Source organism: Lichenostomus cassidix, chromosome 1 (genome assembly GCF_008360975.1).
Source record: "Lichenostomus cassidix isolate B80296 chromosome 1, HeHo_3.0, whole genome shotgun sequence".
Taxonomy (NCBI): Eukaryota; Metazoa; Chordata; class Aves; order Passeriformes; family Meliphagidae; genus Lichenostomus; species Lichenostomus cassidix.
Window position 1 is genome coordinate 2,259,021 of NC_139479.1, and position 142,852 is coordinate 2,401,872.

Below are 142,852 nucleotides of genomic sequence, written 5' to 3' on the forward strand. Positions count from 1 at the left end.
AGAGAACATGAGCGGCTCGAGAAAAACCCCCGGCCGCAATGCTGAGAGGAGAGGAGCTTTCCCTCAGCAGGTCGAGACTCGCTCTGCAGGCTCTTTCCAGGGCGGTTCGGAATGTTTTTTCCGGGACTGTCCCGGTGTCCGCGCCCAGCCCTGTCCCTCCCCACAGCCATCGGGCGGGAAGCCCCGGCGGGCTCGGCCGCGCGCTCCCGGCGCCCCCTGCGGGCCGGGGCCGGCAGCGCCTCATCCGCCGGGCTCCCCCTCGCTGCCCGGGAATGGCGGCCGCTCCCCTTCCCCGCCCCGCCGGGGCCATCCCGGCCCGCAGCGCCGCCGACACCGTCACACGCCGGAGGGCGGGCGGGAGGGAGGGCGCGGATGGGGAAGGAGCGGTTGCCATGGCGAGCGCGGCCCGCCCTTGCCTCCCCACGTCAGCGCCGTCTCCCGCCCGGCCGCGGCTGATTGACAGTTGCCACGGCAACAGGCTCGCCCCGCCGCCATTTTGTCAGTTGGGTTTTTTTTTTTTAAATTTAAAAAAAATACAAAAAATTCAAACAAAATAATAACAATTTTTTAAAAAAAAGCAAAGCGCTCCATTTCCGCCAGAATCGCGGGGGTTATTATTTTTTTAAAGTTTTTTTTTTTTCTTCTCCTTCTTCCGACCTCCACGGCGAAAGGAAAAGGAAAAGAAGGGACGCAAAAAAAGCGCGCTGCGAGGGTCCCGCCGGGGATGCGCGCACGGGCTTGAGGCGGCGGCGGCGGTGCGGGAAGCGAAGCCGGTTCGTGAGGAAGAAGGGAGGGAGGGAGGGAGGGAAGGAGGAGCGGGCGGGGAGGGAGGGAGGGGGAGGAGGTAGCGGCTGGCAGGCGGGGGAGGGAGGGAGGGAGCGAGGAGTTCCCGGGGGCTCGGTACGGCGCTGCGCTTCCCCCCATCCCCTCCTCCTCCTCCTCCTTCTCCTCCTCCTCCTCCTCCCGCTCCTCCCGCTCCCCCCGCCGCTGTCCCCGCGCTCCCGGCCGGGGCTCAGGCCGCCGATCGCAGCCGAGCCGAGGCGAGGCCGAGCCGCCGCCGGGCGCTGCGCAGGTTTGGACCGCGCGCCATTTTGTAAGGGCAGCGAACAGCCAGAGCCCGGCCGGGGAGCCGCCGGGCCGCCCGGGCTCCCCTTCCCACCGCGGGCACAGCCGCGGCCCGAGGGAGGAGGAGGCGCCGCCGCCGCCGAGGCCCCCGGGGAAGAGCGGGAAGAGCGGGAGGACGCGCCCGGCGCTCGCCCCGCGGAGGGAGAGGCCTCGCCCCGGGAGAAGCCGCCGCACGGGTGAGTGAGACGCCGCACCGCGGGACGAGCCGGGGCCGCCTCGCCCGGGCCCGCGGCGGAGGGGCCGCAGCGCTTCGCTGCCATCTTAGAGCGGGAGCGGCGGCAGGGCCGGGATCCATCCCCGCCCGCCCCTCCGCAGCCCGCGGCCTTTTTCCCCTTGGAGCGCGGCTGTGGCTTCCCGGGCCTTGGGAGCGGCGATGGAGGAAGGGAGCTCGCCCGGAGCCTCTCGGTGTTATGCGCAACGCCCTGCGGTGGGCGGGTGCGAGGGCTCGGGCCGGGCTGGCGGCGAGGAGGGCGGCAGGACTCGGAGCATCACCTGTTGTAGGGGAGGATTGGGATGCCCCGGCACCTGTGAGGGGCCGCCGGGGCGGCTGGGGAAGGTGAAGGGAGACGGGGAAGGAGTTACCTGAGCGAGGTGCCTGTCATCCCTTCGGTGGGGGTGGGGAGGAGGAGGGAGCAGCGTTGGGAATAGGCACAGGGACACGCAGGGACACACGGGCACAGGGACAGGCAGGGACACACCGGCACTCCCCGGGGAGCTGCTGCACGCACCGTCCCTGCAGGTCTGTAGGGCAAGGCTGGCCTTGGCTCTTCTCGGTGCTCTGCTCTGGTTGACAGGGTGGCCCTAGGTTGGACTGGATGATCTCGGAGGTCTTTTCCATCATGAACGATTCCCTGGTTCCATATTTCAGTCGCTGGCCGCAGCCTTGCAGGGATTGAGCTTTGTGTCGCTGGAGGGGTTGGAGCTCTCCTCGGGTGCAGTGGGTGCTCCTCTGGAGCGGCCAGAGTTCTCTCTGCCACCGCGGGAGCACAAAACGCCATTAAAAGTGCTGGAATTCGAAATTTAGAAATTGGTGTGGTTTTGAATCTCGGTCGGCTTTGAAGTTTTGGGTTTAGCCCGTCCAAAGAGCACATAGGGGTTCTTTGATCATGTATCTAGATTGCTTCTGGTACTTAGTTCTCCCATTACTCCACAGCCATGGGGGAAATAAACATTTATTGTTATTTAAAATCAACACAGACGGAACAACCGACTCCAAAATAAATCGACAGGCGTGTTTTTGACAACCATGCTGGTTGAATCCGAATGAGAGTGTGCTGTTAACTTTTGCCAGGAGGTACTTGCAGTCACACTGAGGTGGATGTAGTTTCATGGGGGCCTGGATTTGTACAAGTTAACAACTTTTTTTATTATCTTGTTGGTATTTCCTTACCTTTTCCTTAAGGAAGGCGTGTGAAGTTGAAGAACACCTAAATGATATGTGGTGATAAATAAGCAAACGTTTAGTTTCTGGTGGTATTTCATTCCCTGCCTGTAACCAAGCAGAATTTAACTTCCCTCCTTGGAATAGTCGGTAGCCCTAAAAAGTTTTGGTAAACTTGTTTCTCTCTTTCTCCGCGCCCCCCCTCCCCCCAACCTCTGTAGGTTGGATATTTTTGGAAAATTAATTATACTTTATAGAATTAGAATAATAACACTGAAAATAACTCTGAGCTAGTATTTGTTAACTATTATCTATATATATTTGGTGTGTGTATATATAGATACTTTTGTAGGCTATGCTTCATGTTTTTGGCTTACATGAATTATTTAGAACTAGACTGTTTTTATTTGCAGTCTGAAGTAGAATATGTGTGTGTGCTGTGTTAAATTTACATTTTCTGCTGTGAATTAAAAATTCCGTCCAAGTTCATGAAGCTTGCTGAGTTTAATTCATGGGTTTGGAATATTCCTTGGGTCAGGCAAGTGTATCTGGTTGAAAATTGAAGAAAGAGCAGGGTTTTCTTGAGGCAGGAGGGCGATAGGACAATGGTTGGATATTGTTTCCAGGCAGTTGGTTCCAGGAGCAGCAAGTGTTACAGTTCCTGCATCAGGACTTGGGTGGATTTAGGACTTGTCATTGGCATCCCCTCCCCCACGGTGGACAGTGACAAGGATAATTTTACCTAATAGCAGCCAAGAGTTCTCTGTTTCAGCGTGGATTTGTGGGCAGGATTCTCTTGCTTTGGTGAAATAACGAAGGACTCCCCTGGAATTGATCCATTTGGGAAGTTGGGATTGTGCAGACTGGGAATTGGCACGTGATGGCCAGCAGTGACTTCTGCAAACTGGTTGAGAGTTCAAACCAAGTAGCAGAACACCACTGGTGTCCAGGAAAAACTCTGCCTTGTCGGAGCTTTTCAAGTGACATTTAATTAGGACAGACTTGCTTACATGTGCCACATCTTAGAGTCGTGGTTCAAACTGGACCACCTGCTCCGATGGGATGGGAAAAGAATAAACACACAAAAACGGAGCTTTTATTTGCCATCATGGCATTTCACAGCTTCATCTGAGCTCAAATGGGTGATGATATGAAGACTAAAACCTACTGGTACCAAAAAAACACTTCTTGTTGCTATAATTAGATTATCTTCTGGGCATTCCTCTTAAAACCTCTTCATTTCAGGTGTTTTTAAGGCTGGCTGTTGAAAGTTGTGGTGCCAGTTTGTGTTTTTGAGTAAGAATTGCAGCCTGGTATCTGTTTATTTCCACAGTAATTTTGAATGCCATTTGGAGAGCTGTTCTCCACACTGAAGTACAAAACTTTCTGATACCTTTGTTTTATGGGAGCACGGGAGACTTGTATAACTTCTGAAATCCTTTTGTAAGTAGATCTGTTGTTGTAGAATAGGATTATTTACAGAGAACTGCTGCTTTTGTCTTTATAACTGAGCACAATGCATTGTTTGTTGAGTTTACAGTTTCATCTCTTCTTTACTAGGAGGTTGGTAAGAAATATGTTTTCACAAAAATTATGTAATAACTTTCTGGCTACTCAGACTTGAAGAAGTCTGATGTTTATGCAGTGAGGCTTCTTTTTTACTCTAACACTGTTTGAAATAATACCAAAAACCACTCTGAGCAAACTGCTTTTCTTGTGAGCTTCTGAGGGGAGAAAGAAGTAATCAAGAGAAGGGGAATTCTCTTCTTCCCTTCCTCACCTCCATGGGTCCTTCAAGAGGAGGCTTATGGGAAGTGTAGTCCTTGGGTGGTTTCAAAACACCAGAGAAACTTTGGAAAATTAGGAATTGTTATTCCAGAAAGACATGTTCCATCTGTGGAGTTATCCAGTGCTGGCTCTTCAAGGTGACACAATATACCAACAGAATTGCAGTGGTTATCCCTTTTTATCCATCTTTTCCTCCTTTTGGGGAAAGAGGGTAAAATTCTGCATTTTATTCCCATTAATCCAAGCATGACTGGATAAATAACTGGACTGCTTTTGCTGGTATCAGTGGATTGAATTCCTTCAGAATAGGCTCAGTTTGAAAGGTATTGGCTTTATGCTCTACTTATTCATTCCAAAGTGTCCTGTGTGGATGATTTTCAGGGAGAATCCCCACTGAAGGGCCAGGGAAGTGTTAGCAGGTAGTTCCCAGTCAGCTCTGCCTGCATCCATACAGTGGGAAAACTCTGGTGCTACTTCAGTTCCCAAAATCAGTGAAATCCCAGCTCTGGATTTTGGAAAAGCAGGGAAATGGTTCTGTAACTGAAACACCACGAGCTGACACCTATTTGTAAACATTCTCCCTGCAAAGTTTCCAGGGTCTGGGTAGCACCTAATACCTGAAAGTGAAACAGTAAATGAAAGTAAAATTAACTCCATTAAGTGTCAGTTTTGTTCCAGCTGTGAGAAACCAAGCCTTCAATTGATGTGTTACATAAAGTTCCAAAGCCTTCTAGTTTTCCTTTTTTCCCCCCTTTTTCTTTTCCCCCAGAGGCAAATAAAAATAGACTGTGTTGTGAGTCAGTTAAAAGAATGGTTAATAATACATTAATGCCTCTTTGTGTTGAAAACTTTCCTCTTTCTTTTTAGTAAGTGTTTGGATGGTGAAATCAGAGAGGGATGGAAATGTACAAATTGATTTCTGGTGGCAGAGTCATTCCTTCAAAATATAATGGGAAAAATTGAGAGTGAATTTTGTTGAGTTACTGGAAAAAAAATCAAGTTAGTAGAATGAATAGTTGACGAAATCATAGCTATTTAATTTTAATGATTATATTGAACTTAGCAGTGAAAGTTTCAAATCCTAGTGCCCCAAGAACTTGTTGTTCACTGGTTTTGTGGTTTCCTGAGTTCAAACACATTTCATTCCCTATCCCCTTTCCCTGTTTGTGCTCCTGTGAACTCTGTCAGTTGCTGATAACTCTGCAGTTACTTTGGGCCTGTTGGAATATCCAGCATCTACTGTATAGAGGGAGCAGTTTTGTGCCCCTGGTATCAGTTTGAGTTAAAACTCAAGGAAAGGGTAAAAGAGGAGAGAAATACTGTCAGGGCAGTGAATGTGTTGGTACTTCCTCAGTTCTGTATTTTCCTGGTCACTGTGAGTTCTCTCACACTGATCTCTGCTCTATCTGGATGTAACTTGAGCTTTCTCCCTACTTAAAACTGTATAACTGCATATATTCTTATTTTTAAATGCAGTTTTAACAGGACTTATACATTAAATACATAGAGGATGTGTGTGTGATCACAGACAAATCAGCTTCCATACACTCTTTCAAAATCTAATTGATACTGGAAGCTCAGTAACTTTCCAGGATCCTGTCTGATTTTGGCTTCTTTATTGTTATTCTTTCCAACTTGTGGATAATTAGGCATTAATTTAATGCTATGCCAGAGTTAGTGTTTGAAATACATTGATTTCTTTGGTAGTGTTACAAGATCTTGGTAGTTTTCATTTCTATAGAAGTTTCTCATAAATACTACAAACACTGGGTCAGTGTTGTGGGATAACAGTTTAATGCACATTTTTCACCATGATCAGATGTTCCTAAGCATAGAATTCTGTGCTCTTGTACTTGGGGTGACTTTCCTGTCAATGTCACTGTGCCTTCAGAAACTGAGATTGTCATGGCAGGCCCTGTGCAGGAAAAGGAGCATTCCTGCAGATGCTGGATGTGTGTGTGATTGCACCTATGGATCTCTGTCTTCCCAATAAAATTTTCATGGAATCCCAGAATGGTGAGGGTTGGAAGGACCTTAAATCCCATCCAGTGCCACCCCAGCCATGGCAGGGACACCTTGCACTGTCCCAGGCTGCTCCAAGCCCAATGTCCAACCTGGCCTTGGACACTGCCAGGGATCCAGGGGCACCACAGCTTCTCTGGGAATTCCATCCCAGGGCCTCCCCACCCTGCCAGGGAACAATTCCTAATTCCCAAGATCCCATCTCTCCCTGCCCTCTGGCACTTTGCAGCCATTCCCTGTGTCCTGTCCCTGCAGCCCTTGGCAATTGTCTCTCTCCATGTTTCCTGCAGCTCCTTCAGGCACCAAAAGGCCACAATGAGGTCACCCCAAAGCTTCTCCTCTCCAGGCTGAACAATCCCAGCTCTGCCAGCCTTTCCTCCCAGCAGAGCTGCTCCATCCCTCTGCTCATCCTGCTGCCTCCTCTGCACTCTCTCCAGCAGCTCCAGCTCCTTGCTGTGCTGAGCCCCAGGGCTGGAGCAGCTCTGCAGGTGAGCTCTCACCTGAGCACAGGGACACAATCCCAATCCCAATCCCTTTCCTGGGATCAGTGCACAGCACAGAGGGTTCTGGCCTAAGAACATCCACAGTGATCTCACCAGCCAACAGCCCCAATCCTCCTCCCCAGGGCTGCTCTCCATCCCTTCTCCTCACAGCCTGCTTTGTGTTGTGATTCCCCATCCCACCTGCAGGATCTTTGCTCTTGGCCCTGCTGAACTCCCTGAAGTTGTCACAGCCCCACCTCTCCAGGCTGTCCAGGTCGCTCTGCATTGTCCCTTCCCTCTGGGCAGTGTCCTCCCCACGCAGCTCAGTGTCTTGTCACTTTCTGAGTGTACCCTCAGTCCTGCTGTCCCTGTCCCTGGCAGAGTTGTTGAACTCTTGCTGAGGTCAAACTCCCACCAAAGGCTACAAACTTTCCTTGCTCTTTGCCTCAAAATCAGAAGCAACAGTAGATGCAATGCTGGGTAGTAGTAACTACCCTGTAACTACTTAGTTACTATTCCCTTGGAATGACTCTTGTAGCTCCTCAAACTTTTTGTGGTGGTTTATTATTTTAATAAGCTTAGTATACATTTATTAATTATAAAGATTAATTATAAACTTAATTATAAAGCTTAATTTCTAAGTGAATTGATGTCTTAGTGAGCTATCTCTACTAGAAACTGTCATAAATCAGTCAGTTGAAGTCTTGAGTGAAAAGAGTGTAGGATACTCTGGTAGACAGGTGAAGTTTTTGTAAGGACAATTAAGAATTGCTTGGGTTTGTGTTGTATTAATCAGAGACCTTTCATGGGATCTGATTTCTCTTTTGGTTTGTTATTCTTTCTCTGTCAGATTTCCTGACTTGGAGATCCCTGTCCATTCCTCTCGTGCTCCCCTGCAGTATTTCTGGGACAGCCTTGGGGAAATCCATGTGTTTGTGGTTTGGGTTTTCTCCTGCTAAATAAAAAGGGTTGGGAGTTACTGTAATTATTGTAATTGATAGTCTACTCCACAATATCTTAATGATAGAAGGTCTAAAAAGTAACAGTCAGGAGGTGTGAGTGGAAATCATCTCTCTGCTGTGGTCCTTCCAAGAAGGTTGCTCTCCTGTCCTTGTAGGGTTGGTTTGGGATGTTGTCACCTCTGTGTTTTCCACAGCACATTGCAGTGCAGTGTCCATGTGAGCCTTGCAGTCTTTGACCCATCACAGCATTCATTTATGTATCTCTGTGGAGTTAAATTAAACAGATTCATGTTCACAGCATGGACATTTTAAAACTTTATGAGCTCAGTGTTGAAACCTTGAGAAATCCAGTAGCACAGGTGGAGACAGATGGAGCACAGGCTCTGCACTGCCTTCCTTGGTGGTTGTTGGCAACTCTGACTGCTTTGGGTCTCATTCTGGAGTCAGGAGGACTTTGCTGCCTGTGATGGGCACCAGAAACTTAGGGAATGCTTTTCTCCTGCAAGGAACCATTAGAATTGGACCCAGATTTCCAGAAGTGGATTTGAAGGTTTTACCCAGTGCCCATTTACTTGATTACTGCCACTCAGTAAACCCAAACCCCAAGCTTTTGCTAAAATATTTCCATTTAATTCATTGCAGAAGCCAATAAAGCAAGGAAAACCAGTTGGCCAAGTTGTGGTGTTACCAAGTTCTCTCTTCTGAAGCTTGGTTTAAAAACCTCACTTTTTTCTCTTCTTATTATGCAAAGAAAGGGTTGTGTAACTATTGTATAATGGTTGTATTACACCTGCATAAGGCAAGTATTTAATTCTGGTTTTCTGCTGGATGTTCTTAATCAGCACCCAGTTACTTCAAGAAATGAGAAAACAAGTTCTGCCTAGAGTTCACAAGGTTCCAGTGTTGTCTCTTGAAATCACCTCCCTCCTGCAAAACTTAAAAAATGCCACTTGACTTGAACGGATACACTTTAAAATCTGTTTCAGTTTAGCTGCTGTTCTAATGAAGTGAAATGGAAAAGATGGAGTGCCACAGCCCCCCTGAGCTCCATGTTTTGTGTGTGGAGGAAGGAATGTCCATATGTGACAAAGTGACATTTTTCCGAGGTCTCCTGAAGCTCTGCCAAGGCTCCCGTGGTGCTTGGCGTTTGGAAACAAGGGAGATGGGCAGTGACCTCTGGGCAGGCTGGCCCTGATCTGTGTGGGGACAGCCTGGCAGGGGTGTGATGTCACAGCACTGAAAGGAATCTCAGTCAGCTTCCTAAAAAACCTGGAAATAAAGGAAAGACCAAGCTGGAGTAGTTTGTGTCATTAAATATCCTCCTGGTGCTGAGAGGTTCATGGTGGGCTGGCATTCTGAAGCACAGGAGGGTTTGTGTCATGGTGTGGTTTGTTTGGGGTTTTTTTTCCTTTTATTCCTCCCTTTCTGTCCAATGTAGGAATTTTCAGTTCTTAAATCAGGAATATGTTCTGATTGACATCAGTAAATAATTTTTTGCATGTGTGTGACAAAGATTTCCTCAGCCTTAGTTTGTATTTGCTGTCCTTTAATGTGTATTTCCAAAGTCTGCTAAGAGAGAGGGGGGACTTAATTGACCTTCCTTATGTCATTCCTCATTTTAAAAATATTTATCTTTTTTTTTCTACCTCAGAGATATAATCCTAGGCCTACATAGTATAACACATTTTGCCATACTCTTGGCCTCATTACATTGTTAAGATTTTGAGTCTTGTAGTTGTTTCCTAATTTTACTGAAATGTGAGAATATGTGATTATTTCTATGCAAGACTTTGAACATGGGATGAAGAATTTAATGTTTAGACTTCCATATTTGAAAAAAATACCCCCTGGTATTTTCTGATGCAGGTTTCTTTAACTGCTTTGCTATTACTTTCTTCCTCTGGACCACTGCTACTTTAAAAAACAAATCTTAATTCTCATCTTCGTATGTTCTTTGTTTGCATAAAACAAAAGAATCTGAGGTCTGTGGTTTAAGGTGAGGCTGAAGCTCAAGATACATTTTTAGCAATCACACTGTGGGCCCAGAATGCAATTTCTAAGTTTCATGTTAGTCATTAGGTGTGTTCTGAAACCTCTGAACTCCCAGCTTGACAGTGCCAAATACATAAACTTCCTTGATGTATTTGAGAAAACAGGTATGGATTGTATTCCATCGGTTGGAAGCATGGTCTTCCTTCTAACATTTCAATCTTGGTTGTCTCTGTAGAGTTAGACTTGACTTTATTAGTTATTTCCGTGAAAATTCTCAAACTAAGTCAAGCACTCAAGCACTGACAAAAATGGGAGAATGATCTCTTGCTTTTGGTGGAGTGAACTACCTTTTTATCATGTAGAAATTACATAAATCTATTTTTTTTAGATAGGAGTTAATAATTTCTCCCTGTCCAGACCCTGCTCTTGGTTTTAGGTTTGTGACTTTCTCATGTCACATTTAAGTACTTGAATCAAGTAAATTCTAATGGATTTTTCCAGCATCTTGTGGAAGAGTAAAGTGTTTGAGTGATTGGAATCTAACACATAGAAAAACCTCATCCACCCAAACTTTCTGTGTCCTATTGACAGCCTGACCTAAGGCACTGAGCTCCCGTTTTTGGGGTTTGGGAGGGAGGATTCAGGGATTTTGGCATTTCCTAGAGCTTCATGTTGCTTTCCATACACACAGCGTGAAATAAAGAACTCCCTGAGCTGCTCTCCAGCAAGGGAGTGAAAGCCAAAAGGTGAAATGACAGCCCAGAGTCACTCAGGGAGTGCCCAAAGTCACCTGGTGAGTGCCCAAAGTCACTGGGTGACGCAGCGGGCGGAGCTGAGCTGAAGGGTTTCCGTGTCTGCTGCTTTAATAGCAGGATGCTCTTCGCATTTGCAGTTTCATTTGCCTGGAGTTTGTATTCCGAGTGCTTTGTAACTTGGAGAAGCAGCCTCTTAAGGTTGGAGAGTGACTCAGCACATCCACATAGAGGTCTGCTCAAGGAATTTAGGATTTGGTTGGAAATTTGGGGGAATTTAGAGTTTGAACTCGTTTTTCCCAAATAGAGTTTGTTGTTAAAAATTATACTTTTAAATTTGCGATCTCTTTTCCTATTTGATCTGCATACTGCAATTTTGGAGAAAGTGATGGGGTATTTCAGTAAATAATATTATTTTGGGGATAGTGACATTGACTACTGGACAGCTTTCTTTCTGTGTGTTCTCCTGGTGCACATGAGAAGCATCTGTGCAGTGAATAAATGTTCAGAAACATGAATGTCACTGGATATGACTTTTATACAACTTTGTTCATGTGGAAGGGGAAGGAGGCATTTATGGGATCTGCCCAGTTAGTGTGATTGAAACATGGAACCATGAAATGGTTTGGGCTGGAAAGGACCTCAAAGATTGTCTCTTTCCAGCCCCCTGCCATGGCAGGGACACCTTCCACTGTCCCAGGCTGCTCCAAGCCCCAATGTCCAGCCTGGCCTTGGACACTGCCAGGGATTCAGGGGCAGCCACAGCTCCATCTTCCTAGTCCAGCAGCTCCAACCTTCCTGGCAGGGCTGAGTTCTCAGCCTCAGGGAATGACCAGTTTGGGGAACAGAGGTTACCTGTGCAAGTATCCACTGTGTGTGTGACCCAGCCTTCTCTGGGCTTGAATTTGCCTGGATTATAGAAGGAAAACTGGCTAAATGTCTTAAATAAGACTCTTTTACAGTCATAATGTGTTCTAGTTTCAGCTGACCAAACTTGTGACGGAGTCCTGAGACTGCTGGTAGTGCTGGCAGTGGAGGGAGGCAAAGTGAGCAGAGCTGGGGAATAAAGATTGGAATTGTTGGTCTTCTGCTGCTGCACCCTCTTAAATTTGGGGGAATTTAGGAAGACTTTGCTATTTCTTTTCCATCCAGATCAGTTCAGTCTTCTAGAATGAGATAAGAGCATAGGCTGGTACATAATTCCAGTGCTGAGAGACTGCTGAAGGGCAGCACAGCAAGAACAGGATATTCAGAGAAAAACACCAGCAACATTGATTTTCTCCCCTTTTTTCCTTCCACCCACCCAAATCCGTCCATGTTTTCCTGGGGCTGGTGAAAATGACCTTGCTCTCCCCAAACCTCTACCTATGCCCGGCTGGAAACAAATGATAAAAAATCAGCAAAAAGATGAAAAGCTACAACTGTTTTTGCATTTCATCTGGCAGGGGTGAGGGCCAGCATTAGCCTGATGATGTTACAAGCATTGGCAACCTGATGGGAAGTTCTGCACAAGGTGCAGAGTCACGGAATCACTTGGAGGGGAATTGTTGGAAGAGTTGTTCCGAGGCAAAGAGTGCAACCAGGAGTTCTTTGAAGGCAGTGACCCTTCAGCAGCTCCCCTTCCCTCTGGCTGCCTCTTCCCACCTGCTTTGTGTTGGCACAAGTGTCTGTAAGCCCAAGCAGTGAATCAGGCTTGGGAAGTGAGTTGGCTGAAATAGCTAATTTTATATTTTTACCGTTGGGGTGTGTGCGGGGGTGGGGAGTCAGGTTTCTGTGGCCCAGCTCGGCTCCCGGAGCAGGCACAGGCATCTGACAGGATCATGGCATGGGCTGTGTGGGTGGACAGGAGCAGAGTGCCTGCAAGAGGCAGGGCTTGCTGAACTGCCTCTCATAGCGCTGTCACTTCATGGACAACATCATTCCCGGGAATTCTTGCCACCCCTGGTGTAGTAAATCATCCCTCTGGCAGGCTCTGTCCCTCCTGGCTCTGCTGCCTCAAACTTCCGAGCTCTGGGCTCGGCGTTCCCGCTCGGATGCTGCCCTGGGTTTGCACTGCCAGCCTCACCTTGGGAATGGGTTCTGCCTCCAACTCTTCTTGCTCGATCCTGAGGCATCTCTTCTAGCTCTCTTTTCCCTTGTGCTCCTCCTCGAGTTCTTCCTCACTTTTTTAACAATTTTCTAACTTCTGCTTGTGCCCTTTTTCTCCCAGGTCATTTCCAGCACCTGTCTTACTGTCACTTGCTCAGTTGCTTGTTCTTTCTCTTTTCTCTTCCCCCATAGGAAAAATTCCCCATTTTAAGGATGAAAACCTCTTAAGGACCCCCAAGTTTTCAATTTCCTATGCATTCCCCCCGAAACATTACCACAACATGCAGGTTTCTTCTCTATTTCATTCACTTCTGAATTTTTACTTGAATTCTGTATTGCCTTGAGATAGAGATGCACACACAAAATGTCTTGTTCCTTTTTGGACAAACTGAAAGATGAACCGAAGTTCCCAAAGTTAATGTTCTAACAAAAGGTATTTTCACTGTAAGTTCCCAAAGTTAATGCTCTAATAAAAGGTATTTTCACTGTCTGTATGAGATTTGAACAGAACCTACTGATACCAGATGCTGAATTGTGGAGTGAAGATGCTTCACTTTCTTCTTCCTGCTCTACAAAGGAGACATAAAAATATGTTTCTGTTCCACACAACCACCAGCTGGGTCAGTTATGTTAAAAACCAACCCACCAGCTCTTTTAGAGACTGTGCTTGCTTGTCCTCTTAAATAAGTGGCCAGTTTCACATCCATGTACTCAAATACCCAACATTTTAGCTCAAATTATTTAAAGCTTGTTGATAATTATTTACCTGTTAGTTGGGAGAGTTGACAGGAATCCATTAATGTCTGAATCCATCCATTTTAATACCCATTTTAATATCCATCGGTATTTTAACAATCCAAAGTGACTTCAAATAAAACTGCATAACATTGGGCAGTACACATGCTCTTTATAGCAGGAAAAAAACAATTAATTTTTTCTGCTCATCTTCTCTGAGTTTTTGGGTGGACTGAGGGCAGGAACACCATAAGTACCCACCAAAACCTGCATTCTCCATGGGATTGACATGGGCAAAATGGGATTGACATATTTGGAATTCTTATAGGAGAATAAACGTAAGTGAGAGTGTGAATTACAATGGTTGTCTTTGGAGATGTTCAGTGGTTCCCTCTAAGTTAGTAAATAAAAGTATTACTCATAAGTGCTGTATCTCTTTATGACTTGCAGCTTTTCTGAGTATTTTTTTTCTTAATTTTCTGAATCTCTTTGAGTCTTTTCCCAGTGAGCTCTGTCCATCGTGCTTGATTTCTGTGTGGGGTTTTTTTCATGACTAAAGACTTTTGTCTTGTGTTGAACAACACAGCACTGCTCAGTTTCTAGGAGTAGCTGAGGTTCTTCAGGCACAGAATTCTCAGGCTGCTTTGGTGTTTGGTGCTTCTCTTCCCCCCTCCATTCCCTTCTTTGCCATCCCATTGCACTTTTCCTAAAGCCAAAGTTCTCTTTTCCCTAACTTGCTTTGGCTTGACTATCCACGAAATATTTCCGACAAAAATGTCTGAGCAGAAAGGGGTAAGTAGGCCTTGGCTGCTGGATCAGAGAATCACAGAATCATTGGGAAAATGGTTGGGAAAGCCCTCCAAGATCAAGTCCAACCTGTGATCCTCACCTGATGAATACATCAGGATCATTAGTAGAAAAATATAGAAAAGATCTGCTGGAAAAGTGGCTTTGTTTTGGAGTCTTTCCATCCATCCCAAGCTATTCTTGGGAGTGTGAACTTCAGTGGGATACTAAAGGTTTTCTTGCCTGTTTATTTCCTGGATACCTTGGATGTGGTGATCCTGAGTGCTCTTTGGAAGGCCATAAGGTCAGGATTTAAAAGCTTTTTTTTTTTTTTTTATTTGTCCTCATTTCCTTCCTGCAACCTGCCTTATTAAAACTATTTTGGGAATTTTTATCAGGGAAAAAAATGCTACAGGAAACCAAACTTCTCTGGTAAGGCCCTTATCAACTTCAGGTGCTGGCAGAGATAATACTATTTAATAAAAACTGTAAAGTCTTACCATGACCTAAATACTTATATGGATAATTTTGTCCAAGATTTGGTGCAAGGTTTACTTCTTGAACAAATTTCCAGTAACTCAGAGAGCATCAGATTGCTCAGTGTAAACTCCATATTGGGATGCTGGAATTAGTGAAGTTCACATCAACTTATCCCAAAGGTTCAACTTTTTCTATTTCTCCTCATAAAAGTCGAGTTAGACCAAGTGAACCTGAGAGGCTTCTGTTAGAGAGACTTTTCCTGGGCTTTTATCTCACTAAGAGATGTCTCTCTTAGACTTTTATCTTACAGCTGCCATCAGGGAACATTCAAAAGTGAATTCCATGCTTCTCCATAGTACTCAAAAAGGGATTCAAGCCAGTGGTATCCCAGATTTACAGACTAAGCTTGATCTACACATCCAGGACCTGTCCACCCTGGACTGAGTCACCTCACAGCAGGGTGGCTCTTGTTGGATTCCTGAAGCTCAGAAAGTAATCATTTTCCATATTAATAAGCAGGAAATAATAAAGTTCTGGGGTTGATTGGCAATCTGTTCACTGGAAAGAGTGTCATGGCATTTTGGTCATTGAAGGCTTTGTAAATGATAAATTCTTTTTGGGAGATATTCTATGTATTGATGAAGGCTTGATGAGGAATTCCTGGATGAAATTCTAAAGAATTTGGGTAGATATTAGATTATGATGAGTACATTCTGGGCTTATTTTTTTTTTAACATTAAAGACAATGGCTTTATCTAGGAGAACAAATACTCTGGAGTCTCCAGTGAGTTCCCAGTAACTGTATTTTTGGAGGTGAATGTTTGATGAAATCTCTGTTCAGTGTGATAATAAATGTACCCAGTAAAGCTTTTGCTGCTTGATCTGCACCCAGTGTCTGTTCTAGCTTTTCTCTCTTGCATCCACGTGCTTTTAGCACTTGGATAGGATGCCTGAATTATTCTTATGGATTATAATACCATTAAAACGGAGGAATTTGCAGCCTATTACCTCCCCCTGCCTGTATCTCAGCATACCTTGGGATATACCAAGATTTGCTTTAATATTATGCTTAACAGCAGGGATGGAAGCTGAAAAGATAATGCAACAAGACCTTGGAATTCAGAGCCTGAAAAAAAAGGTGTTTTGACTCCATCCCAGATGAGATGAAAACTTCCTGAAGTTCGTTAGTTGATCTCCTTCTTCAATGAGAGTTTTCTAGGTCAGCGGTTCCTTACCCGGGGAATAAGGCCATGGCAAATGCGCTACAGATGGAACGGAAACCCATCCTGAATGATGGCAAGTGCAACAACGTTATCTTAGGGATGATTCATATTCAGTGAACAACGTTGGGAGCTGACAAGGATGTGTGTTGTGAGAAATGGAAGGGCTCGGAGTGAATGGTGTGAGGAAAATGTGGGAGCTTTATTTATTCATGTCTTTCATGTGTGGTGATTCTCCCCCTCTGCTCTCGGGAGATCCCACCTGGAATGCTGCTGCCAGCTCCGGGGTTCCCAACAGCAGGGGGTGGATGATCTTGAAGATGATCTGAGCCCCTCTGCTCTGGGAGAGCTGGGGGTGTCCAGGGAGATTTCAGAGTACCTTGCGGTGCCTAAAGGAGCTCCAGGAGAGCTGCAGAGGGACTTTGGACAAGGGCTGCAGGGACAGGACACAGGGAATGGCTGCAAAGTGCCAGAGGGCAGGGAGAGATGGGATTTTGGGAATTAGGAATTGTTCCCTGGCAGGGTGGGGAGGCCCTGGGATGGAATTGCCAGAGAAGCTGTGGCTGCCCCTGGATCCCTGGCAGTGTCCAAGGCCAGGTTGGACAGCCTGGGACAGTGGAAGGTGTCCCTGCCATGGCTGGGGTGGCACTGGATGGGATTTAAGGTCCTTCCAAGCCAGCAATTCCACGAGTCTCAGTCCGATTCAGGCTGAGGAGCTGTGCAGAGTCAGCAGAAAAGTGATCAAGCAGCAGTGAGTGTTTTCCGTGCTGCTGAGTCGCAGCAGTGACTCACCCGGGCCCGGGGCAGGTGCCAGATGTGGCGCAAGACATGGGCTGGGGACAAGGAGGGCTCTGGGAACACAGCAGCCAGATCAGCAGCAGCTTTGCCTTTTGGGAGACTTCAGCCTTTCAATTCTTACTTGAATGAAATAATTCCCTTTATTCCCGTCGTTTTGAATGCACCTGGTTGTTTTGGAGCCTGAACTTGACCACTGTCCGTTTTCAAAGCTAATGAACTAAATAGGAACTGCTGTTTGAAAGTGTGTTGAGCAAGGTTTTCAAACGTGGTGCTTCTAAACCTGATGTGTCTGGAGAAAGCTGGAGCTGCTGGGGTGTTTTCTGAGTTTAAAAGAGCAGTTTGAGAGGACCCAGCTATCTGTCCAGTCTGAATCTGAATAATGAAAGGCACAGGTTGTGGCATTGCGCTTGTCCATGGGAGCTGTCAGAAGGGTGTAATTTAAACAGCAGTTCCTGGTGTGTTTGAAAAGGTCCAAAAGTCATTAAAAATGCTCACAAACCAATATATGGCTAAAACAAGCCACTTACCCAAAATCTGACAAATTAGCACCATTTCTGAACAGAGCCAGCCAGCAGTTACACCTTTGTGTGTTTGCTTAGTTTGTTTTGGGTTTTGGGTTTTTTTCTAATTTAAGAGCGTAAAGCTGTACCTATCTCCATTTATTAGAATATTTCAAAAGCCTTCAAGATTAAAGGTACTACCGTATCAGGGCAACAAATATTGAAATATGTAACTTTAAATCTTTGAGAGTAACATCAGAATTATCTGCTGCCAAAGCTGAGCTGGAGAAGAAGTTTCATTTCATTTAAACATGGCATAGCAGCTCCACAGAATCTTCATAAATATATAAAGTATTTCTGTTTGTTGTGATCTGAGTATGGTCGATTGTGGATTTTCCAGCTCTAGTCCTGAATGAAAAAGCTCAGGTGGCTGCACCTGAGTCCCTCCCTTGCCAGGCCTCTGAGAAACAGCCCAGTTTGTAAACAAAGAGTACAACAAAGAGTGGAAGCAGCAGTTAGTTAGACCACTAAACTGGAAGAATAATAAGTTGTAGTAATATCAAGGTTGTAGTGAAGATCTGTAAATTGAGTGGTTTGGCCACTTTCTGTGGAAACTTGAGGCAACTTTCAGTGTTCCTGTAATTCTTCTTCCTTCATGGCTGAAAACTCAGGGAGAAGTGGGAAGCTTGTGCTCCCTTGAGACTTCTGGGTCTGAAATTCTGAAATGATGAATGCAATTCTGTAGTAGAGCATGTTTGGCTTTGCATTTCTCAAGTTCTTTTCCCAACCACAAGGAACAGAAACAGTTTTTGTACATGAAACGATCGGTCTTGGTGAGGACATCTGTAGGGAAAAAAATACCTGCAGAAAAATCTCAGCTCTGCAAAGCATTTCACATCTCTGTGGGTAAACTAATTTGCAGCCCTCATGTATGTTCCACTTTGGAATGTGACTTTATTCCCAAGCTCCTGGTATTATTGCAGGGGATGGGCAATTCCAGCTGCAGCATCTTTTGCTTTTGTTTGGTTGAGGGAGGGGAATGCAAATCCAGCGGTTTGACTTTTGTCTGACACTATTAAGTGGGTGGAAAGCAGAGCCACTCCCCCTTCTAATTGGAGGTTCCTTATAAGGTCAGTGGACTGAAAATATTTGAAGTTTGTGCTTCTGAAATTAATATTTTTAGTCGGTGAGTAAGTAAAGAATCACACGCAAATTATCTAAAAAATCTGAAGTATTTCAACTTTTATTGTGGGGCTTTTCTCCACCCCCCACTGCGTCAGTTTAATTCTTCCTAAAACCACAGACTTTATTCTGGGCTTCACAGGAATAAATGAATATTTAAATAAACAAATCCTGACTTCTCTGGCTGGATGGGTCAGTTATAAATTTGACACTTCAGCTCCTTCAGACACCTGGAAAGCAGTACATGTTTAGAAGTGATGCATTTCATAAACAGATTATAAAAAATTGAGTGTTAATAAAAAAACCGTGTGTTATAAATCGGGTGTTTGAGAGACTCAAACTGCACTCCCAAGTCCACCTGAATTAATACTGGTGTGACACCACTGCTCTGTGGGTGGTAAAATCACTCTTGGATGTATTTTAGATGCACTTTGAGGGTATTTTGACACCAACACTGGCCTGCCCAGCCCTGTTTTGTCCCAGCTGCTGCACATCTGCAGTGGCCCAGCTTAGAGGACTGAAATGGGATTAATAACTCTGGTCTTGGTTTTCTCCTGCTTCCCATTTGCTGAGTTCCCCTGTCCCATTCCAGCAGCAGCAGTGGGAAGGCAGAGGCTGCTTCAGTGCTTCTGCTGCTGGAAAGAAATCCCTGCTCTGCTGCAACTGCAGTTCTGCCTGTGCCAGCTCTGAATTTGGGTGAGAAGCTCTGTGATTTCAGGAAAGCTGCTTCCACAAGCTTTCACACCTCAAGGATGGCTTCTTGCATCACGTGGTGTCAATTTAGCATAAGAGTGAAACCAGTCATTCACAGCATCTTCTTTTTAGAGGAACCAGTGCTTTTTAGAATTCTGAAAATGGTTTGCAGCACACACAAAAAAATGGTTGGGTGTGTTTTGGTTCTGATCTGGAAACTCACAGTGCACATTCCAGCTCCTCAGGGGGATGAGTGGTGTGTTGGGGAAGTCTGCTATAAACTCAGTTTTGCTTGTTGTTGACTTTTCCCCAGTGATGTACAAAAATGCCCAATTTCCAAATTTTTAACATCCTCTTCCTGTGTTTAAGAAGGAGAAAGCTGCACCTCATGCTTGAGGATGAACTGACGTTGGGAGGTGACTGTGCTCATGGTTGTTATATACACAAAGTAACCTGAAGAGAGGTACTTTGTTTTTACTGAGTTAGGAATTTTAAAACATGAAGCTGGTGAGTTTTAAAACCTTTGTCCAGAGGAGCTGTGGAGCCCTGGCAGTGTCCAAGGCCAGGTTGGACATTGGGGCTTGGATGAACCTGGGACAGTGGAAGGTTTCCCTGCCATGGATGATTTTTAAGGTCCTTTCCATCCCAACCCATTCTGGGATTCCATGATTCTCTTATTCTGCAGTCTTAAAGGAGTTGCTGTTTCAGTGAGAACATTCAGCTAATAAGTGTCCCACAATCCCATAGAACTTAAACCTGGAGAAGGGGATCTGTGACTTCTTGGGAACATGGGAGATGTGATGCTGATCACAAATTCCTTGATTTGTTTGGTGCTCAGTCTCTTTGCTGTGAGGTGCACAGGAACCTGCACGTGCCCAGAAGGGGGAAGGGATATATTGGCTTTTCTTACTGAAACCATAATCTGCTCTTAATTTTCTGCTGTGACTCTGCAGGTGAAGTTGAGTTATTGTCCAAAGCAGAACTCAGTCCCAAACAGTCCCTTTTTTCCCCCTTTTCATTCTCGTGAATTATTCCTTAGCTAGATCATCACATCATGTTGGTCACAAGTAGAACAGCAGCAGTGAATTTGTGTGTTTTTAGCTTTCAGCTCTGTGTTAATTTGGACATTAAGCACATGGGATTTCCCTGGTAACAAAGCACTCTGCATGTGCTGGGTGTGGGAAGAACAATGATTCTGGAATTCCTCAGCTTTGTCCTTCTGGGAAGCTGTCAATCACTGAGCACCCTGCAAGATTTATTAATTTCATTCCTGTTCTATTGGTTGTGCATCACATTTCACTGTGCAGTATTTGAAATAAAACACCAAATCTGGTGCGTTTGAGGAATCATTTGCCTAGTTTCTTATGTCAAACCTCCTCCCTGGTTGCTTCTGCATAGTTCAGATGTCTAAATCCATTCTATTCCAGTATGTTAATAACCCCAATTTCATGGTGGATACCTCAGGATAATTTTCCTAGTAAATAAATAAAAAAAATTTGGTTTCTAAGTAAGTATTTATATTTTATGTTGCTAGCAACAGGCCTGCCTGTGTTCACCGAAGGTCAGTGACCTGAATTATGTTCAGCTCTGCCAGCAGTGTGTGTAGCCATGAGAAATGCAGGGGTTTCTCTGTATTCATGAGTATGAGTTTAAAAATTACAAATTAATCTTTTCACAGAAGAAAAACTTGAACCTGGCTTTGCAAAAAGATTCCGTATTGAATCTTATAATACAGCCATCCTGAATAAGGAAAATAAACCTCTCTGTGAAGTGTTTTAATTAGTAAAATGTTAAAAGTAAACCCCTCCCCAGCAGACTTCTCTTTTAATTAAATTTTCATGTTAATAATGGTTTTTGCACTTTAACTTTTAGGGGTTTAGAAGTCTTATTGCTCAGAACCCAACTTTGATCTGCAGTGAACCTATTGACGTGTGTTGGGTATTGAGTGTTTTGCAGGAAGGGATGGATGCTCCTAAGGAATACAGGGAATAAAGGGAATAAAACCTTACTTCTCAAAAAGGCCAGCAGGGAAATCAGGCTTGGGCTGTGAGGAAAAGTCAGAGCCACAGCAAAGTTTTGTTATTCAGAGTCACCATCTTTACAACATCGTGGATATAACCAGGAATCAAACGTGCTCAGCATCCTCGGTGTTGCTGCTAAACCTTGTGTAACTCCAGCCTCGGAATTGCTCCTGAGCAGGGAGTGGCTCTGCAGAGGGAATCCCATTGCCTGTGCTTTGGGAGATCAGAGAGCCTCGTGTGCCTAGGGAAGGTGAGGAGTAGAAAGCAACAGTGATTAAAACAGGAAACGAAAGCACGAGGTAAAGTTTTAGCTCAGTTGATTTCTAAGAACTGCTCTCTTTGTTTAAATAAAAGACTTCAGCTTTTGTTCTTCTCTTTGCTCTACCACTTTCAGTAATTTGCTTTTTAACACCTTTCCTGTCGTCTGTTCCTTCCTCTCCTCCTTTATTTCCAATTCACTTCTCTTCTATACTGGTAAGTAGATCAAACTGGGTTCTTGAAGCCCAGTAAATGTTGTTACTGAGGGGATTCTTCTAGTAATGATCTTACAGACTGTGTGATGAGTAGGATTTGCTCTTGCCTCCTCTTATCATCAATTTATTATCTAAACCAGGAAGCCTTTGTGCAGGCTGTCTGAAAGGCCTTTTGGTTTAAGAACTTGGCAATGCAGACACAGCAGAAGACACTCTGAGTTAAAGTTGCTGCCCCTGCAGCCTTGAGATGCAGTTGGGTTGTATTTATTAAAAACCCCAAAGTTGTTCCCCTTTGATGTTGTGTGTGTGTGACACTGCTGCTGTCACAGGGACTCACCAGCTTTGGGCTCTGCTGAGGTTTTGCTTTCCCACTCCAAGTCTGAACTCCACGTGAGCTCTCCAGGATGGAGATTGTTGGAGAACTGGAAGAAGGCTGAGGGAACACACTGGTTTGGGGTGGATCTGTGTTCCTGCTTAGCTCTGAAATGCACAGATGTGTTGATTTCCTGCTAATAACTTTATCTCCCAGCAGCAACTCTTCCTTAGTGTTGTTAGCTCTTAAAGTGTCTTCTGAATTCTGAAATGACTCAGAGCTCTGTGCTTACCTCTCCAGCTGCTTTGAGAGCTGACCATTTCCACTGTGGAATAGGTAGGAGACAATATTGAACACTCCATCATATTAGGGCTGAAAATTGCTCAAGCTCTGTTGTTGATAGTTTGAACTAAGCTGGTTTAGGATTGAAACTGGCCCTGTGCTGGTGGGACTGGGAGGTGACTGAGCTGTGGTTGAGTTATAGGGTGATAAAGAGAAGACAGTGATGCCTTCAGTCCCTGAGGTGCTGCTGGAAAGGCTCCCTGTAGTCCTGGTGTCCAGAGGTGCTACAGTTAAAAGGCATAAAAAAAGTGTATTGGCCAGAGAACGTTTTCAGAGCTAGGGCTGTGGCTCTGCAGCCTTAGGACATCTGTGTGGGATGGACAAACCTGGTGCTCCAGGAGCTGGAGCTGCTGGAGAGAGTCCATGGAGGCAGCAGGATGAGCAGAGGGATGGAGCAGCTCTGCTGGGAGGAAAGGCTGGCAGAGCTGGGATTGTTCAGCCTGGAGAGGAGAAGCTTTGGGGTGACCTCATTGTGGCCTTTTGGTGCCTGAAGGAGCTGCAGGAAACATGGAGAGAGACAATTGCCAAGGGCTGCAGGGACAGGACACAGGGAATGGCTGCAAAGTGCCAGAGGGCAGGGAGAGATGGGATCTTGGGAATTAGGAATTGTTCCCTGGCAGGGTGGGGAGGCCCTGGGATGGAATTCCCAGAGAAGCTGTGGCTGCCCCTGGATCCCTGGCAGTGTCCAAGGCCAGGTTGGACATTGGGGCTTGGAGCAGCCTGGGACAGTGCAAGGTGTCCCAGTTCTTCCAACCCAATCCACTCTATGATTCTATTGTTTGCTTGTTTCAATAAGAGTTTGCTCTTCCTTTCCTTTCTACTGCTGAGTCCCAGGCTCTGCCTCCCTTGGGGTCAGCAGGACTCAGCTCAGTGTGGGAAATGCTCACTCAGCACCTGAACCAGACCAAGCCTTTCACCCAAACTGAAGCAATTTAGGCACAGTTGGTAGGATCTTTGTAGGATCTTAGCAGGGCTCACCAGCCTTTCCAAGCTCCTGGATGTGGCAGTGACATTCCAGGACTCTGTGGAACTGCAGCAGCAAAAAGCAGGATGTGGGATGTCCACTTGGAGGGATTTTCCCCGTGTTTTTGGGGGCATGACAGCAAGAATTCATTCACCTGCTCCTCAAACACCACACAGCCAGTGCTCCTACACGGATCCAAAAAGCAGCTCCTTGTCTTCCTGCCCCCTTCCCTTTGGTGTGGGTGACATGTGAGTGGCAAAGGGACAAGCCCAGGGTGGTGGCAGGAGGGCAGGCTGGCCCAGGGTGGGCTGTGCAGGGTTGGAGGTCTCATTGTTGGGGGGAAATGGAGCGAACGGCGCCGCTTGCTGCTCACATCGCAGGGCCTGAGTGCATTTTAGGTGCTCACACTTGCCTGAAGTTACATATTTCAGGAGGTGTTTAAATAGTAATGACTCTCCAATTCCAGCTGGTCAGAAACTTGCAGAGTTCTCTAAAATTCTCTGTAATTCTAAGTGGTTTTGGTATTTCCATAGGTCGTAGTATAGCAATAATTGTTTTTTTGGGAACACGTGAAAAACAAATGCTTGAGAAATACTTTGACCAGTGTTACTTGCTAGGTGTTGTGTTTTGGGTTTTAATTTTTTTTTTCATAATCATGCTGTTTTTAACTTCTGTTGGAGGAGTTTTCTTCCTAGAAACTCTTGGCTTTATATCTCTTTGTCTTATGGAAAGTATAATTTTATTTTTCTGAGTATCTTCTAATTATTTGCAGTAAGGTGAACCTAATTCAATTTCATCAGGCTATGAGGAGAAATGAACTTTAACATCTATGAATTTATATGGATTTGTAGTTGTATAGTTTGTTGATTTGGGAAAATCCCACGAGTTCACTTGTGTTTTAGAAAGATTGTCCTGAATTTCTGTAAAAATCCACGTATTTGAGGGCTTGGCAAAGGTGGGTAACTGTCATTTTTTGGGGGTGACCTTAATTTTCAGAACTTTTCAGTGACCAGTTGAAATTTTAAGTTAATCCTTGAAATTCTGACACTTAGAAAACTTTTCTAAACCCAGATATTATTGAAAGATAAGTCTTCATAATTTCTGTCTTTGTTTTTACTGTTGGCAAACTTCATTTTCAGTTTGAATTTCCTTGATTTAGCCCCACGGTTTAGCTCGGGGTTGAACTAAGCAATTGTGGCTCCAGTTAAAGAAATTGATTGTTACTTTTTTTCCCTTTTGCAGTGTTGTTTGCTGCTGGACTCCCCCTGTCCCCACAACCCCGCAGGATGATATGAGACTTGAAAGAAGACGATGCATACAGGTGATTTTATATTTTGCATTTTCACAATGAAAAATTATGGATATTCTTGATGTGCTTTTTCTTGTTGTCCCATTCTGTGTCCCTCCAAAATGATGTTGTTCCAACTCAGTAGAATATTGAAGAACCTGCAGAGTTTTGAAATCTTTCTTTGTCCTTTGAAAACTCTTCCGCAGCTTGGAAAATTCTTCTTGCAGGGAGAAAATGGTTTTTCTGAGTGGAAATACTGTTTTCAAAGTTTTTATGGGAAAATTTGAAGGTGCCAACTAGAAGGACTGATTGATATTTTAGGAAGTTCTTCCATTTTTTGGCTAATCAAAAATCCTGGAAGCGCCAAGTGTATTTGCAGATTCAATAGCTGATTTTCAGTTTCGCTGGAATTCGTATTTTGACACGGAAAATCACGAGCAGTAGAAATAGAATAAAACTTGAGTTTGTCCAAGAGGGTTGCTGTATTTTTTCATCCCCAAATTCTCCTCATCTTAGCAGTTGTGAAGCTTGTAAAACTGTAGTAGATACAAACCAGATCTTTGGTTTGCTTGTTCAGCTTTAAAGCCCAGGAATCCTTGGGACTGGGAAAAAAAAAAAAAAAAATTGAAAAGCTGGGTAGATTTACGTGTGCATCCAGCTCATCTCGTGATTGACAGTTTTCAGTTGCATCAGCTGTTCATGCATAAACAGCTTTGGAGGGTATATTTACATGGAGCCTTTGGATTAGGACCAAGATGCTGGAAGTGGAGATTTCATTCTGTGAAAACCAAACATCTTTCATTCCACTCCGAGGTTTGGGAGTTGTGTGCTGAAAGCTCAAGTCAAAGTGGGTCTGAAGAATTCTAAAATTAGGTTGGGCGAAGAAGAGGAGAAGGAAAAAAACTACTCCAAAGGGATATTTCATTGGTTTTAAATATCTAAATCTAGAGGAGCAGCATTAAAAGTCTCAAAATTGATGTCCCATCAGATTTGGGGGGCTCTGTCTAGTAGGCAGTGACAGATTAAAATAGAACTTAAATATTGAGAAAATGTTTTGAAAGCTTTAAAAATACTCATCCCACAACTGAAAGGAGAGATAATGTCATGAAATAGTACCTTATGTATTGCAGTGTTTGAGAGAATTCAGTTTCATACTGCAATACATTAATCTGATTTAAAACTTCCAACTTAAGCACTTTCAGTTTTGGTCAGAATTCCTGATGATGTCGAGCTTGTAAAATTATGAGCTTGCAGAATGGAAATGGAGACAAGATTTTGAAATTGAAATGGTAATTCTGTCTTCTGCAGCCCAAATTCTTTATTTACAAGTCCCTCGACAAATACAGATTGAAAAACAGGACAAAGACCTTTATGCTTCTGATGTGTTGGAATTTAGACAAGTCAGATTTATTTGCAGTTTTCTGTTTATTAGGAGAGCCAGGCTTGGTGTGCTGAGGTTCTGAGAATGAACAAGGTTTGAAGGCCTTAAAAGCTGTCCTGTGATTATTTTGTGGTACAACGAGAGTCATTTGGTGACTCTGCTGATCTCATTCTCAAGTTCAAAGTAGCTGGGGAGAGCTCAGGGCCGAAATTGAAAGGTTTTGTGGTTGTTGAGGATGGTTCTCTTGCATTTTCAAGAATGTTTCTTGAGGGTGATTGATCAGGGGTGTCTGGTAATAACTACCTTTGGTTAAAAGGTGAAAGTTTCTACAGGGTGAATGAACTCTTGGTTAGAATGGACACCACTTCATTGTCCTGGAAGCTGAGCTGCTCTAAACCCCTGCAATTAACCACAGCATGACTGGGGAAACAATCCCCTTAAGGAACAGGAGTTTTTCACTCCTTCTACCATGGAATACTTTAATTTTAAATCACCACTTCAGCTGAAAACACAGTAACGTGTAAGGTCCACTGCTTTGAAAAAAACCGAGAAAATTTGAAGAAATGGGAGTATTAAATGTTACTTTCCAATTTGACTCACCAGGAAAACAAACTTGCAGCACGTTTGACTTCTGTTTTTGCCCTGTATAATATGTAGGGCACCCAGCAAAAGGGTGCTCTTTGGAGAGCTGAAAGGTTTTCAATAGTTTTATCGACGATCTGGAGCAGGAGATCGAGTGCACTGCCACACCAAGGAGTGCCAGTGGCACCTGGGCTGGAGCAGCAGTTGTGTGGGATGGTCCTGGAAGTCTTTTCCAAGCCTTAATGATTCTGTGATTCCATGTTCACTTGTAGATTTTGAGGATCTAATTCTGCTTTTCACACTGTGTAATAAGCAAAGCTGGGGTTGAGTTCCTTACAGGAATAGCCAAGTTGGTATTTCAGTCATGTTGTGGTAACACAGGTGATGCCTGAGAATGTGGTTTGTGACCAAAAAGTGTTTTCAGAATGGGAATTTTTCACTTTGTCCTTTGCAAGTCTCTCTAGGATGTTTTGGGAAAGGAAGGAACCCAACAGTTCTGGGTGTAGTTAGGCTGATGGTTCATCATCCTACCTGAGTTCACTTTCTATGGTGTGCTAGCATCACATTTGGGATTGTGCTGGCTTGCTACAGGCAAGGATTCATCTTAGGTTTCAAAGCTGGTGTTTCCAAAGTTGTTGCTGCATCTTGTCCTGCTCCTGTGTAGCTCAGTGCTTGGTTGTTCCTTTTTTCCTCTTTTTTTTTTTAATGGAGATTCCTTGTAGAAATCTTTTGGTTTTATAACAGCATTCTGGTTTTGACTTTCCTAGTTAGCTGAAGCCTAAGGAATTTGGATCTAAAAATACTGAGTTGTCTGATTTTTAAGCTTTTGATGAGCTCAGAGCTTCTTTTTGTAACCTTTGTAAGAAAGCAGAGTAACACAATGTTATATTGAATTATTCTCATCAACATGGAATTACATTGGATGCACCAGAGATGTTGAGAACCAAGGAAACGTGATAATGATATATTCAAGTTTGATAAAACACTGGAGGGGCTCATGTTGCTTTTAATGTTTAAAAAAAAAAGGTCATTTTTGGTAAAGAAAAAACAAACAACCCAATACTTTTCAATAAGGATACTGCAAGAGCAGTGAGATAGTCAATCCTCACACAGATACCTGTCTTCCCCAGCTGTATTCCTTATTAAAATATAACACATCCAGAGGAAATACTTCTGGGAAGTTCCTGGATTGGGTTGAGTTTAGGGCCTGCAAATGTCCAGGTGTTTGTTGGATGAAAGAATAGAATGAAAATGGAGAATTAGGCCATGCCTCTCACATCTCCTATTTCTGATGTTTTACTTGCTGATTTCATTGAGCCTGTAGCTATTTTAAAGGACGTTTTTATTTGTGTCAGTAGTGAAAAAACCACAAAGCAAAGCAGAAAACCCCCTCTGCTCTGCAGGCAGAACAAAGTTGCTGCTCTGTGTCTGGAGTTCACCTGTGCTACCTGAACTGATGCACTCACAGCCACTGGAAGTTTTAGCAGGAAAATCCAGAACCTTCCTGGGCCAGCACCATTTTATCCCTTCCCTGGATCTTCCTACAGAAATAAAATGCTTTCCCTGGTTCCTCTGAGGTGATTTTGTGTCTCTTGTGAGTCCAAAGTTGGTGGTAGAATAGCAGAGGTGGCTTGGAAAGAGCAAACCTCTTGTCCTTGTGCTGATTCCCTCCTGGAGCACAGTGTTGTTCCTGTGAGGCACTAATTCCAGCTGCATTCTGTCTGTCTGCATCCTCCCTGGGACTTTTGGGTGGATTTTCAGCTCCAAAACATCAACACAGGTTTGCCACAAACAGAAGATATCACGAAAATCATGTCTGAGACAGAGCTGCTCGTTAGGAGGGGAAGTTTGAAAGACAAGCAGCTAACTAGGGCTTGGATTTTCCCAGGGTTAACCACTGGTTTTCCATGGATAAATAAATCCCTTTGCAGGAGGGGTTGGTGCTGGTTTGCTTGGGAGTTTTTGTGAGAAAGCAGTCAGGGAAGGGCAGGGAAGGGAGTCCTTCTCAGACTGAAAGTGGAAATTCTGCTTTTCAGAGGTGGAGTCATTGACCTCAATGAATGATAACCTTGAAGTCAACAGACTAAATTAATGCTCTACTTTCTGTATTTGAGAGCAGGAAAGTGAAAACCTGGACAGCTAAAGTTAGATTCGTGCATCCATATTTAAAAAGAAGTTGCCTATTTAAAAGAAAAGAGTTTTTTTTTTCCTTTCCCCTCCTCCAGAATGGCTCAGTACCTGTGATATTGAAAATTGAAGTTTTCAGCCTCAGCCCTCATCTAAGAGGAAACAAAAATCCTGTTCCAGGTTTTTTTCATGGAATTATAGTCTGGTGGAGGATGCTGCTTTCCTTATTCAGGAACAGAGCAGAGCATCTAAACCTGAAAATCTTCAGATGCTGCTGTGCTTATATATAGTTTTAATATTCTGGAAAAGTAATTTCTATTCATTTTGTCTCTCAGTGCATGTGGCCCTCTTTTAAAAACCTTTTGAGGTAATTCTCAATGAAGTTTTAAGTTGTGAGGAGACTTCTCTATTGCAAGGCTGAAATTTATTTCTGTTGATGATTTCTAGCAGCAAGGACTCACTTAGACTTGAGAAAAAATTGACTTTGAACAAAGAAAAATTAAAATTCAGATTAAAAATTGGTACCACTTCAGCTTCTGAGCATGTTTTGTGTTGAATCCATAAGCACAGGAGCAAATGTTTGTAGGAGGTATCCTGCTGTATAAATTATGGTTTTACAAAGGTAGAAATGGATTATAAAGGTGGAAATGGTGGAAATGACCTCTCCCCCATCCCTGAAAGTTTTACTCCATTGGGGTTAGGTTTTAAAATACAGAGATACACTACAGGATGGCTCCCTTAGCAGCCAGGCCTGAGGAGCTGCTAGTTCTTGGTAAGAATTCCATTTATAGTACTTTATCAGGAAGGTGAGAGGCAAGAACTGGGCAAATACTTTTCCCAAATCATGCTGAAATTGGACATAATGACTTGTAAAAGATCAGTATTTCTCTTTTTCTAGTCAGGCTGAGTCTTCCTGCTCTATTCACTCCATCCCTTGGTGTGTGGTTTTTAATGTTCATTAACAGTGGTGCCCAGATGTGTTTGCTTGATGCCTAACTGGTGGATTCCCAGTTTGTCAGAAAACCACAGGATATGCTCAGCTTGATGACAGAGTTTTTACCTGATCACACCAAGAGGAGTGAGTTCCTCTCATCAGGTTTGACCAGAGTTTCCATGTGTCAATATGCCATCAGCTGTCCATGGATAGCTTGGATATTTCCTTAAGGCAGCTTAAGGTCACATTTGTCAGCCCTCTGATGTCACTGGGTGCAGCTCAGACGTCATCTGAGTGGGTTTAGTTAAACCCTGCTGGATTTAGGAACACAGTGAACTTGGGAAATGCAAAACTGAGGAGGTTTCACTCTCATATTTCCATCGTGACGCCACAGTCTCAAAACCACGTTTGCTGCTAAGCTGTTAAGGACAGCAATTAGATTAGAGAGCAAAAAGCATCATTTGCTTTTAGCAGTGACACATCAGATGTAAAACTTTGACCTTCAGCTGTCCTGGGAAGAGCAGGGAATTCCCAGCATGGATCCATCAGCCCAAGGGAAAAGCCTCATTGCTGAGGCTCAGCACTCCCTGACACTCACACCTAACCCCTGGTGACATTTGGCTGAGTGAAATCCCCAAATATCTTTGGGGATGGAGATTGGAGTTCATTCACACAGAGCCAGCTGTTGAACATCTTTGCTGGAAAGGTGGAACAGGTGGCAACAGTTTTGTTCCTAGAAGAAGAGATTCGTTCCATAGGAAAGAGATTTGTTCTTGATTTCCTCCTTCCCCATGGGAATCTGCTGGTGCTTGCATTTTCCTAACAAAATTGGTTATTATAGATCCCTTGAAAAACTGAGGATACAAAGCAGAGCATTAAGTTTTTCTTTTGCTGGTTAATTCTGAATCTTCTGATTTCTTTTTGTGCATACTCTTAACTTCTGTTTCATCTCAATGAATCTGCTTTGTGAACAGAGAATCCAACCTCAAACCATCCAACACTTTGCCTTTTCTTTACAAAAATCACAGAACATTTTGATATTTGTGCATCTTGCCTATTTGAGCTCAGTATTTTGGGGTGACCTTGCCACTTGTCTGTGGTCCCTCAGATATGATGCAGAGGGATCAGCAGATGTGCTGTGCCACGAAATAAATAGAAAGGTGATGTTTGTAAAGGTTTGGCTTCATTCTTACCTGGTTGTGCAGGCAGTGAGGCCTTTAAAATATTATAATGCTGTGATTAAAGTCCACAATTCCTCAGGACTGCCTCGCCACTCCAGAAAAATAAACTTGTTTCTGGTAATATATGAAGATCCTGACATGTTTTTTTAGCTGTCATCCATCTTCATGCTCCTCCAAGGTCCTGAAGATTCCTAAATGGAATTAATTGGTTTTCCAAGTTTTTATATATTGTAAAAGTATCTATGATTTCACCTGGTAATGTTGAGTTCTGACTTGCTGTTAATGCCTCTCAGGAGGTCAGATCCTTCTCCAGAGTGGGGTTGAATATAAAACTTGTTTTTATCTTCATAAAATAGCTGTCAAATAATGGCTTACAAGTATTAGATCAGCTTATAAAAAAATGAAATAAATGTAGAAAACTCCACCAAATATATTTACCAACTTTTGTACCTTTGAGTAATCCAGAGGCTTTGGGCTAGTTTGGAATAAAAGTGGGAATTAGCCGTTGGAAATATTTCACTTACTGAAGTTTTTATCAAAATATCTGAAAAGCAGCCGATGTCCATCATAATTCCATGTACAGCTTCACTTTAGGTGTGTTCCAGATGTTTCTGTTAATATAATGCTTTAGGTAGGCTCTGTGTTAGGTCCTTAAAGGCTGTAAAAACCCCAATAATCTGATAATTGTTTTATTCTTGTTTCTTAAGTTGGACCTTTCTAAAACTTCCAGCTGTAAACTCAGGTAATCATTTCACAGTGCTGAGTAATTCCTGGAGACTTCCCTGAGTCCAGTGCTGCATCCACAGTGTGCAGTTTAAGTGTATTTCTGGTGCTGAGAAGGCTCAGAAGGGGAGAGAAATAAGCCAGTGTTTTTTTTTTTTTAGGCTTAAATATTCACATCTCTGGAGTTTTCTCCAAAATTCAGTTTTTCAAAATTGAAAAATACCTTCCACTGTCCCAGGCTGCTCCAAGGCCCAATGTCCAGCCTGGCCTTGGGCACTGCCAGGGATCCAGGGGCAGCCACAGCTTCTCTGGACAACCTGAGATGTTGAAGGAAGACTTTGATCCCAGCATTAAGATAACTGTGATAAATAAATAACTGAAAAAAATAGAAGTTAGTTTTGTGTGATTTAATTTAGAGCAGTTCATGAGGATCTTGTGTTTTGTCATTAGTGGTCTTCAAAATCAACTGAGCATTCCTGACCTTTCATGTCCCTGGGCGGTTGTTGGGTAAGAGCACAAACCTCTTTTAAACCTCACAAAAACCCAGGGTCACAGCCCAAAATCATGAGGTGAGCAGTGCAGCTCTTGGTCAGTGCTTTTGATGTGTTTTCCCTTCTTCACATCCCAGGATTTTCCAAAATCCACTTCACAAGTGAGCCTCTCCTGCTTTGCCATTTTCCCTAATTGCAAGGAGGCTGTCTCAAGTAAGAGCCATGATCTGTGAGCCGTGCCAGCAGAGAGCTGCAGGAGCAGCTGTGGGCAGAGGAGATTTCAGAGCACCAATTCCCACACCTAAAGAGCTGTTGCCCAGCTATTCCACAGAGCATTCCCAGCCTCCAAACCCAATCCCATGGAGCAGCACATCTGTGATACTTCACTGGCCTGGCTGCAGAGCTGGGTGGCTGCCTGGTGGGAAGGATTCCTGCAACATGCTGACTGCCACACATTCCCAGGAGTTGCTGGGAAGAGTGCTGCTCACAGGGATGCCCAGGATGCCCTCGCCCTGTACAGACACTGTGCATCTCTTTGGGAATCTTCATTATCCCAGCAGCATCCAGGGGTACACAGCTGCTGCTTCCATGCTTCCTCAGCTCTTAATTCCACTGTTGTCCACTGCTCCTTAAATACTTTTTCCTTTTCTCTTTGGACTTGTGATGTTTCAGGAGAAAATTGCTTTTTTTCCTTCTTGTCAAAACCCCAGGGTTGTTCTATCTTCTGTTATGTATACATAATATATAAATGTATATGTATATGTGTGTATATCTATATATCTGTATCTATATCTATATATATGAATATAGCTTCTTTTTTCCTAACCTGCAGCTGCAGGAATATTCCTTTACTTCCTTCTCACTTACAAAACCTGGGAGAATTTTGTGTTGCTTTCCTATAGGTTTCCTTCAAAAGTTCAGCTTTTCTTCCATCTTCTGAGAAATTTTATCTGTAAAGTTGTTCTTGTCCTCTGGCTTGGGCTGACTTCATGGACTTCAGGAGTCTTCATGACTTCTCTTCTGAAGAAAAGAGATTTTCTTCAGAAAAATAAAAAAGGTTGTTTCACACCCAAATCAATGGGTCAGTTTTCAAGTTAGGATTCTACACCTTCAGGTTAAATTCTGCACTCAGCTTTGTTTTCCTACAAAGATTCTGGTAGCAAAAGGCCCCAGGCAATGACTGCTTGGATCCTGAGAAAGGCAAAAAGTAGTTGTTGTGTTTTTTGTTTGTTTGGTGTTTTCTTTTATGTCTGGAGGCATGTGGAGCTCCAGGGGAAGGCAAGAAGCGCAACTTCATTTTTTCTTGGGAGAAATCCAGGCTCTATAGGCTGCCATCCAAATGCAAAAATTCTGACACTTCTCTGCTCAGAAAAAGTGCCACCAAAACGGAGCCAGCTGAATACTCCACTTCTTCAATAGAAGGCAGTTTCCTGAAATAGAATTTGGGAGCTAACTTCGTCTGGAGCAGGGATTTGGGTTCAAAACACTTCCAGATCCATAGTGACGTCTTTTCACTTGAAGTCTTTCACTCTGGCTACAGGTATTTGAGTAAACAACTCAGTGGGTATTCGGATACCTGAGGAATCATTTGTGTCCTGTAATTCCATTAATTATAGCCTGTATGACATGAATGAAAAATCTGCTTCATTTTTTCTGGGAAGGGGTTGGTAGAGAAGGGAATTCTTGCTTTCATAGAATCCTGGAACGATTTGGGTTGGAAAGGAGCTTTAAGAGAATCCCATTCCCACCCCATGATCCCAGGTTGCTCCAAGCCCTATCCAGCCTGGCTTTGGACACTTCCAGGGATGGGACATCCACAGCTTCTCTGGGAATTCTATCCCAGGGCCTCCCCACCCTCCCAGGGAACAATTCCTTCCCTACAAATACACTTTGCACAGATACACTTGCTCAGGATTTACAGATTGGTTACAGTATTTTACCACAGTATTTTACTGCTTGACTTCGTGTCACACTTTTTGCCAAGGATCTGAGTTTATTAGCAGTATCTTTTTGCCATCAAAAATCCACATTATCCTCGATAACAGATTAGCAGTAGCTTCGTCTTCCCAAGGAGCTGCAGGAACCCATTAGGAAGATGGTTAATCTCCCTCCTGGATAAGCCTTTTGATCAATTTAGAGAAAAGTGAATTGGTGTCTTCTGAGCAAGTCTGGGTAGCAGCTACTTAAACAAAGCGATTTGGGCTCCTTTCAACATCAGCTCCTAATGAATCGTCTGAATTTCATCAAAGACCAGGTAATTAGACAGGTACTGCACCTTTGGATTAATGGCACCTCTGACAGAGGCCTTTCCTTATTCAAAGATAGGAACCTGATCACTTTTGGAAAACAAGAAGTGCCTCAGGAAGTTTTTGGAAGCATCTGGACGAGATGCTCCATGGAGAAACATTGCTGTGCTCAGGATTGGAGAGTCAGGGAGTCTCTTTCCTCCAGCCCTTTCTGGGCTCCTCAGCACAGTTACAAGGCAAGGGACAAGCACAGGAAATTCCACTTGTGACTCTGTGCCTAATGTGACTTTTAGTCCTCAGGAATGAAATCCTGGTAGGTGGGAACACAAAATGACTGTGGTGTCTGAGCTTTCCCTGGAACAGCAGCTCTGCTCCCAGAGAGCAAGGGATAGGATGAGATGAGCCTCAAGCTGTGCCAGGGCAGGCTCAGGCTGGATACAGGAGGAACTTCTTCACTGAAAGGGTTGTTATACATTGGTATTCAAGATCATCATCCAGCAGCACCATCTCACCCCAAACCATGTCCCCAAAGGGCCATATCCAGACTCCTGAGCACTCCCAGAGACAGGGACTGCAAACCTCCCTGGGCAGCTCATTCCAATGACCACTCTTGCATTGGAAAGTGGTCTGATGGATATTTCCTCAATCCAGTCAGAACCTCCCCTGGCAAAATCATTTAATGCTGATGTTCTGAAACACTGGACAGTTGGCTAAAGGTGGCAGTGGCACTCTGAAGAGTCTGCCATGCTTTCCTCTCACAAATGATGGCAAAGGTGATTTTTCCACTTCTGTCCATTCCCTTTTGTTTGCAGAGATGTTGGGAAGTCTCCCCTGTCCTGTTTTGTGGGACAGAAGAAGAAGGGAAGTCCCCCCTTGCATTCCTTCTGTTAGGACATGGTCAGGCTCTCCAGAGCTGCTAAGGAATCGTAGCAATTCCACAAATTCCTGCAGAAGTCTTGAGGAGCTGTGTGAGATGGAGTGACATTTGGAAGCTGTTGTGTGCTCACTTGGCCAGCAGTGCCAGAGAACAACACCGTGGTGCTTTCAACCCAGATGCTTTGGCAGAGCACAGCCTCGAGTGTCGCCACTGCTTGGCAGAACAACTGGTGCTGCAAGGAGGAGCAGGTGCTTTGGGCTTTTGCTGCTCATCCTGCACCAAGGCCCTGCTTTTTGCAGTGGTTTTGGAGCACCAGAAACAATGTTGCTCTTTTCTTCTGGTAAGGGTTTGAACTCTTAGAGGGACTTGGTAAAAAGTTGGGCTCTCTGTGGCAGTGATGAGAATGATGAGTTATGTGTCTTTTCAAGTATCTTATAGGTGGCAGGTCCTCTGCTTGTTTTATAATTTGTCCTCCAAATTCATGGAATCATGGGATGGTTTGGGTTGGAAAGGACCTTAAAGATCATCCATTCCCACCCCAGCCATGGCAGGGACACCTTGCACTGTCCCAGGCTGCTCCAAGCCCCAATGTCCAACCTGGCCTTGGACACTGCCAGGGATCCAGGGGCAGCCACAGCTTCTCTGGACAACCTCATTCAGAATTGTAGTAGCAGAAAGTCCTGTTAGCTTGAGGGCCATTTGATAACTGTTGATGTCCTGGTGGGGTAACATTTCTTTGTGGTAACATTTCTTTGCACCCCTTCCGGAGCATCTCTGCCCACCACAGCCTGACACAGCCCTCAGTCCAATGAGTTTTCAGTCATGGCAGGAGGGCATTTCCAACTTCTTCCCTCTTCTTTTGGCATCTGCCTGCCAGGGAAGAGTCAGGCTGTTAAAAGACTCATCCTCACATGTGTGTTTGCCAGAGTCCTGTCTGTGCCACGCATGAAGCAGGGTGTTCTTTTCCCTCAGAACACTTCTAAAATCCCAGTGCTGAGACTTTGAAACTCATTGACACCTAAACTTTTAAATACTTTGTATGTCATTGTTTCAGTTTTCTTGCCTTGCAGTCCCTTGGTGGCATGACTCTGTAGGAGGTCGTGGTTGTTTTGCATTGCAGGACAGTCGTGTCTGGTGCCTGTGAATGTGATGTTCACAATGTCCTTAGGATCTGGGAACATTCCCTGACCAGACCAGGACACAGTTGTGTTTGAAACTGCAGCAGAATTAAAAGCCTTCAGGGAATAGAACTCCATTAACATTTCTGCTGTGAACTGGACTTGGGGTGATTTTTTCCCAGAACACAATTGTTGGCTGAACCTGGAAGAATTCCCTGTGTGTTTGGTGTTTGGATCCTGTTAGTAGTTTTCCATCATCACCTTTCCTTAGAAACATTCAGTTCTCTTTCCTCAGGTGAAATGCTCCCTCTGCACCTCTCTGGAAGCAAGAAAACCCAAACCTAACACCAAACCATGGCAAATAGTAATTTATATATCCTTCAGGAAATGCTGGAATGATTCCTTCCCTCCCTGCCCCATTTCAGCACCCCGTGGAAGTCACCTGCATTTTTTCTGGTGGCCACAGTGCCTCACTTCCCATTGATGCTGCAGTTGCAGGGGACAGGCAGCTCTCAGGAGCTTCTTCTGGGAATTGACATTCCAGAAAAACCAGAGACTGATGGAAGGAGAGACTCAAATGTTCCAGCTGGAGCAGAGTGTCTTTGCTTTATGCATCTTCCATGATGTCCCTGCAGGGGACAGGTGGCACTTCTTGGAAATGGGAAGCCTAGTGGTGGCAGATGGGAGCTTTTGGAACCTGGGAGTTGGATTTATGGATGCAGATGAGCTGAAGGAGGGCAGGGGTGGATGGGATATTGGGAATTAGGAATTGTTCCCTGGCAGGGTGGGGAGGCCCTGGGATGGAATTCCCAGAGAAGCTGTGGCTGCCCCTGGATCCCTGGCAGTGTCCAAGGCCAGGTTGGACATTGGGGCTTGGAGCAGCCTGGGACAGTGGAAGGTGTCCCTGCCCACTGGATCATCTCTGAAGTTCCTTCCAACCCAAACCATCCTGTGATTCTATAACATACAGACAAAATTGAAAGTTTTAAAATTTGCACAACTCCAATACTTGGGTAGTGTTGCTCTCATCATTATTAATAGTGTGAAAAAAGCCTAATTTTTAGAGTTAGTTTTAACACCTCCTCCTTAGTTTGTGCTGGAAACAGTAAAGCCTTGGAAAAGTATGAGTTACATTCAGAAATAATTTTCTTAAATCACAATATTATCCTAAAGGAATAATGATATTTTTTGTTTCATGGGTGATTTTTGTTGTTTTGTTTTAAAATTTTCTGGGTTGAAATTTATGTTGAGAGAAATTACTGCAGTTCACAGTGAGCCCCACTTTGGGGTTGTGTTGTTTGGATTAATGAAGTCTGGAATCCTCAGGTTTTGGTGGTTTCCAGCTGGAAGTATGGATTCAACCACACTTAAGTTTTTTTTCCTCCTTAAAAGCTGCTACTTCAAGGTGAGACAAATCAAAAGAACTAATTGCTTCAACTTAAAAGTGTGGATACTAAATACAGGAATTATTACAAAGGCAGGAAATTGGGCTTTTAAGTGAGTGCTTTGGAATTGTGAGGTTTGACTGGACTTGTCAACCTCCTTGCCTGGGTTTATTTCTGATTTTTTTTGGGGCTTCTCTGTGATGAGCACTAAGTTGGGAATGGAAATATTGAAACTTTTTACTGAGGAATGATTTATTGTTTAAAGACTTGAGAAGTCTGAGTGGAGTTTGTCAGGACTGGCTTCAGATTCCTGCTGTAAAATGCAGGTGTCAGAATATCAGTTACCAAATCATTGAGAACACAGGAGAAAAATGGTTTAGTTACAGTTCACAACCTGTGAGGATTTTATGGAATAGTTCTGGGGCTTCCAGGCTACTTTGGAGTGAGGAAAAAACCCTGGAATGTTATTATTTTATGAACTGTGATATGGAATAATAAGGACAGCGTGCTCAGGAGTTTCAAAGTATTTTGATTTTCAGGAACTCTGTCAGCAATGTCTTCAAATGCAACAGAACTGCTCTGTTTGTTGCCAAAACTTAATTTTGTGCTATAAACTTCCCTTGGAGTGACATGAACTGCTTCAAAATCATACATGAGATCAGCTGTTGTGGGAATTCCCTGGAATTATCACACCAGCAGCTTCCCATAATCGAGGTGTAATTTATAACAGTGGATTTTTTTTTTTTTTGGTTGAGTTTTTCACTTGAAAAAGTCTGTGCGTGCAAGTCTTCAAAAGGTTGACAGGAATGGTGTGTGTGTCAGGTTAATAGCAATCTCAAATCCAATCCCCCAAATCCCAAACTGTTTGGAATTAGTAAAGGAAAAACGACTTTTAATGTCAATAGGACTTCAAACTCTTCAAGTGGAAGGAGGGGACAGCCCGAATTCTGAAAATACACACTTGCCCACGTGCCAAGTTACTTTATTTTTACAGTTGGTTTTATTTTAACATTGTCATCACTGTGTTAGATGAAATCTACCTTTATTTATGGTAGACACCAGAGCTGGATGGATGTCACCCAGTGAAATAGTTGGAAAATCCATGGGATTATTCAACTGAGTTAAAAAGATTTTGCATCAATTCCTACCAACTGCCTGTATTCAAACTACAAAAGTACTTGGAGATCCTCCCCCTCTCTCCTGAAAGCTGTTCTCTTTGGTCAGGTATTGAATAATTTATATCATGTGAGACTCTTGCACATGATGTATTCATCCCTTGTTTAGCTCTTACATTCATGGTTTGGCATGCTGGCTGTACATTGATATGGGAGATGCTTCCCATTTTTTCTCTACCAACTGTTTAAATATATCTTGTGCCTCAGTAACTACAAATGGGAAATAGAATAATTCAAGTAATTTCCCATGATGGTTTTTATGAGTAGGAAAAGATTGCTTTTTCAAATTTTTTTCAACATAAATATCTGTTTGTACAATAGATTAAAGGAGAGCTTTAAAAATTGCACCGATATTTATGTTAACTTTACATTCAGCTGGAAATTCCTGAGACATCAGGCCAGCTATTGATTTGGGATAAAATCTCGGGTGTTTTTCACCTCTCGTGCAGTTTGACGTGTTGCCATGTAGCAGGTAATTTATTCCATCGTTAATTAGTTTTGCGCTGCAAACTGCAAATTGTGAGTAATGTTCTTCGGAGGTGGGGGAAGGAGGAGGCGCTGCACCAACACGAGGAACTCTCGGGGAAGTGCTGATAAAAGTATTTCCCTGAAAGGACAGCGGAGCAGCCCAGCAGAAGGATTAGTGCTGTAAAGTCCCGGCCCAGCCTGGATTGCTTGGAAAATCTTGTAAGCCCCTGCTCAGGTAACGCTGCTGCTGAGCACGGGAGAAATGCAGTGTTTTGGTTCCAAAACCTGACATGAGATCAAGAATAGGTGGCACTGATTTTTGGGGTGTGTAGCACACGCACACCGAGATAGCTGCTTGTGGTTTAGGGCATGTGAGGAGGTATTTCAGTAGTTTCACTGCTGATAAAATGTCCAAAATGAAGTTAAATGAGGAAGTTAAATGAGGTAAAACTTGCGGTTCTGTTGGAACTGACATTTCGGCCGCTGGGCAAAAGGAAATCCCCCGATCAAGGTGTGAAAAGTTTGGATGCCCTAGAGACCCACAGCAAACAGGGATCTTCTCCCCCGTTTCCCCACGGCCCAGGTGAGCAGGGACGAGAGCAGAGCGGTGTCCCCACCGATCCCCAGTGTCCCCACGGCTCCCCTGCCCTCCGTGCCTTGTCCCCCGGCCGATGGCACCTTCCCGGAGCCCCGGAGAACAGGAAGCACCCCCCGCCCCGTTCGCAGGTGAGTGACTCGCAGCGGCGCTGGCACAGCGCTGCCGGGCTCGGCAAAGTGCAGTAAAACATGCCCGGCATCGCTGCGGCCGCCACGGCGTAGAGAGGGGACAGTGCTGCTCGAGGGACAGGCGGGGGCTTCCAGAGTAAGTCTGTCACTCTTTGCATTTCCAGCCGCCGCGTTTCCACATCCGCAGCCGTGCGCGTGGGAAGGGGGATCTCCCCAGCAGCCCTGCGAGCAGTGCTGGTCAGTGATGGATTCACACCGGCACAGGCACTGAGACACCAAGATGCTGTCAGATTATCTTTATATATTTTTTTTTCTTTATAATCGGTCCAAAAAGAAAAAAAAAATCTGCTTATTTCTCGTAGGATGCTTCAGCTTCGCTCCCGTTCAGTCGTTAGCAGCGGCGGCGGAATGAGCTGTAATTTCATTTGCTTGAAATCTGGCGGTGGGGGGGTGAATTAGAATAAGAATAATAATAAAGGATGTTCTGTCTTTAGGGTTAAACCCAAACCAACGAAACATAAATTCATATCCTGGCAAAAAGGGAAGGAAAAAGGGAAGGACAGGAGCAGCCTGACACAGTAATTTTAGGAGGTGACCTGCCTAAGGCAGCGACAGGGAACTTTGGAGCTTTTTAAAGCGCTGGGAAGAATTCCAGCCGGCCGAGCAGCGTTGGGGGATCTCTGCATCCCCAGCCCTGCAGAAGGCGTCCCGGAGCCGGCCGGGCGAAATCCTAACGCGGGCGCGTTTATCCGTAATCCCGTGTATCATGGCTGCGCCGCCCTGCCCTTGCTGTGGGGGTGAAATGTAGAACATGAGCCTGATCCTCGGGAGATGGAGCTAATTTCGCCCTAAACTGGAAAGTGTTAACAGCGCCCGGCGAATGTGACAAAGCTCAATCGCGCTCCTTGTTTATGGAGCCCGCGCCCATTGGCCGCCGCGCGCCAGCTCTGCCCTGGCAACTGCGCGCCCGCATTTGCATAGCGCGCCGCCATTGGCCGGCTCCGCGGGGCCGCGGGCCAATGGCGCGGCGCGGCCCGGGGTGGGCTATGCTAATGAGGCGCTGTTGCTGGGGCGCCGAGGCAGGCGGGGATGCGCTGAGGGGAGCGCCGGGAAAGGCTTCCCTCACACACAGCGCAGCGCAGCGCAGTACAGCACAGCACAGCACACAGAGCGGCCTGCGCCGTCAGGAGCCGGGCCTGCGCTGCTCCGGCCCAGGGCACCCGCGACTCAGCCTTCCTGCTGCTTGGCCTCCTAGTTTTTGTTCTATTTTTTAAAATTAAAGTGCCCTAAAGTAGCCAGGTTGCCGCAGAAAGCGCGGCTGTGGAACGCTGATACACTCGCCTGGCGTATCAGCCCCTCCTCGCTGTCCGAGACCAGGATCTCAGTCTTCAGAACCATCTATTTCTGGGACATGCACACCCTCACCCTTCAAAATGGGTTTTTCACATCCCCCTTCTCTGTGTCTGAGATCAGGGTCTCAATCTTACTCTTTAGAACCATCTGCTTCTGGAACATATACACACACCTTTTGAAAATAGGGTTTTTACGTCCCCCTCCTCCCTTCTTGCTATCGGAGATCAGGGTCTCAATCTTATTCTTCAGAACCATCTAGTTCTGTAATGCATACACTCACCTTTCAAAATTGCGGTATTTACAGCCCTCTTCTCTCTGGATCAGATCAGGATCTGAATCTTACTCTTCAGAACCATGTATTTCTGGAACATAAACACACACCTTTCAAAACTGGGGTATTTGCATCCCCCTCTTCCCTTCTCACTGTCCAAGATCAGGGTCTGAATCTTATTCTTTAGAACCATCTATTTCTGGAACACCCCTTTCAAAAATGGGATATTGACATCGCCCTCCTCCCCATCCCCAGACAAACCCACACCACAAACCAAGCCCCTCCTCAGCTGTAAGTTGAGTCCAGGCTTTTTTCTGTCCTAAATATCATCCCTGCCTAAGAATATTGGGGAATCTGATCTTAAAATATATTCTGTTGCTTAAATCTGCTTCTGTATCTGTTCCTTTTTTTTCTTTCCCTGCTTTCCCAACCAGCTTTTTTTCCTGTTCAGTCATGGATCACTTTACCTTCTTCAGTCCTGTTCCTTCTGTCTTCCTTAGTGTCCAATTCCTGGGTTTTCTTTCCATAACTGCTCACATTCTCTCCATCCAACTCAGTAAAACTGACTGTAAGGATAATGAATTATTTAACTGAGTAAATCCAGATACATTCCATGTTATTTTCTCCTTTTTTTTGCTTCCCTTTAGCATAAGTATCAATGCGTATCTGAGGTTTGATACCACCTGGCATTTGCTAGTCATGGTGAAAATTCCTGTCACCAGCAGATTTTTGGTTTAATCTATTTTTTACTGTGGTGGAATTCTAATTTTTTGACTGTTTTCTAAACCCTTCAGAAAACTTCAGGTTCAGCAGAAGGAAATTTAATCTCTCTTGAATGAAGCCAACCTTTTCATAGGGAAACTTGATGATTTCTAGAAGTTAAAAACTTAGATTAGATACAAATTCTGTGTACTCAGAGTTTGCTGAAGCTTTCAGAAGAATGAGTTTAGAGGTTCTTTTGTATCATGTTTAAGGGATAAAATAATGTCAGCCTAAACTTTGTATCACTAAATTTCTGTTGTAGTAGATGACCATGGATTATAGTTTTTCTCCTTATTCACTGAATTTGACAGAAATTTCTGATTTCTGTTTGTATTTGTGGTTTTCACTGGGAACTGAGGGACAGGTGGGTCTTTGAGCAAGATGAAATATGCAGAGGTAGTTGGAGTTAAGTAATTGTTGGAAAACCTGTGTTTGGAATAATATTCACACCTCAGCCTTAATTTCTGCTTTAAGAGCTGTTATGTTTGTTTGGTCAAAGGTTGGACTTGATGATCTTGGAGGTATTTTCCAACATTATTGTTTCTGTGATTCGTTGGACTTTCACCGTGATCATAAAAAATGTTTATCTCCATTTTCCCCTTTCCTTTATATTCCCTCTATTTAAATGGCAGGCTATTCATTCACTTAGAAAAATTATAAACCTTAGAATAATTGCATAAAAGCATAAAATGCCCATAAATTTGTAGGGGGAGAGAAAAAAGAAGCCTCAGAATCTCAGTCTTGGCACATTTTCACCAGCATTGGTAACCTCCGGAAAAGGAGGATTTGAATAATTTTTGTTTTTCAGTTTGCAAGCAAATGTTAGGCCTCTTCTTGAAATACAGCTCATTAAATATTCAGTAGTAAAGTATTGACTGCTGAGATATTGTTTCACTCACTCATTTGTCATAAAATAAATAAACACACGTTGGGGTGAATCATCAGCCAAAGTACTTGAGTTTGACCAGTGCTCCTGAGGAGTTGGACAGAGTTCCAGTGTGGCAGGAAAACTTGGGAAGAACTTCAGCTGTGCATCAGGAAAAGGGAAAACCCTCAGTAATAACTCTATTGCTGTGTGTACAGATGCACAGTTGAGAATGTTTCCTCTCTAAATCCTGGGATATCCTCTCTTGGAGGATCACATGAGGGCAGTGTGTCAAAAAGGAGCTTTTTTTACCTAACCTGTAAAGCTGCTCCTCTGTGGAGCTCTGTAAAACAGAGATTTACCTGCTAGGATGTGTTCCTTGTCTTTGTAAAGTCCTGAATATACAAAAAATCTGAATTATGGAGCCTTTTTGTGTTTATCCCATGTCTCGATGTTTTTTCTGCAGAACAGGAGAAAATCCAGAATGCTGCAGAAGGAAATGATTGTTTGTGAATTCCAAGGATGCAAAAACAATGACCACTCTATAGAATGTATATGCAGACAGGAATAATTTTATTTGGAGCACAGCCTGAAGAGTGTCAAGGGATATTATGTTAAACACAATGCAAATAAAAAGATCTATTGTGTGACCACCTATTCAGGGAGCTCTGCTTCCATTCTGCCCCCTAAAACAAACAGGGCATTCATGGAGCCAAACAGAATCATAACTTATTGACATGGAGGCACTGAATTAAAGCTGGGGAAGGATTCTGGCCTTCCCTGATTTCTGGGCACAGTACTCTTCATTTCAGTGGTTTTTCACTCCATTCAGTCCTTTGCAGGACTATCCATAGGTTCAGTTCTCCCTGTTTCCTTGTGGAATTTCAGGTGTTTTTTAGCTGTGCTTGCAAGAAGCTGCTTCTCCAGGGCAGAAATGTAAAAGCAGAGGTCTCACAGAGCTTAATTTTGACTTTGAAAGTTAAAAGCACTTGTGTTTCCTGTAGGTTTTAGCTGAGAACTTTGGCAACCTTGGGCTTCATTTATTAAAAAAAAAAAAGTGGTTTCACTTTCACAACATTTTCTGAGTTCTAAGATTCTCCGGAGTGTACTCAAAGTAATATTTAGAAGTTAATGAAACACAGATTTATATAGTGTTGCCAGTGGATTAAATGAATTTTAGAAACTTCCTTCTCTTCTAGTGGGAGAATTACGACAAGCAGCAGCTTTCAGTCCTTCTGCTACAGAAACTTCCCACAGCCTTTCAGGTCTGAGCCCCAGTTATTCTCCAGGAAAGGGAACTCATGTCCTCTGATTGCAGAGAAACCACAGACCACAAGTCCTTCCCAAAGTCCACCTCCTGCCCCAGCAGAAACTAGGCTTGGCCTACTTTTTCTCCAGGATGGGAAAGGTGCCACCCAGGAGTTTTATGTCACCTGCTGAGCACTGTGCTCTCCCTGCTCTTGTCCAGTAGGGAAGAACAGGAGAAGGAGGAATCGAATCTGTGGGTGTGTTGGGCTATGAATGGGATTGGAGAGGGGGTTGTTTCTAAGTTTAGGGCTTCATTCTGCTCTGAAGGAAAGCATTTCTGGCATTTCTGTACAGGGAAGTTGGCTGAATAGTTATTGTAGGATAACTTCTGCAGTAGCCATTCTTAATAATTCCCCCACAATAATAAAGTTCCTCCAGAGGAGCAACTCCTGTGGGATATTTATAACAGGATTGTTCTCCAGTAGCTGCTGCAGGTAATTTCCCTTTGTTCCCTGAGTTCTCTCAGCTTTTCCCTGAGTTCTCTCAGCTTTTCTCACTCCAGACCAAGCAGCCTGAGCTCTCTGCACCCCCAGGTTCTCATGCAGTCCCTCCAAGCCCCGTGCTTGGGGACAATGGGCAGAGCAGGGCTGCACAAGTTCACTCAGAGTTCAGGTTGGCATTTGCTCATTGCTTGAAAGATGATTGTTCCAAACTCACCAATCCCCTGTGGTTGACATTTGTGATGCTCGGGCAGAACTCTGCTGGGTCTAACTCATCTAACTCATCTGCAGTGTGGGTTTATTTGAACACAGAGTTCTCAGGATACAAATGTGTGTTGCTAATTTCTCCTTACAGGCACAGTCAGTACCTGAGGTGTCACAATGCTCATGGATGCTCAGAGCTTTGCCAAGCAGAGATTTTGAAAAACAAAGTTGAGCAGGACTCTGCAAAACAATTAACTTTTGCAAAAAAAAAAAAAAGAAAAAAAAAGAAAAAAAAAGAAAAAAAACCCTCACATCAGCATTTTCTTAGAGGGTCATGGGGCTGTTTTCACATTCACTGATGTAAACACAGAATAAAGCAACGAGAAGTGCTTGCCTTCACCTGTGGTGGCTTAGCAGGGATTAGAAATAAAAAGATTTGAAGTCTGAGGCAGTCCTGTGCAGCCAGAAGCACCTAGCTGGTCTGTGGTGTGGCCCCACAAGCTCTTGAGCTGTGAGTGTGGAAAGGAGAACAGCCTTTGTGGGCAACGAGACACTTCACACTTTTATTCTCTGGCAGGTTCTCACTCAGCTGCCAATGTATCCCTGAGAGGGAATAGAGGGAATATCTGCTCATGGCTGAACAACCCAAACGTGGAAAGGGAGAATGGGACAGGGGGGAGATGAGGGGAAAGAAACTCAAAACATTTCTGGTCAAAGCAATGATCTTCAGGGGAAAATGTTGAAGAAAAGGAAGAAAACTTGTAGCAAGGCCAGGAGAATGGGAAATGAGTTGTGCAGAGGAAGTTTGACACTTCAGCCTGAGTTCATGCAGTGGTTTGGGTTGGAAGGAACCTTAAAGATCATGTAATTCCAACCCCCTGCCATGTGCAGGAGAACCTCCCACTGTCCCACATTGCTCCAAGCTCTGGCCAGCCTGGCCTTGGACACTTTAAACTTGCAGAATTACTGCATTTAAACTTTTAGAAGTATGAAATAAATGCTGATGGGGCTTTCACTGCTTTTACATGCTTGATCTTGCACCAGAATCAGTAGGCAGGGAAGTGTTTTTAAGGCTTTTGCAAAGATTCTGTTATCAGCAAGATAATTCTCTATCTCAGTGCCATGGAACCAAGATGTGCTGTACTTGGGAGATGCTTCTGTCAGTCCTCAAGGCAAACTTGCATCCCTCACAGGGTTCAAACTGTCACAATTGTCCTTTCTTTGGGCTGATTTTGAATTGTGAGGTGAGGAGTATGAAGACATATTAAGGAAATGTCACTTTTTTAATGCTCTAATGATTTTTGTCTGACTTTGCCTCCTCTTTTCTCTTTCACTGTGAATATAACTCAGTAGAACACTTGGGTAGAAGTGTGACAGAGGGACAAAGAGAGTCACAAAGATACTTTGAGAAGCAAAGTGTATCTTTAATGAGCTGGGTGATGGGAATGCAAAGAAACCTTGGAATTGCTGTTGGGATTTTCAGGTGCAGTCCTACCCAACAGAGGAGCTGCTCTAACAACTCCTGATCCAGAGAGAAATCTGTCACTTCATGCTGACTTTTGTGGCACAGAAACATGGAAACCTTGAGGCTGCAAGAGACCTTTGGGGACTGGTTGCCCAGTCCTGTGGCCAGTTGGGCTTTGGCCACAATCCACACATTTTTTCTGTATTTCTCCCCTGTTGGGGTCCCAGGGTCACCTGCAGCTCTTTGTTTGTGCCTTGCTGTGGCTGAGAGAGCTGGGGATGTGTTTTACCACCTGGTGACCTTAAGGTACTTTTTTGGGGAGGAGGTTTAATGTCTGAATGAGTTCTGTGGAGTGATGTCAAAAGGGGAATAACAGGATCTCAAATGGATGAGATTCAAGATTCAACTGAATCTTGAAAAAATGCATTGAGTTCTTAAAAATCTACGCAAAATTTTAAACAAACTTTTCCAATATTGCACCAGTTGTAGTTAATTTATGACTCCTCAATAACCACCATCTCAAATATTTTTATGCGTGGAGTTGATAATGTCTTTGTTGCTTGGATAAATCATAGAGTCACAGAAAGGTTTGGGTTGGAAGGGACCTTAAATTTCTCCAGTCCCACCTCCTGCTGTGGGCAGGGATAACTTCCACTTTCCCAGGTTGCTCAGAGGCCTCATCCAGGGATAGGGAAGCCCCAAAATATCTATTATAAAATATTCCATTTAAAACACAGCTATTTTGAATGACAAAAGTATTTTCCATCCTCACCAAAGAAATAAATATTATTCTTGAGCTTCCTCCACTGTGTTGAGATGATGCTCTAAAGAAATAAACCTTCTTCTTTATGATGAGGGAATCCATTTTTGCAGTGTGTCTATTTTCAGATAGTTCTGAGCTGTGAGCCTCTTTGGAGTGCAAATACACATCAAGGTGGGTATTTTTATGCCTTCCCTGAACTAACATTAGGTAAGGCCTATTTGTAAGATAATTCTACCCACTCCCAATCCATAATCTCTTCCCTTAATGTGCTTCATGCTTGGCATATGTTTTGGGGTTTTTTAATTTCATTTTCTTCCCAAGGTGCTTTACAAGGTGTGATCACTTGAACTTGCAGTGGTTAGAGAGGAAAATTGATGATTGACTACACCTTGTTCCATAGATATTCCTGTCCTGTGGAAGTTCTGGATGTGGTAACAAGTGCCAGTGGATTTGATTCCTGCCCTGGTGGTCAGCAGATCCCTGACTTTTTTGGCTGTCTGGAGCTCTCCAGATAAACCAAAAAGCAATCTCTGAGCCACCAGAGGCTTTGTGAGCCTCAATTAATGGCTGTGCACAAATGTCCCTATTTCTGGAGCGACTCCTCGACCTAAAACTAAAGGAGGTCAAGATTTCTATTCTAACCAGTCCTTCTTTCTCCCCCCCTTCCTTCCTGCCGTGTCACTGGGTGTTTCTAGGAGTGTTCTCTGGGGATTAGATGTCCTGGGATAGGATTGCAGGTGTCAGGAGCAAAGTCTGGGATGTGGCAAGGGCAGGGATTTCATCAGAGCCCAGAGCTGAGTGGGACTTGTTTGTGTTGTGGGCAGGATTGCTTCCAGCAGCAGCTCCAGTGCCATCCCTGCAGGGACAGGGACAGGGACAAGTTGGAAAGAGGGAATGACTTGGCTGCTGCTCCTTGTGCTTCCAGGGCCTCAACTTGTGACCCAGGTGCTTGTTGCTTCTTGCTGACGTGGGTGAGGTCAGTCTCCTTTAGGGGATGACTAAAACCCTTTTCCATTTGGGATTGGAAAACAGGGATGAGTTGGGCAATTCCCATCCATCTGCTTGTCACCCTTCACGTCATCCCACTGGTCAGGCTCTAGTCATGTCCCTTTTCCTGGGATTTGCTGTGGAACCATTTGTGGTTCTGCTTTAGGAGAAGGTTTTTGTTGGGCACAGATTTGTGGTGTCACATTTGGGGTGTGACTCCCCTCCGAGCCAACAGGGATCTCTTTCTCAGTCACAAACAGCAAATTGCAAATAATTTTAAACTAAAAGAATAAAATTCATGGATTTGGATGCAGGTGGACTTGGGAGGAAAAGGTCTACAAGCATAAAAAGTTTAGAGCTGAACCAAAACATCAAATTACAGCTGTTGTTTTGGGCCATAATTATACTTCTAACACTCTTTTCCTTTTCTTTTTTACTTTATTTTAAATGTCTGTAGTGCATTATTCACCTTCTCCTCAGATTTGTTGTGATTTTTGGAGTGTCAGAAGATCCTATGAAGTCAAACTGTAGATGAGAACCCCACAGTGCTAGGATTTTTGGGCTTATATATCTGAGCTTTCAGCTTTTTTAGGAACACATGGAAGGGCAGAATTTTTTAAGATAAAATTTGTTTTTATTAAGTTATGTAATTGGCCAGGTTTCTGTCTGTTAGATACCTGTGGCCTGGGGTAAAAAAATACAAGATCTAAACCTTTAAAAGTAACTGGCTCTACACTTCAGAATTAGTGGTATTTTTGACTCTCTGATTTAAATATTGTTTTGACTTTTACTTCAGTCACCATGATGTTGCTAAGTGAGATTATGATTTTTTTTTCAGGTTAAGCAGAACCTCAGAAATTAAAAGAGCAGAAAGTAGAGATACTGGATGATGTCTTACATATGTTCAGCCATTCTTACAAGAGTGTTCGGTGAATCCTGAAAAGGAAATGTTCACTAAATTCACCAAGTTGTAGAGATGGAAGATTAACTCTGATTCTCAGTTTTTAATGGACATTTTGCAGAGGAGTTAAAGTAATTTTCTGTGCAATGGGAGCTTCAAATGGTTAATATCTTAATATGATCAATGTGAAATGGTGTTTGATTTCATCCATGCATTTCATCTGTTGCCCTGATAGGTCATGAGTCAATGGCACAGTATAAATTACAATATTTTAACTTTCTTTTGACATAATTATTTTTAAGGAAGCCACATCTTGGCTATATTCACCTAATGTTTTCTAGTGCTTGTATTTTCTTGCACGGTTTGGACTGTAAAGGAAGTGGGGATTTCCCTTTGCTGGTCAAGTGCTTGACTGTTTAACACCTTCCTTCTAAATTTAATCTTTAGTGATAATTTTGCTTTCGGGTTGCAGCTGCTCTTTGTTTGCTGCACTTTGTAGGGAGGCAAAAACATGAAGGACAGGGAATCAGGGATTCACAGAGCCACCAGGAGCCCTTTGGGATCATCCAGTCCCACCAGCACCCCAACACCACCATCATCACCCCTAAATCATATCCCAAAGATGAGTTGCTGAGGCTGGACACTGGATTTGCTTCTCTTTTGGTACAGGCAGTCCAGAAAGTTGCAGGGAGCAACCCTGAAAGGCAGAACTTTTGTGTTCTTATGGCTTTTGTAGAATCCATACACAAAATTCATGTTTGTAATAACCCCTGTCAATTTCTGACTGAGTTATGACACACAGGTGGGGATGTGAGAAAAGGGATGCTCAGGATTAGAGTCACGGAATGGTTTGGGTTGGAAGGGAACTTTAAAGATCAAGTTCCAACAGGCAGGGAAACTTCCACCAGACCAGATTGTTCTGGCCTGGCCTTGGGCACTGCCAGGGATCCAGGGGCAGCCACAGCTTCTCTGGGAATTCCATCCCAGGGCCTCCCCACCCTCCCAGGGAACAATTCCTAATTCCCAATATCCCATCCAACCCTGAGCTCTGTCAGTTTAAAACCCTTCCTGGTGAGAAGTCCCTTGTCCATCCTTCCTGTCCAGCCCCTTTCCCTGAGGATGATTTCTGCCATCATTCCCCATGGAATCTCCCCTATGTGACAACCTCTCAGTGCCACCAAGCTCCAGAATCCACAAATCTGACCACAGTGTTTTCAACCCCTCACCTGCTTAACCTCCCCTTGTCTTTGCAGGAGGAGAGACTTCAGCATGCAAACCTTCATCTGTTCGGCTTGCACCATCGTTTTCATTCCATGCTGCTGGCCTTCAGATGGCTGGACAGATGTCCCATTCGCATCAGCAGTACAGTGACCGGCGGCAGCAGAACATCAGTGACCAGCAGGTCTCGGCCTTATCCTACGCTGAGCAGCTCGAGCAGCCACTCCCACTGACTAACCAGGTATGGCCCGAGGGCTCCTTGGCCATTGGGAGTGCTTGACATGGGGAATTGTGCAATCACTTGGGTTGGAAGGGACCTTAAATAGCATTTTTTTCCACCCCCTGCCATGGCAGGGACACCTTCCACTGTCCCAGGCTGCTCCAACCTGGCCTTGGACACTGCCAGGGATCCAGGGGCAGCCACAGCTTCTCTGGCAATTCCATCCCAGGGCCTCCCCACCCTGCCAGGGAACAATTCCTAATTCCCAAGATCCCATCTCTCCCTGCCTTCCTTCAGCTTCATTCTCCCTGTCCTGTCCCTGCAGCCCTTGTCCCCAGTCCCTCTCCATCTGCATATTATACAACCATAAATTACAGGATCAGGGCATTTATTTTTGTAGGGTTTTCTTTAACTAATTAACTCCTGACTCTACAAGAATGGAGTTAATATATAACTATATACTTAAAGATACTTACATTCTCTCTATATATAGATACACAATAACTTCAAAAACAAGTTTCTGAAGTTGTTGCTAAACTTCTGGAACATACTTACCATGATTATTCTACTTGTAACATTTTTTTTAAATAAAGGGAGAGATTATCCAAGTGGAGAGAGGTAAAATCTCTTTTAAAAATAATTATCTTTTTAAACTTTTGTGCTGTTTGTTAGCATCTGATTGCTTTATTACTTATTCTAATGGACAGTTTTTTAAAGCAGAGTTGCAGGTTGGTGTATTTGGAATATAGAAGTTTGCACAAAAGGTATCTTGCTTGAGTAGGTAGAACTGCTGAAAGACCTCCCCAGCTCAGAGTGCTAGTAGCCACAAGAGCTGCTCTTGCACTGGAGAAGTGGGAATTCTGTTGTTTTTTTAAAAATTCCACAGCTCAGTTGTAGAGACATAAGGACAGATCAGTTCAGAGGTTAAAATCCAGAAGCCTGTTAGTCAGAACTTGAAAATTTGGTGTAGCTTGATGAGGAATGTCTCACTAAAGAGAATGCTGATGGTGTTTTGCTGCTCCCAGAGTCAAGATGTTTTAGGTAGAAAAGTCTCCACGACCATCAAGAGCTACTCTGGTGCTGTAGGAAGACACTTTTGCAGGAATGGGAAAGGATTAGAGAGGATGAGGATGGTGAAGCCAAGTGCCAGGATGTGGGATGCCAGCATTTGGAGATCTCTCATGGCTGGGCAGAGTGAAAGGGAGCTGGCCAAGGGTGGCTTTACTCTCCTGAGAGCCAATCAGTAGGAAGAGGAAATCTGCTCCTGTACAGAAATATTTAGCTCAAGGATCTACAAAGTTACTTTGTGTGACTTTTTTTAGGTTAGAGATCTCTCCACAATGAGGTTGGGCAGTCAGAGTACAGAAGTTGCACTTTAAACCATTCAAGGCACTTCAGAAACAAACTCAAGGAATTTTGGGTTGTATGGACATTATCCATGTGAGGAAATGATCAGCTGGTTGTCTTTGCACCACCAACACATTTTTATAGAATCACTGCTCTTGCCTTTGATGCTGGGCAGCTTCTTGAAGTCTCCTGAGTATTTGCCTTCCCTGCCTTGTTCCTCCCATGAATTCTTGTGTTTCTCCCACCACCCAGAGCCACCAAGAGTTCTCCTCACAGGTTCCTGCTGGGAGTGGAGCTTCTGTGAGCCTCTCTGGGGACTCTGGAAGGCTTTTTGTCTTTGCACTGCACTTCTGATTTTGTCTGCACAGCCAACTCCAGCTGACATCTTCATGCTGGTGATGATGATCATGATCTGCTCTAGATCTGCTCTAGATCTTGGCTCTGTGCTAAACCAATTCCTTGTTCTTTTTCTTGGAGTTGCCCTTTTTCAGCTCTGGTTCATCTTGATTAAAACATAACTTTTATTTAAAAAAAAAAAAAAACTTTGACATTTGTGGCTGAAGGCTTTGTGCTGTTCTCTCCAGATGTGATCTGCAAACATCTGGAGTTTGGTGTCCCATTGATCTCTACATCTTACAGATTCTTTCTTTATGACATTCCTACAGGAATCCTTTTTATTCAAGGTACTGCCTTGAATATGCTGCAATTTGTTTCTCTCTGACCTTGATAAAAGCAGTTGGCTGTTGGAGAAGGTTTGATAATTTGGTCTTAATACAACCATAAAAATAGGAGGAGGAAAAAGGACTTCAGGCAGATACAGAAAGTTTGCTCCTTCAAGGTGGATCCTTCTAATGCAGTTGCTCACATCCAATCAAACAGACAAGGATTGGGGCTAGGAGATGAAATTTCCTGGGATTTCCTAACATCAGCAGCCTGGACCATCAGGACAGCTTGGGTGCTACAGCTTTCCACAGCCTCAAAGTAACTTTTTGGGTGCCCTAAAACCAACCCATTTGGGTCCTCTGAAACTAGTGTATTTGGGTGCCCTAAAATAACCTGTTTGGGTGCCCTAAAAATAACCTGCTTGGATGCCCTAAAAATAACCTGTTTGGGTGCCCTAAAAGTAACTTATTTGGATGCCCTAAAATAACCTGTTTGGGTGCCCTAAAAGTCACCTAATTGGGTGCCCTGAAAGTAAACTGTTAGGATGCCCTAAAAGTCACTTCTTTGGATGCCCTAAAAGTGCCCTGGTTGAGTTGGAGCACCCAGCAGCTGATTGACAGCGAGTTGCAGCCCCTTTGCTCCCGTTCCCCGGTGGGTTGGGCAGCCGGAGGGGTCAGAAAATCGGGATTTTCCCGGTCTGGCGCTGCCGGGATTGCAGGAGGAGCTTTTCCCGAGCTCCAGCCCCCCTCTGCTGGCCGCAGCGCCGCGGTGCTGCTGCTGGGAAATCTCCTCTCCCGCTTAGCCCATCCTTAAAAACTCCCTGAGCTTCAGTAATTACCTGATGGTGTTCCTGCAGGTTATTTTGGTGTCTTTACTGCACACTGACTCCTTTTTCTATGGAGTGTCTGGTTCAGGTTCCTGGGATGGTTTTAATTCAGAAGCACAGAAGGGGAAGGCAGGCCTTGAATGGGGATTTATTGCTTTTATTCCTGCTTGGATTTGGGGTTGTAGTGGCTTGCAGGCCATATTCTGGTATTTTGGGAATCGTTCACAGTTGCAGATTAAAGGTTAGGAAACAATAATGACAATTTGCATTAAACTTATATAAAATATATGTGTTTATATTACAAGTAAGTAATATAAATAATTACATAAAAGTTGCTCTTAAGAGTTTATTTACATAATCTCCTCTTGCACTTCTGGCTTTCTGGCTGTGCTCCCCAAACCCATCACTGACAAGGATCAGAGAATTCTAGGAAGATACTCCAAGACCAGCCAGATTGTTTTGTTTTTCACTTATTTATGAGGTTTTAAATTACAGTTAAAAACTTCCAGCTCTGTCTTTTTAATTTTTTTTTCTCCAGGAGTTGGTTTTAGGGCTTTTGTTTCCCAAAAAGTGCTGGCAGGACAGGGTCCTGCTCTTGGCTGTGGCTGCTGAGCACTTCAGTTTCAGGGAAGTGTGGGAGCTCATGGTGCAGAGTGAACAGAAAAGTTGGAATTTCTGGGATATTTCTCCTTTAGGAGTAACAAATTAATATTTCTCTGTCCACTTTTAACTGGTTACATCTTGTGAGTTCAACGCAGCCTGATGGGAATAGAAGATAAGAGCTTAAAAGTTGTCATGACTTCAAACAAAGTTTCTTTTTGTTTTTTTTGCTGCTCTGTTTATCTCCATCATGAACGCTCAGATTGCCTGGAACTGTTTCCAGTTAATGATAAAAAGATCAGAAAATTGATTTAGCTGATAAAGGAGCTGAGGTGAGATTTTGCTGACAAATTCCAGCAGTTCAGCTTTCATGAAACACCTGGAATGGGAAGATCAGTGTGACTGTTAAACACCTTCTGTATCTGTTTATCTCAAATCTCTCAGCATAATTGGAGGTTTTACTGGCAGATCTTGGCCAGAGATTTTATTGATCACATCAAGTTCATGTTGCAGCACCAGGACTAGTGGATTTAAGGATTAAAATCCTTCATTCAGTTATTCTCACTACCTGATCAACATTATTTGTTTATGATGGTTTAACTTCTGCAGTCTCTGGTCATCAGTGTGACCATGCAGGTCAATTAAACAATTACACTTGGAATTCTTGCTCAAAGTTGCCCTGACATAATCAAATCTTCATTATTTATTCTGTTTGTGAAATGGAACATGTACTATACACAAGCTGAATTCATCTTTTTTTTTTCTCTCTCTTCTTTTAATGAATGTGGATGGTGTTGGGTGTTTTTATCAAAATCTGAATTAAAGCATCTCATAAACAGCTCAGGATTCTCCATAACCAAAACAAAAATAATTTAGAAAGGAGCAATGCCATCTGTTTGGACAAAAAATGTCCATGAAGAGAGAAATTTGTTGCGTTTTCCATCCCCAAAGGCTGGGAGTTCACACACACCTGAGTTAAAAGTCACAGTTGCCATAAAATGTGCTTTGTCACCAGTGTGTTGAGGACACATAAATGGTGCCTTTTTGCATTTTTCCTGACATTTATAATTGCAATTAAAGTAATCTCTTGTCCTCAGACCTGAGATGCAACATCCATTTGATTTCATTTGATTTGTGTTCTGTTTTTAGGGAGATCTGAGCTTGCAGTGTTGCTGTCTGGCCACCAGATAGAGACTGAAGCTTGTGAAATAGGAGTTTTCCTTTTCTTTCCCCCTTTTTTTTCCCTTCTTTTTTTTTTCCCTTTTCTTTGGTGGTTGAGCATCCCTTGAAGCCAAGACTAAAATCAGTGTTACCCCAACAATAAAGGACTGGAGAACATTGCTCTATAAAATGGATAATTACTTTGTTCCATGGTCTGTCATCATCAGAAAAAAAGAATATTTCTGGGAAGGAAAAAAGAATGTTACAAATTTTTCAATATTAAAATGTGAGGAAAAAAATTCAACCCAAAACTTTATGAACCCAGCAGAGCAGAACAGAACCTGTGGAAAAGTTCCTAGAGGTTCAGGTTTGTGCTCAGAAATGTGTGACTGTCAAAAGGAACATTTTTTGAATAAGGGATTGGCTTCAGCAGTAGCCTGCAGAATTTAAATTATTTACAATTAGGGGATGGCAACATTATAATTCTTTTCACCAGGCTGCTTATATCAGAGTAGAAATTAGATTTTTTTTTTTAAGTAAGCAAGCAAATTTGACTTATAAATTAGGAAATAAACGCAAAGTCTTGTCCTACAAACTCCCTTTCCAAATGAGAGCAATTTCTTGTGTGAATAGTTGGTCTGAACTATGGAATTCTTCCACATCGAGACTCTTCCCTCCAAACTCAATTCCCTCCCAATTTCCCATATTCTAATACCTTCTTTCAGTCAGCTCAAGGAATTTGAAGGAAATATTTGGATTTTTAGCAGTGACAGCTGGGTCAGGACTTGCTGAGTGCTGTGGGAGGGAACCAGAAGAGATCCTCTCTAGGTGGAGTTTATTTCACATTTGTTTGCCAGATGAAAGGAAGAAACAAAAAATGTTTTGTACATGGCCAGTAGTTTGTTTAGGAAACTTTCAAACAGTTCCCTGATGTTTACAAAGTGCTTGTACTTGTAATAAAATGGAATTAATGTCTTTTCCCTGCCCACACAGGAGGAGAAGGGGAGTTTGGCTTTCTAGGGTGATCCCTTGGGTTCCTCAGTGCAGGTCCAGTCTCAGAATCACAAATATCATTTCTTCCTGTGAGACCTTTTTTGGGTCACTTCAATATGATTTTTAATTTTTTTTTATTTTGTTATTGAGGGAAAAAAGCTGTTTGAACAGCAACCATTATAAGTTATCCTATAAAAAGATAAAGGAGCAGTTAGACTTTTTCAGCTCATTTATTAGTTCATAATACTGATGGAAAACATACATGGAATGAAGTTTTCCCCAGTGGAATTGCTTAAACTCACCCTGAGGTTTTCTGGCTTAAATTCACCGTGAGTTTTTCTGGCTTAAATTCACCCAGAGATTTTCTGTCTTAAATTCACCCTGAGATTTTCTGTCCTGCACCAGGAGGTGCAGCTGAATGTTGAGAACTAACTGCCTCAGTTCTGCTGCAGCTCCTGTGAATTCCCTTTGGAACTTGTGTGAAGTTGTGCCTTAAATATGGGGACAGTTGATGTGTCAGTGCTGAGATGGAGGAGTGATGGCAGAGCTTTTGTTGTCAGAGGAGGTTTGGATTTAAGCCTGTTGGGTGTAGTGGGAGGAGAGCAGGAATCTTGGAATTTACTCCTTTTTAAAAAATTCTCAATATTTAAAAAGTAACTTAACTGTTACTTTCTTCTTTGTTTCTCCTGTCAGTTTAAACAAACCTATTGCAATGAAATAACTATTTTCTCTGAGGAATATCCCAATTTAATGCAGTAACTATACCACTAAATCCCTAATTTTTGTTCTGATTTCTCTTGCAGAGGCGAATGCCCCAAACTTTTCGTGATCCAGCCACTGCTCCACTGAGGAAACTCTCCGTAGATTTGATCAAAACTTACAAGCATATTAATGAGGTAATGGCTCCAGCTGTCTTTAATATTCACTTCTATCTGAGGAGTTTGCTACAACACATGATTTAAATGTGTTTTCTACAAATAATCTCATCAAGAGATCCAAAAAAATCAGATTTTCTCTTGTTTGAGGTCAGGGTTGTCATGGTCTTGCTTTCTGTCCAGCACACAGGAAATCTTTTATTCTGGGATTTATTTGCTGTTGTTTTATAAACAATTGTTGAGCTTGCAGGATGAGGAAACATGAGTGGCACAAGCACACTTTGAGCTCAATAAAATTTTATTAATGTTTCTAAGGACTTCTAAGGAAAATGCTGAAGTGTTTTTTCCTAATTTATTTATTGTTATTGACAAATGTAAAATATAAAATGGTTATGGTTAATATAGGAAAGCATCACTTAGTTTCAAACTCTTTGGCATATATAGGGAATGTGAAGGGATTTTTGTGGTGATTAATGACTTCCTTGGAATTCTATCCCAGTCTTGTGGAAGATCAAGTGATAATTCTTGTTTCCAGGCTAACTTTGCTGTGTGCACAGTGTGCTGAGATGTTTCTGTTCCTTTTGCACCTGTGAACTCCAGAGATAAACGTTATTACATTTATTAATCTTATTATTTATTCGTTATTAGTGTTAGTCCATTTATTTAGCTCTGCTTTCCCAGTCCTTAAAACATTCCTCAAGACTTTCCTTAGGCATAATGACTTCAAACAGAGCAATAGGAGGAGAAGGTTTCTTGCTTTTCCACTTGCAGAAATTGACTTTAAAACCACAAGATGCTGAACAGAACTTGTTTCTCCTCTTTCTCAAGCTAATATTCTAAGCAGAGCTCTTTAAGAACCTCCTTTTCCCCTCCAGGTTTACTATGCAAAAAAAAAACGGCGGCATCAGCAGGGCCAGGGAGATGATTCCAGTCACAAAAAGGAGAGGAAAGTTTACAATGATGGTTATGATGATGACAACTATGACTACATTGTGAAAAATGGGGAGAAGTGGATGGATCGCTATGAAATCGACTCTTTAATAGGCAAAGGATCCTTTGGACAGGTAATGGCTCAGGATGGGTTTATGGAATTTATGGGAATCACTGTGGGATTGAATTGGAAGTGCTAATGCTGTTTGGTTTTCAAATTAAAACTTTTTTTCTCAGTCCTGTTATCCTGTATTGAATTGGAAGTGCTATTGCTGTTTGGTTTTCAAATTAAAACTCTTTTTTTTCTCAGTCCTGTTATGCTGTTCACACACTCCTATTTTGTGCTGGTTCATGTTACTGGAGCTAGAATTTGAATATATTTGAGGGTGTAGCATTTTACAGTGAGAAATCCTCCACCTTTTGCCATCAGTTCACATTTTTAACTTCAATTTGGGTTTAGTTTGAGTTAGGATTTTAAATTAAAACATTAATTAGTGCTGGAGATGACCTGTTCTAAATGTCATTAGCAGCATTTGTTTTGACTGGTTGCAGCTTTAGCCAAGGCTGGAAGGAGGATGGAGCTTTTATTTTGTTTTAAATTTTTCTCAAATTTTACCAGTCCTTTTTAAGTGTTGGTTTAGATAATCTGATAACTTTATTTGCACGAAAAGTGACATCACTGCAACAAACATCACACAATCAGCTGTAGCTTTATTGTTGTATCAAGGGAAGAAATTGAATTAAAAAGAACAAATTTAGAAAGGTGAAACAGTGAGTTTGGGTGGGTTTTTTTGAAAACTGGAGGGATTTTTTAATTTTTTTTTTTTAAACTGGGATTTTCCTGATGGATTTGGCTTCTCTTGCAGGTTGTAAAGGCTTATGACCGAGTGGAGCAGGAGTGGGTGGCCATCAAAATCATCAAAAACAAGAAGGCTTTCTTAAACCAGGCCCAGATCGAAGTGAGACTGCTGGAGCTGATGAACAAACATGACACTGAGATGAAGTACTACATAGGTATTGAAATAATTACCCTCTATTTGTATTTTATTAGGAATGGTTTTCATCTTGCTGCAGAGCTTAGGCTGCTTTCAGCTGATTTCCAAATCTTGGGATGATATTTGGTGATTCTTGCCAAGCTGGTGATTCTTACCCAAAGAAAAAAAAAGCTGAATTCTCACCCTGCTCATATTGGTTTTTATTATTAAATTTTTATTAAAAGTGTGTTGCTTTTTCTCTGGAATGTTTTTCCTATTCTGGTTTTCTTTCACTTGTGGCAACCTGAAAGTTTGACAATGGCAAGCCCTGCTGGCCTTTGAACAGAGGAATATGATGAATATTGTATTTATTTAATGAAAAAATGGCTTGGATTTGAACTGTTGTGGTTGCTTTCATAAAGTGAGATTGTGCATGATGGAAATAAATACAATTCCTTGGGGATATCGATCAGTTTTATTAATTGAAATAATCAATTGAAGTCACAGCTTGTAAATCACAGCAATGTTATGTATTTTAAATTATTTCCAAAATTAAACATTTCCTCTGTAAATGCAAGGGATTGAGAACTTATTTTGGTAATTTATATTTCACAAGTTTTTGGTAAATGCAGCTTTACTGAGGGGCAGCCAAGGATGTGTAAAATGCCCCTCCTGCATGGCACAAATATCCCATGAATAACAGAGAGCTAGGAGAAAAAAAGCTCTTATTTTACTCAGTTTCCTACACATTGATTAAAGTATTGAAAAGATCTCACAAGTTTTGCAGTTTTACCGAGGTGCACCTGAGAATGGCTAAAATTCCTCTAAGCATGGCAGAAATATTTTGTAACCAACACAGAACTAAAGAAAAACAATGCTGTGTTATTTAGAGGGATTGATACTCCAGTTGCTCTGTTATAACTATCCAGAATTCCCAGTGTAAATTGTCATTATTAATGACATTTTCACTTTTTCCCAGTGCATTTGAAACACTGCTTCATGTTCAGGAACCACCTGTGCTTGGTGGTTTTTACCAGCTTCCTACACATTGATTAAAGTATTTAAAAAATTTCACAAGTTTTGTAGTTTTACTGAGGTGCACCTGAGAATCTCTAAAATTCCTCTAAGCATGGCAGAAATATTTCGTAAATAACACAGAACTAAAGAAAAACGATTTTCTGTTATTTCATTGATACTCCAGTTATTTTGTTATAACTATCCACAATTCCCAGTGTGTATTAATGACATTTTGCCCTTTCCCCAGTGCATTTGAAGCGCCACTTCATGTTCAGGAACCACCTGTGCTTGGTGGTTTTTACCAGCTTCCTACACATTGATTAAAGTATTGAAAAGATTTCACAGATTTTGCAGTTTTACTGAGGTGCACCTCAGAAATGTCTAAAATTCCTCTAAGCATGGCAGAAATATTTTGTAACTAACACACAACTAAAGAAAAACGATTTTCTGTTATTTCATTGATACTCCAGTTATTTTGTTATAACTATCCACAATTCCCAGTGTGTATTAATGACATTTTCCCCTTTACCCAGTGCATTTGAAGCGCCACTTCATGTTCAGGAACCACCTGTGCTTGGTGTTCGAGATGCTGTCCTACAACCTGTACGACCTGCTGAGGAACACCAACTTCCGCGGCGTTTCGCTCAACCTGACGCGCAAATTCGCCCAGCAGATGTGCACAGCCCTGCTCTTCCTGGCCACCCCCGAGCTCAGCATCATTCACTGTGACCTAAAACCGGAGAACATCCTGCTCTGCAACCCCAAAAGGAGCGCCATCAAGATTGTGGATTTTGGCAGTTCGTGTCAGCTTGGCCAGAGGGTGAGTTCTGGGGAGAATCGGTGGGAATTCTGGTGAGGCTGCTGAGAAATGATGTATTTTGAAGTTGTAATACTCATCTAGCTCATTGAATTCAAAAACTTGATTTTAAGTAGAGATCCACAGTCCACAAGATCTTTAAATATGAGTTTCAGTATCCCCGAATTGTCAGGGTTGGAAAAGACCTTTATGCTCATCAAGTCCAACCATGGACCAGCAGCACATTCTCCACTAAACCAAGTCCTCAAGTGCCACATCCACACATTTTTGGAACACTTTCACACTCCACCACTTCCCTTCAATGCCACAGTAGACAAAAATCTACCAGTGATACATTTTCCATGTTTTTTTATTTCTCCTTGGCTGTGTTTTTGTGCCAGGTCAGTGGAGAATGTATGAACACTTGGTTCTAGAAGTCTGCAGTGCTAATTAATAAAATACTCCTTTATTATTCTCTTATTCCATCTATGAACATTCCTTTAGCAGGTACCCTGTTAATGATTAGTGACACTGCAGATTGGATCTTTAGGAAAAGAATTCAGAAATTCATGGACTGACTTTACCAGGAGTGCCCCAATTCTCTCTTGAGGAGTTGGGACTGGCCAGTAGCACCCCATTGCTTTTTTCCAGAATAAATTTGGGAAGAGCAGATGAGAATATTGAATATTGTATTGAAAGAAGCAATGAGACACAGTTTTAGATTTATAAAAGGACTTTGTGCTATTAACTAGCAAGAAGGGCTGAAGGAAGACACCACGAGGTGAAATGACATCTGGATTATTTATCCAAATCCATTATTTCTCAAGAATAAGATAATTTTGAAATATTAAGAATCACAAATACAAAACATGACATTAGTGAATCTGAACTTTCTAATTTTTTTGTGAGCATATTTTCCTAAAAATTAACAACTAGATATTTTTATTACTGTAATGAATGTGTAGATTCTATTATCTCTGATACCTTGCCATTCCCTGCACCAAAATGTTGTTTCATGGTAGTTGTGTTTTGTCACATGGAATTGTAATTTCCTTTGGATGCTGTGTGTGACCTTGAGCTGCTTTCATTGCAGATATACCAATATATCCAGAGTCGTTTTTATCGATCACCAGAGGTGCTACTGGGAATGCCTTATGACCTTGCAATTGATATGTGGTCCCTTGGGTGTATTTTAGTCGAGATGCACACTGGAGAGCCTCTCTTTAGTGGGGCAAATGAGGTAAGTTTTGTACCAGGAATTGGATTTGTTTGTTGCTAATTCCCATCAGGATTTTCAGCTGTTCAACTGGAGTGCATAAATTAGGGAAATCTGGTGATTCTGAAAGGATTAAACATCAATAACAAGACTTTTGTCAGGACTCAGAATCGCCTCTTGGTAATTTCTTGTGTCTCACTCTTACTCCTTAATTTGTTTTGTACATATTAGCTTTTTCTTTAATTAATTAATTAATTAATTAACTTAGAACTTGTCTGAGTAGCTGACATTTGTGTCACTGCTGGGTTGACTGTCACTTGTTCCTCACAAATGCACTTCCTTTGGCACAGGTGGATCAGATGAATAAAATAGTGGAAGTTTTGGGGATACCACCAACCCACATCCTCGACCAAGCACCCAAAGCAAGAAAGTTCTTTGAGAAGTTGCCAGATAGCACTTGGAACTTGAAGAAGACCAAAGATGGAAAAAGGGTATGTTAAATAACCAGGATGATAATATATATATTGATATGAAAAATGGTGAGGTGTTACTTTGTTTTACATCTTGTCTTACTGAAAATGCAGCTTGATTGTTTATTAGTGTTCTGTCTTACAAATTCAATAACACTTCCTGTTGTGTTGAATCCTTTGTTAATCTGATTTGACTTCTGATATTTGTGCACATCCAAGGCTTCCCACATTGATTCCAAGCAATTCCTCCCTCCCCACAGGAATACAAACCGCCGGGAACTCGCAAACTCCACAATATCCTGGGAGTTGAGACAGGAGGACCGGGTGGCCGCCGTGCTGGGGAGTCAGGTCATACTGTAGCTGACTACTTGAAGTTCAAAGACCTCATCTTAAGGATGCTTGACTATGACCCCAAGACACGAATCCAGCCCTACTACGCCCTGCAGCACAGTTTCTTCAAGAAAACGGCGGACGAAGGTACCAACACGAGTAACAGCGTGTCCACGAGTCCTGCCATGGAGCAGTCCCAGTCTTCAGGAACCACCTCTAGTACATCCTCGAGCTCAGGTGGGTTTTGGTCATCAACAGGGGACAGAATTCTGCTTCCTGATGTGCCCAGGGAGTGGGTATGGCCCTAAGGCTGCCGGAGCTCTGGGAGATTTTGGGCAGCTCAGGCACAGGGTGGGATTGTTGGGGTGTTTGTGCAGGGCCAGGAGTTGGACTGGATGACCCTTGTGGGTCCCTTCCTGCTGGGGATATTCTGTGAAATGTTGATTTTTTTTTTTCCCTCCTGTTAAAAAATACATCAATCACGATCACGAAACAATTGTTTTAACCAGCTGGAACAGTTAACACCTCCAACAAACCCCAAAACCCAGATGAGCAAAAATGTGAGTGATAACCACAGATCTTCCACTTTTCCCTTGAAGCACTTTACAAATCTTCCTGCTGCCATTGTTTCTTAGCTGTAAATTCTGTGTCCCTTGATTTATTGAGCGTGTTGGGGTTTTCCAGGTGGATCTTCTGGCACGAGCAACAGCGGGAGGGCGCGGTCAGACCCCACACACCAGCATCGGCACAGCGGTGGGCACTTCACTGCTGCTGTTCAAGCTATGGACTGTGAAACACACAGCCCACAGGTAATGCTCAGGTGGGGCTGGGGCAGGGAGAGCCTGTTGGAACAAGAGAGAGAAAACTGTAAATTCTCCCCCATAGGCAGTTAATTGGTGTGTAGATAGATATTGCTCTTTCGGTAACCTTTAATCAGCTGTGTTGTTCCAGAGGTTCCTCTAATGCTGTTGGCACCGTTCAAGGTATGAGCTACAACCTTTTAATTTAATTTGCTTTGTTTAGTGTCTCCAGGCTCCTCAGCCAGAGGTCAGAGCATTATTTTTCTAAGTATAGTACAAATACTGTGTTGTTATTATTACTATAATGTAAAGCTGCTCCTGTCATTTTGATAGCAAAGTCACTTACCAGACTTAGTTAAACTGTTTGAAAAAAACATCCAGGTATGCATTCATTTTTCTTAAGGTATATATAGAAAAGTATTAGAAATCATTTTTAACTACATGCCTGCATTTCTGGAATAACTGTGCACCTGCAAGGCTTGGTTAACATTTTATAAAGTTGGCATAAATACAAATAACTTAATCTCTCATGTATTGTTCAAGAACTGACTGGATGTGACACTCAGTTGACAAAGTGGTCAAAGGTTAGGCTGGATGATCTTGGAGGTCTTTTGCAACCTTCGTGTTGTGTGATTCAGTGCAAAGGCCAGCTTTGAGTCCCCATTTTAATTGGGATTTTGCTCCTCGCCGCAGGTGCGACAACAGTTTCCTCCTCCGATCGGTTGGACAGCCACCGAAGCTCCCAGCCAGGTCACCGTGGAGAACCACCCGGTTCAGGAAACCACCTTCCATGTAAACCCTCAACAACAGAATGCATTACATCATCACCACGGCAACAGCTCCCACCACCACCACCATCACCACCACCACCACCACCACCATGGACAGCAAGCCTTGGGCAGCCGGACCAGGCCGAGAGTCTACAATTCTCCAACAAACAGCTCCTCCACCCAGGATTCTATGGAGGTGGGCCACAGTCACCACTCCATGACATCCCTGTCTTCCTCAACTACTTCTTCCTCTACATCTTCCTCCTCTACTGGTAACCAAGGCAATCAGGCCTATCAGAACCGCCCAGTGGCTGCTAATACCTTGGACTTTGGACAGAACGGAGCTATGGACATGAATTTAACAGTCTACTCTAATCCGCGCCAAGAAACTGGCATAGCTGGACATCCCACGTACCAGTTTTCTGCTAATACAGGTCCTGCTCATTACATGACTGAAGGACACCTTGCCATGAGGCAAGGCATTGATAGAGAAGAGTCTCCCATGACAGGAGTTTGTGTTCAGCAAAGTCCTGTGGCTAGCTCGTGACTAAACTGAAACTAAGTTTGTTTCTTGTGTGTTTTTATAGAAGTGGTGTTTTTCCAAAAACAAAGTGCAAAGCTGCTTGAATCAGAAGGAGATAAACTCACTGAACCGCTACAGGAGGGCAAAGTTGACTATTTTTTTAAACTTGAAAAGATTGCAAAGGGACAATGAAGTTTTGGTTTTTTTTTTTTGGTTTTTTGCTGGGGGGAGGTTTTTTGGTTGGTTTTTTTTTAAGAGCCATGTCTGGACCCACCTTAACGGATAGCTTAGTGGTGTTCACCTTTTGCTTCCCCCATTTTAACTTGCCACAACCTAGTCATAGTTTGGTTTTTTTGGGGGAGGGGTTTTGATTTGATTTTAATTTTTTTTTAAATTTTTTTTTTTTGCTCTCATTCAACAGGGGTTATTGTTCAAATGTTAGTCATAGTTGCAAACTAGTTTCTTTTTAAAGGCATTGCACATGATTTCTAAAAAAAGGCCCTTTGAAGTTTTTTGGGTGGGAGGGGGAGTGAGTAATATATCTATTTTTTTTAGTTCCCCAAACAACCATGGGCACAGAAATGCAGTACTGTAAGAAAGAGGGACCTTCAGATTACACAAATATATTATTCTTCAGCTGTAAAAAGGGACGGTTGTGACGGAGTTTGTGAGGCACATTGAGCATGCGAAGTGGCGGTGAGCAGAACTCTCCTTTTCTGAATCTACTGAGGATCAAAGCAGCAATTGTGATGGGAATCCTGTGGGTGCCACCTTTTGGAGCCCACGGGGCAGTTAGGATGGAAATCTGACTGGTTTCATAACTGAGGTGCACTGAGAAGCAATCAACGGGTCGGTCCTGGCCAGTCCTGGGGAGGTCTAAGTGGTGGTCTTTGGGATAACCTTTGGCCTTATGGATTTGGACTCTTAAGTTAGAAGAGCCTACCATTTCAGATGCAATCACTTTTGGACATGCTTTTGCAGACAGTCCTTAATGCTGAAAACACAGAGAATGGGTAATTCAAGAGGCCTTTCTTTTAAAAAAAAATAGACTTTTGTGACCCACTTATTGTAAGGTATTGCAAGGTCACTTTGCGTGTGTCATAAAGTTGACTTCCTTATTGGTTGAAGGTCACAGGAGTAGTGGTTTGCGTTTGATGGAAATAGCTACAACTGTGTCCCTTCCTGCTTTTTACTTTTTTCTTTTGCTTTTTCTCGGCACGTGGTTTCTCCACCATTACTTCTGCACAAAGACGTCTTCTGTTCATCCTGAACATTTTTAAAAAAAAAAAAAATGCAGAATTTTATGTGACTGCTTTTTTGCCTCACAATTATGCTGTGAATTTTACAAAAATTTATTTTCTTTTTTGATAATTTATTGTACCAAAGCTGTTTTTATAGCACATAGATGTCTGTAACCAATAATGTAGCAGTTCTGCACTTTGACACAAGGTGTAACTAGACCATTTTTAAATGTCAGTTGAAAAAAAAAAAAATTATGGCTGTACTATTGCTTAAACAAAACTGGAACTGTTGTTGAATTCATAGCCAATACATTTACAGCAATCTGTGTACTGAAGATAATAGATTGACATGTACTCGGAGACTATAACATCTGTTACATTATCAATGTGTTCAGGCTTCTGAAGGTTAAAAGGGACACTAGATCCAGAAGCTATGAAACCAGCAGTTGATTCTTGTATTCCTTATTAACATTAATTGTAAACTTGAAGGCAAAGACCTTGATTTGCATGAACAGGTCCAAAAAAAAAATAATAGGCTGAGTAAAGCAAAACCCTCACGGGAGACCTGAGGTTAGCAGGCTGTATTTAACAGGTGCCTAATTTTTGGGTAACGCTGCCTTAATATAACACAGTCAGCTTGGCAGTTGCAAAATTTTAACGGGCCCATCCAAGAGATTTTTTATTTTTGTGTGTGGGAAAAGGAAGGGAAGAGAAAAACAAAAAAAAAAAGCTGCGTGGGGGAAAAAAAAACCCTTGGTGAAAGAATGAAGGTGAATTCCTGGATTGCCCATCCCAGATGAACAGTGTTGCCCATCCTCTCTTACAGAAGCAGTGATCTACCTCTGCCAGTAAGCCCTTGGAAAAGTTTTAATTTGAGCAGCAAATGGTCAATTCCATGCGGCCAAGTCGTTGTTTTTCGGTCGAAAAGGTGGAATTTTTTATACTCACAGTGGCAACACAGCAGCTGACTACCGTGTAAATGGGAATGAATCCTTGGGATTAGCAGTCTTTTGTAAATCATGGGTTTCTTAATCAAGTATTTCTGTTTTGTACCAACACATCAACCCTGTGGATGAAAGCGAAATTTTTCTTTTCCATTTCATTATTTCTTTTTGGTTTTTTTTTGTTTTCTTTTGAAGCTCAGTAATTCAGAGAAGTTTACAGGATTTGGAAGGCTGTCACCTTAGAAAAGGATGCTGAGTTTAGCAATATTAAAAAAACAAAAAAAAGGAATCCAGTTCTTACTGCTGTCTAGGAATATGAGGGTAATATGGAATCTGGGTAACATCATGCGCCAATAAAAAAAAAAAAAAAAAAACCAACCTAAAGCAGTTCAAAGAAATAATCTCTACATCAAGAAGAAAAAAAAAAAAATCATAAAATCCAGTGCTTCTGCATACTGTGTTATGTTACAGTCCAGTTTTGTGTGCTTTACTACACAGTTTGGTTACAGGACTTCTGTGCATTGTAAACATAAACAGCATGGAAAAGGTTAAATACCTGTGTTCAGATTGTAAGATCTAGTCCGGACTTGCTGTGTATATTGTAACGTTAAATGAAAAGACAAGCCCTTTGTATTATAGTCATGCAGTCTTATGTATGATAAACAGTTGAATAATTTGTCCTCAGACTCTTTACTGTGCTTTTTAAAAAGAAAAAAAAAAAAAGGAAAAAAAAAAAAAGGAGTAATTTAAGAAAAGACAAAAAACCAAACAAAAAAAAAATTGTAAACATAGTAAATCTTCCTATGCAATTAACCTACTCCGAGCCATGGTATGGTAGGTATAATTATACTATAATATGTAAATATCAGATACATTGAAACAGACTTAAAAATATGAAAGTAAAAGTTGGAGGCGTAACAGCTAATTTGGAGTTTTTAATTGAAACAGCGAGGTCTGCAAATCACTGCTGTGTGAACTCAGCTCTGCTTGATTCTCATGGACTGTGCTTGTAGTTTGGGTTCTTTAATCCTCACCTCAGTCTGAATATTCTTAGGTGCTCTGCAGCTTCCTCCCTGCCCCACACCAGCTGCTTTGGAGGCCATGGAATGGAATTTTGGGACTTTAATGGATGAGCTGTTATCCCTTGAGCCCAGCCTGCTTCCTCCTGCATCACCAACTCCCTGGCCTTGGGTGCAGTAGGATGTAGTTTTGGAAAAGCTGGTTTTCCTGCCAGGTGGGAGGATTTTCCCTGTGTCTGGAGTGATGCAGCCAGGTTATTCTTCATGTCTGGAGTGATGCAGCCAGGTGATTCTCCATGTCTCTGGAGTGATGCAGCCAGGTCATTTTCCATGCTCCCAGTCCTCCCTCAGCTCTAGGACTGTTTAGTTCCAGCTGGTGACCACCAGAGCCTGGTAGAGCAATGAGTAACAACTCCAGTTTGAAACTATTCCACATCAAATAACTTGAACAACCTCTAGAGATGGAGTTCCTTAAATCCTTTAACTGTGAAGCTTTTACAACTCTTCTGAAACTTCAGATGTTTTAAAACCTGTTTTCAAATCCGCTCCAAAGCCTGGAATTGCTGCTCCCAGCCCCTGGCAGTGGTGTCAGTCCTGCTGTGTGCATGCAGGAGGTGCAGTACATCCCTGCCCCTCTCACTCGGTTCCTTGTCTGTTGAAACCTCCAAGGATTGCAGTTTTCAACCATTCAGCCTCAGTTATTTGCATGAAAAGATTGTAAATTTAGGTGCTCGTCCATCCTGATTGCTCAGTCTTTTGGGAATGGCTGTTCTGCCAGGATTTAGGCTGCCATCCTGTAAGTACAGAGTCACCTGCAGGGGCTTGGTTCACCCAAGGGTTGGATTCACCTGGAAATGTGACTTCATCTCCATTGTTCATCACTCTGCCATCCTTGTTTTCATGACACCATCCATGTGCTTCTGTCTCATTCTGGACAACTGAAAAAAAAAGACCTTTGAAGATGCTCTGTGGAAGAATTCCCATTGAAAGCCATCAGGAAACTCTTCTAATGAGGGAGTGAGTGAAAACTCCAACCTGGTGACACAGAATGTGTTGTGTTGGTTTCTGGAACAAATTCATCCCAATGAGGTCATTGTGTGGAATTTCTGGATAGTAAGGAAGTGTCTTTCCAGTTAAAATTTGCACAGGGAAGTGGCTGCAGAGTAGAGTTACTACTGAATGTTTATGTCCTGAGGGTAGTTGGTGTTTAGCCTGATTTTTGGATGTTGGAATTCTCTCAGGGGAACCTTGTGGCTCTGCACAGCTGCTGCCAGGAGGGGACAGCCGGGGGGTCAGGCTGTGCTCCAGGGAACAGGGACAGCAGGAGAGGGAACAGCCTCAGGCTGGGCCAGGGGAGGCTCAGCTTGGCCAGCAGCAGGAATTTCTGCATGGAAAGGGTGCTCAGGCCTTGGCAGGAGCTGCCCAGGGAGGTTTGCAGTCCCCATCCCTGCAGGTGTCCCAGGAAGGCCTGGCTGTGGCACTCAGTGCTCTGGGCTGGGGACAAGGTGCCCATTGGGCACAGCTGGGACTGCAGGGGCTGGGAGGGCTTTGCCAGCCTCAGGGATTCTGTGATTCTGTGATATTTTACTTAAAATGATGCATATTAAGCTGCACAATATTTGCCCAGCAAAGGAAGGCACCTGGTCAAACTTCAGTTTTCTGTTCCATATCCCTGTTTTTTGTGAGGTTCTGCAGAAACAACTTGTTGGAAATTTGCAATTGTTTTTAGTTCTCCACCTCATGACAACTGCTGAGCTCTTCCTTCCTTACTGATAAAGATGCCTTGATTTGATTTCGGCAGTTCTCCATATGAGCCATATCAGATTTTTGGGATCTGCCCTGACCTTAAGCTTAAGGAGAGTAAGGTTAGATGGGATATTGGGAATAAATTCCTCCCTGGCAGGGTGGGGAGGCCCTGGGATGGAATTCCCAGAGAAGCTGTGGCTGCCCCTGGATCCCTGGCAGTGTCCAAGGCCAGGCTGGACACTGGGGCTTGGAGCAGCCTGGGACAGTGGAAGGTGTCCCTGCCATGGCTGGGGTGGAAAATAGATGATTTTTAATATCCCTTCAGTCCAAAACTTTCTTTGATTCTCTAAAAAAAGGGTTAAAAACTTTTTTTCTGAAATTTAAATTGTGTGATCACAGCCCTGAGTCCTGCTGAGCATTGACTTGCGAAACTCTTGCAAAATAACAAGAATTTTAACAGTTTCTTGGAACTTCAGGTTTTATGGATGTTCCTTGGGGTGTTGAGTAATGGAAGAGTAGCATGGCTAAGGCAGGAGAAATTAATAACCAAATCCCCCTCCTGTAGGTCTCCCCCTGAGAAAAGAGAGAAAAGGAGATGAATTTGATGGATGTTGATCATCAAAAACCAGTGAGTTCATGATTGGAAAATGATATATGGAAAATTAAATGCAGAGTTTGTTGGTTCTAAAGAAACTAATGGAAGACCTCAAGCAGAAAATCCAACCCAAAACTTTCTTCAGCATCTCTCTTCCCCAGCTGGGGACATCTTTGCCACTTGCTGTTGTGTTTTAAAGCTCTTTTCCTTCAGATTTTCCAGCTCAGGCAGGAATTCAGGACTCTTTCCCATCAATATCAACAGCTGCTAGATGGAATGGATAATTCTGAAACTACAGGGATGATTGATGATGATGATGATGATGATGATGGAGTTGCCTTTACCCAAGGCAGGAAGAAAAGCTCATCCTGAATGGAGCACATTGAGCTCAACTCAACAACCCTTTCCTCATTTGTGCTTGAAGGAAATTCCCATTTTGGAGGCCTTTGGAGTCAAGAATGAGCTGAGGGAATTCAATCATAAAATCATGGAATATCCTGAGTGGGAAGAATCCACAAGGATCACCCAGAGCCCCCAACAGTCCCAGTCTGGGCATCCCTGGAGCTCCTGGAGCTCTGGCAGCTTTGGGGCCATTCCCAGTCCCATTCCCATTCCCATTCCCATTCCCATTCCCATTCCCATTCCCATTCCCTGGGAATTCTCAAAGCTTTAGTGTCACAACCTCAGTGACCTGGGAAGACAAATCCAGGAATTTTGGGAGCCAGGGCTTGGAAAAGCAGAGATGTCACAGAGTTCCTTCATGGGATCAGGGAGAGTTTTGTCTGCAGAAAAGGTCCAGCACTGTAACTTTGGCTAAAAGCATTTTAATGCCTTTTTCATTTGCTTTTAGGTTGAAACTTTAATCCATTTGCCTCCTCAGGAACACTTCAAGGCCTTTTCTCCCCTCCCAAATTCCTGTCCTTTCCCAGTGCTTCTCCCTCCCCTTCCCTGCTTTCCACTCTGACCTTTCTCCCCTTCCTACACTTCCCACATCTAACTTTTTTCTCCTTTTCAACATTTGCCCCCTTCCTTTTCCCACCTTTTAGCTTTGAATTTTCCCCCTACTTTTCTTCTTTTCCTTTCTTTTCTCATGTATGTCTCTTGCCTGCTTTTCCCACTGTTTTCCCCTGCTTTCTCTCCCCCTGTTCCTTTTTCTTCTCCCTGTGTTTCTTTCCTTTTCCTTTCCTTGTTCTTTTCCTGTCTTTTCACAGCTTCTCCTGTCTTGTTTCCCTGCCATTCTTTCCCTGTTTTTTTCCTGCTCCCCTACCCTGCTCTTCCCTTCCTCTCCCTCCTTCCTGCCCTTTTGGATTCCTCCCAAGTCTTTCCTTTTTTCCCTTTTCCTTAATGCTTTCAGTTTTTTCCCTACTTTGACTTTTCCCCCTTCCTTTGAGTTCTCTCCCAATCATTTTTCAGGATATTTCAACAGCCCCCAACTTTATTTTCATGATTTTCTCCTATATTTTCACTTCCTATCTTTCCTGCTTTTTTCCTGCCTCTTTCCCACTTCCTTTGCCACTCTTGATTTGCATTTGCTTTCCCCCCTTTGCTTTCCCTTCAGGTCTTTCCCCTTTCTTCTTTCCAATCTTTTCTCCTTTCCCCTTTTCCCCCTCATTATTTCAATACTTTTTTAGGTGTTTCTTTGCTTCCTTTCCTCCCTTCAGTGCTTTTCAAGTTTCTTCCCCCTTCCTTCTCCACTTTTTTCCAAATGGTTTTCAGGTGTATTTCTTCTTCCCTTTGCTCATTTTTCCATCTCCCTGCTTTTCCCTGTTTTGATTTCATTCCCATTTTTCTCCCATCTTTTCCATGCTTTTTCTGGATAATTCCATTTTTCCCTCTCTTTCCCTTCCTTGCCTTTTCCTTGCTCTTCTATTTTCCTTTTTTTCCATGCTGTTATTTCCATCCCCTCCATTCTTTTCAATACTTAAGAGACTTTTCTCTGCTTTTCAGGTCTTTTCCTTGCTTTCCCTTCTCTTTCCCCTGCTTTCCCTTTCCAATTCCCACTGCCTGCAGTGCTTTGACTTCGTTTTCACTGATTTTTGAGGTTTTTTCTTTCTTCCCTCCCTCCATGAAAAGATTCCTTTTCATAACTCTCTTGATTCCCTTCTTGATCTTTCCCTGCTTTTCTTGCTTTCCCTTCTTTTTCCTCTCTCTTTTCAATCCTTGTTCTGCTTATTTTCACTCCTTTGCAGATCTTTTCCTTCCTTCCCCCTTTTCTTTATTCTCACTTCTGAGGAAGGAAAGAAATTTTTTTTCTTTTTTTTTTTTGTGCCTTTTTTTCCTCTGTAATTCTAATTAGGTTCCACTGAACCTGTAAATGCTCCATTCATTCTTTTGAGTTCTTTCAGCTATTTTCCCATTTCCTGTTTAGGGTTTTTTTGTGGGGTTTTGTTTGTTTGTTTGTTTGGGGGTTTTTGGGGTTTTTTTTGGTTGGTTTTTTTGTTTTATAACCTTTTGTTTTACAGGTGTGAAAATGGCTGGGAGAACTTTGCTCCCTGAATACTAATCTGGAAATTTTCTAAGGAAAAAGGAAAAAAAACTTGGGAGACAACCTCTCCTGGTCCAAAAAGCAGAGCTGTGTGAAATTTTCTCTCCTGGGAAATGCTGAAATCCAGCCTTTTCTCACTTTTTTCCCCAAATATCTGGGAAGAGGGTGAGGGACACCATGGCAAATCCCATAAATGACGTGGCAAACTGGGACAAAGTTCACGAAAGCTGGGGGAAACCTGAGAGGAACCTTCTAGAGCCTGGAATGCAGGGAATGGCATGTGGGATATCTGCAGCTCCATGGAAGGGAGTTGGAGGACAAGGGATGAAGGGAATGGAAAAGCTCCCCTGGATGGAGGCTGGAGAGACTGAGGCTGATTGTTTAATGAGAAGGGATAAAAAAACCATGGAGAAATTAAAAATGCACCTTGGGGTGGTGTAGTCAGACCTTCACAGCTTTGTCTTTGTGAGGAGAAATTGTTTTGCTTGAAGAGTGGAAATGGAATTGAATTTGGAATAGGAGAATCAAAATTTTGTGATGTAACTCACTGCTGTGAGTCCTGCTGGATCCACTGGGAAAGCACTGGAGAGCTGATGGATAATTAAATCAGAGTTAACACACTGGGGAGAACAGGCACCCTTTGTGAGGTGAAATTGTACTTGAAAAGTGGAAATGGAATTGAATTTGGAATAGGAGAATCAAAATTTTGTGATGTAACTCACTGCTGTGAGTCCCACTGGAAAAGCATTGGAGAGCTGATGGGTAATTAAATCAGAATTAACACACTGAGGAGAACAGGCACTTTCAGCCCTAGGGGCATCAATCCTAATTATTGAAGGTTGGGAAAAACTTCCTGGATACTTCCAGCCACAAAAAGTGCACAAAAAGCTGCCTAAAGTGTCTTTGCTCCCTTTGGAATTTGGGATTTGCTGTGGCTGGGGAGAAGATCCTGCAGGAGATCCCATTCTGTGCCCATGTAAGGCTTCCCAAGGCTGCCTGTCCTGCACCCTTCTCCCTCACCCCAAATCCTCTTCCAGCCCCAGCTGGACCACAGAAAAAGCTCCTCATCCTCCTTTGTTGAACTTTGGCCAAACTCCCCCAGCTGGGATCTCGAGCAGGCGTGGTTGAGAATCCAACCCAGGGTTTCTGAGGGGTAACAGGAGAAGTGGGGAAAAGCAGATCTGGACAGGCACATTTCTCCTGCCTTGTTTCCCCTCAAGTTTGGAGAAATCTGAGCAGTAATTCTCCATCATTATCTGAAACACACTTCAGTCTGGCTTGGTGGAAGGGTGAACTTGAAAAACATTGAAAATATTTGAGTTTCAGTGCCTTCTTGACACATCTGCCGTGGTCTGTCTGTGGCTAATTTTAGCTGCTGCTCTGCGTGGTTGGAGGTCCTGCCAGCCCTCCTCACTCCCAAATCCTGACCCTATGTTTAGCAGCAGCAAACTTCCAAATTCAAATTGGCCTCATGCTTGGCATTGAGGCTGCAGGAGTTAAAGGCAATTAGCACAAGTGCCTCAGTGTTTGATTCCTCTCACTTGGATTTGGTTTAACTTCGCTTTAAGGTGTTCTCAGAAGGGAAAATTTAGTGCAACCTGTTTGGGTCTGGGACACTGATGGAGCATTTATTGAATGGGATGATGTTTATTTAGTCCGACACACACCTCGTGGGATTTCCCCTCAAGTATTCATTTAGGAGACAATATTTCTTACCTGTGGCTTCATCCAAAGCAGTGTGAGCAGCAGGAGAGGGATTGGGATTGTGTTGCTGTGCTCAGGTGAGAGCTCACCTGCAGAGCTGCTCCAGCCCTGGGGCTCAGCACAGCAAGGAGCTGGAGCTGCTGGAGAGAGTGCAGAGGAGGCAGCAGGATGAGCAGAGGGATGGAGCAGCTCTGCTGGGAGGAAAGGCTGGCAGAGCTGGGATTGTTCAGCCTGGAGAGGAGAAGCTTTGGGGTGACCTCATTGTGGCCTTTTGGTGCCTGAAGGAGCTGCAGGAAACATGGAGAGAGACAATTGCCAAGGGCTGCAGGGACAGGACACAGGGAATGGCTGCAAAGTGCCAGAGGGCAGGGAGAGATGGGATCTTGGGAATTAGGAATTGTTCCCTGGCAGGGTGGGGAGGCCCTGGGATGGAATTCCCAGAGAAGCTGTGGCTGCCCCTGGATCCCTGGCAGTGTCCAAGGCCAGGTTGGACATTGGGGCTTGGAGCAGCCTGGCACAGTGGAAGGTGTCCCTGCCATGGCAGGGTGGCACTGGATGGGATTTAAGGTCCTTTCAACCCAAACTATCTGGTGAATCTGTGATTTTATGACAGGAAATGTCTTTGGACTCATCCCCTGCTCATGGGAGAGTGAATTCAGGTGTGTGCAGCCCTTCCCTCTCCGCTGGAGCCACGGTGAGCTCTGATTTTTATCTGGGTGTGTGGGAGGAAGGTCAAGGCTCTGAGCTGCTTCTTGAAAATGAAGCTTCAGACAAAATGCTTCACTCCTCCTGTCCCCGAGTTGCAAAAATCTGTGATAAAGGGGCGTTTTATGTGAGATTGTTTCAGTCTTGTGTCTTTTTGGTTGTGTTGGAATGATTTATGGACACAAACTGACCCAGCAAATGAGGCAAATTATGACAGTTCTGCTGCATAGGTGTTCCTTCTCATTCCCTGTGGAGACAGAGGGGATGTGCTGAGGAGTTTGTGAATTCACTAAAGAGACAAAGGAAAAGCTCTTAAAACTGAAGAAACAGCAAAGTTGGAGTCCAGCAGTTCTGGGCTTTGTCAGAGGCAGAAAAACTCCACGAGGCTGAATCCCACAGCGTGGCAAAACCAAAAGGATGTTTAATTTAGGGAATTCAAAAAGCTCCACCTCGACAAAAGTGGAATTTGTGCTCTTTCTGGGGGGCAGGAAGGCAAAACTTCCCACCCAGAGCACGATGCTTGAGCAGAACAGAATCCCAGCAGGGGAAGGCAGACAGGACAGATAGCTGAAGTGCAGAGGCTGCAACTGTCAGCACCGAAATAACCGCGAGTGGATTTGAGGTAAGAGATCCGAAGGAGGAGCAGCTATTAATAATGAGGAGCCATGGCAAAAATCCCGCAGCCGCCCGGGGGGGAAACCTGAGAGCACAGATGCTGCTGGAAAGGCTTTGCAAAAATAGCAAGGCATCTCTGCAGGGGATGCTTCTCAGTCGTGCCACTGCAGGAATGGGAGAGAAAATGCAAAGTTTCTAGAGCTGGAGGTCTCCCCTTGGCGAGGGAAGGTTTCTGGAGCTGAGCAAACCCCACCGGAGCAGAGGGGAAGGGTTGGAGAAACAGCTGAGCTGCTGGAGCAGGTGGCTGGATTTGAGCCAAAAAAAAATCCAGCAGGAGCATTTGGACACATCAGTCAGGAGTGGAACGTGATGGGGAGGAGGAGGAGGGGATGAAGCTCAAAGAAAGGGAAGGATTGAAATGAGCCCTAAAAAAGGAAGGAATAAACCCCTTAGGAAATCCAGCGACTCTTCTCGTGCAATTAGGATTTTTAATAGGCAAGAAAAGGGTTTTTTTTCCCAGTTATTGAGACAGGATGAGAATATGGAGGGGAAAAATGAGTGCAGGCTGAGTAAAGGTAACACCTGGCTGGTTTGGGTGGGAACAGGGAATTTTCCATGGGGTGGCAGCTGAAGGAAGAAAGCCTGGCTGGGATTTCCCTCTTTGCTTCACAGTCACAGTTATATCTCTTTGCAAGATTGGAACCCCTCTGACCTCATTTGCACTTTGCAGGGGAAACATTTCCCCAAAAACCCCCATTTTCCCCTCCTTTTCAGTATTAATATAAAAATCCAGGATGCCATGGAGGTGGTGGAGTGGCAGTGTTCAGGAGGAGTCTGGCTGTGGCCCTTGGGGACATTTTTTGGGGTGATGCTGGTGCTGCTGGGGTGGCACTGGGGGATCCCAAAAGTCTCTTCCCACCTCGGTGATTCCATGTGAAAATGGTAATTTGTAAACCAATAGACATTCCCAAGTACTCCAAGACATTTAGAGGAAAACATCCATTTTCATGGATCTCAACAAGACCAAACATTAAAAAAATCCCCTGAGAAAGGAATTGTTCCACAAAAAAACTCCTTGTATTTCCTGCTGTTTACAGAGAGCCACCAGGACTTTTCCAAACCAGTAAAAATTTCCTTTTTTTCTTGTTAAATGTTGATAAAAATGTTATTTTCTTGTTCCTCTTCCAGCCCATTTTAGCAAAACATTTCACAGGGATATCACTGTGTTCATGCAAATAACATATTCTGTGTTTTGGAGGCTGTAGGTTTATGATTTCTATGTATAAAGGCAACTTTCCCCTGAGTTTTGTGCAAGATGATGGTTTTCCATGAAAAGTTAGGATTTCTTTTGGCCATCCTTGGCCCTTGTCCAGGAGTGATGTGATGTAAAATTCAGTGTGAAGGGATTAATAATCTAGTGACACCATATAAAACTTTATCTGAGTGCACTCAGTTCTTTAATACCAGCAGGGGACTGAATAATAAAAAAATGCTGTTTCTCCTCTTCTTTTTTCCCCCAAAAAGATAAATATCAGAGCCTGAGTTTCAGGTATTTAAATTTTATATGTATTAAACCTCAGGTGTGGTGGTTGGTTTGTGTTTTAATGTTTCATAATCCCAGCACTGAGAGGTTTTTATGTTACATAGAATTTGCTTCAATTCTTACCTATTTTTCTTGATTTTTAATCAAGAACTGTTTGAATCCAATTATTAAATATTCAGTGGAGAGGTTTGATCTCCATTCCATTCATTCTCAATTCCAGAATGATTTGGGTTGGAAAAAACCTGAAAGCTCATCCTGTTCAACCCCTGCCATGGGCAGCTCCAGTTATTATTTTAAAAATGATATTAAACCCCACATTTGTCTGCTCTGACTATTATTAATGACTATTATTACTGATGATCAGGTTTGCAGCTCCAGGTTTCTCTCCAATCCATCTCTGCCTTGCCCAACACTCCCCTGTAGTTCTGACAAAGTTCAACCTCAATTCTCACTCCTTGTGTTGAGCAAACTTTCCAATAATCCACAATTTCCAATACTTGGAAAGGGCTGAAAAGCAGCCAGAATTTTGGGGAACAGAATGAACATTATGGCCCAAAAATTTAAATTGAATTAGTATTTAAACTGAATTTATATTTAAATGCAATTTATATTTAAATATAATTTATATATTATAAATTGTAGTGTAAATTATCAAAAGTTTTCCTTTCTTTTCTCCTGTTTCTCTCCTGCATTGGAGAATAACTCTCCATAAATAACAAACACTAGAGTTTTATGTGGAGATTTAATTTTCCTCCTTGTAGCTTCTGGGTTTTAACCTTAATAATACCTTAATAAACCTTAATAATAAAACTGAAATATCCACTGATATTGAAACTTTATCCAACTTAACCAAAATGCTGCATTACTGCCTTTTCTCTTCATATTTTTGTTATCTCCATAGCTGAGATTTGTCTGCTTAGGAAATTCATCTGAATTAGAGAAATTATTCCAGAAAATGCTGGAATAATTCGAACTGAATTTATTTGATTGCCCAGAATCAGTTCATGGCACTTAAAATTGAAATGGTTTTGATTTGATTCAGTTTATTTCACTCCAAATTATGATCCAAAAAGGTTTAGAGTTAATTCCCATGGGCTTTTCAGGGGTAAATTGTAAAGAATTTGAGCAGTGAGGAGCAGGGATTGGCTTTGGGATGGACAGGATTTAGTGCAGGAAAAAACACAACAAAAAACAAACCCCAAAAATTAGTTATGGTAAATGAAAACTAAAATTTTCCCAGTTATAAAATAGATTTCAAGAAATATCTCTTCAATTGGAAGCTGATTGTGGTGTGTTAAGTGATGATGTGGTGGTGTAACATTTTGAGAAAATATCAAGGAAAATAAACACTGATATAGTTACATTTTGAGAAAGTATAAAGAAAAATAAACATTGCTATAATGTGAGAGAATGCTCCTGAAACTATGCAAAAGCAATTTTCAAGATGTCCCACAGACTGAAATCATCTTTTCTTAAAGTGGGTAAATGATTTTCCTAGAACATAATTTTAATCTATTTTTTTTCCTTTCATTATTTCTCCAAATACATGATTTTCTTATGTTTTTTAAATTCAATACTCTTTGATCATTGGCCATTTCCAGGTGAATTGGAATTATTTCTGCCTCATCTCCGCTCTGAGCTGGCAGAACAGTGACAGGGACAGAGCTGGGACAGCAGGGAGGTGACCACAGCTCCCCTGCTGATTCCTCCTTATTCACTGAAATATTTGCAGCAAATTTACTTCCACTGCTTTATTCCTAAACATCCTCTGTGAGGATTTTCAGGCAGATGCAATTTCCTCATTTTCCCATGAATTCCTGTTAATATTCAGCTTCTGGGATTTAGGCAGAAATGCAGAGAACATGAGTTTGATGTCTGGTTATGCATTGTTATTTCTTAGGCTTTAGAAAGTTTGGGGTTTGGGATTAATGATGAAGGAGTTTCTAAACTCAAGTTCGTGTTTATTCATGGAGTCAGAATCCAAGGATGGTTTGGGGTGGAAGGAATATTCTCTCTGTATTTGATGAGAGCAGCACAAGGAGCAGTGATCACCCCAAAACCTCTTTTTTTCCCCGTTTTCTCTTTTCCCTTTATCTCCTTTTCTGCTTTTTTTCTCCCGTTCTACTTTATCCTGTTTTTCTCTCTCCCCACTTTTTTTCTTTTTCTCTTTTTCCCTCTTTCCTCGTTTCCCTCATTTCCTTTTGTTCATTTCCCCCTCATTTTTATCCCATTCTCCTATTCAAGTTATTATTTTCCCTTTTTTCCTCTTTCCCCCTTTTTTGTGTTCTCCCTTGTTTCCCTCTTTTCCTTTCCCCTCCTTTTCCAGTTTTCCTTAATTTTTCTTTTTTTTCTTTGTTTTTCCCCCTTTCCTGTTTTCCTTTTTCCTATTCTTTTCCTCTTTCCCCTTCCCCTTTTCCCACTTTTTCCTGTTTTCCTTTTTCCTATTCTTTTCCTTTTTCCCATTCCCCTTCCCCCTTTTTTCCTTTTGCTTTTCTTCCCCTTTTCCCACTTTTCCCTCCTCTCCCCCTTCTTTCCCTTTCCCCCTTTTCCCATTTTTATTTTTTCCCCATTTTGCTCTTTTTAAATTTTTCTCCTTTTTTTCCATTTTTATCTTTATTTTTTCATTTTCTCCTTTCCCCCCCCACCACCCCCCCCCTTTTAAAAAAAATTCCTCCTTTTTTTTTTCTCCTTTGCCTTTTCTCTTTCCTTTTTTCTCTTTCTCTCTTTCCCCATTTTTCCTTATTTCTCCTTTTTTCTCCTCCACTTCAGCTGCTAATTTACAACCTGCTGGGTAGAACTTGCCAGGGGAGGAAGGAGATGTGGTTTGATCTCCTGCAATTCCATTTTTAAGACAATCTAAGATTAAAAATTCCTCTCTGACTCAATTCCAGCAGGAAGTTGAGCTTACACTTCCTAAATCCCAAGTGGATCTTTGACATTTTGGTCCAAATCCTTCCCAAATCCATTTTTTGGGGATGAAAATGTACAAAATGTCAGATTGGGAATAGTTTAATTTTATCTGTGATCAAAGCCATGGCAATGACTGACTCATTGCAAAGTTCAGTGCTGAATATCCAGCAGTTTATGTTATTAAAATCTCTAAAATTAATACCTATTCAATTTAACAGTAGGAAAACTGATTTTATTTGATGCCTGAATTTGTTTATTATCTGAAAAGCTGAGAAAAAATGGATTTTTTTTCAACCCATTTTAAGAAAGTCTCCAGATGAACAAAACATTTGTTCTCATAGCAAAATGCTTCATTAAATTATTTTGGAAATGTGAAGGAAAAAACCTGTGAATGGAAGATTCTGTTCTGCTCTGTGAAGTGCTGGGATTTAATTTTTGGGGATTTTATCTCTGAGGCAGTTCACTGGATTGATCTTGTTCTAATTATCACTTCCAATCCACAGATTCCTCAGTAATTAATAATGAAAGATCTAAAATAAATGACATCTTTACAAAACTAGAAATACTCTTGAAAGGTCATGTTTTCATGGCCATGCAGATTTTTGGCAAAGCAGTCAGAGTTGGTACAAAGAGAGAACAAAAAAAAAAAATCACTAAAAAAGAAAATGGAATTTGTTATTTAAATATGAGAAATAAAGCCACACTTGGCCAGTTTCCTGGGGAATTTCAATGTCATTTTTGGTGACAAAAGATAGTTGGAGTCATGAAGTGACCCAATGGTTTTTGTGCCTTGAACATTTCCCTCTTTCTTTTGAATCCAGGGAGTTTGGAAACAATTCCATCTCTCATTGGAGTTACTTTGCTGCATTTCACAAGCAGGGAAAAAAAAAATTCTTTGTGGTGTTTAAATGAATTTTCTCCTTTGTCTCTTCTCATCGTGGAGATTTCATGGTGAGGATTTGTCCAGCCAAGAATTTTTAAGCAACAGTTTTGGTCATGCTTTATTTCATATATATTTACCAAGAGTAATTTTGTGGTGATGACTTGTCTGGCCAACATTTTTAGGCAATGCTTTTGGTCATGCTTTATTTAATATATTTATTTAGAGCAGTTTTGTGCATGTCAAAGGAATGACACACTAAACTGTAAAAAGTGGCTCAGCGTGGCTGAGCTCTGAACTGCTGATTTCACTGCCTTTGTCTGAGATGTTTGTTGGCTTCATCTGTGGACTTTGCACTCATTTTTAATCCTCCTTTCCAGGGATCTTTTATTTTTTATTCCTCTTTTCCAGGGATCTTTTGTCTCTGCTGTGAATCATCCCTGGCAGTGTCCAAGGCCAGGTTGGACTTTGGGGTTTGGGACAGTGGAAGGTTCTCATCCCTGGATGAGCTTCAAGGTTCCTTCCACCCAATTCCCACTGATTTTGGGAAGATCTCATCCATGGTCAGCGTTCCTGAGGAGCACAAGCAGAGATTTAGGATGGACCTCCAGCATCCCATCCACTAAACCAAAAAAGTTGCTGTGAAAAGGAAATTATTTCCACCACCATCTGAGCAAAATGCAACTGAATGACTTCAAAGGGTGACAGTTTGGGTTCCCCACCCCAAATCCCATTGATATTCTCAGATTAGAGACTTCTCATGGTGATGTCATCATCTTCTTTTTAAAAATACCATTTTTAAATTTGATCACGGAAGATTTGAGAAGATTAAACAGTTTTTGTAGGGATTTGATGCTCCAGGGAAGAATTTGGCACCTAATGATGGGGAAATGGCCAGGGAGGGTGACAGTGAGCTGGAAGGAGTCCAGAGGACTGCAGTCCAACATCTGGAGGAAAATTTGGTGGGCTAAGAGTTCTCCACCAGTTCTCCCAGTTTAAACTTTCCAGGAATGTCAGTGCAAGTGGTTGCCTACCATCAGTTGATAATCAATTGTCTGTAATCAGCTGAGGGAAAATAGAAGAAGAGTGGCTGATGGAGGCTTCAGTGGCTTACAGCAGGATGGTGCTGCAGCTTCCAGAACTTCATCAGTTTCACTTTCCATGAGTTTCAGGTGTGACTTTGGAGCTGCTGCCTTTGATTTAAAAAAAAAAAAAAAACAACCAAAAAATGGGAAAAAAGTAGGGAGGGCTCTCCCCAGTCCTGCCCTCTGAAAAAAACCCAAAACCTAAAAGCAGCTGATGCTATTTGAAACCTTTTTTAGTCTGTGTGGGTGACACGTGTGTTGGGGAGAACGAGGGAAGAGAATGTGATTTGCAGCTGTGAACTTGCTTGGAACAGAAAGCAGATTTCACACTTGAGGTGAAACAGGAATTTCCAAGTCCCTCTGGAATTCTGTCTCTGGGTATGATGTCTGTGGGCTCTCTGGGGGAAGCTGTTGGAGCATCACCAGGCAGCAAATGGGGCAGTGGAAAGGTAAAATAACTACACCTTTACACTGGAGCTGCAGTGGATTAAAATGTCTGGAAATCCTGAGGATCTGGTAAAACTGTGGGAATAAACTGGGAGAAAGAAGCTTGAGCTAAACCCACAGAATGAATCATGAGTGTCTGACACCAGCTCTGCCCTCCAAAATACAAAGTCCTAGAAGGTTAAAACTCACTCAGGAAATTGTTAACAAGTAACAGCTTTCTGGTGTTGCCTTCAAGAATTATTTACAGCACAAAGCCCAGATTTATTCCTGCCCTCCCTGTATTTGTTTCCAAACAGGTATTTGGGAGCTGAGGAGCAGGAAGGGAAGAGAAGCCAACTCCTCGAGTTGTGGGTTTGATTTATAGCCTCAGAAGTGCCTGGGTGAGGCAACAGGGCTGTTAAGGAGGCTGATATTCTGAAAAGAAAGATATTTTGATGGGCAAGGAGCACCATAATAGCAACAATTTTTATGTTTGACAGCCAGAAGCTCTGGTGGCTGCTGAGGAATGTCCGAGGTACTCAATGCACAGGAGATAAATCATGTTGAGCCTCTAATTCACACCCACATCAGAGAAGTGAAGGAAATGGTTTAAATTCACCACTTCAAAATCAAATCTGCCAAAGGCAGGAGTCAGAGATATCCCAGGTTTTCTGGGAATAATGCGGTGCATCCTCTCAGGGCTGTGCTCTGCTGTACCTGTTCAAACAAGACCAAACAACTCCAGCTCAGGAGGTGACAAACCTGGGCTGGCATTTGCCCAGGGAACATCTTGATGGATAGGCTGGGAATGAGGAATTTTCCATTCTTCCATTAAAAAACCCCAAAGATGTTATGGAATCTTATAATTACAGAATTGTAACATCCTGGAATGGTTTGGGTTTGAAGGAACCTCAAAGATCATCCAGTTCCACCCCTCCTGCCATGGGCAGGGAACCTTCCACACCAGAGGGTGAAAGTTGGGCTGTTGGGAGAATTCCAGAGTGAGGGGATGGAGCTGTCAGTGCCCTCATGGCAGGGTTTGTGTTTTGGGAGAAGTGGGATGTGAAGAGAGCACTGAGTCCAGCCTTTCCCTCTCCTAAAGAGCTCAGTGGGGCTGAACTGTGCCTGGAAACAGAACAGGGATTTTGGGAATTTCTTCCATGGTTCTGGAAGGCCTGAATGACCTCTTGAGCTCCAACAGAGGAACATGGACAACCCAGATTTGAAGCCAAAGACTTGAAGTGAACTTCAAACCCTCTGCTGATCTTCCTGGATTTTCCAGCACCTTATCCTGATTTTGGCAGCTGCTGAATTTGTTGGGATGACTCCCAAGGCTTTGGTGTTGTGGGGCAAAGATTCAGATCAGAACAGCTGAATGGACCTACCAGGACATCTGCATTTTTGGGTGATGCTTTAAAATAATTTTGGTGATTTCTTTTAATGCTGAGAAGGTGGTATTTATTGCTAAATGATAAACCTGAGCTTGAAATATTTGCTGAAGGTCACATTGTCACTCAGCAGTGTTTCTGGTCGTTGGAGAAGGAATTGTGAGCTCCAGGAGATTACTGAGAGCTCACATTTACCTCTGGAAACCCTTTTCCTCCTGGATATCCTAAAATACTCCAATAAAAAGCAGCCAAAATATTTTAGTGAATGAAATAGAGGTGTAATGGGTCTTGATTAATCATGTAGTCAATTACATTGAGATGTTACGTTATTCATATCCCTTAAATGTGATTTGCCACAAATATTCCCACAGGGAATTGAGCTTTGCTATCATATTGTTCATTATTGACCATTAATGAAAACGCCACTCAGGATATACGGCTTGAAAATCCATTGTTAATTAACAGCATTCAATTCTTAATTGTCTTCGTACCAATTCAGTTGAAATCATTGACACAAAATACATTGTTAAACTGCTTAATCAATCATTGTAGAAAAATAGAGGTGTTTGATAGGGACATTCTAGTACAAAGTTTACGCGAAGCTTCCCCGTCGAAAGCTCTGGAGGCTTCTATATATATATATAGTTTTTTTTTTTTAAAGCTTATGTTACAAAAAAAATGAGATCTCATAAACTTTACAGTCCGTACTACATGGATACCAAAGACGAGAAAATACAGGGGAGGGAGAGAGAGAAAGAGACAAAACACACACACCTTAAGCTGTAAGTGCCCTATTCACAGAAATAAAGCTTACACATGCGCATGCCCCAGCGGCGGAAAGTCTCTTTTCTCGTGCTGAAGGACACCAAAAAAAAAGGTTTCATCAGGGCCCTGAGCTGCTGCTCCACTAACACCGATTTCCTCTCGCTGCAGCAGTGACTTCTAGAGCAGCCCAGTGGATTCCAAGAGCGAAAAGCAGGTTGATCCTCGGAGGGAAAGCTTTGCTTTCGGCTCATGCACCTTTGGCGGGATGGGGGTTGTGCTGCCGTGGCCCCAACGCTTCCAGAGGGATTGTGGAGCCTCTTTGCCCTAAAAAATCTTGGCAGCCCTCTTGGGGAGCCTTGGGAGTGGTGATGGGTGGGCTGGAGAGCGTGGCAGCCGCTGATGATGGCGCTGAAGGATGAGCTTGGGAAGGGTGATGGCCAAGAGTGTCCCAGAAGTGTCCCCAACCTTCACCGAGGTGGCTTCAACCTCCACCCCAGCTGGAGGGACCCAAACCTTACCCTGCTCCATTCCTCGCATCCTGCTGCTCTGGGAAAGCCTTTTTGGGGAAAATGAAACAGAAAAACCCTCTCCCCATCCAGCCTGATGTGCCCTGGTGTGTGACCCTTCCCTTCTCCTCGCCTGAGGACATCCCAGATCAGCCACCCTCTCTGGAAATTAGCAAGGGGCAGTTGTGTCGGCAAAAAAAAAATAAAAAAAAAGGAAAAGAGGTGTGAATTTAATGCCAAAGCTATATCACAGTGCAAATTTCCCACCTGCCCACCAAGTTTCTCCTGAGGTTTATTTTTTTTTTTTCTCTTTTTATTGTAACGTAAATTTTTCTGTACAAAAAGAAAAAAAACTTCGGATTCTCTTCAGCGTTTGCTTTCTTCCCGGAGTAGGCAGGCATTAAAAAAAACAAAATTAAGGCTGCAGTTTCTCCTCCTTTGCTGGCAGAAATGCTGTTCTTTGTGGGGCTGAGCTGCCCCATTCCCATGGGTGCTGTCATAGAAATGATGTAAATTCTCTCTGCCCCTTTGCGGGTGGAATGTCCAGGATTTCCAGGGATTTACGACAACCAGGGAGCTACCTAAGGTGGAGAAACTCACTGGGGAATCTCTCTCCTGAGCAGGGGTGGCAGGATCTGTGTGTTTTCTGGGAATCCTCCTGGAAGGACAACCCCAGGGATGTTGTGCCCCCCGTGCCTCGAAAAATGGCAAATTCCATGGATTCCGGCTCCACACGAAATCCAGCTGTTCCTTTCCCAGGTGGAGTGGCTAAAATCTACTGGCTGAGGTGCAACATTCATTTTTCAATGGCTTGTGTGGGTTTGTTTTGGTTTTTTTTGGGTTTTTTTTTGTGTAGCAAACAACTCCGCTGATCTCCCGTGGTTTGGGTGGGGAGGAGGGAGAAGATTCCCTGGATATTGCACAGTAAGGATAAAACCTCCAGGTGACACATGCTCGCTAGATGAAGATATACAGGAAATTCTGGTTAGCCATGAGTTTGCCACAGCCTTGATTTCAGCCTGAACTGCCCCAAGAAAGGGGAACCAGGAAGGGTTTTGCCTCAATTGTAAACATTTTCACAGTATGTCAGGAGTTACAATTTCTCCACCCTGCCCTCTCCCAGACTTTATGGCTTTTTAGAGTGAGCAAAACAATCTGTTTGGCAAACAGTGAGGTACTCTAAATAGCTGCCAGTCTGGTACACTGAAGAAAATGTCATGCACTGGAAGAGTCATAGAGGGGAAAAAAAAAAAAAATTAAAATCAATATTACACTCCAAATATTTGAAGAGAAATGCCTACTCGATGGGTAGTTAAGTTTTTGCATCCCAATATTTCTAGAGCTCTGTTTCTAACCCTACATTAATTACACAGCTGTGTACATTATTTAGAAGTTCTTTACTACAGTACTTTTGTACATGCGGCGTTTATTACTAAATGTAAAGAGAAATAGTTACATAAGGCATATGTACAGGACTGGGGGGATTGCAGGTCCCTCTGCTCACCTTCCTCTGAAAGCTGCAAGGCCCATTGTGTTTCCCAGTCTGTGAAACTGTCCTGAAATACATCAAAACCACAGTCAAGGCCCATTGCTTTGATGAACATTAATTAGTCTTTCCTCTTCAATCCCTCGCATGCCTTTGCTCTGCGTTCAGGGATTTGTTTTCGTGCTGTTGATGTGAATAAACCTGGAGGTCTGGACTCCGTCAGTCACTGCCAGGGGAGATTCCACCATCAGTGATGGGGCTGCAGCTTTAACCCACGCCTTGCTTAGTCTGGGAATCTCCAGGGTTGGAGTATTTTGCATCTAAAATGTTTATTTTCCGTGAGTTACGAACAGCGGGAAGAGAAGGAAATTAAAGGCGTGTTGCAGAAAGAAACAGGAGCAGAGAGGGAGCAGACAAAGGAGGTGGTTTTGCCCTCATTCCTCCCTTGGCTCTACACTTTGGACTCATTCTCCAAGTTGGCCACGTCGCCATTCCTTTCATTTTGGTCTTCTTGGTTCTTCTCCTCCTCCTCCGTTTCCAGCTCGGCGTGCTGGTCCAGCTTGCTGGACACTGACCACGTCAGGGGCAGTTCTGCTCGGCTGGCCATCTCTGCCAGCTCTTTGGCACTGTAGACGGGGGTGTTGGTCTCGTAGGTTTCGTGGAAGCTGTTGTAGTCAACCTCGTAGAATCCATCCTCCAGCGTGAGCACGGGCGTGAAGCGATAGCCCCACAGGATCTCGCTGGTGATGTAGGAGCTGCGCGCCTGGCACGTCATCCCTGCAGGGACACACCAAAAAAATAATTATTTCTTTTCCTGTCTGTCAGAAGGCACAAGCCAGGACAGAATGTTTGACAACACACGAGGTGGAGATCAGAAAGAAACTTCAAGGTGTGTAAATTGATGCCTTTTCTTCCCGCGCAGAATTACAAACGCAAAGACTTTAATAATAATTTCTTTATTAAACCCTCTTCTTCCGCCCATGATTCACCAACTCACCTGCTGCTGAGGCTGAGAGAAAACCCATCTGCCCAGGAAAAATGGGAAACCCAACTTTCCAGGAAAAACTGGAAACTCAGCTTTCCAGGAAAAACAGGAAACTCAGCTTTTCAGGTAAAACGGGAAACCCAACTTTCCAGGAAAAACGGAAAACTCAACTTTCCAGGACAAAGAGGAAACTCAGCTTTCCAGGAAAAACGGGAAACTCAACTTTCCTGGTAAAATGGGAAACTCAGCTTCCCAGGAAAAAGGGGAAACTCAGCTTCCCAGGAAAAACAGGAAACTCAGCATTCCCAGGGTGAATGAATATGAGACCAAAACATGATGCCAGCAAAAAGGGAGAATATGAAAGGAATGTGATTTTCCTTTTCTTTTTACTGCTGCATATTATTAGCTATGTATTACTAAGCTGAACAGTATATATGGAATATTTAGTAAATAAAATTATTTAAGCCCTGGACGAGCCTGCCACACATCAGTTATTTAGAAGGCAATCATGAGCAATTAAAATAAATTTAGACAGCAGAAATGGCAGACTGTAGAAATGCCCATTGTCTCTCTGCATTGGTGGCATCCTGGAAAATCACAGGGAAGGTCCTGTAAAGAACCAGCATTGGGAGTTCAATATCCCAAATCCTTTCCAGGGCTGTGAAGACAGTTCCAGGTAATTCTGCCCTCAGTCCTTCGAGCCTTCTCTCCCAAGATCTCAATTCTTCCTTCTGATGGCTGAAAGCTGCTGTTTCTCTGCATTTCTCACTTTTAGGAAGATGTTTACCAGCTGTCACACTGCTCTGGTGTTTCCCTGCCCTTCCTGCAGCTCCTTGGACTCTGTGGAGTCACAATTCACAGGAAAAATGTGGGAAAGCTGCTGCTCTGGATCTCCCTGCTGCAGCCAGGCAGGAACACCACCTCAGTTTCCTTTCTTTGGTCCTGACACAAATATTTAAACCTTCGTTTGTCTCATTGTTCTTCCAGGACAAGTTTGCATTTCAGTTCCCGAGCAAATGGAAATACAAAGATCTTCCCATTTTCCTGCTTGTTTCACAGGTGGGTAGGGTGGGAGGACACCAAGCCCCATGACAAAATCACCTCTTGTGACATTTCCCATGTGATTTTGTATTTTAAAGAATATCATATATTCTTTAAAAAATGTAAGAAAATATTTTCTGGGCACTGAGAGGCTCCTCCAGGGCTGTGTCCAGTTTAGTGGTGACCATGGGGTGATGCTGGTTGGGCTCAATGATCTGAAAGTTCTTTTCCAACCTCAATGATTTTATGATTCTCTGATTCCCTGATCCACCCAGTGACCCCTGTTTGGGTTTCCCCAAAGGAAGGTGCCATTCCTAAGACTCATCTGTTTCTAATCCCTTTACTGCTGAAATTCCACTTGGAAGTGAGTGGGAAATTTGGAGTTTTAATTACAAGGAAAGCAAGGACTTGATGATCCTGCTGCTTTGGGTAGAAAAAATTATTTTGCCTGGTGGCAAAGAGGAGGGACAATTTTCAAGAAGATTAATTGAACTGTGTTAAAGTTACAGATCATAAAAAACCCCAAACCCTCCTCTGAAATGTTGATCTCCATTTTTAATTCAGGCTCCCATTCAGCAATGATTTAATTCCTGTTCCTTTGCCACAGCAGGATGAAACACTTTCAGAGCTAGAATGGAAGTTAGGATTTTTCAACTAAGTGAAACTAAATTATGGGGATTGGGTGGTGGAGACTTTTTTTGTTCAGTCAGCCAAGTTACCTTGGCTTTTTATTGTTATATTATTGTTACTATGAAAATTTTGTATGGTTTTACTTTCAAAGGGGAACAAAAAGTTTCCCCTTGGGGTGGGAGCCATCAAAATAAAATGCCTTAAAAAAACCAGGGGGAAAAGCTTGCTTCAGAACCATGGGATCAAATCCATGTTTGGGCTGAAATACAGTGATTTTCCAACCCTGCTGCTTACACACAGTGACAGCCTCATTCAGCTTTTGTTTTACTCCAGACAGGCTTTTTTTACAACCTCACCTTTCCAAATTCCCTTTCTGGGATGAAAAAGGGCTCTCAGTGAAACGAGGAGCCAAGAGCTAAAGTCCATGACTGGCTGCACCTCTCTGACAGTCACAGTGATTTTGAGGTTCAGCAGTTTGCTGCTGGCACTTGGCAGACTTTCTGCTGCACCCAATTATATGGGATATCCCACAGGAATGGATGGTTCCAATCACTGCATGGGAATTCTGCTCCACTCTTCAGCCTGGAGTAAATTATTCAGCAGCAAATTATTCAGGAGTGTGTGGAAAACAGGGGAGTTCCCATTTCTGGGGTGAAATTCCCATTTCTGGGGTTTTAATCATGTACAGGAGGACAAAATTTGGTCTGGGCTCTCTGGCTGGGAGCAGAGAACTCCCTGTGCCTGTGGGATGTTCCTGTTAAATTGTCCTCACCCTGTTTTCACCTTAAAAGCCTTTGCTGAGGTATCACTGCAGAGGTTTTTATCTTTGTCAAAAGGTTCATTTGAAAAATGAGAACCTTTTAAACCCAAAAGCAAATGTTGCAGAGGTTCTCATCCCCCTGAGATTGATTCCTGCAGCCTCCATGTGCTCAGGATGGAGCTGAGGGAATCAGGAGAGACCCTGACCTGTGGCTTTAGGGCTGATTCTGCACCTAGTCTGGGCCAAGAGGGAGGAGATGGGAGGATTTTACTGAATCACTGGGATCAAAGAGTCCCAGAATGGTTTGGGGTTGGAAGGAATATCAAAAACCATCCAGTTCCCATGGATGGGGAATCTTGTGTTAGATCAGGGTGCTCCAAGTTCCAACCTGGCCTTGGACACTGCCAGGGATCCAGGGGCAGCCACAGCTTCTCTGGGAATTCCATCCCAGGGCCTCCCCACCCTGCCAGGGAACAATTCCTAATTCCCAATCTCCCATCTCTCCCTGCCCTCTGGCACTTTGCAGCCATTCCCTGTGTCCTGTCCCTGCAGACCGAAGCTCAAAGTCCCTTTCCAGATAATCCCTCTCCCATGACCCCAATATTGAGGGAACTGGCTGAATGTGCACCTTATTTGCAGCTCCAGAAACCCCAAGCAGATTCCCAGTTTTCTATCCCAGCCCAGTTTTTTATCCCAGCCCTTCTCCCGTGTTCTGAAGGATCCCAGCCAGGCAGAGCTGAGCTCTCTGCCCTGCTGACCTTTCGGACTCAAACCTATTTGCTGAAGGATTTATCCCTCTGCTATTCTTAGGTGCTCAGGAGAAGAAGAAACCAACGTGGGCTATTCAAAACAAGCCAGAAGCTTGGAGTCAAGACCCCCTGGCTGCTCCCTGGGTTCTCCTGCAGGCTCTGTGTGGGTTTTGGCAAATTCCCCAGCTCTGCCGGGGCTGTTTCACTGCTGTGCCACCGGGAACATGCTGAGATGCAAAAGCAGGAGGTGTGCTGGCAGGATATTCTCTTCCTCCTCTAGAATAATTTTTTTTTTTTTTGGCTGTCAAATTTGTACTAAACAGCTCTCCCTGGTGTGAAAATGTTTGCCTCACACACAAGGAAAAAAAAAGAGAAAAAAATATATTAAAGGATGGACATTTGGAATGAAATTTCCAGAGTGCCACCAAGTTAGTGTCAGAAACAGTCCATGGGAGTTAATTGGTCCTCTGTAATCAAGCTGAAAAGAAGGAAGCAAAAAGTTGTGTTGGACTCTGAATTCACTGTGTTTTTTAAAGCTGGAAGCATAAAATCCTAGAATTTAGGTACAGCTGACAATAAACCCATGGTAGTTTCAGTTTCCTTGAGTAAACACCCCATAAACATATATATATACATAGATATTTATATATATATATATATATGAAATCTCTCATTCAGAGGTAGCAAAGGGGAATTCCCTGGGGCTCTGATAACTTGGTTCAGAGCACACCTGGAAATGGGATGGAAATGGGATATTTATCTCACCCTGAGCAATACCTAAACCTCCTGAAAGGACTCAAAACTGGGCAGGAGCCTGGGACCTTTGAAATATTTTAAATATCTTAGCTTCAGCACATCTGAGGATCTGGGTGAAAAACCTTCATGTTGTGAGGGTTTGGATTGTGTGGGAGAGGAAGAGAGTGAGGGCAGAGTGATTTTTTTTCTTATAAGAATATAAGGAGTTAACTTCCATTGGGTTTTCTTTGTTTTCTTTTCCCTCTTTTAATTTCAAAACCAACGTGATTTATTTTTTTCCCTTGCAAGCCATTCGAGCAATCTGACACTTCTATTCTCACATTCCTTACCCAATCCTTCTATTTTCACATTTCTGACTTAATCTCACTCAATCTGAGGAGCAGATCAGTGTGTCTGAGATTTTACTCCGTTCTGGCACCATCTGGGAGTGCTGCTCAGAGGTCTCTCCGAGCTCCACCCCAGAAAATCCAAATTACCACGGAGTGAGTGGGCTGCAGCAGCTGCTCTGACCACCCCAGCCTGCAAAAAAAAAAAAATCACAGCTCTGCGGGAGAAAATACAGATTATCAACTCCCATGTGCACTGAGATGAATATGCAAAGGAAACTGAGCTGGGATTTCAAGGCAGTTGAACTTTCTGGCGCTCTGAATGCTGTTTCTTGCTAAAACAAATAACAAGCATTTAAAAAAAAAAAAAAAGAAAAAAAAAGAAAAAAAAAGGAGTTGGTATTAAGTTAAATTCTCAGCACAGCCTAACTTGAATCAAAGCATTCTGGTTTCATATTGACTTCTTCAAGTGTGATATATTGTGTAATGCAACACCTTAATTAGAAAAAAAATGGACATGCTTTAGTCTTTTACAAACTATTAAAATACATGTTTTCTCCCCCCAGCAGGAGATTCCAATGCCAGTGAAATGATATTTTCCAGTGGAAAATTGCTGAATTAGAAATGTTTGATTCGCTCAGTTAATGTTTCTCCTATCAGGATTTAATTATGTTTCACTGGGTAATTTGTGTCTCATTTCTTGCTTGCTGACAAGTGGTACCTGGTGAGGCAGGAGAGCTTGTCTGATCCAACCTTTAAATGTGCTGCCACTTTCAGCAAACAGTACCAACCCATTCTCAATAAGGAGCTTCCAAAGAGGTAGTTATTTCACCAAAAAATCACAATTTTACATCAAATTACCACCCAGCCAATATTTAACCTCCATTGAGCCTCATTTTGAGGCTGTGTCCAGCAAATCTTGATATGTCTGAATGAAAAAAATGATTTTTTTTTTCAGCTGTGCTTCTTCCAGTGGGTGGTGATCACATTTTTCTGTCACCCAAATCTGGGAAATTGATCACATCCAATAATGTCTGACCAGAGAGAGAGAAGCTTATTCCAGACCTGGTACTGGGAGTCCTAGGGAAGGAGGAGCTCAATCCAGAGGAATGTGGAGTGCCAGGAGTCTGTGCCCTGCCCTGTGTTTGGGAAACATTTATGGATCCAGAGCTTCCTCAGGCATCACCTCAGCACCAACCAGGAGCTTTATTTTTCCCCCTGGCTGCCACCACAGGAGGATTGATGAGAATTTGGTTGAAAAGAAGCTGCAGATCAGCTTTTCAAACTGCTGAATAAGGAGAAGACCTGCCCTGCCCTTTAAACAATACCAATTTGCCAATAATAAATACTAATTTGCTACTAATCCTTGGGCTTTCTCCTGAATCCTGGAGCTGGGATGTTCTCCCCTGTCATGGCACAGGGGAATCCTTCACAATTCCTTCACAATCATCCAGGAACAGGCAGCAAGGGCTCTGATTCCAGCTGCTGCCCACCTGGAGAAGGAAAAATCCTGCAGGATTTTTCATGGAGCAGTGTCAGCTGAGCCACCAGAGTGAGGGGCTGAGAGGATGCTGGGTGGATCTGCATGGAGCTGAGAGGATCTTGGATGGATCAGAGGGAGGTTCCTCTCTCTCCAGTCCTTGCTGGGGAGGGAGATGATGGGAATTTGGCAAATATAAATAGTAGGTAGGAAGTGAAGAATAGAAAATTCATGGCCCAGAAATGTGCATTTGCATCCCAGAAAACCAAATGTGTCCTGGGCTGCATCCAAAGCAGTGTGGGCAGCAGGAGAGGGATTGGGATTGTGTTGCTGTGCTCAGGTGAGAGCTCACCTGCAGAGCTGCTCCAGCCCTGGGGCTCAGCACAGCAAGGAGCTGGAGCTGCTGGAGAGAGTGCAGAGGAGGCAGCAGGATGAGCAGAGGGATGGAGCAGCTCTGCTGGGAGGAAAGGCTGGCAGAGCTGGGATTCTTCAGCCTGGAGAGGAGAAGCTTTGGGGTGACCTCATTGTGGCCTTTTGGTGCCTGAAGGAGCTGCAGGAAACATGGAGAGAGACAATTGCCAAGGGCTGCAGGGACAGGACACAGGGAATGGCTGCAAAGTGCCAGAGGGCAGGGAGAGATGGGATCTTGGGAATTAGGAATTGTTCCCTGGCAGGGTGGGGAGGCCCTGGGATGGAATTCCCAGAGAAGCTGTGGCTGCCCCTGGATCCCTGGCAGTGTCCAAGGCCAGGTTGGACATTGGGGCTTGGAGCAGCCTGGGACAGTGCAAGGTGTCCCTGCCATGGCTGGGGTGGCACTGGATGGGATTTAAGGTCCTTCCAACCCAAACCATTCCATGATCCTGTGATTCTGTGAAATGCCTTGAACATATTTTGTGAGGGAGATCTTCCAAGATGGCATCCTTCAAGGAATAAGCAAGGAGAGTCAATCTTTTGTGGGAAAAATATGTAGTTCTAATGCAACCCAGCCCTCACCATCTGCCTCTCTCCAGGGGAACTGCACTTAGCACCCACTGCAATGGGACTGACACTAAAACAAGGCATGTTTGGGCACTGCTGAATTCCCACTGATGGGAATTAACCCCAAGGGATGGCTGGGAGAATAAAACCCTTCCTTTGGAATGGTGCTTGCTGCGAAAGAAGCATTTTCTGTGACACTTTGTACCTGCTGCACACTCCTGCTGTCACGGCTGGGAGAGAAACATTTCATTAAAATAGAGGTGTGACAATTCCACCCCTTTCTGGGCAGGCTTCTTCCACACCTAATTCCAGTCTGGATGGCTTTTGTTTCTCTCCTTCAAAAGCTTTGCTCCGTGCTGAACTTTCCCTACTCGGAGCTTTTTATAAAAATGTCACATTTTCCTGTGGAAATGCTCGCGAAGCCAAAGGATTAAAGACAAAACAGTGTGAACACGCAGCTTGGCATGCTGTAAAATCCAGGAAATCAGGGAAGATCAGGAGCTTTTTGACAGCAAAATCTGTGAATCACCCAGCAAATATTCTGGGGGTTGTTCTGAGGTTTGTGGCTGCAGCCTGGTTGAGCTGCTGAGAGAGCAGAGGGGGAGATGAGAGAGAGCTCAGGGTAAATAAAGCATTTGTTTCTGCCAGGCAGATGCTGGGGAGAAGTGATGTTTGGAGATGCAGCACGAGCAAAGGTTCCAAAATCACTGGAATTTTTGGGAAGGAGCAGCCCAGTTCCGTGGGGTGGCCTGGGTGGTTTTGTAACAGAGCATCCTTTTGGGTGGGCTGGACAAGCTGAGCGGGGGTGGGTGGTGCTTGCTTGCTTTGAGAGGAGGAAACTCGAAGAAATCAGCTTTTCTAAAGATATCCTGCTTTCGGAGAGGATATTTTTGACTTCTGTTTCACCTGAAAGAGTAGCAAGGGGGCTGGGGGAGAGGAGCTCTGTGGTTTGCAGAGGGAAAACTCTGAATCCCAAGATCTGGGAGGAGGAGGAATATCTGGGTTGATTTTCTTCCTATTTTAAGTGATGGGCTTGGAGAGTAGATCTTATCCCCTTGAATTTTCTTTAATTTTCTTAGAGAGAGTTCAAGCAGGCAACCATTTGTTCATGTCATTACTTCATATGATTGATTAACCCCTTTATAAAAATCTCTTTAAGGGTAACCAGCAAACACATTAAGCTCAGAGCTCGTCTGACACAACGACGGTCTTCAATTAAAATTTAAATGAGGTTTATTGATAGCTTTATCATAACAAAAAGGCTCAGCCCATGCCAGGCTCCCTGCAGCTCTGATTTTTGAGGAACTTTTGCAGGCCTTCTTGCAGTTCTGCACAGAAAATCAGCTGTGCTGTAAAAATCCTCCCACTGAGTCGCAAGTGGGTTTTGATTTTTCTTCTGAGTCTTTTTTCAGTTCAGGGGATGAGACTTATTAAGCTGATGCTTTCAGGTTAATAATGTTTGGCTATCTGACAACTGGAGCAGCGTGTTTTTGAAATGCAGGGGGGAGCAGAGAGTGGCTGCCTGGGGGGAATGAGATGCAAAATCTTTCACTTCTGAAATGCTATTTAATATTCAAGTTCTGTCACATTTTGTGTATTTTTTCTGCCTGGCATCCTGTCCAGTAGTAGGGGCTGTTAATACACCTGCTGGTAGATCAATGAGCATTTGGGAAAAATGAATATTCACTTGGTTTTAATTGAGGATTTTTTTGAAGTGGCGTGGAAGAATCTGATTTACTGAACACATTTAGCAATGGGTTCAGCAAAGGGGAAGAGCAGCAGTAGGGTTGGGATTTCAGCAAAGCTTCAGTTCTGCTCTCCTGACGTTTCTATTCTGGGAAAAAATAGGAACAACACACTTCAAGCTCTGGGCTTTTCAGTCTGGCACTTTCCTCACTGCCTGGATTCATTCAAAGTAGGGGGAGAGGGGACCAAAAAAATAGCAAAAAACCCCAGTAAAATGTTATTTTTTCCTATTCCTTCATATTTAAACTAATAATATTGAAACTAATTTTTTTCTGGAGGGGCACAGTCTAATCAATCCATGACAAAATGTGTTAGATTTTGCCTCAACTGGTGATGGAGCAGAGAAATTCTAAGTTTTTTTGACACTTGCACCTCACTTATGGAAGCAAAAAAAAGTCATTAGGACTTTTTAATTCTCCTCAGTTTAACAAAACATATCTCAGATGAAAAATTTGAGAAAAGTTTGTTGGTTTGGTAAGGAAAAAATAAGGAACTTGAGAAGAGTGTGTGGGGAAAGGGAAGTAAGATGAAGGTGCTGATATCCCAAATTGCAGAATTCCCAGAGGAGGTGCCTGAGATGATGGAAAAGACTCTGAAATTAAAAAAATGTGCTTTCAAAGCATGAAAAACCTCCTGTGAAACCCTCCATAACACCAGCTCTCCTGAGTCATTAATAAATTCCTGCTCAGCCCTGGATTTAGCATCCAGCAAAGCACAAAAATACGAGTTTGGGAGTTTTGTGCTGGATGAAAACCTGCCAGGGACACAATCTATCCCTGTCCTGCACAATCCCAGCTCCCTGCCCTGGCTCCTTCCATCCTCAGCAGCAGTCATGAGGTGGCACTCTTCTCCCAGCAGAGATGCCTTGGAAGTCACTGTGTGTCTAAACCAAGGGAAAAAAAAAAGCAAAAAAAAGCAGCAATGCCTGGAAAATATCGCCGAGGGATGATTGCAGAAGTTTTCTTTGGGAATGTCAGGGCAGGGAGGCTGTGAGGCTTCACCAGGGTGTTGTGGGGTTGTGGCAGGAATGGAGTGTTTGGGATGCCTGAAGGATTTTTAGCTTCTGTTCCTCATGTAGCTGGAGTTTTGGTGCAGTTCTGGGCTTCACAAAGTGTTAAAAACCTCTGTTCCCAGCGTTTTAGACAAAACATTTGCTCTCACATGGAAAATCCAAGGACACTTCGCTGCCTCAGAGCCCCAAAATATGGAAATAATAGTGAATTGGGGGAGCAAGCTTGGGTTGATTGACATCATCAGCTGAAGATGTAATTGGAGGATTAAAGCTGATGTGTTAATAAAACAGAACTTAAAAAATATGAAGAACTTGTGACTCACTGTCCATTTTGGGTGTAACCTCTGCAGTAGGCTCTGTCTGCCCTGAATGCACCTGAAGGCCTTCAATAAATTAATCTGCTTTTTATTCTCCTAACTTTGTCTAGTCTCTGTTTCAGCTAAGCTGTTCAGGCATCATTTGAAGGATGAGCTGAACTCCCTCAGAGCTCCAGGATGGTGCTTTCCTTGATTTCCTGCTGATTCCCACGTGGATTTGAGGCATTTCTGACCCAGCTGCAAACCAGATTCCCCTGCATGACCAGCACAGTGCCACAGCCTCTCTCCTGCAGCTTTTATTGCTGCTGCTGCTGGCTTGGAGCCTTTCATTGATGCAGACATTGAACAAGGAAAACTCTGCTAAAACTGGACATCCCTCACTGCCAGGTGTCCTGCCTCAGAAAATCACCCACACCAGCCTCCCAAGAGCAGGGAAAAACCAAACCCAGGCATTTCTGGCTAAAAACATCTGTCTCCAATGTTTCATGTGAGTGTTTAATGAGGAATTAATTGATTATGAGCACGCAGTGAAACTCGACAAAAAATCACCTCAGTACTGTGGTGTGACAGGATTGAATCAACCAACCCAAGGAGCGAAGTTCTGTTGTGTCACCACAGTGCAGAAATGTTTGGGGTTTGTATTTTTGGCGAAGTTCTAATGGCATTTCTTAATTTCTTCCCTCTCCCCACTCACAAAAACATCTGTAATGCTGAAAGCTCCACTGGATTTCTAACTTGGGAAGACGCTGTGGCAAAGCTCATAATTCTTCTCCCGCAGTTCAGCAGGGTAGTGTTACACAATTTGGCTACAAGAAAGCTCTGTAATAAATGACAGCTCTTGCAGCCCCTTGGCAGAGCCTGGCTCAGCCATCAGTCTTGTAAATGTTCCCATAACCATTGAAAAGTTGAAATAATTTGGAGCTGTGGCTTAACACGTTGTTAATCACGGAGCAAAGGGTTTGCTCTGGCTTCACCAGGAGTATTGATGTGACCCCCTGTGATTGTCTCTGATGTCAGCACAGGGATAAAATCCCAGCTTTTATCAGGTGCTGCTCCCATGATGGGACACAGCCTTCAGGGCCAGCATTTCAGGGAGCATTCCCCAAAATTTGGTCAGGTGTGAAGGCTTTCAGTTAATAAATCCCCTTGGGAACTCGGAGAGGTTGGTTGTGTGTCCATGGGGCTGTTTGTGGCTTTCACTGGGGGAGGAGGAGGTGATTAATGGCATTTTCCTGATAGATAATGAGAAACTGTTGGAGAGAGTGCAGAGGAGGCAGCAGGATGAGCAGAGGGATGGAGCAGCTCTGCTGGGAGGAAAGGCTGGCAGAGCTGGGATTGTTCAGCCTGGAGAGGAGAAGCTTTGGGGTGACCTCATTGTGGCCTTTTGGGGCCTGAAGGAGCTGCAGGAAACATGGAGAGAGACAATTGCCAAGGGCTGCAGGGACAGGACACAGGGAATGGCTGCAAAGTGCCAGAGGGCAGGGAGAGATGGGATCTTGGGAATTAGGAATTGTTCCCTGGCAGGGTGGGGAGGCCCTGGGATGGAATTCCCAGAGAAGCTGTGGCTGCCCCTGGATCCCTGGCAGTGTCCAAGGCCAGGCTGAACACTGGGGCTTGGAGCAGCCTGGGACAGTGGAAGGTGTCCCTGCCATGGCAGGGAATGGAACCAGATGATTTTTAATGTCTCTTCCCACCCAGAGCATTCCATGACTCTCTGAACTCTGCTCCCCTGCTCCAAACTGGAATTCCCTTGGGATCAGGCTGCCTGTGGTCAGCACCTCTTGGGCCAAGCAGCAATTCCATTCTGCAGGTTCCAACAAGTCCAAAGCCTCTGCCAAGGCAATGACCCAACCCAAGCTTCACAAAAGTCCAAAGGATCTTCTGGCTGCCTTGCTTGGCTTCCAGAAAGGAGTGGATTGAGTCTGGATGAGAGCAGGTAGCAAAACTCCACAGGAATGGAATCGCTTTTCAGGATCCCATTTAGGATCTTTGGGGAATTTCTCCAGTTTTTCATGTGGCTGCTTCATGTTGTTTCTGAATGAAAATGGCTCACAGTGACAAGAAAAAGAACCTATTTAAAGGAAATGACCCCAAGAATAGCAGGATGCCATGACTGGTGTTCTTCACCTCTCACAGATCTCATTCAGCTTCACAAATAATGTGGAAAAATTCCACTACAGCTTTCCAGTGGCAGTGCAAGGCAGACCAGCCTGGCCTGCTGCTGTTGTGTGGCTCCTTGAGCTGAATTGCTGTGAACAATTCTGTCAAAAGCAGGAGCACAGCCAGAGCCCTGACACTGCAAACTCTGGGATAAAGCTGGAGCTTGTTGCTAACAGGAGAAAGAGGGAGATTAAGATGACAACCGCAGGAGAAAATCCACTTTGCAGCCTTTTCCCACTGTCGTCTGTAGGAGAGGAAGCTCCAAGCACAGCTGATGAGGTGTGATGCTCGAGAGGAGGAGAGTTTGGGTTTGCAGGGATGTCTTGTTTTCCCACCAGCTCTGCCATCTCCCTGCACAAGCTCATTTTAAAAATTAACGGACCAGATCCTTCCCTGAGCTAATGCTGCTGCTTCAGAGCGGCAAAACAGCACTGAAGAGTCTCTTCCCGCTCCTGGAGCTCTGCTCTGCCTCAGGAAACATGGATCAGCCAGAAGGGATCATCCTAGACCCCAGAGTTTGGAGCAAATCCTTCTGGGGCAGGAGTGGGGTGAGAGGTGTCCTCACCCTCCCTGATGCTGAGCTGCTGCTGCTTTGGGGCTGCAGGCTGAGAGCAAAGATAATTTCACAAGGTGCTGATGGAACAAACATCCCCAGGGCTGGGAGAGTGTGGAAAGAGCCCAAATTTGGCATTGCCACCACAATCTGCTCTCCAGTCACACTGGATGTTTGCCACTCAAGAGCTTAAGGTTATTATTGCTGTTTTTCAACTGAAGGAAGAATTTCATTGGAGTTAATACAAAGTCAAAGATTTTTGGAAAGGTCTTAAGTACAGCTGGTGGTTCCCCTGCATTTCAGGTGAATTGACTGACTTTGTGCCCACAGAGTCCTTCTCCACCTCCTGCCTGGCCAGGGCAACACAGCTCAGAAACCCAGGAGTCCCATCCATGCTGAATGCCAAACACCTCACCTGCCATTTCACCTCCAGAGACAGAACTAAAACCTGTGTGTGTTTTCAAGGGGATCATCACTTGATCATTGCCAAAAGAACTGTGGATTGTTTCCATCTTGGGGAAAGGTGGTAAAAAATAGCACTTTTCTGTTTGTGCAGAAGCTGGGGGCTGAGGATGACTCCAATGATGAGCTCCAACAACAACTAAAACTCACCAGGTTCCATCAGGAGTGCCAGAGAGACATTTCTGACCTTGTCTTTTTAACACAAACACAAAACAGAATGGATCAAAGTTAAAAAAAATAGCCATCATATCTGGCACACAATTCTGCTGGTGTCTTAAGGAGGGACAGTGGGGAAGATACAAAAAACTTTCTATAATTCTCCCTTTTATCTCTTCTTTCCCTTTCCTCATCACAGAATGACAGAATGGCAGACTGACACCATCAGTGTAATCCTGAGCTGAGTGAAGGCTGTAATTTGATTAAGGGGCTCTGACAGGTTTTGAAACAATGCGTGAATGAACCTGGAGGATTTAATTCATTGCACGTGTAGGTGCTGCATAATGCAGTTTTTATAAACCTTCCCCAGCTGGAACATCCCTCCACCTCCTGCTCCTGCAGAATTCAGAGGGACTGAAGAGAACCTGTGAAAGGGCAGCTAATGAGGGGAAAATTCAGCGAGGTGCACTGAGCAAATGAAGACCTGCAGTGATCTGACAGCTGCTGGGAAAGCTGTGTGCAAAAGGAGCTGAAACTCTCCCCAAACACTGAACTGTTCCGAGATTAATTCCTCATCTCTCAGTTCATATCAGAGGCACAAAGTGAATAAACCACTGTCCCTTGACAAAGCCTGGGCTTGCACGGGGGGCTGCTGCAAGGACTTGTGGAAACTCAGCCAAGTTGATTAAAACCCACGACTCTGTCAGCACACAGCTCGAGGTGAACAGCTGTAGGTCAGCGCCGAAGAGATTTTCCCCAATTAAAGTATTAAAAATTTCCTTCTTCTGTGTCCAACACGAGTGGCTTAGCAGCTGGGTGGGAATCAGGCAGTGGATTAGAGCTAATTACTCTTGGCTCTCATCAATCAGGGCTCTGGATGGCAGATAAGTGGATGGGATGGCCTTGTGGAGCCTCCAGGGGAAATTTGGATCAAACATTGCCTGTTGCCTTCAGGATTTTGGCTAGAAGGCTTTGGACATGTTAATATTCAAATATTTTTCCACTCATCCAGCACAAGGAAGGAGTGATCCCTAGTTTTTTTAGTCAGTTTGGATCACTAGGCTCGCTGGGAGCAGAAAAAAACCTTCGAGACACTTTGCAGACAGACAAAACATCATCATAAATCCAGGTGTCTCCTGGCCCCAGAGAGAAGGGAGGCTCAATCCTCTGCTGGAAGGGAAGGAATCTCTTTTTCGTTCCTGAGACTCGACTTCAGCAGCACCCACACACTGTTCCTTGTGTTGGAAACTTAATAACTTCACTTGGAAAAAATCCTGCCTTTTTGATGGCAGTGGAAATAACATGACTTTTAAACAAGTAGAGGAGACTGTCATTGAAGTCGAGCCAGCTATGTGGGAGTCAGATGATTAAGGTAGATGTGGTGTAGGAGGGGAGAAATACTATCATTTGGGAAAAAAAAATAATACTGTATTTTCAGCAGGTTTAATGTTCTCTACCAGGAAAGTGGGGTTGTTATTATTAAGGGCATTACCAACATTAGATGCAGGGCTTGATTCTCTGTTGATGTGCCTTGGCTGTAATTGTTCCCTTCCATGCAAATTGCCTCAAAATGAGCCTCAGATCTCCCTGAGCTGTGTGAGTTGGAGTCTGGGGGAGATCTGGGCTCAGCTTTGCAGCTGGGGGAACAAAGAGGTAGAAGGTGGGATGGGATGGGATAATGGGATGGGATGATGGGATGGGATAATGGGATGGATGGGATGGGATGATGGGATGGATGGGATGGGATGGGATGGGATGGGATGGGATGGGATGGGATGGGATGGGATAATGGGATGGGATGGGATGGGATAATGGGATGGGATGGGATGGGGATGGGATGGGATGGGATGGGATTGATGGGATGGATGGGATAATGGGATGGATGGTATGGGATGGATAGGATGGGATAATTGGATGTGATGGGATGGATGGGATGGGATTGATGGGATGGATGGGATAATGGGATAGGATAGTGGGATGGGATGGGATGGGATGATGGGATAATGGGATAGGATGGGATGGGATGGGATGGGATGGGATGGGATAATGGGATGGGATAATGAGATGGGATGGGATAATCGGATGGGATGATGGGATGGGATGATGGGATGATGGGATGGGATGGAATAATGGGATGGGATGGGATGGAATAATGGGATGGGATGGGATGGGATGGGATGGGATGGGATGGGATGGGATGGAGGGATCTGCTCTGTCCATCTGGGCCACACCACTGTCTGTCTCACACCAAGGATCCATTCCTGATCTGCTCAGAAAGTGTTTCATTCTTCCTGGGCCAATCTGAGTTTTATCTCAAAGCGGTGTGATGCTCTTCCCTTTTTTTTTTTGGGAGGGGGAAAAAAGCTCCAGCAAGGACAACTCCTGCCCAAAGCTGGCTCCAGAGGGCCTGGAGGAGCTGCAGCATGGAGGACAATGCTAGGTTGGTGCTGGAAGGTTCTATTCTTGTTTGAAGCAGCTTCCACCTCTGAATCTGCAGCCCCTCTGCTCCTTTTCCTTGCCCATCCTGCTTTTTGGAATATCTCCTGTCTTCCCTTCCCATCCTATTTTTCGGACCATCTCTCTTCCCTTCCCATCCTGTTTTTTGGAGCATCTCCTCTCTTCCCATCCTGTTTTTTGGAGCATGGCACCCATGCTGGGCTTGCCCCTCTTTCTCTCTGTGGGATCAACCTCAATGAGGCCAAAAGGCTTGGATCTCAACATTCCACCCCTCAGAATCTCATTCCAAAGTGCCTTGTGCAAGATTTGGGTGTTCAAATTTAGAATCTGAAGCGTTGCTCACCTGGTAACTTTTTATATTTTCCTATTCCAATGGTCTTGCATTGCATTGTTCTAACAGGAGACAGAGGGGAGGAAAGAGAAAACCTGCACTGACCCCTAACAAATAGAATATTTATTCTGAGATAGATTTGGTATGATATCTTCTGGTCTGGATGTAAAACCTCAGCGTAGTGATTATGCAAAATCCCCGGTGATGACGTGGGTTAGATTTGACTCAAAGCAACAAATATTCTGCTGATTTAGTCAACTCAAGTGCTCTCACATGCCCTGAAAACTGCTCCAACTCATCCTGAGAGATCCTGAGAGAAAAAGTGCCAAAAAAGTGCTGAAAAATGCCCAAAAAGTGCTGGAAAAGTGCCAAAAAATTACCGAAAAAGTGCCAAAAAAGTGCCAAAAAGTGCCTTCTGAGTAGCAGCAATAACTTGTGTTTCACCATTAAAATGGTTTTGTGCTGTTAAAAAAACCCTTTTCCACCAGCAAATTTCCTTTTCTCCTCCTTGACAGCCTCGTACAACTTTCAGACTGGCAGGAAAAATAAGAGAAACCATAATCTGTGCTCGAAATGCTTTACAGAGAGCAGATCCTTCCTTTCTTAGCACCATTATTGGTCTCTGAGTGTGCAGTGGAGGAACTGATTGACCTCAACCCACAACCCCAATGACAACCACGACCTGCAAGTGAATTCCGATTTCTATCAATCCCTCTGCTTTTCTCTAACCTTTCTTCCCCCATTTCCACAAAAAGAGGGAGATTTTGTTCATTTTGCCTGGCATTTGAGTGCCAGTGTGTGTATCTGAGTCCCCCCAGCCTGAGCACTTTCCTGGTGTTTATTGCAATGTTGTGAACTCAGAGTTTTTCAGCAATCTGTGGTTCAAAACTCACTCGGAAAATTACATTTCTTCCCTGAGAGATTCCGACTGTTCCCAGGGTCTCTTTAACATCAGCCCTTCAGGCTCACAATAATGAAAGAAAAGCAAGATTTTACAGCCTGGAGAACAGAAGGGAACTACCCCAGCACAAATAATACTTTTTTTTACAAGATTTCCCAGCCTGAGCTGACTGTAATTACATGACATCCATGGAAAACACAGTTGCTGCCTAATGCCACCACCTGCTTGGAATATCCTCTTTATATCAGCATGGTTTCATCATCTCCTTGCAGTGTGATGCCACAGGGCCTCATGATAAAGACTTTATAACACATTTTAGAAGTGCCAGCGTGGATTAATGGCACAACCTGCATTTTCTGGGTTTTTGGAGCACCAATTCCACACGAAGTGTCATTTTTCTCCACACCTGTTCCTGCTGTTGTTTTCTTCTCCTTTTGTCTAAGCAACCTACAGGTATGTTGTGTATTTTGTCCATTCAAGTCACTTATGACCGTCCTTTATGGAGTTGCTTTAATATGGAATTTTCCTTATCTTCTCCAGTCCTGCAATGGGTAGAATAGTGGAGATAAAGCTTTCTGTGCTGCATGGTGCTGCCAGGGCCTCACAACCAGGATTTCTTCCCTAATATCCCATCTAACCCTACTCTCTTCCTTTATTTTTCCAATTCTTCCACCTGTTTCCTCAGTCACACAAATCCCCTTTACTCCCAGTCTACAATTCTCACCTCTCTCATGGTTGCTGCTGCTGCAGCCCTGGGGATTTGTTTCAGCCAAAAAGGTTCATTTTGTGCTCTCCTCATGTTGGTTTCCACGTCTCAATAAATAAATAATAAATCTGGAAATCAGAACTGGTTGAAGAGTGAGGGGTGGGAGACTCACAGCACCAACTCCTCTTGCCCTGGCTGTGCTGCAGAGTTCAGCTGGGAGGTGCTGGATAGAAACTGCTCTGATGACTGAAAACTTTCTGTGAGTTTGATTTTGGTCACTTTGCCAACACCATCAAAGCTTGACTGGGGTATTTTCAGCATCAGAGGACCTTTTTGGCATCAGAGGCTCTTCAGGAGACTCTGAAATATTAAGATTTTTTCTCTTTATAGGGTCCTGCTAGCAAGAAGTGAAAGTGCTTAACCTGAAAAAAAAATTCCCAAGCTCCTGGAAACGTTTTAATTTTTTTTTTCTTACCGTGTTATTGTGGTTTGCTGGGTGTGATGTTTACACAGTTTGATGAAAAGGGTTTTTAGGAGAGATGTGATCTCTGTCTTGGCTTCCACAGGGAGGATCAGCCCTGAGGTTTGTGTTTGCAGGAATTTCTCCTCCAGCTCTGTTATCTTTCCAACGCAATATTTGGGATGGACCTGCTGTACCTGCTGGAATTTCAGCTTCTGGTTCCTTTCTTTGTAACAGATGAAGCATCAAACCACAGCTGGAAAGTGTGGTGGGAGGGATGAGCTCAGAACCCAAGGAAGAGAGACAGAGGAAGGAGAATTTCCATGGACTGAACATTTTTGTTCATAGCAATTGATGCCTTAAGGATTTTTAGCTTCTATTCTTCACATATCTGTAGCTTTGGTGTAGTTTTAGGCTCCATATAAAGTGCTAAAAACCTCTGTTCCCAGCATTTTAGACAAAACAATTCCTCTGAGTTGGGAATCCAAGGACATTTCACTGCCTCAGAGCCCCAAAATATGGAAATAATAGTGAACTGGGGGAGCAGCTTGGGGCTACTGACATCATCAGCTGAAGGTGTAATTGGAGAATTGAGGCTAATATGTTAACAGACAGAACTTATAAAATGTGAAGAACTCATGACTCACTGTCCATTTTGGGTGTAGCCTCTGGACTAGGCTTTGTCTGCCCTGAATGCACCTGAAGGCCTTTAATAAATTAATCTGCTTTTTATTCTCTTGACTCTGCCTGGCCTCTGTTTCAGGCAATCCTGGTTAAGGCACCCCAGTGTCTGTGTTTGCCATGGGCAGATTGTACAGTGAAATATTCCAGGTTTTTGGGTCTGTCCTGTGGAATGGCTCACTCCATCCACCTGCAGAGAGCAGAACAGCTCAGGGCTGCAGGACAGATTTCCCTCAGAATATCTGAGATGGATTTTCCTAGAATATCTGAGACAGATTTGGTGAGATATCTTCTGCTCTGGATGTAAAATCTCAGCCTGCTGCTTAAGGAACATCCAGCCTTGCTCCTCCCATGGCTGTGGAGTCACAGAGGTTGTGAGGCCAAAACTTCCAGGGTGGGTATTAAATCCAGATTATAACCATCCACCTGCTTCTAATCCTCCATTGGCCTCTTAATTAGAGCATTAATTGCTTCTTCCCCTAGACCATGAAGGAGCTGACAGGCACAGCACAGCTCAGCTCAGCCCTTTAGGCTCCTAATTCAGAGTCACTCAGTTCTGCTCCCAGCTCTGGGAGGCCTTTGGATCAGGTTGTACATCAAACCTCAGATCCACATGGACAGGGGATGTCTTTCCACTGAATTTCCATCACTGATGGATTTGGAATACTTGAAGGATGTCTTAGATCCCTTTGGAGGGCAAAGGAAGATGCAGCAAGGTTAAAATCCCTGTTTTGGGTCTTAAACCCTGGATCTTGACTAATTTAAAATCCTGCTTTAGTTGTGATCAGGCCCTGAGGGGAGTGCAGATTCAGAGCACTAAATAAATAAATAAATAATTTTATAGCACTAAATACATAAATAAAGAGCAGATTTAACCTTTGACTCAAGGTAGAAGAGCATTTTCCTTAAAATCAAAGCAAAACCTTCCCCCCTTCAGAGCTGTGGAGTGTGGCTGCTGCCTTTGAAGCAGATTTTTGGCCAGACAAGAACCTCTGACTGCCTCAAAACCTTTGGCTTTGGACTCTTCACCACTTTTTCATGGCATCTGCCACGGCTCTATTGGCAGTTAGAGACTCATTGCTGCACTTAATATCTGAAAAAGTGCCTAATTTGGGCTAATTCGTTGTCTTCCCACTGGAAAAGGAGACTAATGGAAAAAGAATTGGAAAACCATGGAGATGGAAGGAGGGGTTTTCCCACCCTGGAGATCTAAGTGTAATAAATTTATACTTCTTATGCAAGGTTGCAAAAAAGAAAAAAAATGAAAAGGAAAAAAGAACCTAATGCTGGTTAAAAAAGAATGCCAGCACAATTTAATTAATTTAATTGGAGTGGCTGAGTCATAAATCTTTTATGTTCTGGTGGTGCCTGGCAGCTGTGCCAGAGTCAGATGGATTTTTCTCTTTTAGGGGAAGCTCCTCTCTCTGACTCCAGTTCTGCACCAGTCAGAAATTTGGGATCAAAGCTGTCAAAGGGATTCTCTCTCGAAAAGTCTGGGATGTCTTGTAAGACACAAGTTGAGATGATGATGATAATAATGGCAATAAGGACAATTCAGCAGTTGTTTTTAGCTGGGTTTTGTGCTGGCAGCTGGAATCAGAGTCTGTCTCTTGGGAAAAGGAGCAGGAAATCCATGGCCAATCCATGCTGGACACTCATCTCAACCTCCCTCACTCTCCAGAGGGGCAGAAAGAGGCAAAAAGTACCCCAGAGTGTGAGTTATCCTTCCCACTATTCACTTTTGAGAAGTTAACGGAATTGAGCCAAATATTCCCTCTGAGTTTGTTTTCTAAATGAAATTTTAGCATTCCTCAGAAATCTCGAACGTGTTCCTCATAACCACTGGAAATTTAGGTTTGGAGATCTCTTTCCTTTTTGCTTTGTTTTGAAGGTTTCTTTAAATCAGGTTTTTTTCTGGTCTAGGTTGTAAGAACGGGATATCTCATATTCAACAATCCTACATTTATTAAAATCCTGTTTTTCACACTAAAGGTTTATGCCATTCAACAGAAATCTCAACTAAGGAAAATCACCAAAATCAAGAAGAAAAGAGATCTTGGAGAGCACTGAGACTTTCTTGAAGTCATTCTTGGGAATGTTGGGAATGAAGGAGAGGGAGTGAGCAAGCAAGAGTCCAGATTTGTGTTTGACTTTCCTTGGAATGCACTGATTGAGACCACTGAGATCCCTGCAATTCTTTGTGATTTGTTTTTCCTTCAATCCCTTGAGGACTTTTTTCAGTGGCCTTGGGAATCCTGGGAAATGTTCCCTGATGGGAGTTTTCAGTGCTGGCAGCTGCTTTCTAGGATAAAAAAAAATAAACTCATAAATTCTGTCTTTTTTCACGTATTCTATGTAGCCAGTGGTGTTTCTGCTGTCCACAGCCTTGTCCTTTTTATTTACTAACTGTTGAGTTTGAATTTCTGGTTTGCTTCACAACTTTGCTCATTCTTCCACCTTTCAGGTCCCTTTTGGCTTCACAGCTGCTGCTCTGTTCAGTTTGGTGAAAACCTCCTGCTCAAGGGGAATAATCTTTCTTCTCCCATTCCTTGGAAATGTATGTCAATATTTGTAACTTATGGTTCTCAGGGAGTGCAGTGCAACGTGTTTGTCCTGCATGACAATTCAGGGAGACAGGAGGAAACAGTATTGTACAGCTGGAAGGAAATAAGCACTGAGGGGAGAAGTGAAAAGATCTTTTAGAAATAGGGGAGAGAGCAGAGTTTGCCAAAACTCCTTCCCAGGGTTTTGAGCTGCAGGCTGCACAGATAGACTTCATATCTGGAGATCAGAGTGAGTGGAAAAGGTAATCAACATGAAGGAATCAGTTCATTCCAGCCAAATTCCAGGGGTGAGGCATTACCCTGACTCAAATCCATGCCTGGGATTTCACCTCCATCATCTCCAGGCAGGTAATGACCTCGGATGACCAAAAGTGGAAGTCTAAAATTAGAAATACCGGCGAAATATTCCCTTTTCCAGGAAAACATTCCAGTGCTGACCCTGTTTTACACTGTTGCAGGAGCAAGAGGACAAGCTGAGCTCACTCAAGTCGATGGTGTCGTCTCAGAAAGTGCTCTGGAATGGAAAAGGCACTGCAGTGGCCCCAAGCAGCTCTGCCAGGGGCTCAGGGATCCCATCTGCACTTGGAGAGCAGGTGGAACATGTTCAGTGAGCTAATCCTGCCCGGGGAATGCTCTGCCCTGGATAGGGCTGAGGTGCCCTTTGCAGAGCATCCTCCCTCTGCTTCTGGGGATGGTGTGGCACAGGGACACTGGCACTGCTCCCTGCTGTCACTCCTGGGCTCTGGGATGGCTCTGGAGCCCCAGGGAACAGCAGGAACACCTTTGTGCCTTCAGCCTGGGCTAAAACTGGGAGTTTTCTCCTGGAAAACTGTTGCTGGGAGTTGTGCTGGGAGCAGAGGAGTGTCTGGAATCACAGGGTTTTTAGGGAGAGGCAATGGAGAAGGTGCCAGTCCAGCTTCCCACTGTGTCCTTCTGCTTGGGAAACAGGAGCAGGACAAAGCAAATTTTGGGATCCTGGGATTCCTCTGGCTGTGGGGATCATGAGACGTGCAAGGGATGATGTTTGCAGGCTGATGAGTGGTGAGCAAAAACAGGATTTGGGGTACTTCTCTCTGCCTGGCCCTGGTTTGGGAAGGAACAATATTCCCAGCTCAGGTCTGTGGGATCATGGGAAGAGCTGGAATCTGTCCTGGTTCCACCCCAGAGAGACCTAGCAGGGACTGCAGGGACAGGAAGTGCAAAATGAAGCTCTTCTCGTGCAGGGCTGATGTATGGTCAGCACAGAATTATTTAATAATATCCAATCTGCTAGGTAAGCCCTAAAAATGTGGGTTTTTATGGCTCTTACCTTTGAATAGATGAGTTACTGCTTGAATCTATTATATTTCAACATTTAGGGGTGAGGGAGCTGCTGGGGCTGTGAAGAGCTGAGAATTAATTGGTGACAAAGGTGGCAGAGATGGACAAAAAGCCATCATCAAACATTCAGGAACAGATTTGCACAGCACAGCACTACCCAGAGAATAAAGCTGTTAAACAAATGTGTGATCCCTTTTTCTTGAAAGTGAGATACAGCAAAATTTTAGTTGAAATACTCATAACCAGCACATTTTTTTTTAGTTTTGCTCCCTGATTTCTTGCTATTTTTCCTAGTTTTGACTACTGAGAAATTGTAATTTCCCCCTTTAAGCCTTACAGTCTCCTTCAGTGACCAAACTAATTTTTCCACCTGTAGAGAAAGTTTCCTGGAGGAAAAATCCCAGTGAAATGGGAATGCCTTTCCCTGCTGCCATTTAAAACCCATCCATGCCAATGCCCCTAATTCCCTGTATCAGAATAAATAAATAAATGACACTGAAATGTTGTGTTAGAATCAGTGAAATGAAAAGGAATAAAAGTGAAAGGAGCTGCTGGCAGCTCCAGGGACGTGGGGATGTGTGAGAAGCTCAACCTTGCCCAAGTCTAGCAGGCAGCATCAGGAGATGTTCAAACTCCTAAAATAGAAAGGAAAACTGCCAGACTGGAGAGCCCTCGTGTTCTGATCGTTCCTGAAACGAGGACAATCCAGTTGGGAGCAGAAGCCACTCATTCCTGACCCTGCTTCCACTGCATTCCAGTCACTGCACTTTGGTCACATCCTGGAGCACAATGAAATCCACTTCTGTCTGGCAGAAGCACTCAGGTGGCAGAAATCCTGGTGCTTCTCTTCCTTTCCCCTTCAGAAGCAGCTGGAGAGGATAAACATTTCTCCTTTGAAGAGCAGTGGAAAATGCAAGGGAAACTCTTACCCCAGCAATGTTTATCTGGAGAGGTTTTGAAGGGCTGGAGCTGCTGAAATCCATAGCAGAGGGAGGTATCTGCTAGGTCTGGGCAAGGACAAGGGGTAAAAATATGACAATTCATCCCAGAGAAACCAAAACCACCACAAATCAGTGGGTCAAAGGGGCTGCAGGGAAGAGGGGAACAGCTTTATACAATGTTTGGTCAAAAGCACCTTTTACTGGGTAAATAACCATCCAGGTGAATATTTTATTGCTTTGCACACTTATTTTCCACAGCTGGCAAATTGTGCATTTTTCTGGATCTTCTGCTGCTCTCAAGCTGCCCCTGTGTCAGAGTTATAAACACACCCTATTGCAAGTTTATTTGCAAATTTATCCCCGTTTATTTGTAAAATTGTCCCTGTGAACCTGAAGTTCTCCGTCTGGCTTTGCTGCTTATTTTTCTGACAGCTACAAATGTGCAGATTATTTTCTTTCCTCAGTGCTGTTTCTGTTCTCAGCTGTTTATTTTCAGGCAGAGGGAATTGCCAGAGTGTCACTGAGTGCACCACACTGGCCAGAAACAACCTCACAAGCTTTGTGCAGAATTTTCCTCTTTCTCACCTTTTTTTTTTCTCCTTTTTTTTTTTTTGTATCACTTTCTCTCTCTCTCTCTGAGTTTCTTTCTCTCAGTTTCTCTTGCTATTGTACCATACCTGGCCAGAAACAACTTGACAAGCTTTGTTCTGAATTTTCCTCTTTCTCACCTTTCCTTTTTTATTTTTTTTTTTGGTATCTCTCTCTCTCTCTCTCTGACTTTCTTTCTCTCAGTTTCTCTTGCTATTGTACATACCTGACTTTCCCACTCCACCTCCCAAATTTAAAAGGCTTTCCCTTTCTTCTTATGGGTCTATTCCCTTATCAGAATTCTCCCTTTGGAAGCCTTGCTTAATTTTTAAAAATTCCTGCTTTGCTTATGATGATAAGACTTCCCTTAAAAAAATTTAAGCCTATGCTTAGGAAGAGGCTATTAAATGATCATAAAATACTCCTAATTGTAGATTATTTTAAATTTAAAACTCTGGCAAATGGGGGCTGCAAAATGTGGAAATACCAGCTGTGTTGTCCAGATGCAGTGAGTGAAGTTGGTTGGATTTTTACCTCTCATTCCTGGAGGCTCCATGGAAGCCTCGTGTAATATGTACCATGATTGTGTTGTCCCAAAATTGGGTTTTTTTTTGACATTTGAGAGACAAGCATCACCATCAGCAGAAGCACAGAGACAAATCTTTGCGGAAATTTTATCCTTTGAATCTGAAGAAATATTTCGGAATGTCATTTTAGCTAAATAAATAAACAAATAAATCAAGCTGCATACTGGAAGATCTACAACAAATTTTTTTTTTTTTTTAAAAAGAGTCTGATTTTGAGTTGGATGATGTGTGGAAGAGTCAGATTGACTTCATGTTTTTTGGAAAATGCCTTGCTGAGGATTTTGCCCTCAAAGGGATCTTTATGGTGGAATGGATGGGAATAGCCAAGGTCTAGGGATCCTCCCTGGGGTGATGTTTTGTTCTGTGCCCTAGTAGGGACACATCCACTTCTTTTTGCATCTCAGGAACTTCTGGCAATCCTTCCATGGTCCTTGATTTGAACTTTCTGTTGAATTTTAGCTTGGTTCCTTATTTTAATGCCATTTAATAAAATGCATTATTCTTAATTTCCTCTCCTAACACGCAATGCACACTTCACATGGCAATCCATGAAAAAGTTGTGTTTCATTGGTAGATGTGATTTTGGAGTCCTTGAGGTGGAAAATATTATCAAAGTATCTCACCTGTTCAGTAAAGCTTGAAACACAATAGTACCAACAATTAACAACAGTAATAGCAATTTTTTTACCCTTATCTTTTCCCATTTTTATTTCTCATCGAAGCTAAAGCTGCTGTCAGAGGGGGAAAACTCTGAAAATAGCTAAAGGGTTGTTTTCCCTGGTCAGACTTGGGAGTGGCTTTTCTGATGGATGAGTCAATCTGATGAGCTCAGCCTGGTTTGGATCCACCAGCAGTGACACTGGATGAGGACATTGCTAGGTGACATCACAGTTTCTTGGCTTCAGAGTTGATAATTTTGTATTTGTGACTTTGTTGGCAGCAATGAGGGGTTGGACTTTGCTGCTGTGGGCAAAACTCCTTTTGCTGCTCTCACTCCGCATCGGGTGGAAGAAGAAAATGTGAATATTTGACAGACTAAATTGGCCTGCAGTGTTTGCCAGGGTGTCACTTGTAAATATTTATAAATTAAAAGAGGGAAAATGCCTGGTTTTGGTTAAAGGTTGGCCTGGTTGTACCTTCAACAAAAATAACTCAATGCATGAGGTCAAAGGACAGAACAAGAAGCTACTTCTGCACAAATACATTTTAGAAACTGTGCTGGTAATTCTGACATTATCCAATGGTCTCCCCTTGTACCTCAGCAGAACAGAGCAGTTTAAAATGGGAAATAGACCCACCCAGTGCAGGGAAAACCCTTTAATCCTGGATATCTTCCATGGGGATTTCAAATCACTGCATTCAGCTTCTCTCTTGATACGGACTGGAAAGGTTTGAGATAATGACAGATTTGATTTTTACCCTAAACTTTGCCAACCCAAGGGAGGTTTTGTGCTCCAGGGAAGGCTGGAGCACCCCAGAGAGCCCAGGGGTGTGCAGGGGTGCAAATGAGGTGAGGGAAGGGGGGAGACACCTGGAGAGTGGTGAGGCTTAAACCAACGAAATTTGCTGCACTGCAGAAATATTCTGCTTTTTCCTCTTGTAGGTGGCTTTGGTGAGACATTTTTTATTCTTCCACTACTTGCCAATCACTTTGCTGGGAAACGTGGTGTTCAGCAAACCTGAAAATATCCTCCACCCCCTGGGATGTCAAGTTCCCTCAGCTGCAATTCCGAGATTTCGGGATGGTTTGGGGAACAAACAGCAATTTCCTCATTGTCTCACCCGAAGGTGATGCAGATGTTTGAAATCTCAGTGCCTCCTGCACAGATCAGGAGCACTAAACATTTCATCTTGATTTCTCCTTCAGCACCACCTACTTCCGGGAAAATTTGGAAGCCTCGCATTTACCGCTTCAAATTCCCTGCCAAGTTCCTTTCAGTTTTTTATTTCTTCTTTTTTTTTCCCCCCCCTGCTCCATTTTTGTCTCACACGTTTATTATATGGTGACAAATGCAGTTTTCTTCTGCCACCACATAATAGATGTGTGAAACACACACACACACACATGTTCTAGTAAGAGACTGCTCTTTATTTCCTGCCTCCAGTTGCAGAACATGAGTCAGGGTTGGAAAGGTTGTGCCTCTGTCAGAGCTGTGGGATCCACGTGCTCAAAATTCCCCGGGTTTTGCTGCAGTCATGGGGAAAAAATGGCAAATCTCATTCTTATATTTCTATACTTGGTGTTTTCTCCTCCCACAAGCGCATCAGATCTTCATTTTATAATCACCGTTCCCTTGCGTTGATTATATTTACTTATTTCAGACACTGATGCTGTTATTAACACGAAAAAATAATATCTCCAGCTCCTAAAACACAGATAAAAGCACCCTCCTGTTTTTCTGGTTTTAATGGGAAGAAACATTATTTCAGCAGTGTTTTTGCTGTGCATTCCAAGCACTGTTTTCTCTGCATCCAGTGCTTTCTGCTGCATAAATTGCAGGTAACAACCACCCAGCATCTCCACGAGGCTCAACATTCCTTCTTTACATCCCAGCTCTCCGTGTTCTGTGCCCTTCTGTGGGGACACCAGTGAAATACAGAACCAAGATTTTTTATGAGCTAAAGTGGAACCAGCCCCACATCACAAGTTAGAACAGAAAACAAGCGAAACAAGCAGGTGAAAAGAAAAAGAGAAAACCGAACTCAGCATCACTTCCTGCTGGATCCAAGCAGCCTTGGAATGACACAGGGTTGTTCTGCAGTCACCCAGGGGAGGTTGGAAGCAGCAGGATTGTGATGCTTCCACGTTAATTGCAAACAGAGTTTTGGAATTGAAATATTTTTTTTCTTTCTCTCCTGAGCAGTTTTATCCCACAAGGTCCCTGCGGTTGGGCTGCTCCTGCAATAGAATGACAAATAACTGGGTGACACGCTGTGAAAAACGTAGAAAATGAGAGATGCTATCCCATTTTCCAAACAGAGCAGGAACAACGCTAATTCCGTTAGGCAAGATGGAACAGACAATTAAACTGGGCATGCTTTTAATTTTGGAGCTCACCAGAGAACGGACGCCTTTTTCAAACGTAACCACTGTGGAAGTGATTCCTTTAAAACGAAGCAAAACCACTGATTTTCCTTGCTAAAATTAAAGCATTTACCTCATACAAAGTATAAGAAATGTTACCTGTTGCCTCCACCATTCCTTCTAGGATTACAACAATTTCTAGCTCCTCTTTGGGCAACTGGGCTTTGGAAATCTCCCAGAAAGGACTCTGCTGGTTAATCTCATGGCTGATGATCAGTGGTGAAACCAAAAAGAGACGATCATCCCCTGTGTAATAACCTACGTTGATATCTGTCTGGTTGAGTGGTATAAATTCCCCCTCCTTTGTCTGTTTGGATTTGATCAACTTGGCTCGTATTGATGCCTCTACAATGTGTGAATTCCTAAGGTCTCCTACTCGGAACATCAGACACAGCTTTCCATCCCGCATGGAAATGACTGCGTTTGTAGAAAAAACCAAGGTCTCCGCCCTCTTCTTGGGTTGGGATATTTTCACAAACATGCAGCCAACCATGAAGGCGTTGACGATGGAACCTAGGACAGACTGCACTAAAAGCAGGATAATTCCCTCGGGACACTTGTCCGTGATGACCCGGTAACCGTACCCAATGGTGGTTTCTGTCTCGATTGAGAATAAAAAGGCTGAGACAAACCCATTGAGGTTGCTGACGCAGGGGGTCCACGTGCTGTCCCCTATGTGATCCATGTCCCCTCGCATGTAGGCAATGAGCCACCAGATCATGCCAAAGAACAGCCAGGTCACAGTGTAAACCATGACGAAGATCAGCAGGTTGAACCTCCACTTGAGATCCACCAGGGTGGTGAAGATGTCAGTCAAGTACCGGTAAGTCTCTCTGACATTCCCGTGGTGGACGTTGCATTTCCCATCTTTCCGAACGTACCTCTGGATTTTCCTCTTGGCACATTCTTTGCTTAGGTTTTTTGGCAGATCCTCTCTAGCTTGTTTGGGCAGCTTTGGTTGATGGATGGTGACAGGGCTCTCGATGTCCTGCTCCATTGAGTCTTCTTCCAGGACGTTGGCTGGAAACAAAAAAAAACAAGGAACAGTCGTTATTCCTTTTATTATTCCTCTAAATCAACACAGAACTTCCTGTGTCATGACTGGCAGGAAATTGCTGTTAATCAACAACATGACCATCCTTGTTGTTTGCTAACCCATGAGATTCACCACAAAAATTTAAATTATTCCAAGCACCCTCACTTCATTGCTAAACAGAAATAAAATGAAAAGCAAACTCTCGTTTCTTACCAGGTCGTCCTATCTACATCTGTATTTAAATTCCACGAGATGGGTTTAAGCAGATATTCCTCCCAACCTCCCTCCTTTTACAGCTTAATGAACGAAATTTCTTATGCACCAAATAAGATCTTACAGAGATAGAGGAAATAAATGAGGGGATGGATTCACTTGGGGGTGAGCAGAGAAAATGAATTATTGTTGAGCTATTTTTTCTCATCAATTACTTTGCTGTGGGGAAAGTATTAAATAATCACAAGGAGGTTTTTTTTTTTTTTTTTAAAAAGCCAGCAGTTTTTAGAAAGAGCCAATCCTCCTCTTGTTCAAGGAAAGTTGTAATATCTGTCAAGAGCAATTCAAGCACACTTCCACAGAAAATCAATGTCCTGCTGATAATGAGACAGGGAATTGTGTGTCCTTCTCCCAGCAACATAAAACCTATGGTACTTCAGATTTCATTTGAATTCACTGTGCCTGTGGCCTTTAATTCAAGTGTACCTTGTTCTCTAATGATATGGACCTTTTTTTGAAATTCCCCAGCCTTTGGAGATAAATAGCTTCATTATGGTTATGTGCCAGAGAAAAGGAAGAGTGTAGTGAGGAGGAGAGTGCTTTAATTGAATGTGTTTTGCATGGAGGACACGGTGAGGTCTGGGGTAATTGTTGTTTTCAACTGAAATCCTTCTGTTTTCTGGGGCTTCTTCCTGCAGGAGTTTCAGCTCTTGAATTCCTAATTCTTTCTCTTCTGGCTAACTGATCTCACTCTTCCGCCAGGCTGCAAAGGGAAAAGTCTCCTGCTGGCTCTGCCCAGATGCTTGAATCTGAAAACAGAATCCTAGACTGGTTTGAGTTGGGAGGGACCTTAAATCCCACCCAGTGCCACCCCAGCCATGGCAGGGACACCTTCCACTGTCCCAGGCTGCTCCAAGCCCCAATGTCCAACCTGGCCTTAGACACTGCCAGGGATCCAGGGGCAGCCACAGCTTCTCTGGGAATTCCATCCCAGTCCCTCCCCACCCTGCCAGGGTAGGATTTCTCCCCCAAATCCCATTTAAGCAGCAGCACTGCTGTGCTGTTGCACCATCCTTTATGGAGTGCTGCACAAGGGCTGCTCCTGGTGGGTCAGTGTGGCTGAAAAAGCATTTTTCACCCTTAGAAACATGTGCTGTGCAGCAGATCCTGAGTGGATTCTCACAGCACCTGCACTTTTTCCAAGCTGTGCAGGCTCACCCCTGTGGAGAAAATCACAGACTCTTGGAAAGTTTTAGGGGTGACCAAAATACCTAGGGGGAAAATAAAATGTTCTAGACTGGTTGTCTCCTCTCCTGGTCTGCTTCTATCATCAAAGAAACCCTCAAAGGCTGACAGCGTCATGGAAATCTGAGAGCAAACCCATGTTTTAAGGCTGTGCCCCCATCCTGTGTCACCTTTTCCATTTGCTGCTGAGTCTCAGCAGCATTTCTGGGGCTGGTGGCAGTGGCAGCCCTGGAGATGTGTCACGAGGCTCTAGTTCTGAATGAACTCTCCCAGCCGGTGACACTGCCTGCTTGCATTATCCCTGACGCTGGGCAAGGCATGACAAAACACAATCAAAGGCATTGCAGGGCCCTTGTGAGGCAGACTTGAGCCAAAGCCAGAAAATCTGAAGTTAAGGCTTCACACTTTATGCTCAACTCTCCATTGTGCCTAAGGAAATTCCAGTCCACAGGAGTTAGCATACCACTGCAGCAACAGAATCCTCAAATAATTACCAACAGCCTAGGAAGGCTCTGGCTTTTTGAGGCTTTTTGTTAAACTGCTAATGCTGAGATAATGGGGTTCATTATCTCGCAGGCATGATGAATAATTTGCTTTCCCCTCCCAGTCAGAGCCTGGCATGGACACAGAGACCAGGAGGGGAAGCATCCTGCTGGCTTTGAGAATATTCTTACCCCTGGCCCTGCTATTAAAGGGAATCATGTCCCAAACCTCCCTGTCTGAGCATCTCTCACCAGAGATGATCCTGGGAGGAGCCCCAGATGCTGATTTAATTCCTGGCAGCAGGAGGCATGTGGAGGGACACCCAGGGCTGCCCACCCACCCCACCACTCCAGCTCTGCACACACTGTTTATTTCCTGTGGGAGTACCTTGAGCAACAAACCACCTTTTATTCAGACAGCAAATTTTTACTGCTGCTTTCCAGATGCTTTCTGTGGATTTGTGCACCATAACCAGCCTGCCCTGTCCTTCACAGCACGAGGGAAATGCCATTTTTTCCAAGTGTCCATAGGTGGTATGGGAGCCAGGAGTTGCATCCTGATCCCACAGTAAGTGGGTTCAAAGACCTGACAATTCCAAAGTGGGAATGTTTTCTTAACCTGGGGAAGTTGTAGTTGAGCTGATTCCCATCTGGCTTTGTAATGGGCATCTTTGGGCAGCCAAACCCAGTGTTTAACCAAGGTCTCTCTCATTATAGCATTTATTTAATGCTCTTGCAGTCATTTCAATCTTCCTGAGGGCATCAGGCCATTTATAAACTCTCCAGGCTCTTCCCAGTGCTGTCATTTCTCAACTCTCAGCCTCCGAGAGGAAAAATTAAGGTCAAGTTTTTTGTCTTTTGCTCTTTTTTTTTGCAAGATGCCCTTCTTTCCAGCACCCAAATCCTGAGTGAATTCCTTTATGGAGAGGTTTCTAGACCAGAATCACAGTTTATTAACCCCTCCTGGACTGAGCTCTTGCTCCAGAGTGAACCTTGGGAGCAGCAATTCCCGAAATAAGTGATCCAAAGATTCTGCATCTGGGTGTTTCCATGGAAATGCCTGATGAATAAGTTTTAAACACATGGCAGGATCCCTGCTCCCCACTGAGGCTGAGGAACAGCCACATTCTGTCAGCGCCTTTGCCACAAAACACTTTGACTAATTATATTTTTACTTGGTATCAACCCAATTAACTGCTGCTGCTTATTTCATCTAATTTTTCCTTTCGGTTACATAATGGCTGTCATGGATCCAGGAACAGGGGAGTGAGTAGCAGCAGTCTCACTTGAGAGCTATTTTTGCTCTCTCTCTGCTTTTCTTCTTGACAAAAATATATCCATATTATTAATCTGCACTAAAAAAAAAAAAAAAAAGTAAAAAAAAAAGTATTTCTGGATGCTTCCTCCTCTCCCAGTAAACATTATGTTTGTTTGAACACAACAGCCAGGTAATGAGCTAATTTAGGCCAATTTAGAGGATTCTGCTCAAAGGATCTGCTTTGGTGACTCTCTTCGGCAAAACCCACAAGACAGATGAGATTTTTCAGTGATTTGTTTAATTTCCCAGCAAATGACAAGGAGTTCTCCTAAACAACTCCCTGAATAGTTCACTTGTGTCCTGGCTGTGGCCAAATTAGCAAATTAAGTGTGCCCAGGCCTGTTATTGAGCGTGGAGGGTGAATGGAGTGGTGCAGCCCACACTTGGATTACTGAACTCCAGGCAGGTTAGTGCCACAAAATCTGCCAAACAGGAATAATCTGTGTCCTGAAATGGAGCCAGGAATTGCGTGTGCTCAGCTCTGCACCCATCAAAACCATGCTGAGGGTTTTGCTGGAAATTTTACCCCGCAGGGGGTTCTGTGCCAGTGCTCAGAACATTTTATTTTCTAGCAAAGTTGCAAGGAATGTTGTTGTCCTGGTCTTGTCTGCTCCAGAGCAGCAGTGGAAAGGAAAAATCCCAGTTTTCCAAGCTCATATTTTTATTTAGAGTCTGTAAAACAACACGAAATCAGAGTCAACAACAAAGCAGGAGCTGCACAGGACACTCTGTCTCCCTTTGAGGCTGTGAATGTAAAGCATCAATATCATCCTTCAGCAATCATTTTATCATCAGCAATATGATTTTTGGTGTATTTTGGTGGTGCTGCAGAGATCTTGTCATGGTGCTGTGCAAACCCAGAGCAAAAGGAGGAATGCAAAGGGGCTGCTTGTCCAATTGAAGAACTGGGAGCTTATTTTGTGTGCAGCATTAGTGTTGTAGCATGATCTGCCAGATAATGAGAATATTGCAAATTACATCTGACCCTGCTGCAACAGGAGCAGACCTGGAAAGCTCAGTGGATGTTTTGCTGTAATTTAGTAATTTTATCATTTGTAACAGAGTTGTGAAGGTTTTGTGTGCAAATTCATTGCAAATGCCCCGATTTCAAAAATCATTTGTAACCTAAAAATTGCTCTCAATGGGCTTTACTGCATGTAGAATAATGTGTTGAGCAGTCACTGTGATTCCTGCCTGCCTTCCCCACTTTCCTGGTGGGATGAGGGCATTTCAGCTTTTAAATGAAACTAGTGTTGGCATCTCTAAAGTCCAAACTTGGGAGTTCTTGAGTGTTTTACCTCTCCTTTGCTGTGCTCACAAAAAACCAACCAACCAACCAACCAAAAAAACCAACAAAAAAACCCCCCAAACCATTCCATCCCTGGAATATTTGGCAAAGTCAGGTGGCTGTTTGGGTTCCCTCTGTGATGTTGTTGGGCTTTGCACAGCACAAGGAATTCCTTGTGGTCTTCAACACCCTAAATCCAGGTCGTTCCATTTTCTCCTCTTGAGTGGAAGAAGTCAGGGAGGGGAAGCAGAGATTTCGGGATGCTTTGCCCCATCTCTGGCTGGATTCTGTTTCAGAGCTCTGCAGAATTTTGTTTGTGATGAGCACAGAGGGCGCAGGAACATTTATTCTCAGGGAATTCTGGGAATAAATGCATCTATTCCCAGGGAATTTTGAGAATAAATGAATCTATTCCCAGGGAATTCTGGGAATAAACGTATCTAATCCCAGGGAATTCTGGGAAGAAAGGCCTCTATTCCCAGGGAATTCTGGGAATAAATGCATCTATTCCCAGGGAATTCTGAGAATAAACACACCTATTCCCAGGGAATTTTGAGAATAAACGCCTCTATTCCCAGGGAATTTTGAGAATAAATGCATCTAATCCCAGGGAATTCTGGGAATTCCAGAATTCTGTGAGGCACTGCCAGCACTGCCAGATATCAGGAGAAAGAGTCTTGTTTACAGAAAAAGTGGAGCCTTGCAGGATCAGCTCACATCTAAGCTGTCATTATCACAGAACACAGATCCTTTTCCCTGGAAAAGAAAGGAATTAGGGTCTGAAATCCATGCAGGATTGTCTGTTCACTCAGCTGGAAGCCTTGCTGGGTCTGGCTTTGAAACCTTGCAGTGTTCAACAAACACTGACTTGGTGCATCTCTTCAAGACCCAAATTACTGATTTGCACCCAGAGAACCATAAATCTAATTTCAGAGGGAGCATGTGTGTGATTGAGATTTATTTCAGCAGCAGCTTCCACTGAAAAGACATGAAATGAAATATATTTATGATTAGAAAAGAGACTGGAAGGGTGACACTGTTTTTTTTCACATTACCTGCTTCATCACTGCCTTTTAATCCAACTTGACAAAAAAAATGTTCTACTATTTTCATTTCTTTTAAAGCCTTTACAGCTGTGAGAAATCAGTCTGAGTAACACTTTGTGCAGCACAAACATTTCCATTCATTTCTGATTCTTGGCCCTTTTCTTATGGAGGGTGAAAAATGAAGCTGATAAATTTAAAACCACAACGACTCCACTTTTGGTAGTCATTTGACCTTGTAGTTTTTGCCTTGGATTCTAACCAACCTCATGGCAGAATTTACCACTGAAGGCTCCAGAATGCTGTTTTTACATCTGCTTTGCTAAATTTATCTTCATTTGAATCACAGGGAAGCCAAACAGCCTTGGCTTGGTAACATTTTTGGGGCAGGGTGAAAAGGCTGCACGTTGTGAACCTGCAAAGATGTACAGAAAAAGTTGATTATCAACATCTTCAGCCTTCCATGAGGCTGTGGGTCCCAAATGATGAACCTTGTTTGCTACCTGAAGGCTGAGCTCCTGGAGGCAGAGTTAATTCAGAGCCATTTCCAGTGCAAACAGATTTCTGGAATAAGGAGAGATTTCCTGTCTGATTAGTCTTTTCCCAGAATTTTGGCTCCTAGAATAGCTCGAGCTGGAGGTTCAGAGCAGATATTTCTGTGTCCAGGGCCAGGCTGGACAAGGCTTGGAGTGACCTGATCTAGCAGAAGGTTCCCTGCCCATGGAACTGCATGATCTTTAAGGCTCTTCCAACCCAAACCATCCCATGATTCTGTAATGTTCTTGTCCTGCCCACAGCCAGTGCAGAAATCATCCTCCCCAGAGCCACGTCTCACCTGAGAAGGCGACAAAGCTGAGAAAAAGCAATTTTTTTTTTGCACTTGGAAAATGTTTCCCACTGTCAGTGCTGCTGGCAGCAGCAGAGCCAGCCCAGGTGTCCCAGCCTGAGTTGTGCCACCTGGCAACACCAGAACTGGGCTCCTCTATGGTATTTCCACTTGCCAAACTGGTGCCAAGTGCTCGTCTGACATGACCCCTGAGATTGCTTGTTTCCCGTTATTCAACCCCAATTATTTCTGCCAGTTACTGAGTGCCAACATTTCTGTCAGTTACAAAATCTCTTCAGGTGTCTGAATGCTAAAATTTTCATTAGTTACAAAATTCCTTCCAAAATCACCTAAGAACTCAGCATTTTATCTCCCTGGGGTGTACCAGGAAAAAGGAGAAAGCATGAAAGACCTGCATTGACCTTATGGTTACCAGTTTTTAGCTATTATGGAGAATATGGAAAACATGACAAAGAGTATTCTCAGCTTTTGTGTGAAGAGATTATTTCGATTTTATTTTCCAGTTAAAATTTTCCCAACAGAAAACTCTGGGAACAAAAATCAGCTGAGCTATCTTGTGTAGACAATTCTGAGCCAAACATTTCACACAGATAATTCTGACTCATTTAATTCTGCACTGGGTGATATCAGTGATATCTGGGGAGTTCTCCTGGGTTTTTCTGTTCCCTTTTCTCCCTCCCCTCCCTGAAATCAGGGTGTTTTCACTTGAATCCTCATCCTTGGCATAGCCAAATTCCATGTTTTCCTGCACTGCTGAACAACCTTGAGGCAGAATTGTGCCTGAATATTCCCAGAGCTCCTTGGGCAGGTGCTGGAACCACCTTGACTGCTGCACCAGCACACTCTGACAGCTTCCTCATTTGATCAATGAGCTATCATAAATAGATAGCTGGAATAGAGGAATGATGGAGAGTTTTTGGTCAGAAAGGAAGGACTTGATTCAATCAAGACACTGAGGCAGTCGAGTGAAACCAATAACTTATGCAATGGTTGAAGGTTGAGGACCAAAGCTAAGAGCTTCTAGTATTTTCCTTCCAAAAGGGGCAGAAAACTCTTTATCAACATGCTGATAAAGACCTTGGATCTGATCAATTTAGAGAAGGTTAGAACAGCTCAAATCCCACTGGGAAAGACGAAGTTTGACCTTCAAAGAACTGCCAATTGCTACGTTGTGGTTTTTTTCTTTTCAAGAAATACAGACTACAGGGAACAGAACAATTTTGGAGTACAGATAGGTGATTCCTCCTGCCCTCCAATTCTTGAAAGGAGAATGAAAAACTGTCAGAAACTACCCTCCTGAAATTATATTCTTTTCCTCACACAGTTCCCAAATAAACTGGCTGCCCCCAGGTCACAGACATTGCCCAAGCAGATTGGTTTGCTCGCTGCTATTAGTGTTGCACAAAGCTAAAGAAGGGGTTGAAAAGACTGGAAAAATTGAAACAGACACAAATTATAATTTTTTTTTTTTTTAATCTGGTAATGGAGATTTCTTTCTTGACAATTTCCCTGCAGTCAAAGGAGGATTTTGATGGCTTTTGCTTATAGGAAATGTATTTCAGGCGAGCAGGATTTTAACTTATGCACACTTGAGAAGGAACATTACTGAAATGTTTCACATGGATAATAACATTTCTGGGGAAATAACATTTCTGGGGAAATAACATTTCTTGTCCCTCGTGGTGGTGATTTGGTGGATGTGCACAGATTTCTGCTGGTTATGGTGAGTGTTGGTTCATTTGGCCTAAGATACAAAACCAAACTCTGGCATCCAAATGTTGCCTCAAATAATATCTTGGGGCAATTTACAATAAACTCTTACAATTAATTTATCTCAACAGCTCTCATGTTTTTTTCCATTCCCCTCTTCCATTTCTGCAGGTGATGCTGGGATTTTTGCTGCTTTCTTTAAGCTAAATAATTAGGCCATGACTGCTTTCATCCCTTTCCATGCCAAAAGAAGTCACAGTGAAACACAAAGACCTGGTTTCTTGCTGATGATTTCCCCTTTTGTGCAGTTTATAGACTGCAGAGGAAAAAAAAATAAAAATAACTGAGAAATCAGGCTGGAAGTGACATTTAAAAAGCCATTTAGAAACCAGAAATTTTAAAAAAACTTCCATCATTTCAGCTGGGTCAATGTTTTGTTCCAGGCTGGGGTATTTTGATAACCTGGAACTGGTTAAGTTCAGCATGGCACTTTAGCACTGTTTCCTAAGGAAATGGGCCTTATCCATCACTCTGTCTGGCCTCCCCTGAATCACTTTGGAAACTGTGGTTGGTATTGAGGCTTCCAGAGTTCTTTCAGCTCTTCAGTGAGAGTTTGGATCTCTCACAAATCCTAAATTCCTGCCAATGCCATGAAAACAGCCTGACTTAACCACACCACTGGACGCCAAGAGATCCATCTCTGTAAGGGAGAGCTGCAAGAAATATTTCTTTTTTTCATGAGCTCTGCTGCTCCCAAAGCTACAGTCAGATATTTTTTCAAATCACCATTCCACTCCATGTCCCCGTGAAGTATCTCTAAAAGGAAAAAAAAAACCTCCTGCTTTGTGTGCTTTGATTTTCCAGGCTGCACCACATTCCATACAGGGACTTCCACCTTCAACAACAGATTAGTTTAGGTCAAACTTCATGTCTTTTTTTCCAAAGGAATTGGATTGCAGGAAAATAAAAGCGACTCAACTCGTGCTTTTTATTTTTTAAGTCAAAGCTTGAATAAACATATGTTTGGTTTCAATCCAGATTTTTTCTTGCTTTGGTTCAATCTGAACGAAGAACCTCATGGTTTTTCTGCAATGAGCATCAGCTCCACAGGATTTAATACCCATTTTACACCCATCTGCATGAGAAGCTGTTCAAAGATGTATTTGGGCAAAGACAATGTCTCAGACCCAACAAGAGTGGAAATATAAGTTGGAATCACCAAAAAAATCTTTCCATGTTGAACGAATAGCAACATTTTGTCTTGAAATAAGCAATTCAGTGGTGTCTAAATTGCCATTTACTGTGCTATTTCACTTAAGCTACATAATAAAGTAAATAGGTCTATAAATTTGTTTGAAAAAATCTCAAAGGAGTTGCTGTGAAATTGCTATAATTGCTCTAATTGCCATTATCCTTTTCTATAGGGATATAAGTAGTGAAAAACAGAATTATAAGCACTGAAATATTTTTGTAAATTGGGTTTGATTTGACCAGCAGCATTTTCCAAAATATTTCATGGAGGAAAATACATTTAATTTCAGACTTTCAGAAAGGTGGTGTTTTAGCTGTGAAATACTGAAGTCTTCATGCTTTTAACAACAGTTTCATAATTCAGATTTGCACTTTTTTCACAGAAATATTTTACCCAACTTTAGGAAACAAAGTCGCTCAGAAGGACGAAATAAACTCAAAATGGAGGTATTATATGAAAAACTCTGTAATCCCAGTTTGGGTAAAGTAGGGGTTTTCTGCTTGTTTTTCTTACTTTGCTAAAAAGTATAAAAGACTTTTTGATTGCCCTTGAGTTTTCCTGTAGGTTTTAATAATCTGACTAAAAATAATCCATCATTCCCCAGGATTTTTCCATGCAAGAGTCACCAGTTTCCTCTCTAAAAAACAAGGTCCTTTGAGGGCTAACTGGAACCTTTTGGAAAAAGTAAAAAGACTTGGCAGTGCTGCACTCTCCCATTATCCCAGATTGCAACATCCAATTTCTTGCAAATATCTGAGGGAGTCTTGATGGCCTTTGATTCTGGGTGGCTGAATGGAGAGTTTAACATAAAAATAAAAGGCCATTGTGGAATTATGTTTTATTTCTACATTATGGATGGACCTCACCAGAACAGGCCACACTGGTGTTAGGGTTTTTTAAAAATAATTGAGATTTTAGATGGTACATTCAGCTTGCAAAGCCCATCCATCCTTAGTGGAGCTGGCAAAGCTCAGCAGGGGCACAAATAATTCAAAGCTTTCGTAGCCTTCAGATGTCTGGGGAGAAAAAGAGGAGTTTCTGCTTTTTCCATCTCTCCTGAGTTGTGTAGGGAAAGAGAAATGAGTGAGCTGCCTGGCAGGGATGTGGCTGTGGACATCAGAAATACAGATTGCTCTTGTTAGAGCAAGGAGTGCACTGCACTAAAATGTGAATTTCATGTCTTTTTTAGACAGGTACAGGTGGTCAGGCTCATTTAAAGAAATAGTTGATAAAGGAGCTGACCTTTCAGAGAGAAAACTGTAAACAAAACTATTGAGCTCGTGGAGGGGAGATTTTGATAAATGAACAGACTGGCAACATGAACATGATTCTTGTGCACACAAACCCCAAATTAAAGGGAGAACTGAGGTGGTAAAAATAGACATTGGCTGCTTCAGAGCAGCTTTCAGTGCATGAAATAAGGCTTGAGGATTTGCAAACAAATTAGGCTGCGTGTTGGGAAGGTTTCTGGTTTGCTTCTGGGCAGAGATAACTCATTGGGACATTTTTGATAGCTCAAGGGCTCATCTGTGAGGTGGAGGCCAGGGGGGGAAGGGAAATGCTTTTCTAGGAATGATCATGGAATCTCAGAATCATTAGGGTTAGGAAAGAGCTCCAAAATCATTGAGGCCCAGCTGTGCCCAATGGGCACCTTGTCCCCAGCCCAGAGCACTGAGTGCCACAGCCAGGCCTTCCTGGGACACCTGCAGGGATGGGGACTGCAAACCTCCCTGGGCAGCTCCTGCCAAGGCCTGAGCACCCTTTCCATGCAGAAATTCCTGCTGCTGGCCAAGCTGAAGGGACTGATGGGGCTTTTTCTGCCCTCCTTGGTGCCCAAGGACCACGAGAGTCCACCTGGCCTGGTGTGAAGGTGGGACTGGTGGCTTTGCAGACATCCAGACTTTCTCAACAGGGACGAGTTCCCAGTGAGGGCTCCCAGATCAGACCACCTTCCCTCAGGCAGAAATGCACCTGGATCCATTTTTAATGGCATGGCAGAAGCTTTAAACAGCCTTTCCTGGAGGCCTGGTTGTGCCATCCTGCTGTGCATTGGAGCACCAGAGGACATGGATGTGTGGGAAAGAAATGAGGATGCTGGAATGCCCAGTGTGTGGGGGAATGGTGGGCAGAGAGAAATATTTGGGACTGTTCTGTGTGTTTTTGCAGGGAAAAGGAGAAAGTGCAGGTGAGCAGCTGGTGAGAAAGGAGGAAGAAGGAAAGAGGAAGAAAGAAGGAGGAATGAGGAATGAGGCAGGAGAAAGGAGGAAGGAGAAAGAAGGAAAAAGGGAGGAGAAAGGAGAAAGGAGGAAGGAGGAAGGAGGAAGGAGGAAGGAGGAAGGAGGAAGGAGGAAGGAGGAAGGAGGAAGGAGGAAGGAGACACTACAGCAAGATAAAATGGATTGCATTTGATTTGGAAGGAGTGACAAGAAAGAATTTGCCTTATCCAGCCTTGTCTGAGTTTGTGCATGGGGTTAAACGATTTTCTGTGGTGTTATCGAGAGTAGCTCTGTTTAATCCCCTTTAAATCTGGTGGCAGAACAGATTTGTCCACAACAAATATCCCAGGCCACACTGGATGGGGCTTGGAGCAAGCTGGTCTAGTGGAACATCAAACAGATGTTAAGGAAAGCCTGGAGTGTTCAGCCTAAAGAGGGTGAAGGCCAGAAGGGTTGACATGGAGGTGGAGGATGGAAAATGCCATGGTGCCATGGGTCTCACACTAAGTGTTTGGGTTTAAAACAGCTGAAGTGTTTTGGTTTTGAAACAAGTAAGTTCTCCTTTAGCAGCAGGTCGTGGCTTCCAGAGCTTATTGTCCCTGGGAGGCTGGTGGTTTGGAATAGCAGGAAACCTGGAAGTTTGGCAAACCTATTGAATCCCAGGATGCTTTGGGTTAGAAGAGACCTTAAATCCCATCCAGTGCCACCCCAGCCATGGCAGGGACACCTTCCACTGTCCCAGGCTGCTCCAAGCCCCAATGTCCAACCTGGCCTTGGACACTGCCAGGGATCCAGGGGCAGCCACAGCTTCTCTAGGAATTCCATCCCAGGGCCTCCCCACCCTGCCAGGGAACAATTCCTAATTCCCAAGATCCCATCTCTCCCTGCCCTCCTTCAATTTAAAGCCTAGGAAAGGTCTTTGCATAGACAGGGTTAGACCTCCAAGGGCTCCAGTGGCAGGTTACACAGGAATAAGTGGGAAATATATCATCTTCTCCTTCTGTCATGGCATGGGAAAGCATTTTTTCCATTCTCCCAGCTGTCTAATGCACATATTTCTCTTTTTGAAATCAAGGACATGTTCTCTGAGGCTCACAGGGGCACAAGAAATGGACAAATGCTAAGAAAGATATTTTGTCTCTCCTCTGAAAGAATGTTGTTCATGTAAATACTGTGATCAGTTGACATCAGAGATGATTTGGCCTTAATGCAGCACTAAAAAAACGATTTCTGAGTTCAAATATAGAGTCTTAGATTTATTTTTTTCCTAGCCTTGCTAGTTTCCAAGGAGATCTAACCATGTAGATTGTCTGCAAAGGTGGTAATTAGCCAGCAATGAACAAGATGGACACAAAGAACTTCTTGGCAAAAATCAAAATTTCCAAGCAGTTTCTATCAGAGCATTGTGATCAGTTCTTTTCAGACATCCTAATTTGCCTCACACCATGGTGTTGTAAACAACTTTAGCTTTCAGATCAGGGCTTGAGCAGAAAACTGGAAAATATCCTCAGATTGATGCAGATGGGATTTATATTTTTTCAGGTTACCTGACAATTAAAAATAAGATCCAACAAATTCTACTGCCTATAAATAGTAACAGTTGGGGTTTATAATCCAGTGTGCAGAAAAAATGACAGCAGAAAAAATGACAACAGGAAAAACAAAACATGTTCCCCTTTTTACGAAACACAGCCTTGGAGTGAGAAATCTTGGATTTACCTTTGGAGTAAAGCAAAGACAGGATTTGGGAAGTTCTTTATATTTGATGGGAGCGAGGAAGGGTGAAGGAGAGGTAGGAAAGGTCTTTACTCTCATTGACCCTCTTGGAAATATCACCTGAATTTCTTTATTAATCCAACCCACCAACATAACACTGTTTCAGTATAGAATATCTAGATTTTCCTCCTTAGAAAAGGTGTCGTTTAGTTGACAAACATTTACCTAGCTTGATGAAAATATATAGATTTTAAGCTCTAGAATATTACGTTCAGTAAATAAGATGTTTTCAGTTAAATTTCCTCACAGTCTATGCCCCATTGTAACTTTCAGACACATCTGGGATCATGCTAAAGGAGAAGCTTTACGAGAAAATATCCTTTGCAATATCAACAGTGGAAGGATCACTGTGGCTGAGACACAACCTGTGTGGAGAAAAGGGAAAAATCTTCCAGTTTATATCTGGATAGTCACTTTGGGAAGTTGAAATGAGGTGGAGGTTGGACTTTTCTGCCATGTCCCAAAGGAAAGGATGGGAGGAAATGGCCTCAAATTGCACCAGGGAAGGTTCAAATTGGAGATTATAAAAAAATTTTCCCTGCAGGAGTGGTCAGGCTTTGGAATGAGTTTCCCAGGGAGGAGGTGGAGTCTCTGGAGTCTGCATGTGGCCCCTGGGGACACGGTTTGGGGTGATGGTGGGACAGGATAACCCTGAAGGTCTCTTCCCACCTTGATAGCCCCATGATTCAGTGATCATTATTCCCATTTTCAAAAGGCCTGGATGAAGTTTTTGACCTGGTTTGTGACTTCCACACCTCCGTGTATCCCAAAGTGGATCTGGTTTGTGTTACCAAATGGGTATTTATTTCCATCTACACAGAAGATGTGGGAGTCATGTGTGAAATGAATAGTGAGGACCTGAGGAACGTGGAACACAAAACAAGGAATGTGCATTCAGGAGGAGTGGGGGAGATGCACAGAAACCTCTCTTTTTCCCTTTTTTTTTTTTTTTTTTCTGTATGCAAACACAATTTTTTTTCCCATTGGATACTGAGCTCTGAAATGGTGACTAAACCCTTTATTTTGGGGCTGTTACTCCTCCTCCAGCTTGTGAGGCTGGTATTTTGTGCTCAACACTGAGCTGCATTAGACATTTTCATCTGATGCTTCCTCCAGCCGGCAACAGGGAGCAGCAGCAGAACAAACATTTCCCTCTGCCTGCTGGACACAGCCCTGCAACTTTCCCTCTGAATCCACTCAGGATTTCTGCTGGAAGCTGAAATGATCAGCAGCACCGAAGTGAAGTGGGGAAAGCACTGTTTTATATAATCCCAGCCTCTGTCAGTGGGTTGGAGGGAATCAGTAGGATTTATCTCCTCACATTCACAGCGCTGGGAAGGTGCCTGGATAGAGAGGTTTGTCACTCTCTTTACACCTCTGCTAATGTTGGAATAAAAAGGGAAACAACCTAAGTACTTTTTATTATGTAATAAGAGATATTGGGTTCCTCACATTGCTCATTCTTGTGTTTGTACAGAGACCCTAAGGAGAGCTTCAGCAGGAGGTCCCAGATGAGCTGCTTGAGGGTTTGAGAGATTTGATAAATTTGGGGTTGGGACAAAGAGACAGGGGGAAGGATCCCTCCCTGACCTGCTGGGAATGCTGCTCCTGGTGCCCCCCTGGACACCACACAGATTTAGAAAGAGAAAGCAAATGTATCACAGCCCATTCTGGGTGTTATTTGTTGGGAACCAAAGGAGCTGCAGCTGTTTCTAAATTAATCCTCAGTTTGGGTTTGATGCACACAAGGAGCTGCTGGCCTGCCCTGCCCCAGGGCTGCCCCAGGCCACGACACCTTCCCCGGTAATTTATTTATTATCTCTGCCTTACCCAGAGCAACATCTGGCCAGGCAGGAATTACAGCTGATGTGATAAATATCCTTTAGTTACAGCTGATCTCGGCGCTGACCTGAGCAGGCAGCCTGACCTCAGTGCCATTCACATGGAAATGAAGAACAACCTCCCATCCCACCATGGGAAACCTCTTGCTTTTCTGCTCTAATAGCTTTAACAAATTGCCTGACTCGCTGGCTTCCACCTTCTTTCTGCCGCAATTATCCTGATTATTTGCTTTTACATTTAGCGTTAGTGCAACTTGTGTCTGGTAAAGCTTCCCTGTGGAATCAGTGAATCAATCAGTGAATCAATCAATGAATCAATCAATGAATCAATCAATGAATCAATCAATCAATTCCTCACTCTCCCTGCTCATCCTCTCAGTACACTTTGAACATGTTGGTGTTGTTGGGTCCAGACAAAATTAAAACCAGGAGCTAGAAACTGCAGCTGGGCGCACTGGTGTGTTTGTAGGAGGCAGAAATATATTATATTATCTCCACATGGATAGGGGAAAAACAGTGCTCAGTGTTGTTCACAAAATGCTCCCTTCCCTTGGCAGGCTGAACACATTTCATCTGCTGTGCTGTTATCCCAGGAACATTAATGCAAATAAAGCTGGCCTGGAATTTAGTCTAATGGCTTAGTCAGGAGTGGCAGAGTGACATTTCAGGGCCATACTATGCTGTGCATCAGATCCACCAATTTTAAAAGACCTTTTTGACCTTTTGATTAAAAAGACTCCCAGCATTTGTTCTTCTCCACCTCCTCATAAAGCTGTCACTGTTTTCAGTCCTTCTGTTGCGTTCTCTTCCTACTTAAAATAAAATGAAACTGTTGGCCTCTGGTCAAGTGACTTGGAGCTGGAGAAGCAGCCTGTATCCATAGGAGTGAACAACTTTTTTTTTTCCCCTATGGAAAACCAGGACCAGTGGACAAACAGGGCATTGGAATTCTGTCCATGGCATCTCTTTCAAAGCCAGCTTAACACTGCACCCACTATTAGCCTTGTGTGCAGTTTGACTTGGTCAAGTGCTCAGCTTGTCAGGTCCAAAAGCACAGGATGAGTTTGCCCTGGAGACTTGGGATTCTTGGCAGCCTGTGCAGAATCATAGAATGTCCTGAGCTGGGAGGGAGCCACAGGATCATCCAAATCCAACCCCTGCCCTGCCCAGACCCCCAACAATGCCAGCCTGGACATCCCTGGCAGTGCTGTCCAAAGGCTCCTGGAGCTCTGGCAGGTTTGGGAATGTCCCCATTCCCTGGGGAGCCTGGGCAGTGCCAGCACCCTCTGGGGGAACAACCTTTCTTGCTCTCCAGCCTGAGCTGCCCTGCCCAGCTCCAGCTGTTTCCTCAGATCCTATCCCTGTCACTGGAGGCAATGTTTTTGTCCAAGAGGCCATTGCTGAAGTGGCCTGGTGCTTTCACAGAGAGCTCAGAGAGGATCAGAGGGGAAAGAACACAAAAGCTGTGTCTGTAATGCAGCAAACTCCAGGCCAGATTATTTAACAGAATCCCAGAATCGTTAAATTTGGAAAATCCCTCCCAGCCCATGCAGTCCCAGCTGTGCCCAATGGCCACCTTGTCCCCAGCCCAGAGCACTGAGTGCCACAGCCAGGCCTTCCTGGGACACCTGCAGGGATGGGGACTGCAAACCTCCCTGGGCAGCTCCTGCCAAATTCCTAAGGCTCAGGCTCTGCCAAGCTCCCTGCTGGGAGGTTCTGGGTGTTGGTGACAACTCCTGGGCTTTCTGTCCCTGCTAACTCCCAGCAGTGCTGCACAGGGCAGAGGGAGTTGCCAGGGAGGAGGAGTGGGAAGTTGCTCTACAGCTCCTTGTGCACAGCAGTGATGCATAAAGGGGTTTGCATGGTGGGGAGACTCAGGGGGAGGCAATTTTCCACTGAGGGAGCTGGGAAAGGAGCTCAGTGTGGAGCAGAGGAGCTCAGGGGAACCTCATTGCTCTGCACAACTCTGACAGGAGGGGCAGGGAGGGGGTCAGGCTGTGCTGAGTGTCCCAAGGGGAAGGAGGAGAGGAAATGGCCTGAAATTGCACCTGGGGAGGCTCAGGTTGGAGATTAGGAAAGAAAATTTCCCTGTCAGAGTGGTGAGGCCTTGGGATGAGCTGCCCAGGGAGGTTTGCAGTCCCTGTCTCTGGCAGTGTTCAGGAGGAGTCTGGATGTGGCCCTTGGGGACATGGTTTGGGTGATGCTGGTGCTGCTGGGGTGGCACTGGCTGATCTTGTTATTTTCCAAAGACAGAGAAAAAACATCCAATTGGTTCCATGGTGGAAAACCAAAGGGAATTACAGCTGAGGAAGAACGGCCTTCTTGTGGTGTAAATATTCTGATACTCTAAAGAGATTACAAATTTACAACATTTACAAATTAACAATCCTATTCTTATATGGGGACAAGTAAAAAGATCCCATTTCTGGCTCTCTTAAGTCCATCACTGTGCCCTGAATCCCCAAGGTTTTTCCTATTGCAGTGGATCAGGAACAGATCTGAGTAGCCTTTTCTCTGGTTTAAAAGTTTGCAGAATGGCACTCTTGGGGTTCATCTCCCACACTGGGCTCTGTAAAATCCTGAACAATTTTAAAAAATTGCATAAATGTAACCTATTCACTCATTTTTTATGGACATGCTGATATTTAGCTTCAATAACCCCACTTCCTGCTAGTTGCAAATTCCAAAGAAACTTCTCCTGTGGAAAAGGACATCAGGAGGATTGCAAGCATTTCATTTTTCTCCTGACCCTTGCAAACATCAGTATGAAAGGAGTGTGATGATCACTCTGTTGACAAGGGATATAATTAGCATTTGCTTACACTTCATAGTTCCTGCTCTGGGTGAAGTGGTGGATGGATGATAATTCTTCGGAATGGAAAAGAGAAGCTTTGGAAAGGGAGAGAATCTGTTGTTATAAATGAGGGAATGTAAAGAGGGCAAAAGCATAAGGAGTGTTTAATAGAGGTGGGAAATAATAACAATCCCAGTTGTACTGGGATAAAGCAGCAAAGAATGCTTAGGCTGTGTGGCAGGGGTTAGTTTTTATTTCTTTTCTCTAGGCTTTTCATCCTCAATAACTTTTCTGTCTAAAATAAAACAGGAATAACAGTTGATTTCCCAGTTGCTCTGAATTTAAAATCAAATTTTGATGTCCTGTCATTTTTCTTTGCATTTTTTTTAGAGCTCCTTCTGAATTTTAGAGCTTTGGAGCAAAGGGTTTGTTTACAAAAATGGTGGAAATCAATACCATTGTAATATCTTGTGTTCTCAGGTCCTTTTTTGAATAGGAAAACTCTTCCATGTTTTCAAAGGAGCTGAAAAGGTCATGGGGATGAGCAGAGGGATGGAGCAGCTCTGCTGGGAGGAAAGGCTGGCAGAGCTGGGATTGTTCAGCCTGGAGAGGAGAAGCTTTGGGGTGACCTCATTGTGGCCTTTTGGTGCCTGAAGGAGCTGCAGGAAACATGGAGAGAGACAATTGCCAAGGGCTGCAGGGACAGGACACAGGGAATGGCTGCAAAGTGCCAGAGGGCAGGGAGAGATGGGATCTTGGGAATTAGGAATTGTTCCCTGGCAGGGTGGGGAGGCCCTGGGATGGAATTCCCAGAGAAGCTGTGGCTGCCCCTGGATCCCTGGCAGTGTCCAAGGCCAGGTTGGACACTGGGGCTTGGAGCAGCCTGGGACAGTGGAAGGTGTCCCTGCCATGGCTGGGGTGGCACTGGATGGGATTTAAGGTCCTTCCAACCCAAATCTCTCAGTGATTCCATGATTCCATGAGCTGTCAAGGTACAAGACTGCCTGATGTCATTTACCAGCACAAAAACCTGAACACTTGCAGTTAGCAGATGTTCAACTCTCCTCACTGATAATAATCCAGCAGCTCTGGAGCTTCACAGTTGTGGGTAGAAAAGCAGAGTAAGGAAGAAAGTCTTGTGATCTCACAGTTTTCATCCTAGGCTGAAGATCCACTCAAGAGTTGCTGTTTTTCCTTTCCATGTCTGACGTTTCCTCCTCAAGAACATTTCAGTTTTTTCAAGCTTTTTCTCAGTTGACCCTATAGAAATTAAATCTTTTCTATTGTGACATCAATGAATAAAATGCTATAGTTTTTTCCCCCCTAACTGTGACTATTTGTGCTTCAATTTTGAATTACTGCTTTTCCAGAATTTCCCTGAAAGTTTTGTGCCTTCAGGCACATCCAGTGCTCTTCTCCTGTTCTAACTCCCAGCACTACCTGACCCAGTGGGTTGTTTGTCTCTAAACAACCTCACTGCAGAACACAGAATGTGAGCTGCCACTTTCATGGCAATGGTGAGATTATTTTTGGGAACAAATTGTTAAACAAAAACATCATCCTCTGGCTTGGCATTCTTTTCTTTTATTGCCTAAATTGGAGGGAAGTACTTGGGAGAAGGAGCAGCTCAATTATGGTTTCTCTGTCTCAGGAAAATACTGATTCCTGCACCTAGAAAACTAAGCTTTAGTGTGAATTTAATTATCACACTCTGTTCCCAGGAACATTGTATCTACATAACCCCTTTCCTTTCCTTTCCTTTCCTTTCCTTTCCTTTCCTTTCCTTTCCTTTCCTTTCCTTTCCTTTCCTTTCCTTTCCTTTCCTTTCCTTTCCTTTCCTTTTTCCTTTCCTTTCCTTTCCTTTCCTTTCCTTTCCTTTCCTTTCCTTTCCTTTCCTTTCCTTTCCTTTCCTTTCCTTTCCTTTCCTTTCCTTTCCTTTCCTTTCCTTTCCTTTCCTTTCCTTTCCTTTCCTTTCCTTTCCTTTCCTCTTTTTCCCCTTTCCCCCCTTTCCTCCTTTCCCCCTTTTCCCCGTTTCCCCTTTTCCCGCTTAATTTCCTTCCTCTTCTTTTAATTCCTTTTCCTTTCCCTTCATTCCTTTTCCCCCCCCATCATTCCTCTTCGTCTTCCTCTTTGTCTTTCTCTTTCTCTCTTTTTCTCTTTCTCTTTCTGTCTTTCTGTCTTTCTCTTTCTGTCTTTCTCTTTCTCTTCTCTTTCTCTTTCTCTTTCTCTTTCTCTTTCTCTTTCTCTTTCTCTTTCTCTTTCTCTTTCTCTTTCTCTTTCTCTTTCTCTTTCTCTTTCTCTTTCTCTCTTTCTCTCTTTCTCTCTTTCTCCTTCTCTCCTTCTCCTTCTCCTTCTCCTTCTCCTTCTCCTTCTCCTTCTCCTTCTCCTTCTCCTTCTCCTTCTCCTTCTCCTTCTCCTTCTCTCCTACCCTGCCCTACACCTTCAGAAGTTAAAACTTCAGCACCAGGAAGGACAACCTGAGGGTTTTGTGCAGGACTTCATAATTATTTCCTTTTGCTACCTTAAATCTAATTTTTTTAATATTGCATTGATTGCACTATCCTGTCTTGTAACACTAGATTTAGCTTCCATGCTGTCTAGTAAATAATTCTGACTGAGTTCTTTTTGTCTAATCCTTTGTCATGATAAACAATTCATTTTTATATAACTACATCTGATTTGCCATCATTAAAACCTGTGGGAAAAAGCTGCAAAACTCCAGACGATGGGAATGTTTTGGTAATATTTTGGGAATGTTTTGGGAATGCTCTCCCACATCCATGATGACCCAGGCCAGCTCACCAGCCCAGCTTTCCTGACAGGAATGTTCAAATCTTTTGCCTCTTAGTGAAACCCATCCTGACCAGCATCTGCTGAGTCTTTTTATTTAAAGAATGATTTCATTTGCTTTTAACAATCTTTAGCCTCAGGATGGTGTTTAGGAAAAACCCCAATCCTACTAAAATGGTACCAGAAGCTGCTGCTTCCAGGCTATTCAAAGGCACAACAAATCAGCCATTAACTGGGAGTAACCAGACATTAGGAAAATCTTGCACAACTCAGTGTTGGGTGGATTATTCAGTGCTCAGTTATCCTTTGTGCTTCCTAAGCTTGGGAAGATATAAAAAATATAAGCTTAATTCAAATATTACCTTTTGACTGCAGAACCTTATTTAAGCATTTTAACTTTTTTGTTTTCCTAGCACGTAAAAATCTGGAAACTCAGAGGGACACAAATTAGAAAGACCAAAGCAATGAAGTTGATTTGTCTGTTAATACTGATTTCCCAAAAATTTTTTAATTTTTTTTTCTGTTAATGATTCTATAGACTCTGTTCTAAATACTGGACAAACACCAATGTAATTTTTCACTTTGGTAAAGTTTAAAAGAAAAATCTCATTGCATTTAGGTTTTTGAACCTTTATGTTGACACTACAGTTATGACAGAGAAGAAATGACCTTTTTGTTTTGAGATTGTCACATCATGGGTGATTCCAGAAAGTGAAAAACACCCATAGCGTTCAAAGACCTGTAGGCAGGACAGTGAAAATTCCTTTTCAGGAGTATTTTGCCTGCTTGCTCTTCCTGCTCAGCCTCCCAGACTGGGCTGAGTCATAGAAATCTGAATATATTCCTGCCTGATGTCCCCATCTAGACCTTAATTTTCATTTGTTCTGCAACCTGCCTTAGGTGGATGATTACAAAAATGAGTAGGAAAGCTTTGTAAGGTTTTGTCTCTGTGCACGGCTGGCTTGCAGCTGAAACAGGAGGTGTTTAATGGGTACCCAGCAGCACCAAAATTATCCTTAAATTTCAGTGTGGGCTCCTTATAAAAACACAGTAACAGCCCTTGGAAATTGCTAATCTATAAAGTGCTTTGAATCACATTTTTTGGGGTTTTTTTTTTTTTCTTTTTTTTTCTACCCAGTTGCCTAAAAAGCCAAGAAAACTCCTTTACAGTGGAGTTTATCCTGTGCTGGAGCTTGGCAGGCAGGTGCAACTCAGTGCTGAGATCAACACACACTTTTAATTAAGCTGTTTGTTTTCAAAGCCATAAATTAACAAAGTGGGAACCACGGATTCCATGGAAACCAGAAGTACCTTAATCAATACAGATCTACAATCAAATCCCAGAATCCCTGAGGTTGGCAAAGATTTCCAATATCTCAGAGTCCCAGCTGTGCCCAATGGGCACGTTGTCCCCAGCCCAGAGCACTGAGTGCCACAGCCAGGCCTTCCTGGGACACCTGCAGGGATGAGGACTGCAAACCTCCCTGGGCAGCTCCTGCCAAGGCCTGAGCACCCTTTCCATGCAGAAATTCCTGCTGCTGGCCAATTTCTTTGTTGCAATTGTCCCTTGCAAGTAAAATTCTGAGTAATTGTACCTGCTGTCCTCGGGAACCTGGAAATCAGATACAACTGACGAGGTCTGAGAAACAAAGCAAAACAGCCCTAAAAAGCTCCAAGAAACTGAGAGAAGAAAAAGGAAGGAAGGAAGGAAGGAAGGAAGGAAGGAAGGAAGGAAGGAAGGAAGGAAGGAAGGAAGGAAGGAAGGAAGGAAGGAAGGAAGGAAGGAAGGAAGGAAGGAAGGAAGGAAGGAAGGAAGGAAGGAAGGAAGGAAGGAAGGAAAAAAAGGAAGGAAGGAAGGAAGAGAAGAAGAAGAAGAAGAAGAAGAAGAAGAAGAAAAAGAAAGAAAGAAAGAAAGAAAGAAAGAAAGAAAGAAAGAAAGAAAGAAAGAAAGAAAGAGAAAGAAAGAAAGAAAGAAAGAAAGAAAGAAAGAAAGAAAGAAAGAGAAAGAAAGAAGGAAAGAAAGAAAGAAAGAAAGAAAGAAAGAAAGAAAGAAAGAAAGAAAGAAAGAAAGAAAGAGAAAGAAAGAGAGAAGAAAGAGAAGAAAGAGAGAAGAAAGAGAAGAAAGAGAGAAAGAAAGAGAGAAAGAAAGAAAGAAAGAAAGTTTGAAGCTTTTGTTTCAGCTCTGTGCCAATCTTCCCAGCTGATTTCTTGGTCCCTTCTGTAGTGTTTGTAGCTGTTCACCCATGATCTGCCCACACACATCCTCTGAAATCCCAACCTGCAGGACACTTCCTGACTTTGCTGCCTTCTTCCCAACCTAAACTTTGACTCCTTGGCTGTTTGAACACTTGCAGGTAAAGCTGGCCAGGGAATAACTTGTGTTTTCTGGCAGCTTCTGCCGTTTTTGTGAGGTTGTGAGGTTTAAATTCTGCGCTGCAGGAAAAAACAACCCTTAAAAATGCTTTTTACAAAACATTCCCTGTGGAAAACATCCCTTTTTTGTCTTGGCAGGATCAGATTTTTCAAGCTGGCTTCCCTTCTGCAGTCCCTCTGATGTGATATCCCAGTTCAAATCTTTAGAAACCCTTTCCCAGTGCTGGTTTTCCTGAAATGGGAGCTCACCTTGCTAAATATTTTGGCTTGCAAAGAAAAACACTTTCCAATTTTTATTTTTTTTTTTTGGGTCAAAACCATTCCAGGAGGCTTGACTTCCTAGGTCAAATGGTACCTTGTTTCCTTATGTGTAAAACAACTTAAAATATAGGGACCTAATGGGATGTGGGACCTTCCTGTGACTCTCTTCATGTTATTTTATTTGGAGCATGAAGCTACCAGAGGAAACAAAGGCTGGGATAAAGATTTTGTGCAAACTCTGCAGAAAGCCCTGAAATTTTGCACATCTCTTGACTCTTGGAGCCTGAAGAGAAATCTGGCAAGTGAGGAGGAGCAAGACACAGGTTGGATTGAGAGAAATGAAAAATGTTTCCACAGCTTTGCTGTGAAAATAGAAGAAGAAATGAATAGTGACCAAAAAGCACACTTCTACAACTATAAATTCTCACGAAAATATCCACACTCTGAAGATGTGTGAAGAGCTTCTCCCCAGAGTCTGGATGTAGACTCTGTGGTTACTTTCCTGGGAATTGAGTGAAAGGATTCTGAGGTATATTTCACCACCAATTGGCTGGTAAGATACATGTGGTTCCTAAGTTATATTATTTTTGCTAGCTGTTAATAAGTACCTTTCCATAAATGCAATATAGCTATGTGTAGTTTTGCAATCATTTTATTCCATAATTGCAGTGTTAGCTATTTTGTAGTTTTTGCAATTATGCTATTTCTGTGTAACTTTGTCCTAAGTTTTTATGTGTCCTTTTTTGTGTCTAATAAATGGTAATTTATATCATATTAGACTAATTGGCCATTATTAAAGGATGTTGCTAATGAGTTTTGGGGTGCTGGTCACCCTAATAAAACTTACTGCCTGCTGCTAGAAGCCTGAAAAACAGCAGAAACCCACAAACCTCCTGTCTCCCATGCATGACAGGCTCCTGATGTGAGAGGAACCACATGGCACCAGAGCTTGGAGAAACAAGCTTTAGTTTCTGCCAAGGTCTGCACAGAAAGCTTGGAGCATCATCTCCCACCCAGGAGCTGCCAGCTGTAGTGCCCCACATCCCCAACAAACCCCTGGGGAGCCAGGCACTGCAGGAAGAGCTTTTCTGGGGCGGGCAGGAGGGAGCTGAGGTTTTTCTGGGTTACCCCTGAGATGAGATGTGACTGTTGAGCAGTGAGCAGCCTTTGATCTGTGAGTCACTGAGGCACATCTGCTCTCTTTGATCCACAGGACATGCTCTGGGCTCCTGCTCTGCTGTCCCCTGCTGTCCCCAGGGGTGTGGCTGGTTGCAATCTGCTCAGTGGACACAGGGAGAAGTTGCCTTGGCAAAGACTGGGAACTTCACCAAATCCCACAAGTTTTTTGGCAGCAGATGCTGTTGTCACTGTGAATTGCCATCCAGGCTACTCAGACAACTGCAGCGTGTGCTGCACATTAGCCATGAGCTAAAGCAGAAAATTGATGCTGTTGGGTGACACCAGAAGTACAAATCAGTCTCTTTTCTGCTCCAGCTGGGGCACTGCTGCTCTCCCTCTGTCACAGCCACTCTTGCAATCCATCCACTGCAGGAAGCTGTCACCTCCCTGGTGACAATATTCAGGCAGGCTGACCTGTTCTCTCCTGGCTGATCCCACTGTGCTCTTTCCTAGTCCTGCTCAGTTTTGCCTCCCCAAAATAGCCCCTCTTGTTTGCTTTGAGGGGAAAATATAACATTTGTGCTAAATAAAGCCTACCCAAATTTGTTCTGCTTGGCCCTACCCTTCTGTGGAGGGGGGATGGATTAAAGGTTGTTTATACCCTGAAATAAGCCAGAAGTATTTACTGATTTTTTTATTGCTGCTGCTGCAGTGAGTCAATGCATTAGGACAAAATGCTATTTAGAGCAATGAAAGGAGTGGATACTTCAGTGACAGCATTGATTTTGATCTAACACAGACTAATGTCTCGTGCTGGCACAATGCAGCTCACAGCCAAATGAGATCTCCGCTTGCTGCAATGGAAAATTATTAAAAAGCAGCCCTCGGTAAGTGCATTAACATATGGAGATGTGGCTGTGGCTCTGTCTGCACTCCACAGGCTCACGGAGAACGTGTGAAGCTCTCCCCTCCCCCAGATCCTTATCCAGACATTTCCCACGTGGAGAAGAGCAAGTGAGAAAAGGACAGAGCTCCTGTTTCACACTTCAGTGTTGGACACCAGTTTGGACTCTGCCTGCAGCTGCCCAAGGCAAAAACTGGATCCATTTTCCCTTTTAGACTTCCAGAGAACACTTCCATCACCAGAGGGTTTGAGGTAAAGGTGGCTCTGAGCAGCCTGGGCTGGTGAGAGATGTCCCTGTCCATGGCACTGTGGGATCTCTGAAGGTCCTTTCCAACCCAAACTGTTCTGATTTTTTATTTCAATAAACCTTGTAAGCCGTGGTTAGCTCTCTGTGTTTGCAAGGCAAAATAAAAACCCTCCACAGGTCCACACGCAAGGTGATTTCACATTTTTCACACACATGCCAGGTGATTTCTACATGAAGGTAATTTCAGTTCACTGCCCCATTTGGACATAGAATTCCAGTGCTGCTGAGATCCAAGGCAGCCAGGACTGTACTCTGCAATTCATGGAAGGAATTAAAAAGACATAACACTAACCAGGAGAGCAGTGACCACATAACCAGTTTGACTCTTGGCTTCCAGGTTCATACTCCAGGTAGAAATCATGAAATCACAGCAAATTGGGTTGGAAGGAACCCTGAAAGATCAACTTCCACTA

General features: G+C 43.5%; 2 protein-coding genes and 1 long non-coding RNA gene across 6 annotated transcripts in view; 1 reads left to right on the forward strand and 2 right to left on the reverse strand.

Annotated features, from left to right (window-relative positions):
* Positions 1-564: 564 nt before the first annotated feature.
* DYRK1A (dual specificity tyrosine phosphorylation regulated kinase 1A) lies at positions 565-67,718 on the forward strand. Of its 3 annotated transcripts, none has more exons than XM_085080328.1 (12): positions 565-773; positions 24,342-24,420; positions 50,374-50,579; positions 56,952-57,044; positions 57,899-58,087; positions 58,820-58,967; positions 60,478-60,764; positions 61,834-61,980; positions 62,307-62,447; positions 62,687-62,993; positions 63,441-63,565; positions 64,250-67,718. In XM_085080328.1, the coding sequence occupies exons 2-12, from the start codon at positions 24,411-24,413 to the stop codon at positions 64,871-64,873; spliced, it is 2,277 nt and encodes a 758-aa protein (XP_084936454.1). In that variant the 5' UTR covers positions 565-773; positions 24,342-24,410; the 3' UTR covers positions 64,874-67,718. The 3 variants fall into 3 exon arrangements, with proteins under 3 accessions (XP_084936454.1, XP_084936370.1, XP_084936539.1); XM_085080244.1 differs by lacking the exon at positions 565-773 and adding an exon at positions 847-1,301; XM_085080413.1 differs by lacking the exons at positions 565-773; positions 24,342-24,420 and adding an exon at positions 39,830-39,937.
* LOC146444065 (uncharacterized) lies at positions 62,992-64,250 on the reverse strand. Its single transcript, XR_014856203.1, has 3 exons — positions 63,903-64,250; positions 63,329-63,598; positions 62,992-63,213 (listed from the first exon to the last, which is right to left on the reverse strand). It is a non-coding gene; the product is annotated as an uncharacterized LOC146444065 (long non-coding RNA).
* A 16,851-nt stretch (positions 67,719-84,569) lies between the features above and the next one.
* KCNJ6 (potassium inwardly rectifying channel subfamily J member 6) overlaps positions 84,570-142,852 on the reverse strand; it is a 143,011-nt gene continuing 84,728 nt past the window's right edge. For both annotated transcript variants that reach the window (XM_085080695.1, XM_085080614.1), the window contains 2 exons: positions 115,724-116,644; positions 84,570-87,669 (listed from right to left, as the gene is read on the reverse strand). In XM_085080695.1, coding sequence (XP_084936821.1) covers positions 87,344-87,669; positions 115,724-116,621 — 1,224 coding nt within the window. In that variant the 5' untranslated portion in view covers positions 116,622-116,644 and the 3' untranslated portion in view covers positions 84,570-87,343. The remainder of the gene's footprint in view (positions 87,670-115,723; positions 116,645-142,852) is intronic.

What these genes read in the sequence shown, in the direction of transcription:
- DYRK1A (XM_085080328.1), top strand. An exon ending in CTTACAAGCATATTAATGAG is followed by an intron (nt 57,045 to 57,898) that starts GTAATGGCTCCA and finishes TTTCCCCTCCAG; the next exon opens with GTTTACTATGCAAAAAAAAA. An exon ending in GTGAAACACACAGCCCACAG is followed by an intron (nt 63,566 to 64,249) that starts GTAATGCTCAGG and finishes TCCTCGCCGCAG; the next exon opens with GTGCGACAACAGTTTCCTCC.